The sequence below is a fragment of the Macaca mulatta genome, chromosome 14, assembly GCF_049350105.2.
Source record: "Macaca mulatta isolate MMU2019108-1 chromosome 14, T2T-MMU8v2.0, whole genome shotgun sequence".
Taxonomy (NCBI): domain Eukaryota; kingdom Metazoa; phylum Chordata; class Mammalia; order Primates; family Cercopithecidae; genus Macaca; species Macaca mulatta.
This window is the reverse complement of record NC_133419.1, coordinates 15,833,451-15,964,932: the sequence shown is the minus strand read 5'-3', so window position 1 is coordinate 15,964,932 and position 131,482 is coordinate 15,833,451. Positions and strand designations below refer to the sequence as shown.

Genomic DNA, 131,482 nt, shown 5'->3' with positions numbered 1-131,482 from the left:
TCAAGAGATTCTCATGCTTCAGCCTCCCGAGTAGTTGGAATTACAGATGTGAGCCACCATGCCCAGTTAATTTTTGCATTGGGGTTTCACCATATTGGCCAGGCTGATCTCAAACTCCCGATCACAGGCGATCCACCTGCCTCAGCCTCCAAAAGTGCTGGGATTACAGGCGTGAGTCACTGCGCACAACCTATTCATTCATTTTTTAGACAGGATCTCGCTTTGTCCCCTAGGCTGGAGTACAGTGGCACAATCATGGTTCACTGCAGCCTCCACCTCCTAGGCTCTAGCAATCCTCTTACCCCAGCCTCTTGAGTAGCTGAGACTGCAGATGCATACCACCACACCCAGCCAATTTTTAAAAACTTTTTACAGTGATGGAGTCTCGCTATGTTGCTCAGGCTGGTCTCAAACTCCTGAGCTCTATCCATCAGGAGCTCTCTCCCATCAGCCTCTCAAAGCCCTTGGGATTACAAGTGTGAGCCACCACACTCAGCCCTCCTCAGCCGTTCTGCTCCTCACTGCCCTGTAGGAGAGTCCACTGGGTCCTCAGTGCCCAGCTGAGCTCATGCAGGAAGCCCCAACTCTGGGTCTCACTGCCTCACCCCTAACTAACTCTTATCATACTTCAGGGCATGGCTCAAATGTCACTTCCTGAAGGACATTGTTCCTGATCACCAGACGGGCACAAGTGCTCTCCCGTGGCCCATACTCCTTCATCATAGAATTTATCCCTGCTTATAATTATATATTTGTGTTTGGCTTACTTGATTTCCGAGCTTTCCCCCCATCATGCACGTACATAAACACACACACATACACATAAACACTGTTAAAACAAATGAAAACCGAGGTCAGGCCTGAAGATCCCTTGAGCAAGCAAAACTAGTTAGGCTTCATAAGTGACCTAAACCTTGCTTAATTTGAAAACATAAGTGGCCTGGGCCTATCCTCCTCTTCCACACTAGAAGGTTTTCAGGCTCACACCTGTAATCCCAGCCCTTTGGGAGGTCAAAGCAGGAGGACTGATAGAGCCCAGGAGTTTGAGACAAACCTGAGCAACATAGAAAGACCCCACCTCTACAAAAAATAATTAGCTAAGCATGGTGGCTCACAGTCTCAGTTACTGGGAAGTCTGAGGCAGGAGGGTCCCTTGAGCCCAGGAGTTGGAGGCTGCAGTGAGCTACGGTTGTGCCATTGCACTCCAGCCTTGATGACAGAGTGAGAATCTGTCTCTTAAAAACAAACAAACAAAAAAAAAAAACTAAACAACCAAAAAAACATAATGGCTGGACATGGTAGCTCATGCCTATAATCCCAGCATGTTGGGAGGCCAAGGTGGGCAGATCACCTGAGGTCAAGAGTTCGAGACCAGCCTGGCCAACATGATGAAACCCCATCTCTAATAAAATACAAAAAAATTAGCTGGGCATGGTGGTGCGTGCCTGTAGTCCTAGCGACTCAGGAGGCTAAGGTCAGAGAATCGATTGAACCGGGAAGACAAATATCGCAGTGAGCCGAGATTGCGCCACTGCACTCCAGCCTGGGTGACAAAGCGTGACCCTGTTTCAAAAAAAATTTTTTTTTGACCTATTTCTTGTAAATGCTTATACATGTGTTGCTTAACAACAGGAATACGCTCAGAGAAATGTGTCATTAGGTGATTTTATCTTTATGCAAACACGAGAGAGTGTATTTACACAAATCTAGACAGTACAGACTACTACACACGTAGGCAACATGGTGTCGCCTAGGCTACTTTGCTCCTAGGTTACCAACCCATACATGTTACTGTACTGATTACTGTAGGCAGTTGTAACACAATGGTAAGCATTTGTGTAGCTAATCATAGAAAAGGTACAGTAAAAATAGAGTATAAAATATTAAAAAATGGTTCACCTGTATAGGGCATTTACCATGCATGCAGCTGGCAGGACTGGCAGTTGCTCTGGGTGAGTCAGTGAGTGGTGAGTGAATGTGAAGGTCTAGGACATTGCTGCACACTACTGGAGACTTTATAAATACTGTATACTGGCTGGGCGTGGTGGCTCACGCCTGTAATCCCAGCACTTTGGGAGGCCGAGGCAGGTGGATCACCTGAGGTCAGGAGTTCGAGACCAGACTGGCCAACATGGTGAAACCCCCCCATCTCTACTAAAAATACAAAAAAAACAGCTGGGCATGGTGGCTCACACCTGTAATCCCAGCACTATGGGAGGCCGAGGCGGGTGGATCACTTGAGGTCAGGAGTTCTAGACCAGCCTGGCCAACATGGCAAAACCCTGTCTCTACCAAAAATACAAAAATTAGCCAAGTGTGGTGGCACATGCCTATAATCCCAGCTACTCGGGAGGCTGAGGCAGGAGAATCTCTTGAACCCGGGAGGCGGAGGTTGCAGTGAGCCCAGATCATGCCATTGCACTCCAGCCTGGGTTAAACAGTGAAACTCTGTTTCAAAAACAAAAATGCAAAAAAACTAGCCGTGCGTGGTGGCAGGTACCTGTAATCCCAGCTACTCAGGAGGCTGAGGCAGGAGAATCACTTGAACCCAGGAGGTGGAGTTTGCCATGAGCCAAGATCATGCCATTGCACTCCAGCCTGGGCAACAACAGTGAAACTCTGTCTCAAAAAAATAAAAAATAAATAAAATAAAAGCAATGTACACTTAGACTACACTAAGTTTATGCAAAGATATTTTTCTTTTTTCAATAAAAAATTTACCCTAGCTTATTAGCTTTTTTACTTTATAAACTTTTAAATTAAAACTTTTGACTCTTTTGTATTAACACTTGGCTTAAAACACAAACATTGAACAGCTACACAAAAATATTTTCTTGCTTTACATCCTTATTCTTTAAGATGTTTTCTTTTTTTTTTTTTTTCTTTTGAGACAGGGTTTCACTCTGTCACCTAGGCTGGAGTGCAGTGGCACAGTCACAGCTCACTGCAGCCTCAGCCACCTGGGGTCAAGTGATCCTCCCACCTCAGCCCCTCGATTAGCTGGGACTATAGCCGCATGCCACCACACCCGGCTAATGTTTGTATTTTTTGTAGAGGTGGGGTTTCACTGTGTTGCCCAGGCTGGTCTTGAACTCCTGAGCTCAAGCAATCCACCCTCCTTGGCCTCCCCAAATGGTGGGATAACAGGTGTGAGCCACTGTTCCTGGGCAGCATTTTACTATTTAAAAATTTTTAAATTTTATTTTAACTTTTTAAACTTTCTTGTTAAAAGCTAAGACACAAACACACGCATTAGCCTAGGCCTACACTGGGTCCTATCGTCAATATCACTGTCTTCCACTTCCACACTAGAAGGTTTTCAGGGACAATAATAGGCACGGAGCTGTCATCTCCTATGATAACAATGTCTTCTTCTGGTCTTGAACTCCTGACCTTGTGATCCGCCCGCCCTTGTGATTCGCCCACCTCGGCCTCCCAAAGTGCTGGGATTACAGGCGTGAGCCACCACGCCCAGCCAATTTCCCTTTTCAATGAGGCCTCACTGACCTCCATACTCCACTCCTCCATGTGGCCCACTCAGCTCTACTTTTTCTTCCCCATAGCACTCACGGCCTCCTAACATACTATGTAAGTTATCTATTTACTAGGTTTACTGCTTACTTTCTGTCTTCCTCTACTAGAATGTAAACTCCATGAGAATAGAAATTGGTGCCTTTTTATTTAGTGTGGTGTCTGCAGCCCCGGCTTAGTCCCTGGCACACGACAGTCACTCCGCCCACGGCTGTTGAATAAGTGACTAAAGGTTCCTGCCCTCATATTGTTATGAGGGGGTGTGCAGGTGGTTAGAGAAAAATCTGAGGCACAAGAAAATGTATAGAGTTTAAGAAAAAAAGCAATCCATGAATTGGGGTAGTTTCAGAGGTAGTTTTTCAGTCATGACAGATTTCAGTGGCTTCACTGAGCCCAAGTTCTTTCACCTCTCTAGGACTTTATTTCCTTATTTCTAGAACGGGGATAACACAAACTTCATAAGGCGGTAATGAGAGTAAGAGCTGGTATGGGGTGATGCATAAGGACAGGATAGAGCAGTGGTGAGACCGCTCAGATGACAAAGCGTCAGAGACCTGCCCGAGGCTGTTTTACAGTTAGCTTTTTTATAAGTATAAGGCGTACACTCTAAAATAATGATAAATAGGCCATGCGTGGTGGCTCACGCCTGTAATCCCAGCACTTTGGGAAGCCGAGGCGGGGTGATCACTTGAGGTCAGGAGTTCAAGACCAGCCTGGCCAACATGGCAAAACCCCGTCTCTACTAAAATTACAAAAAATATTAGCAGGGTGTCATGGTGCACGCCTGTAATCCCAGCTACTTAGGAGGCTGAGGCAGGAGAATCGCTTGAACCCAGGAAGGGGAGGTTGTGGTGAGCCAAGATCACGCCACTGTACTCCAGCCTGGGTGACAGAGTGAGACTGTGTCTCAAAAATAAAATAAAATAAAATAAAATAAAATAAAGATAAATAGTATAGTAAATACATAAACCAGTAATATAGTTATGTATTATCATTATCAAATATTATGTACTACAGGTAACTGTATCTGCTATTCTTTTATATGTCTGGCAGTGCAGTAGGTGTGTTTACACCAGCATTGCCACAAACGTATAAGTAATGCGTTGTGCTACAACATCAGGACCGCTACGCCATAGACAACAGGAATGTTTCAGCTCCGTTATAATCTTATGGGACCACCATTGTGTATGTGGTCTGTCCTTGACCAAAATGTCATTATGGGGCACATAACTGTATTAAAGGAAAACAAAACTTAAGCTTAACCGATCAGAAACAGCCAACAAACTTAAAATTAGAGAACTAGGAACTTTCAAATGGAATAGACCAGATAGGGCACCTGTATAACTGTAACCAATCAAATAATGTTTTGAGCCAGGGTCTCACTCTGTTGACCAGGCTGGAGTGCAGTGGCAAAATCAGAGCTCACTGCAGCCTTGAACTTCTGGGTTCAAGTGATCCTCCCACCTTGGCCTCCCAAAGTTTTGTTATTAGTTGTGAGTCACTGTGCCCAGCCCAAATAATTTCTTTATCATGCTTCCACATTTCCCTTGTAAATACTGCTCTCTGACGCTTTGTCATCTGAGCGGTCTCACCACTGCTCTATCCTGTCCTTATGCATCACCCCATACCAGCTCTTACTCTCATTACCGCCTTATGAAGTTTGTGTTATCCCCGTTCTAGAAATAAGGAAATAAAGTCCTAGAGAGGTGAAAGAACTTAGGCTCAGTGAAGCCACTGAAATCTGTCATGACTGAAAAACTACCTCTGAAACTACCCCAATTCATGGATTGCTTTTTTTCTTAAACTCTATACATTTTCTTGTGCCTCAGATTTTTCTCTAACCACCTGCACACCCCCTCATAACAATATGAGGGCAGGAACCTTTAGTCACTTATTCAACAGCCGTGGGCGGAGTGACTGTCGTGTGCCAGGGACTAAGCCGGGGCTGCAGACACCACACTAAATAAAAAGGCACCAATTTCTATTCTCATGGAGTTTACATTCTAGTAGAGGAAGACAGAAAGTAAGCAGTAAACCTAGTAAATAAATAACTTACATAGTATGTTAGGAGGCCGTGAGTGCTATGGGGAAGAAAAAGTAGAGCTGAGTGGGCCACATGGAGGATTGGAGTATGGAGGTCAGTGAGGCCTCATTGAAAAGGGAAATTGGCTGGGCGTGGTGGCTCACGCCTGTAATCCCAGTACTTTGGGAGGCCGAGGTGGGCGGATCACAAGGTCAGGGGCTCAAGAGCAGCCTGGCCAATATGGTGAAACCCCGTCTCTGCTAAAAATATAAAAATTAGCTGGGCGTAGTGGCAGACACCTATAGTCCCAGCTACTCAGGAGGCTGAGGCAGGAGAATCGCTTGAACTGAGGAGGCGGAGGTTGCAGTGAGCTGAGATCATGCCACTGCACTCCAGCCTGGGCAACAGAGCAAGACTCGGTCTCAAAAAAAAAAAGAAAGAAGAAAAGAAAAGAGGAATTATGAGCAAAACCTTTAAGAAACCAAGGACTTGGAAGAGATCTGCCTGGTCCCTGCTAGCTCCAGCCCTTGGCCCCATGCTTGGCACCCAGTAGTTGTTTCATAAATTATTAAACAGATGAGCTAGCTCCAGCCCCTGGCCCCATGCTTGGCACCCAGTAGTTGTTTCATAAATTATTAAACAGATGAGCCAGGAGCAGTGGCTCATGCCTATAATCCCAGCATTTTGGGAGGCAAAGGCAAGCGTATTGCTTGAGCTCAGGAGTTCAATACCAGCCTGGGCATCATGACGAAACCCTGTCTCTACAAAAAATGCAAAAATTAACTGAGTATGGTGGCATGCACCTGTAGTTCTAGCTACGTGGGAGACTGAGGTAGGACGATCACTTGAGCATGGGAGGGTCACTTGAGCCTGGGAGGTTGAGACTGCCATGAGCCATGATCGAGCCACTGCACTCCAGTCTGGGTGACAGAGTGAGACTCTGTCTTATAAAATAAAATTTAAAAAATCAAAAACCAGATGAATAGGTAAATAAATGGATGGATAGTCTTTCTTTTACTACATTTTATGTCCAGCCAAGATGCTGTGACCTGGACCTAGGGATCTGGGGTAGACATTGTGTTTGACATCTCCCAACATTGTGTTTGACATCTCCCCACTGTTCAGAATACTGTGGCTTGGGGTTTGATCTCATCTGCAGAGCTGTCCTGATGAGCCCAAGACAATCATGACAGTATCACACTCCTTGCCCAAGACTGGCTCAGGAATCCTGACTTAAGACAATCAGTGCATATGACCTTCCTGGTGACTGTCATTGGTTCCAGGTGGGTTTTGACCTAAGCAATCCCAGACAGAAAGGAAACTCTTTCATTCCATGACTGGGGAAGAGCCACTTTCTCCTTCTGAAGATGAACAGGGAGGCATGCAGCGTTGGCTGGCCCAGCAGCCAACTTGTAATCAAGACAAGAACAACCTGACTTAGGATTAAGCTGGCCTTGCAGACAGAGGCGCTAAGACAGAAAGAACCTGGGTCCTTGATGACATCGTTAAGCCACTGGATCAACCAACCCTGGAGTCCCCTACCTCTGGACTTGCTGCTGACTGAGATAGATAATACAATAGAGCTTCTTACTATTTAAGCCAGTTAGGGCTGGGTTTTCTTTTTTTTTTTTTTTTTCTTCTTTTGAGATGGAGTCTCGCTCTGTTGCCCAGGCTGGAGTGCAGTGGCGTGATCTCGACTCACTGCAACCTCCACCTCCTGGTTTCAAGTGATTCTCCTGCCTCAGCCTCCTGAGTAGCTGGGATTACAGGCACACGCCACCTCGCCCAGCTGATTTTGTATTTTTAGTAGAGGTAGTGTTTCACCATGTTGGTCAGGCTGGTCTTGAACTCCTGACCTCATGATCCGCCTGCCTTGGCCTCCCAAAGTGCTGGGATTATAGGCATGAGCCACCGCGCCCGGCCAGGGCTGGGCTTTCTATAATTTGCACCCTCCAAATATTGTAACTGATGAGGGGCATTCCTTCTACTCCTACTGTGTGCTGATTTTATAAGTGTCACCCTCGCAGGTCAACTTTTCGCTTTTTGAGCGGTCTCACCATTGCTCTATCCTGTCCTTATGCACCACCCGGTACCAGCTCCCTTAATCTCACAACCATCTTATGAAGTATGTGTTATCCCTCTTCTAGAAACAAGGAAATAAAGTCCTAGTGAGGTGAGGAAACTTGGGCTCAGTGAAGCCACTGAAATATGTCTTGACTGAAAAACTATCTCTGAAACCATCACCAATTACTGGTCAGAGAAAGGAGAAGATAACATCTTCTACTGAAAAGAGACATAGACAGGGAGTCCCTAGGTCCCAAAGGTGTGTGGAAGCGGCATTCAGACCTTAACATCTTAACCTCTCCCACCTGGGTCCACTGATGCTAAGCCTGGATGCATTAGGCTGTTCTTGCATTGCTATAGAGAAATACCTGAGACTGGGTAATTTATCAAGAAAATAAGCCTCCTGGCTGGGCACGGTGTCTCACGCCTGTAATTCCAGCAATTTCGGAGGCTGAGGTGGGCAGATCACCTGAGGTCGAGAGTTCTAGACCAGCCTGGCCAACATGGCGAAACCCCGTCTGTACTAAAAATACAAAAATTAGCTGGGTGTGGTGGCGGGCACCTGTAATCCCAGCTAGTCGGGAGGCTGAGGCAGGAGAATTGCTTGAACCTGGGAGGTGAAGGTTGCAGTAAGCCGAGACTGTACCACTGCACTCCAGCCTGGGCAACAGAGCCAGACTCCATCTCAAAAAAAAAGAAAGAGTGAGAGGAGACAGAGAGAGAAGGAGGAGGAGGAGGAGAAGAGAAAGAAAGAAAGAAAGAAAGAAAGAAAGAAAGAAAGAAAGAAAGAAAGAAAGAAAGAAAGAAAGAAAGAAAGAAAGAAAGAAAGAAAGAAAGAAGGAAAGGAAAGAGAGAGAGAGAGAGAAAGAAAGAAAGAAAGAAAGAAAGAAAGAAAGAAAGAAAGAAAGAAAGAAAGAAAGAAAGAAAGAAAGAGAAAGAAAGAGGGAGGGAGGGAAGGAAGTAAGGAATAAAGAGAGAAAGAAAGGAAGGAAAGAAAGAAAGAAAGAAAAGAAAAGAAGCCTCTCATCAATTAACGGAGTGCCTAGCAGGGCTGGTGTGGTCATGTCGGTGAGAGGCAACACTGGGAGAAGTTAGAATTCTCCGTGATCTGTTACTCATATTCCCAAACCTATCAGATTAGCCTGAGGCTCATGATTCTGCAGGCTATACAGAAAGCATGGCGCCAGCATCAGCTCAGCTTCTGGGAGGCCTCAGGAAGTTTTACTCATGACAGGAGGTGAAGCAGGCGTAGGCGTGTCACGTGGCCAGAGCCGAAGCCAAAGAAAGTTGGTGGAGAGAGGTGCCACACACCATTTTTTTTTTTTGAGACGGAATTTCGCTCTTGTTGCCCAATCTGGAGTGCAATGGCGCGATCTCAGTTCACTGCAACCTCCGCCTCCCGGGTTCAAGCGATTCTCCTGCCTCCGCCTCCCAAGTAGCTGGGATTTCCCATGGGCCACCACACCCGGCTAAGTTTTGTAGTTTTGGTAGAGACAGGGTTTTGCCATGTTGGCTAGGCTGGTCTCAAACTCCCGATCTCAGGTGATCTGTCCACCTCGGCCTCCCAAAGTACTGGGATTACAGGCCTGAGCCACCACACCCGGCCCCATACACCGTTTAAAAAATCAGATTTCATCCATCGGTCAGTGCCTGCAGGGCTGCTGTGGGCACGTCGGTGAAGGAGACACTGGGAGAAGTTAGGATTCTGCATGACCCGTGTTACTCATATTCCCACACCCGTCAAATTAGCCTGTGTCTCGAGGACAGTCTGATGGCTGGGCAAACCCTGCGGCAAGACGAATCCCCAGCCCTCCCCTCTCAACCAGAGTCCTTGTGATACATTATTCTGGGCAGCTGTTGTTACCCGTGTCCTCCATGTTCTTCCAGAGATAACCATGCATGCATCAGCATATGTGTACAATTATTATATCTGTATTTCATCCCACAGGCTTTTGACATCAATAGTAGCATATTATTAAATTGTTCTGTACCTTATTTTGTTAACTTAGTATCTTTGGTACTGCTCAATATAAGAACATATAGACCTAGCCAGGCGCAGTGGCTCACGTCTGTAATCCCAGCACTTTGGGAGGCTGAGGTGGGCGGATCACTTGAGGTCAGGAGTTTGAAACCAGCCTGGCCATCATGATGAAACCCCCATCTCTAATAGAAGTACAAAAATTAGCCAGGTGTGGTGGCAGGTGCCTGCAATCCCAGCTACTCAGGAGGCTGAGGCAGGAGAATTGCTCGAACCTGGGAGGCAGAGGTTGCAGTGAGCCGAGATCGCACCACTGCACTCCAGGGTGGGCAACAAAGCGAGACTCCATCTCAAAAAAAAAAAAAAAAAAAAAAAAGAACATATAGACCTTCTTTATTCTTTTTGATGGCTGTAGGTGGATGTTCTAAAATTTATGTAACCAATTTCCTATTGATAATATTTAGGTTATGTCTTCAGCATCATATGCTACTTACAAACAAAGTTGCATTGACTATCCATCTATAAATGTCTTTTTGAACATTTCAAGAATAACTGCAGGATAAATTCCTAAAATGAGAATTTCTGGGTCACAGAGGATATGCATTTTACATTTAATAGCTATTTGTCAAATTGTCTTCCAAAGTGGTCGCACCAATTAACACCCCCACCTGTAATAAATGAGAGTGCCTTTTTTCCCCACACCCTAGAGAGGCAAAAAAATGTATAGGCCCACTTTGGAGTGCATGGTGGAGGAAGCTGGTAGCCTGTTATATAACCCTCATCATTAACAAGCCTGGGGGTCGGGGGAAAAGATAGGTCGGTTAGTGGATGCAAACATACAATTAGATGGAAGTAATAAGCAGAGTAGGGTGACTATAGTTAACAACAATGTATTGTGTATTTCAAAATAGCTAGAAGAGAGGACTTGAAATTTTCCAACACATAGAAATAATAAATGCTTGTCTGCAGCCATACCACCCTGAACATGCCAGATCTTGTTTGTTCTTGGAAGCTAAGCAGGGTTGAGCCTGGTTAGTATTTGGATGGGAGAAATGATAAATGCTTGAGGTGAGAGAGACCCTAAATACCCTGTCGAACATTATACATTCTATGCCTGTAACAAAATATCACATGTATCCTATAAATATGTACCAATATATCAATAAAGAGAGAGCTGGGCACTGTGGCTCACACCTGTAATCCCAGCAATTTGGGAGGTCAAGGTGGGAGGATAGCTTGAGGCCAGGAGTTCAAGATCAGCCTGGGCAACATAGCGAGACTCTGTCTCCACAAAAAATAAAAATAAAAATGAATTAGCCAGGCCTGATGATGCATGCTTATAGTCCCAGCTACTTGGGAGGCTGAGGCAGGAGGATTGCTTGAGCCCGGGAGTTTGAGGCTGCAGTGAGCCTATGACTGCACCACTGCACTCCAGCCTAGGCAATAGAGGGAGACCCTGTCTCTAAAAGAAATAAATTAAATTAAATAAATAAAAATAAAAAGACTGAACAGCAGAATGGTAAGAAAAAGGACTTCGAGGCTCAACAGGACTAGCCTTGAATCCTGGCTGTTACTTACCCATCGTGTGATAAGCAAATGCCTTAACCCCTGTGTGCCTCACTTTTTTAACGTATAACATAGAAGTAAAATATCACACCTGCTTCAAGGGTCATTATAAAAATCCAATAGAGATAATGTATATAAAGCTTCTGGAATAATGCCTGGCACACAGTAGCAGTTTAAGAAATGGAAATTCATTGTTGTAGTGTGCAGGCTTCTGAATCTGTGTCCTCTTTGTCCACTAATGCCTTTGATCTGGATTTGGCTCAGGCAAGACCTGGGAAAGTGCTGAGACTGGGGGCAACTAGAGGTATAGGGTGGTCTGAGCTTCCCCAGCGGAGTGAGGCTGGGAAAGCTCTGCGGGAGATGGACCAGGCAGAGGCTGATAAGACGGGAATGGGAGGCTGGAGCATAAGGTAGTTCACTTTTTCCCAAAGGGGGGTGTACAATATGATCTCAAATGACTACTTTATACTGTTAATGTTTTCATTTTATTGTGCACTGAAAAATAAAATCAACACATTTAATGAATGATTCCAAGGGGATTCCTGCTTTTACAAAAAATGCTAAAGTAGGCATTCACTTTAAATTAAAGTGAGTTGGTTTAAATTTTAAAATTACTAAGTCACAGTACATAATGTGTGAGCCACAGCTATCCCCAAAATCATCATAGTGATACATTAATGACTGAAGTTCTTTAAACATTGACCTACAATGCCAATTCTGGAATTCAGCTCAAATTCACACAGGCTGGGGTTGAAGCCCAGCTTTTTTGCTGACTGTGTAAAATTAGGCAGGAGGGCTAACCTTGCTGAGTCTCAGATTTCTAATCTGTAAATTCAAGATAATACTAGTTTTTAATCTCACAGGGTTGTTGTGAAGATTCAATGAAATGACAAAATGTGAGGACGCTCTGGCTGTGACGTCTGTCACCCCACTGATCTCCAGAGTTGATTCGGCTGATCAGGCTGGCTGGGCACCTGTCCCCTTTCTCCCTCACCACTCCACATGTATTCCTCCTGAAACTGCACACTTGGTCAAAGAGGAAGACCTTTCCTGATAGAGGAGGACCATTCTTCAGTCAAGGGTATATGAGCACCTGTTCTCCCCTGCCAGAATCTCCAAACGAGCTCTCAATAAAATCACAAGATTTTATTGTGCATGGTAGCATGTGCCTGTAATCCCAGCTACTCAGGATGCTGAGGTAGGAGGATTGCTTGAGCCCAGGAGTTTGAAACCAGCCTGCACAAGATAGTGAGACCCTGTCTCAAAAAAAAGAAAAGAAAAGAAAGTAAGAAAAGAATAATAATAGTAATAAATCACCTGTGCAACGCGCTCACTTCTTTCTTTGGAATGTAGCAAGTGTACCTAATAAACGTGATCATCGTAATCATCATAGTGAGCACAGTCTGAAGCATCTTGACTTTATTCTATAAGCAATAAAAGAGGATTTGTTTTTACAGAACGCATCCTGTTGTGAAAATAATTTTTCAACATTAACAAAGAACATTCTTCAAGTAAAAGGAAAAACACCCATCTTTCTCCCAACCTTCAATAATTTTCAATTTTGCATATTCTCCAGACTTTGTCAATACGAATATTTACTTTGCATGGTCGCCATCAGTGTTCATGCAATTTTTTTATCCTGCCTTTTATAAACAAATATGATGTTATAAACTGGTTTCCATGTTTCTGCATATTCTTCATAATTATCATTTTGCGGCTGCATAATATTGCATTGACTATATTAACCATGGTTTTCTTAACCATTTCACTGTCTGGGGAAATGGAGGATAATGCCAGGGTCATGCCTGGAGCTTTTTTTGTCTATTGCATTATATTCTTAAGATCAAATCCCAGCAGTGAGATTAGTCAGTCAAAAAGTAATAATATTTTCAAGGTTCTTGTTATATTTTACTAGACTGTTTTTCAGAGTTTTGCACACTGCTTCCAGAGATGTAGGAACACAGACGTCATCCAACCTTGCCAGTGCTGGGTGATGGTGTTTATAAAATTCTGCTAATTTAATAAGTATGAAATGCTATCCTCACACGGCTTTCATTTCCATCTCTTTGATCACTAACAGGTTGAACTATTTTCCAAGTATTTGTTTACTCGCTGCATATCCTCTTGGGTGAAGTAGTCATTCACATCCTTCACCTGTTTATCTGTTGAAGTCTTGAGGCTTGTCCTATAAAAGTGAGCGAGCACTTTGGAGTCGATAGATATTAATCACTTCCAGCCAGATTTGGCCATTGCGGCTTCTGAGCAGGGTGATGCATGATCAAAACTATACCCTGGACAGATTAACTTTAAATTAATTGGAGAAAATGGGCTGAGAGGCAGAGACACGTGTCAGTGGCCTACTGTGTTTGATCCTACAGTGGGGGCCTAAACTGGAGCAATGGCCTGAGTCCCCCACTACCAGTAGCAGGAGGCTCCATGTCCCCCATATTAGAGCTTGCGGCACTTCCATTTGCCCCACCTCCTACAATACCCTACATACATGTACTCACTCTCTCTTGCAAATCTAGTGGCTTCAACCCCCAGAATTTAAGGGGAAAGGAATTGATCTGTCCTGTTTACTTACTGTAGAAATGAGAAAAGTGTTGCCCACTTGGGGACACCTAATGAAGGGATGCCATCCCCAACTGGTGCCTATAAGGAAATGGGGGAGGGTTGGACAGTTGGTGCAAAAGGCAACAGGGAATAATCAGTCTCTGCCCCATGATAGAGGGTTCTCGGATTAAGAGAGTCCGAGGCAACTACAGGAGGCAGAGCTTGCAGTAAGCCGAGATCGCGCCACTGCACTCCAGCCTGGGCGACAGAGTGAGACTCCGTCTCAAAAAAAAAAAAGAGAGAGAGTCCCAGGCAACTAATCTCACGGCCACACTGGGCAGGGCTTCCCAATGCTTCCCCAACTCCACCTCCATCCTAGACTTTACCGGCTCCGCTGAACACAGATGTGACCTATAGCACCTCACACCACGATTATTTGATGAGCGCCTCCCGCAGCAGACTATGTTTCTGATAGGTCAGCAACATTTGCTGAGCACCTACTCTGAGTCAGGGCTGTGCCAGGTGCACGAAATAAACAAAGCCAAAGAAAACACGGACCCTGAACTCAGCAAGTTCAGAGTCAAGTGGGATAGGGAGGCTCTCTTCACTGGAAGGTAACTCCGAGAAACAATGGGACTCAACTTTCTAACCAGAGAACTCCAGGGAGCCAAAATTCTGACTTCTGGTTAAGACTGGTGTGGAGCTTCATTAAAGAAGAAAAGATTTACGCAGACCTGAGTTCATAGCCTGGCTTTGCAGCTTTTAAGTCATGTAACCTTTGATGAAGTTATGTGACCTCTCCACCCAGCTGCCCCTAACACTTGCAAGGACAGGGCTGGAGCGCAAAGGGAGGCACTGGTACCACAGCTTGGGAATCACTACCCCACTAGTACAAGCCGGGCAACCCCTGTCCACAAGGCATCCCTAGCCTCCCAACTGCAAGCATCACTCTTGCATTTTGAAAGGAACCTGACCTTCGAAATCTAGATTCAAATTTAGAATGACCCAACTCCTTGAAGTTCTACATAGAAATACAGCCAGCAGCCAGGCCCAGTGGCTCATGCCTGTAATCCCAGCACTTTGGGAGGCTGAGATGGGTGGATCACTTGAGGATAGAAGTTCGAGACCAGCCTGACCAACATGGTGAAACCCCGTTTCTACTAAAAATACAAAAGTAGCCAGGCATGGTGGTGCATGCCTGCAATCCCAGCTACTTGGGAGGCTGAGGCAGGAGAATTGCTTGAACCTGGGAGGTGGAGGTTGCAGTGAGCCAAGATCGTGCAATCACACTCCAGTCTGGGCAGCAAGAGCAAGAGCGAAACTCCATCTCAAAAAAAAATAAATAAATACACCCAGCTCCCCTCCACTTCCCAACCACAGCTCCATCTCAGGCAACAAAGAGCCTCATATCCATACATGTGAATATCCCACTCATATGTCTAAGGCCCAGCCACACCCTCTCCAAACATCTGCCCCTTGGCTACCCTTTGGCCATGGGTTCATGCACTGGCAGAAAGGTAGTTCAGAGAAGAAGCCCACAAAGGCCCAGGAAGTCAGCTTGGGCTTTTTGAGATTCCAGGGTCCAGGATACCCTAAGTGTGGTCTAGAAGAGAGATGCAGCCTCTGGGAGGCACATCCCTTGGCCTTAGGGACTTCTTGCCCCATTCAGGGAAACTGGCTAGAGGAGGGCCAGAGCAGAGCCCTCTAAAGCACAGGGCTCAGGAAAGGACTCTTTTTGCCCAGATCTAAGAGCAGCACCACCTCTCTGAGCCTGTTTCTCCATCTGTAAGAAGGGGATATTAATAGACTTTCCCCCATAGAGTTACTCTACATCAGCCAGCACACATAAGTTCATGACATGAAGCAAGGGCTTAATATATACCCATTATATTATAAATAATAGGCTGGGCATGGTGGCTCACACTTGTAACCCCAGCACTTTGGGAGGCCGAGGAGGGTGGATCACAAGGTCAGGAGTTTGAGACCGGCCTGGCCAACATGGTAAAAACCCGTCTCTACTAAAAATACAAAAAATTAGCTGGGCGTGGTGGCGTGCGCCTGTAGTCCCAGCTACTCGGGAGGCTGAGGCAGGAGAATTGCTTGAACCTGGGAGGCAGAGCTTGCAGTGAGCCAAGGTCTTGCCACTGCATTCCAGACTGGGTGACAGAGAAAGACTCCATCTCGAAATAAATAAATACATAAATAAATAAATACATGGACAGGGACCCTAAAAACGAGACAAGGAAAGAGAAAAACATGTTCTGACAACCTTGCCCTTTATGCTAATCTAGGTTTTCTTCCCTGTTTTAGAAAGGGCCTAGAAAGGAGCCCTGTTCCCCTTGGGCCAGGCAGAACAGGGCGTGGAACTCACTGTGGAAGGGTGTGGGTGACAAGCGCACCTCCGTCCCTCCACCTCCCAGCACAGTAGGCAGCACGTGGGGCCACTGACTGGCTCAGGAGCAGGTCTGGTGACCAGTGGGAGAGCTGAGGAGCCCAGGGTGGGGTCTGGAGGAATCCCTAGAAAATCTGATTCTCCCCCGTGCCCAGAGCTGGGAAAGTGGAGGCAGCGTGGGATCTAACTGAGAGGCTCCATTTTTGGTAACTTCTAGTTTGGCAGTCATGGAGACACCCAGATGATACTAAGATGCAGCTTTGCAGGACTCTCAAGAATATAGAGTCCAAGAGTCCAAGATATTCCCTTCAATGATGGGACCCTGAAGCCCAGAGAGGAGAGGTCTGTCCCAGTTACTCAGCTGTCCGGAGGCAGAGTCCACGCTGGAACTCAGGACTTCTAATTTGGGCCAGGATTCTTTTTACCACAGTGGGCATCCCTGGCAAGTGCCAGGTAGGGTGGAGCTGTGAAGGTCATCTGAGGGGTAGTTCACGTGGGTAGGAAGTCATATCTAAAAAATGACCCCCAGACCTGGCTCTGCCACTCACTCCTTATGAGACCACAGGTGCCGGGTGCAGCGGTTCACACCTGCAATCCCAGCACTTTGGGAGGCCAAGGCAGGCAGATTGCTTGATTCCAGGAGTTCAAGACCAGCCTGGGAAACATAGTGAGACCCCCATCTCTACAAAAATTAGCCAGGCGTGGTGGTATCTGCTACTTGGGAGGCTGAGGTGGGAAGATTGCTTGAGCCTGGGAGGTGGAGGTTGCAGTGAGCCGGGATCATGCCACTGCACCCCAGCCTGGGTGACAGAGTAAGACAGAGTGACACACTATCTCAAAAAAAGAAATGACTGCAGGTCATCATTTTTCTTTCTGCCTCTAGACTGCAATGCCTATTTCTCCAGATTGTCATTAGGCTAAAAGTAAAAATAATATTATCAGCATTTATCAAACACAGGGTCAGCTACTCTGTTATGTTCTTTCATGCTTTGTTTCTTTTACTCCTCAAACAACCCTATGAGCTGGGAAGCAGTATGGCCCTCCTTCCTCCCACCTTATTTATTTATTTATTTATCTATCTATCTATTCATTTATTTATTTTGAGACAAGGTCCTGCTAAGTCACCAGGGATGGTCTCAAACTTGAGCTCGGAACTAGCGTCAACACCCCCCAATTTCTTTTATTGATTGACTGGTTAATTTTGAGGCAGGGGTCTCGCTAAGTTGACAGGGCTAGTCTTGAACTCCTAGTCTTAAGCAGTCCTCCCGCCTCAGCCTCCCAAATTGCTGGGATTACCAAGACGACCCACCATGCCCGGCCCCTCCCATCTTCTGAATGGGAAAACTGGGGTTTGAAAAAGGAAGCGACTTGCCCAAGGTCCCCGCTCTAGCTAGAGAGCCGCAGAGCCAGGGCACAAACCCATCAAAGCCTGTGCTCTCGACCACTGAGCCACCGCACCTCGCACACTAACCGCCAAGCGTTCTACACAGTGAAGGTGCCAAAGCGGTGAAGGGAAGAGCCAGGGAGGTTCTGTGGACTCACTGGGCGGGTATGCCCAGAGGGAAGTGGGATCTTGGGTGGCACATTGACAGTAGCTGCGCTGTTAGTAAGTGGGAACTCGGAAGTCCAGACTCATCCAGTCTGTGCCAATATACTCCTCCTTCTACCTGGTCTCCTTTCCAAAGCCCGCTGTTCTCCAGACAATGGGGTGGGCGGGGCGGGGGGTGTCCTCCTCCTTTCTAGGGAAAATCCGTCGCTGAGCCCATCTCCAGAGATCTTGGCTTCCCGTGGGGCTGCAGATCCACCTAGAGCCACCAGAGGGCGGGCCAGCACTGCGGCCGAAGCCTGAAGACCCAGCACCCCAAAGCCCGGCCAAGCCTCCAGCCCAGAATCCAGCCAGAGGCTGAGTCCTCGATTACACCTTGCCATCAGCTTACTCCTTGGATCTCAAAACGTCTAACTGCAGAAGCCCAACTCATGTTCAGGCATGGTGTGTCTGATTCTACTGGGACAACAATCGCCACCAAAGAATTACTGCCAAAATAGTAACGACATCACCTACCTACCACCCCTCCACACACACAGAGCTCATTTTACCAAGCACTTTCTCATACGTGGAGTGCCTGGAGACTTAATGCAGCCTCGCGATGACCGGGTAGCCTCGCCGTACAGATGAGGAAACTGAGGCACAAGGAAGGGGAGTACATTGTCTAGGGTCACCTGGAGAACTCTGATCTCCAGACTCAGGTTTCCAATTCTCCCCCCTCCCCCCAACCCTAACTGGAGCTGGGTGGAGCGAGGACAGCAAATGTGGATGGCGGGAGGAAAGAGGGGTCAGAGTTCTCTACAGAGAAGACCAAATGCTTTGTGGCACCTACTGTAAAACGAGACCAGCCAACCATCCAAAAGTCTTCAGTGGGCACCTGCTGGAAACACAACAATGGATGACACGAGTTCCCTGCCCGCAAAAAGCTGGTAGTCTAGTTGGGTGTGGAGGGGATGAGTCAGCAGATAATTATGGGAAACCGTGACACCTGTATAAGGGGCGGGGATGAGCAGAGGGGCTGCGACTGCCTGGAGCCAGGGATTCCTGGACGGGGCTTCCCTTTCCTCGCAGCTCGTCCCGGGAGGGGGAACTCCCCTCCCAGCTTCGGGGTTCCGCCTGCGCTGGGGGCCCGGGGTCCCCTCCCACCCCTCTCCGAAGAGCGCGGGCCCCGGGAACCGATGACAGCACACCTGAGTCAGCCCGCCGCCCACCCGCCCCTCAGCGTCTGTCTCCGCATCTTGTGATATTTCGCTCCCCGGGAGCCAGCCCCACTGCGCTCCGGAGGCAGCTCGGCAAACAAACCCAGCGACAGATTGTGCCGCGGCTCATTCCGGGGAAGGACGCCAAACCCCACCCTGCTACCCCCAACACTCCCTCCCCGCCGCCGCCTCCAGGCCCTCCCCCCAGGCGCGGGCCCTAGTCGGGGTGGGTCCTGCCTCCCGGAGATAGGGGGAGCCCGGGGTGAGGGGAGACGGGAACCCCAGAGATGTTCCCTTCTGTTTCTACCTGATCTGAAAACGAGAGGGGCGGGAGAGGAAATTTAGGGGCACAGAGAGGAGCTGGGAGCCCCGAAGGTCCAAAAATGGGACCAGCAGGGGGCGCCCGAGAGCCGAGGTGCCCGCGGGCCGGGAACTTGCGAATGAAACTGGGGGAGAGGGAGAGAGAGAGGGAGGCAGAGACACCGAGACACACAGAGACGAAAGACAGAGATGCAGGGAGCCCCGAGGGGGAGGAGGAGAGAGACGAAGACACGGAGAGACAGTGAGAAAGAAGACCGGGCAGGGAAACTGAGGAGTAGAGAGAGGAAAGGCCCGAGAGAGAGAGGCAGGGAGGGAACAGAGACGGAGACCACGAAATAGGAATAAGAGTCGGGGGAGAAAACCAGAGAAATCGAATGAAAACGCAAGAAGAACGAGAAACCGTGGAAGGAGCAGAGAATGAATGGGAAGAATAAGACCAACATTTATCAAGCGCCGACTGTATGCCAGGCACTGCGTTGGACGCTGGCACGGATAGGAAAGGAGGAGCCGCGGCGCGGGCGGCGGGGCGAGGGGCTTCTGTGCTGGCGGGAACGGCAGCGCAGGGGGCTCAGGGGTCCGGCACGGCCGCACCCGCGGCTCCAGCAGCCCCAACCCCGCCGGCGCTGCCTGGCCACCGTACCCGAAGCGGCTCCCCCGAGGGCCCCGAGCGTATCCCACGCCGGGGCGGCTCCGCGGACGAGCTGGACCGAGTCAAGACCTGGGAGCCTTTGTAGGGAAGTGCATAGGTGATGGGTCGGCTGATACCGCCATGAAGGGCCAGAGGGGCTCCAGTGAGACCATAATCCGCCCCTCTTTAAAAGGGGGTAGAGGAAGTTCGCACGAAACCAACAGTCTTCTCCCCAGCTTTGGGTCCTCTCCTGCACCCCCGCGGGGGATAAGATCTCCCCTCCCGGACGCATCACACATACACAAAAAAACGCACACACTCGCACACGTGCCCAACTCGCACCCGCTCGTAAATGCGCTAAGGGGCATACACACACCGGGCACATATTTCTTCTCCACCAATCCCCAAGATCGCAAGCGCAAAACCTCTCACAGCCTCACGTTTCCCACCAGCCTAGACATGCACGCTGGCGGACTCGCAGCCGTTCACCCGTGTGCACACTCACGTGCCCCCCGCTTCCCCAAGCCCGTACAAAGGGTAACGTGCAAGCATCCTGAGTCACACCTGCACAAGCATCCTTGCGCGCACGTGCACGCTCATATGCACTCGATCTTGCACGCACAAACTCTTGCATATGCTATTCTTATAGTCGCATACTGGGCTTGAGGTCTGGGAATGGAAGGAAAAGTGGAATCTTGGAGCTGTCCCAGGGGACAGAAACGCTGGAGGCCGGGGCACTGGCGCGAGGGACGCGGCTGGGGGCGGGGGAGGGGGTGACCCAGAAGCTCATCTTCTCCTGGAAATTTGGGAGGGGGGAACAGGACAAGTCCACGGGGTTCCCCTAAACTACCGCATTCCCCCAATAAGGGATTTCTCTAGAAGCGTGGCGCCGCGAGGACGATCGAACACAGTCCTTCGGGTCCCTTAAGCGGGGGGAGGGGGGTGGGGTGGAGGGGGGTTAGAAAGCCGCTCCCGCCTCCTAGTGGTCAAGAAAGGGTTAAGTCGGCAAGTCAGCAAGCGAGGGAGGAGCCAGCGAGTGCGGGAAGGAGTGGGGGTGGTTGGGAAGAGCTTCCTCGCTGTCCCCACTCTCCCTCGGCTAGCAGCCTGGGCGCACGGACCGACGGACTGACGGACTCTCGAGCTGACAGTGCAGCTAGCGGGGCGCGGGCGCTGGGCGTTGACGGCCAGCCCCAGCCCTCCCCGCCCCGTCGCGCCCCGCCCCGTCCCGTCGGGGCCGATGGCTCCTCCCGAGGCCCGCAGCCCGGGGGGCGCAGGGTAGAGCGCAGCGGCCCGGCCACGCAGCCCGGGGACTCCCGGGCCCTCCCGGAGCCCCGCGGGGTCCCCGCCGTGCATCCGGCGGGCTCAGGGAGCGAGTGGGAGCGCCCTCCCCCCGCCGCCCCCTCCCCCGAGCGTCGAGACAAGATGCTGCCCGGGCTCAGGCGCCTGCTGCAAGGTAAGAACCCCGGCGGCGGGAGAGCGGAGGGCATCCTGGGGAGAGAAGCAGGGCGTCCCTTCTTTCAGGGATCTAGGGTGGGGCAGTTGGGGATGTGGGGTAACCTGGGGAAGGGGAAAAGCTCAGCGCTGGGGCCGCGCCCCCGCCGCCAGGGCTGCTCTCAGCAGGAGGGCACTTGGCTAGGAGCCTGCGGGCGCGTGCGAGGAGCTCGTGACCGAGGTGGGACGCTGGGGGCAGGTGGACCCGGCCCGGAGGGGGGAGGGAAGCTCAGGTTCCACTGTCCCGGCTCCACCTGCTCCGGGGGACGCCGAGGACTCGGGCCGGCTGGGGAAGCGCCGACTCAGCAACTCCTCCTGCCCGGTGCCTCAGCACTTTCTGGCCACCTGGGAAGACAGGAGGTGTGGGTAGGGGGCTGTCTGGGGAGGTAGGAGGCGCAGAGGGAAATCCAAGTGGCCCTCTTTGGTAGGACAGATGGAGGGCGCTAGAAAGAGGATAGTTCTACTGATTGAGTGACAGATAAGGGTGTGGGCCAGAGATTGGGGGTGGGGTGGGGAGGGGTCAGGGGGAGAGTGATAGGAAGGGGAAGTCAAAGATGGAGAAAGTGGTGAGGGAAGCTGAAAGGAGGAGGGAGATGGAGCGGGGGAGGGGGAGAAGGAATAAAGGTTAGACGGGAAAAGCGTGGAGGGAAGTGGGACCCAGGTGAAGACCAAGGAAGAGGGAAGGAGAGGAAAGACCAGATCAGGGGAGGGGTGGGAAGAAGACTAGGGATGGGGACCCAGAATCCGGGATGGAGGTAGCAGGAAAGAGAATTAGGACTGGGACCCTGGGGACCGGAATGGAAAAGGAGAATGGAAAGATCAGAAACCAGAGAAGGATGGGGATGGTGGCTAGAGAAGGGGCATCAGGAACCGGGGAAGAGGGTTGGGGACCGGGAACCATGGGTGGGAGAAGGGCTGGAGAGGAGGGACAAGGAGGAGGAAGAGAAAGGCTGGGAGAGAGGGACTGGGGGCTGGGGGGTGCTGCCCAGGGATGAGACAAAGAGGCTTCTGGTAACCACTTCCACGTGGGAAGCCCTCCATTCCCAAAGCCCTGCCTGCCACATTGCTTCTCTCAGGGAGTGGCTGGTGGGCCAGATGGGGGGTGCTCTGAGCTCAGAGCCTTGGGGGGGGCTGTGAGGGACAGAGGGTGAAGACTTTGGAAGGGGAGTGGCAGCCTCTGAGGGTGGGCAACCAGGCTGGCTCCTGTGCTGCCATTTATTTATCCGGCCCGGACGTTGGATTCTGCAGCCACCGCCACCACCACGGTGGCTGCTTATTTTGGGGTGTTACATTCTGGCAGAGTGAGAAGCTGTTTGCAGCAGCTCTAAACCTCCGTCACCCGCGTCAGTGCCTCCCCAGGCCCCTGCGTCACTGGTATCACCACCACCTCCATCCCACTCCTCAGCTCCCACCTCCTCAGCCCCTGCCCCCTCAGCATCTGCCCGCAGGCCCTGGCCCCTCCCTGAAGCAGCCTGTGGGGTGTGGAGCCCTTGCTTCTCGTCTGGGACCCTGTACCCCTCCTTTCAGAGCAAGAGGCCTCCGCTGCCTTTCCAGGGAGCATCCCACTCTCCACCAGAGACTCTGCCCTGTGGGTGGGTAGCCTGGATCCTGCCCCCTACCTTGGGTCTAGTTTTCTCCTTCTCAAGTTCCTTCTTCTACAGGGGCCTCCAGCCCAAAGAGTGGCCTGTGGGCTGAGAACTTTGTTTCTGAGCCTTGGTACTCCAAGGTTTAATAGCCAGAGTCCTGGACAGTGGTCCCTCAGTGAACGGATACTTTTGGCTCTGGATACTTCAGCCTTCCGGGATCAATACCATGTTCTAGCCTCTCTTGGCTCCCTCCCCTGGTCAGTTCTGGCCATATCTTCTGGACAGGGGTCATCTCTTCTTGACTCTCAAATGTAATTACTACTGTAGAGCAACTGCAACTGGAAGCCTGGGAGATGAAATTTGCAGAGAGAGCTGGAGTCCCTTTCTTGCCTTGACCCTGAAATGGTCACACAGACTCAGCATTGTGGCTGGCCCAGCCCTAGGCACCTGTGTGCAGTTTTTCTCCTGTCTTTACCTCAAGGGCAGTGTCTCACACATTCAGGTGTGGTTTCTGCGGAGGATGTGATGACCTCTTAAAGAAAGGTCAGAGAGTCTCTCTGACATGGGCTTGATGCCCCTCTTTTCCAATCTGGGTTCCACCTGTACTAGCTGCATGACCTGAGGCCACTGTGTCATGTTTCTGGGGCTCCCTTCCTTCATCTGCAAATTGAGGACCACAATACTGACCTCTAGGGGGTTATGTGTGTGGTGTTTAATGTATAAAGAAGTTAACATGTACAAATGCAGTGCCTGGGACAAAATAGGTGCTTCCTGGTTTCCTCCTACCCTGCTGTACTCTCCCCTGCAGCTCTAGCCATCCCCTGCTGACTTTAGAGGAGGGGTGAGCAGAGAGGGTGGGGGAGGCTGCTACAAAGGGCTTTCCTCTGTCCATGAAGTAGTGGAGGGATGAAATGAAGGCTTCTGAGAAAGACAATGAGGGCAAGCTGTAGAGATCTGGTCAGGAGGCCTGGGGTGCTCAGAAACTGACACTGCCCCTCCCCAGCTCTCAGCGGTGTTACCTGTGACATGAGGGGTCGGCTCTAGGTGGCCACCGAGGTATCCCCCTTTCCAGCTCTGACACTCTGTGCATCTTGCCCCAGTCTCCACCGGGAATTCACAAAATGAAGGCCAGGAGCAGAGCTGTGGTCCTCGGGAGAGAGAGGAGGCCTGGGCCTGGAGGGAAGGAGTGGTGGTGAGGAGGTGTGAGAACAGGGGGTGGGGAAGGGACATGGCAAGAAAGAAAAGGGCACACACTGGGCAGGGCAGGGACCGAGGGCGGGAGAGGGAGGGAAAGGCACAGCTCTCTGGTCCTCCAACCCCCCAGTCCCGCCACCTCTGCCCTGGAGTGCTCACTCCAGCCCCAGCAGGCCTGGGGGCAGTGAAGCCCAGAGCCCCCCACTCTCCCCTCCTCCTTGCCTCCAGTGAGAGCCGCAGCGTGAATTATGGATGAGCTCCTTGGGTTACAGCTGCTTTGCACGGCAGTGGCAAGGGCCAGAAATGGCAACAGAGTCACTGTTATGCAGCAGCTGTTATGGAGGGGCGCCCAGCACGGGGTCGCTCTTCAGAGGGCCTGCAGGGACCACTGTCATGGGCTGGGGGAGGTACCCTGGCTGAGGGAGACATGGGAACAAGACGGAAGGAAGGAGCCTGGGGAAAGAGAAGAGAAGCAGTCTAATGCGGGCAGGTGGGGAGCAGGAGAGTCTAGGGAAAGAAAGAGGAGTAGGCACCCTTGCCAGCTCCTGCAGAGTTTACCCTCAAGCCGGAAGGAGCCCTGGTGCCAGGGGAATGGGCCATGCCTCTGGGGCCCTCTGAGATTGCACATCCTTCCCTCTGTCCCTCCTGGGGCAGCGATCAGTGCGGAGGCTGGGGAAGAACTCTGTAATCCTCCAGGGGCTGGCGGCCATCAGGGCTCACACTCTGGTGAGCTTGTGGATAAGGGGTAGGATTAAGGGATCAGAGAAGGATTTGGCTTCTTTTGGTGTCAAGTCCTTAGTGAGATAGAGATCAGAGGGTGACTCTGACAGGAAGGGAAGTGCCCTGGCTGGGCATCGAGAGACTTTTCCAGCCTTTTCCCTGCCAACACTTTGCTGTGTGACCTTGGGTAAGTCGTTTGCTCTCTCTGAGCTCCAATCATCACCTCAGTAGAACAGATGCTTGAACCAGAGGAATCGAGGGGACCTTTCCAGCTTTGAAATCTCCAGTTCTAAGCCCCAAACCTCAACCCTCATGAAACCCACTCAGCATCCCCACTGTGCTTCCACACTCCACCTCTGCCTGGTTCAGATGAGGGGTGAGAGACACTGCTCCTCCACCCCACGTGGGTCTGAGAAACTCAGGAGGAGAAAGTAATCGTGAAACGCCGCACGGGGGAGGGGTGAGAAGGGCCGAGAAACGCGGAGGCGGTGTGAACGAATGGAACAGCAGCCGCTGTGTCACTGAGTATTACATCACACCCAGCCTACACACGCACGGGGCCCGGCGCTCACACACACGCGGAGGACAGCCAGCACGCACCGACGCAGCACCGACGCAGCGCCGGGAGGGGCCGGGGACACTCACGGTGGGGCCCAAAAGCGGGGAGCAGCACACTGGGAGTGTGGATCTTCCACCCCGCACCTGTGTGCTCCCCGCTCTGGAGGAGGAACACCAGGGCAGCTGGGATGCCAGCACCACACTCGGGGCCTGTCAGTCCCATACGTGCACACCTGGCTCAGCAGCACTGCATTTGGTGAGCACCTGGCTCACACCACTACCCAAAATCACAGACACATACACACATTCACACACACGGCAACCTCAGGAGCGTGACACATCACATACAAAACAACCACTAAGCATGTGCAGTTCGCAGCCTTGGAGATCCCACACTCAAAATCACCAGCACCTCAGTCTCTCCCAGGGTCTCTGGACCCCAAGGAGCCCCAGGATCTCAGGGTGCAGAAACAGCTCTTCCTCCCCTCTGCCTTCAAAAGCCTAGGATGTTGCTTGAAGCAGAAGGTGTTCAGTCACCGTGTGCCCAGGGAATGACTGCCTGGCTTTGGGGGTGCAGGCTCCCTTTCTCCCCAGGCAAAACGGCCAGAAGAAAATCCCAGGAGTCACCTGGAAATCATGAGAAAGTGTAGAGGTCAAGCGAGTTCCAGCCTAGAACTTTATCAGCTATAGTGACGGCAGGAAGGTAAAGGCCAGGGATGATGGGAGTCCCTGCAACCCTATTAAAGTATGAGTACAGGCACCTGCACTCCACTTTCTAGTCCCCAGGCTCTCTGGGCCTGCTTTTCCATCAGTATCGTAAGAAGGATGGATCATATTCAACCTTCAAAAGTTACTTTGGGAAAAAAAAAATTTTTTTTTTGGCTAGATGCGGTAGCTTATGCCTGAAATCCCAATACTTTGGGAGGCCAAGGTGGGAGGATTGTTTGAGGCCAGGAGTTTGAGACCAGCCTGAGCAACATAGCAAGACCCCATGCCTACAAATTTTTTTTTTTTTTTTTTTTTTTATGGAGTCTCACTCTGTCGCCCAGGCTAGAGTACAGTGGTGCAATCTCAACTCACTGCAAGCTCCGCCTCCCAGGTTCACACCATTTTCCTGCCTTAGCCTCCCAAGTAGCTGAGACTACAGGCGTCTGCCACCATGCTGGCTTTTTTTTTTTTTTTTTTTTTTTTTTTTTGTATTTTTAGTAGAGACAGGGTTTCACCGTGTTAGCCAGGATGGTCTCGATGTCCTGACCTCGTGATCCACCCGCCTCGGCCTCCCAAAGTGCTGGGATTATAGGCGTGAGCCACCGCGCCCGGCCAAAATTTTTAAAAAATTAGCTGGGTGCAGTGGCATGGGCCTGTGGTCCCCGCGACTCAGGAAGCTGAGGCAGGAGGATCGCTTGAGCCCAAGTGGTTGATTACAGTAAGCTGTAACCGTACCACTGCACTCCAGCTTAGGCGATGGAGCAAGACCCTGTCTCCAAAAGAAAAAAAGAAAAAAGTGTTTAAGTAACTGCGAATGAGGAGAGCCTGGGGTGTAAAATGCAGATTCCCAGGCTGTCCCCCCAGGAATTCTGCATCGTGCCTAGGACTGGCTGGTGGCCTCACTTAGGGACCCTGACCCTTAAGGCCCCTCCCAGCACAGAGAGGCTCTGACTCTGCAAGGGTGAAAAGTACAGGAAAGTAGGGCACTAGGCACCAGTGGGCTGGCAAACCCAGACCCCAGGGTGAGTCCATTTCACACGGGCCTCAGATCTCCAAAGGGTCCCAAGTTACTTCCAGTCATTCTCCAGTAGAGTGACTTTGCCCCACAGGGGACATTTGGCAATGTCTGGAGACATTTTGGTTGTCACAACTGGAGGCAGGGTGCTGCTGGCATCTAGTGGGTAGAAGACAGAGATGCTGCTAAGTGCCTTATATAGGGCTGCCTCCACAACAAGGAACTATCCGGCCCAACTGTCAATACTGAGGCAGAGAAACCCTGACGTTAGTCTTTTGACATTAGTCTCTAGACAAGGTCAAACATGCAACACAGGAATGAAAAGATGATCATTCTTCAAACAATTCACAGTGCTTTCTACAATGGCCTTTCGGCATTATTTCTTAATATACCAGAAGCCTCAGAAAGTGGAAATGGCCAGGCCACTTGAGGCTGCAACGTTGTCCCCTGAGCCCCCAGACATGGGAGCGCCAGAGCTCTAGGCCTTTATTTTTATTTTTTAATTATTTCCCCCGAAACAGGGTCTTGTTGTGTCACCCAGGCTGGAGTACAAGGGTGTGATCATTGCTCACTACAGCCTCAAACTCCTGGGCTCAAGTGATCCTCCTGCCTCAGCCTCCTAAGTAGTTGGGACTACAGGCACATGCCACCGTGCCTGGCTAATTTTTTTTTTTTTTTTTTGTAAAGACAGAGGTCTCCCTATGTTGCCCAGGATAGTCTCAAACTCCTGGCCTCAAGCAATCCTCCTGCCTTAGCCTCCCAAAGTGCTGGGACTACAGGTGTGAGCCACCATATTCAGCCGGATCTAGGCCTTTACCAAGTGGGTGGGCTGGCACTCCTGCCCTGGAAGCCCACCTTGTAAGTTTTGCTTCCCCTCCCCACAGCTCCCGCCTCGGCCTGCCTCCTGCTGATGCTCCTGGCCCTGCCCCCAGCGGCCCCCAGCTGCCCCATGCTCTGTACCTGCTACTCATCCCCACCCACTGTGAGCTGCCAGGCCAACAACTTCTCCTCTGTGCCGCTGTCCCTGCCACCCAGCACTCAGCGACTCTTCCTGCAGAACAACCTAATCCGCACGCTGCGGCCAGGCACCTTCGGGCCCAGCCTGCTCACCCTGTGGCTCTTCTCCAACAACCTCTCCACCATCTACCCGGGCACTTTCCGCCACCTGCAAGCCCTGGAGGAGCTGGACCTCGGTGACAACCGGCACCTGCGCTCGCTGGAGCCCGACACCTTCCAGGGCCTGGAGCGGCTGCAGTCGCTGCATCTGTACCGCTGCCAGCTCAGCAGCCTGCCCGGCACCATCTTCCGCGGCCTGGTCAGCTTGCAGTACCTCTACCTCCAGGAGAACAGCCTGCTCCACCTACAGGTGAGCCTGCCCTGCGCCCACCCTCAGCCCCTTTCTGCTTTCCTCTCTCTGTGGGCCCCTCTGCTCTCCGACCCTGGTGTGCATCCCTCCTCTCTCCCCAGGCCACCCTTCCTGCCTCAGCATCTCCATTTCTCTCTGTCTCGTCTGTTTTCTAAGTTTCTGTCTCTTTCACATTCTCCAGGGGCTTTACTTTGTCCCTTCTATCTCTCTACCTGTTTAGGTCCCTTGCTGCTCCTCTCTCTCTCTCTCTCCCTCTCCCTCTAACTCCACAACCTTCACCTCTCTGCCTCTGCCTGTCTGTCTGTCTATCCCTTTCCATCCATCACTGCCTCTCTCACTAACTTGCCTCCCCCATCTGTCTTCTGCCTCTTCTGTCTGTCTCCCTTCACACACCCACTCTGCATACACCCCCATGTCTGTCTGCGTGTGTGTATCTGTCTCTTTCTCTGATCTCACGTGTTTGCCTTCAGGGTACTCTGCCTTCCCCCAAGGTCCACTGCCCAAAGGCCTTTGCAGCTGTTTTTCTCACCCACCCTCAAATCTGCCCACATCACAGGGAAGTAGAGAGAGAAGGCAGGGCCACAGCCACCGGCATCCCACAGAAAGTTGCGCTTCTCTCCAAGTCACTGGGTAATGGGACGGGAGAAGCCCACACCCCTTCTAGATTCTCGTTGTCCAAACCTGTCATCTCAATGCAGGGGAAGAAAGAAAAGGGTAAATCTCTGTTATGCAGCTGGAGAATGGATGCTCTGAAAATGGAAGGAATAACAGTAATTGTTATTTATTGTTATAATTATTGTTTATTGTTGTTGTTATGCTGACTGTTTGACACGCAAATCCTCCCGCTCCATTTCTCCAGGAAGCAATAACACACCCTCCAAGCCACCCTGAGAAAATCTTCCCTTGGCTACAGAGCCTCTGGCTGGAAGGGGGTGAGGATATCCAAATTCTGCCCTCTCCCTACTGGAACCTGGAAGGTGCTGCCTCTGCCTCATCCAGGGCTAGTGCCTAACTAGTTACCAATCTGCTGGTTGGAAAATCAGGTCAGTGCTGATGATGCTAATGATAATAACAATAGCCATAACAATCTAACAAATATACTGAGCGCCCACTACGAGCTAGGTGCTAAGAATACAGCACTGAACAGAACACACCAAACCCCCTGCCTTCGCAGAGATACCATTCCCATGAGGAGGGGAAGAAGTAAAATGCACAGTATATTGGAGAAATATGTCTTCTGTTACTCTATTGTTGCCTAAATAGTGACAGTAATAGCAGTAGCCGCCACCACTTAGTGGGTACACAGGGTCAGTCCCTGTGCCAAGCTCTTTACAGGTATCCACTCTGCCATTTACAAGCGTGTGGCTTTTTTTTTTTTAAACCTCCTCAGACCTCAGTTTTCTCATCTGTACAATGGGGGTAGCAAGAGCACCCATCTCCTAGGGATTTTGAAAGCATTAAATGCATGAATAATTTGTAAAGCACTTAGAATAGTGCTTGGCATACGGTAAGTGCTATATAAATGCTTGTTAAAATACTATTTTAAAAAAAGAAACGAGCCTTATTTAACATTGGTTTCGGTGAAGTGGCCCAACTTGGACTCCATCCTGAAGATGTGGGTCAACTTCAAGGATTATACTGAGGTCATGAGTGAGTCCCAGACAACACCCTCCTTTTGTCCTCTTCCTAAATTTGCCTAGCACCTCACAGTTTATGAAGTGCACTCAGCCACCTCATCTCATTTCTATAGTCCAGTTGGGAGATTATTTTTGCCTCCTTGTTAACAATGGAGAAGCTGAGGCTGGGGGCCCTGAAGACTCTATAGAGATATAGTCACCTCTAATCATAAATCTTTCAACCATTGTCGATGTGACTGGAGGCTCATGTCTTCTCACCATCACATTCAGCCTCACAACAGCCTGGTGATAGGGACAGTTAGGGGCACTAGGGACATGGAACGAATGTTCCTGAGGCCATATAGCCAGGAAGAGCTGGTGCTTGAATCTCGTGATCTGGCTACAAGGGGACAGTACTCTGGAGTACCATGAGCAGGCTCATGTTTGAAAGCACACACTTTGGACTCAGCAAGGCCTACGTTCAAATCCTGGCTCCTATATAACTTTAGACAAATTACTTAACTTCTCCCAATCTCCATTTCCTCATCTCTAAAATGGCAATCAGGATAGTACTAAATAATAATCTTTTTTTTTTTTTTTTTTTTTTTTTTTTTGAGACGAAGTGCCACTCTATCGCCCAGACTGGAGTGCAGTGGTACGATCTTGGCTCACTGCAACCTCTGCCTCCCAGGTTCAAGTGATGTTCCTGCCTCAGCCTCCTGAGTAACTAAGATTACAGGCGTGTGTCACTACACCTAGCTAATTTTTGTATTTTTAGTAGAGACGGGTTTCACCATGTTGGCCAGGCTGGCCTCCAACTCCTGACCTCAGGTGATCCACTCGCCTCGGCCTCCCAAAGTGCTGGGATTACAGGTGTGAGCCACCATGCCCGGCCAATAATAATCCTTATTTAAGAAGTTTTGTAAGGATTAAAATGTAAGGCATTTAGCACAAGGCCATACTCTCAAGATATGGGCACTATAATAACAATTACTACTGCTACTACTGAAATCAAATACTACTACAAACTGATCATGCATTTAATGCTTTCAAAATCTCCTTATCAATATATATTAGTTGTTTAGGAGGAATTTGGAGTCAGAGGTCCTGAGCTTGAATCCCTGGTCTGCTATTTTCTGACTTATTTAACTTTTGGCAGGTTGCTAACCCTCTCTGAACCTCACTTACTTTATCTACAAACTGGGAATAATGAAAATAATACCTTCCACCAAGAATGGCTGTAAATAGGAAACGAGTTAGTGTATAGAAAGCCCATAGTTCAGGCCTGGTATGGTGGCTCATGCCTGTAATCCCAGCACTTTGGGAGGCCAAGGTGGGTGGATCACTTGAGGTCAGGAGTTCAAGACCAGCCTGGCCAACATGGTGAAACCCCATCTTTACTAAAAATACAAAAATTAGCCAGGCGCGGTGGCAGGTGGCTATAATCCCAGCCACTAGGGAGGCTAAGGCAGAAGAATCACTTGAACCTGGGAGGCAGAGGTTCCAGTGAGCTGAGATCATGCTACTGTACTCTAGCCTAGGTGACAGAGCAAGACTCCATCTCAAAAACAAAGAAAAAAAAAAAACATAGTTCAGTGCTGAAAAAATGTTATTATTATGATCCCATCCTCCATTGACTCTCGGGCCAAGAACAGCAATCAGGACCTGAGGTCAGCAAAGGCTTGGGCAGAGGGGACCTCAGGTGGACACTGAGGTCTTCTGAAATAGGAAGTGTTTGTTCTCCACGCCCCTGGCATGAATGGTACCAGGCATCATGGGAAGGAAGCAACTTCACACCTGGCCTTTTATAGAGGAGATGGAAAAAACAGCCTCTGCCTGTGAACTGCCTGGTGGAGCTGGGCTGGGAGATGCCACAGGAAGGTGAGGAAATATGTGGGTTGGGGTGAGATCTGCAGGGTACAGGTGTAACCCAAGATGGAGCCAGGCCTGCCCTAAAGGGGAGCTTTGGAGGAAGCTCCACCAGAGGACCACAGCTTTTCAGATTGCGGAAGGTAGACACGGAGATGGGGTTGGGTGGAGGTTCTCAGGGACTGTCTGCTGTATGCCAGGCACTGTGCCAGGTGAGTTCATTCATCTACAGATATTTACTGAGTACCTACCACATGCCAGGCAATGTTCCAGGTGCTAGGGATTCAGGGGAGAACAGAAACAGTGGCCCTGTTCTCCCAGAGCATATTCCCTACTCAAGTGTAGACAGATGATAAAGATACTTGTTTTCTATTTTATTATTATTATTATTATTATTATTATTATTATTTTGAGATGAAGTCTTGCTCTCTTGCTCAGGCTGGAGTGCAGTGGCACAATCTCGGCTCACTGCAACCTCTGCCTCCCAGGTTCAAGTGATTCTCCTGCCTCCGCCTCCCAAGTAGCTGGGATTACAGGCATGTGCCACCATGCCTGGCTATTTTTTGTATTTTTAATAGACACGGGGTTTCACCATGTTGGCCCGACTGGTCTCAAAGTCCTGACCTCAGGTGATCCGCCTGCCTAGGCCTCCCAAAGTGCTGGATTACAGGTGTGAGCCACTGTGCCTGGCCGAGATTTGTTTTCTCTTTCAATCATTACCATGGCCTGCATGGTTTTTGTTTGTTTATTTTGTTTTGTTTTTGTTTTTGAGATAGAGTCTCACTATGTCACCCAGTTGGAGCACAGTGGCGCAATCTTGGCTCATTGCAGCCTCACCTCCTGGGGTCAAACAATTCCCTCATCTTAGCCTCACCAGTAGCTGGGACTACAGATATGTGCATCCATGTCCAGCTAATTTTTGTAATTTTATAGAGACGGGGTTTCACCATGTTGCCCAGGATGGTCTTGAACTCCTGAACTCAAGCAATCCACCCGCCTCGGCCTCCCAAACTGCTAGGATTACAGGCATGAGCCACTGTACACGGCTGGCCTGAATGGTTTAAAAACAGTCTTTACGCTCAAGCAGATCAGATCTCAGTTTAAATCCCAGCCACACCTCCAATTTGCTCTATGGTTTTGTGCAAGTTATTTAACCACTCTGTGCCTCGATTGACCCATCTGTGAAATGGGGATAACCTGTACCTTGGGGAGCAGGGGTTGTGAGGATTAAAGGAGACACTACTGAGCTCAGCCCAGTGTCTCATACGAAGTGAGTATCCAATGAATGGTAGCTATCCATTAACATTTACCAGGGAGGACACCAACTGAAGCCCAGCAAAATAAAAGCACAGTCCGAGGTCACCTAGCTAGTAAGGAATGTGACCTAGAATTGGCCCAGGTCTGTCTGACTCCACAGTGCAGTTGTTCAGTCGTCTCTGGAGTTGGGAGCCACGTTACTGCATATTAGCTGTTGGACCCTAGGCGAGGCACTTCACTTCTCTGAGGCTCCCTCTCCTAATCTCTGAAACGGAGATAATAATAGTATCCACCTCATAGGGTTGTGACGATTAAGTTACTATATAGGATCTGTGTAACACAGAGCTTGGCACACGGTAAGAGCTCAGTAAGTTACCTGCTTGACATTGCTGACGCCGATGATGACGATGATACCCATCCTAGACTGATGAGCTCTGTGAGCGGGGGTGCCTGGCACAGAGTAGACACTCGGTACAGCTCTGTTGAATGAATGAGGCACATCCCAGAACTCACCAATTCACAAAAATCAGATGCGGATGGGATCTTAAAGATCACCTATCCCAAGGCCCTTGTTTCACAGATGAAAAGACCAGGCACAGAGAGGTGCTTGGAGTTGTCCAAGGTCACACAGCCCAGCAGCTGATTTGATTAGTGTCAGAGCCAAGAGCTGGGAGTTTGGAGGGAGGCAAGGTTAAGAACAGGATGCTGTCAGGGAAGCGGGCAGGGATGCCGCGTTAAGATTCCAAATGGATGCAGAGAGCTGTGAACTGGCCAGTGGGGAGGCGAGGGAAATGTGGTTTTCGAAATGGAAAAGGATGACTTTAGCAGAGGCTCTCAGCCCAGAGGGAGGGGAGATAGGGAGGGGCGGAGGAAGAGCTAGGGCTGTGAAAGTCAAGAGCTTATTAATGCACAGAGAATGGTTTTAACAGGGGAGAGAGGAAGGACCGGATTTGAGAGCTACAGTCAAGGAAGTGGCAACGGGATTTGGCAACAGCTTGGATAGCGGGAGGGGGCAATGGACCCCAAAGTGGAGGCTCAGAGAAGGGAGGGGCAGGACTTTTTGCAGAGAAACAAAAGGAGAGGAGAGGAGGTTGGAATGAAGAAATTCTGTGTGCCAAAACCTGGGGCTGTGGGTCAAAGGTACCTGAATTCCCTAGGATCTCTGAAGCTTTGGTCTACTCTTCCTGACCTCCTGAGGTCCCCAAAATGTGAATTACCCCTGCTCCCTCTCCCCCCACCCCTGGCCCCTTATCGATCCTCTGACCATACATCTCTGGGTGTGTCCTACTCTTGCTGACACTCCATAAAAAGAGGAAACCTATTTAGGTGTTTGAGTGGCAGGGATTCCAAGCCTACCCCCTGGATGGGCCTGGAAGAGAAAAAGAGCACCAGGCCATGGTGAGCCAGTCTGAGGCCAGGGAGGTGCAAGGAGCCAGCTGGAGGCCTGAGCCAGGATTTGGGGTGGTGGCAGCAGGGGGCGGAGAACGCTGGTGTCAGAGGCAGCCGAGAAGGTTGAGGGGGACGGATCTCAATGTGGCCAAGAGGAGGGCTCTTGGCAGGCTCAGTTCCTGTAGCGAAGAGGGCGGAAGCCAGATGGGAGGGGGCGAGAACAGGCAGGAGCACAGGAAGGTGGAGGCTGTGGGTGTGGGCTGGGAGTCAGCGCCCTCCCCCAACCTGAGGCCTCTGACCAGGCTCCTGGGTGGCAGGCACGGGGAGGGGAGTGTCTCCCCAGGCAGTGAGGGAGGGAGAGCCACAGTCAGGGAACAGGCCCCCCGGGGTGAGCTGGCCTGAGCAGAGTGGATGCTCCTGTTCTGAGACCCGGACCTCCTGGAACCTGCTGACCACAGTGATGCCCTGCACAAGAAGGGAGGACCTCAAGGCAGTGAGGTCAGGGAGCTGAAGTCCTGCTCCCCTCGCTGGCAAGCCCTTATCTCTTTGAGCCCCGGTGCTCTCCTCTAAAAAAGTGAGATGGGCTGATGGGTGCCAAGGCATTAGCTCCCAAGTCAGCTGATCATCAGCTCACTAACCCTGGTGAGGTGGTTATAATGCAGAGTCCAGGAGTCCCCACTGCCACCGTGGGCCACACCCCCCTCCACCCCCGTTAATTCTGAACCATAGTTCCAAGGTCCTTTCCACACTAACGTGGCCTGATTAGGTGACTCCCTAGCCCCAGGCAGGTGGGACAGCGCCTCTAAGGGGAGTAGTAATACAATGCGGCTTCCTTCCTCTCCTCTTCTGCCGCCTCTGGGGGTGGAGCTGATGCCCCTCACCGCAATGCCCAGCCTAGTAGCAGGATTTTGGTTCCCCCAGGGAGCTCCTCTTTTAAAGAAAAGGGACAGGACCCAATTCTAACTGAGCCTCTATTGTCATAGTAGCCACCATTTATTGATGGTTGACTGTGCACCTGCCAGATACTGTACCCTTAACAGCATTTTATCATCCAGCCCTCCTTTAGCCTGCTGAGGGAGTTATACATAATAAGGAATGTTACACATACTGAGGAAACTGAGACTCCATGAGGTTAAAACTTGCCTAAAATAACACAGCTAGGGAAAAGGCAAGCTGGATTTTGAACCAGGGCTCTAAGTGCTGAGTCTGTGGGCTTCATCATTGGACTGAATCCCTGTGTGCTGGGCATGTGTCCAGCACTGCCCTCATATGATCTTTATGTGAACCATCTTCTGGAATCCTCAGAACAAACCCAGGAAGTAGGTACACTCATCCCCATTTTACAGATGAGGAAACAGGCACAGAGAGATGACTGGCTTGGCCAACTTAAGAATAATGGCTAACAAACAAAAACAAAAATTAAAAAAAAAAATGGCTAGCTCATGGAACGCCACAAGGAAAGGTGTTCTAAGCACCTTCATACATGCTGCTTAATTTAACCTCCACATTATACAGATGAGGAAACTGAGTCACAGATATCCTGAGTGATTTGCCCAAGGTGGCATCAGTTAATGATAGATCCAAGATTTGAAATCAGAAAGGCTGGCTCCCCAGTCTCCATACTTCACCAAACCATAAGTTCTGAAGCTCAAACTGTGGTCCTGCCATGGCCGCATTGGCTTCCCTGGGGAGCCTGTAGACATGCGGATTCCCAGGCTGCACCCCAAACCTCCTGAATCAGAAACTCTGCCCCCCACCCTGCCGCCCACTCAGAGATCCGCAGGGGATCCTAATACACCCGAAAAGTTTAAAAACCACTGACCTCACCAATACCACTTTTTCCACAGCAAATAGGTTAGAGGAGGCAGAACTCAAATCCAGGATGCAATGAATCAAAAGGTCAACCCTTTCTCTTCTGCCACGGTGCACCCCCTTCCCTCCCTCGGCCCAGGCCCCAGCGGGGTCCGCACCCTGCCTTAGGCCCACTCTATTCTTCCGTGTCCCACCCCACCCCACCTAGGATGACCTGTTTGCGGACCTGGCCAACCTGAGCCACCTCTTCCTCCACGGGAACCGCCTGCGGCTGCTCACAGAACACGTGTTCCGCGGCCTGGGCAGCCTGGACCGGCTGCTGCTGCACGGGAACCGGCTGCAGGGCGTGCACCGCGCGGCCTTCCGCGGCCTCAGCCGCCTCACCATCCTCTACCTGTTCAACAACAGCCTGGCCTCGCTGCCCGGCGAGGCGCTCGCCGACCTGCCCTCGCTCGAGTTCCTGCGGCTCAACGCCAACCCCTGGGCGTGCGACTGCCGCGCGCGGCCGCTCTGGGCCTGGTTCCAGCGCGCGCGCGTGTCCAGCTCCGACGTGACCTGCGCCACGCCCCCGGAGCGCCAGGGCCGAGACCTGCGCGCGCTCCGCGAGGCCGACTTCCAGGCGTGTCCTCCCGCCTCACCCACGCGGCCGGGCAGCCGCGCCCGCGGCAACAGCTCCTCCAACCACCTGTACGGGGTGGCAGACGCCGGGGCACCCCCCGCCGACCCCTCCACCCTCTACCGAGATCTGCCCGCCGAAGACTCGCAGGGGCGCCAGGGCGGGGACGCGCCCACCGAGGATGACTACTGGGGTGGCTACGGGGGTGAGGACCAGCGTGGGGAGCAGACGTGCCCCGGCGCTGCCTGCCAGGCGTCCCCGGACTCCCGAGGCCCTGCGCTCTCGGCCGGGCTCCCCAGCCCTCTGCTTTGCCTCTTGCTCCTGGTGCCCCACCACCTCTGACTGCGGTGCTGAGATTGAAGAGGCCAGTGTCCGATCCCCGCTTCCCGTCCACCCGGGGCTGCGGCTCCGGCCCCAGTCCCGCCCCCGCCCCTGGCCTTGCTGGTTCCCTTTCCCCTCCCAGCTCCTCTCCTTCCCCGGGGACCAGGCCTCCTCTCCTTGCCTGCCTCCTGGGCTGTCCTGACTTATGGCAGCCCCAAGAGGGCGCGTGTGGTGGCTCAGCCCTGCCCTCCCCAACTCTGGCCATTAATTCTTCCCCATCCCATGGCTAGGGTGGGGCTCCCCAGGCAGCCGCTGACCCGCGCTCCTAAGGGCGCACAGCGGACTCCAAGGGGCTTTTGTCTGCAGAGCATCTTCCACCAGCAGAGCCTTTGGAAGCTCCCCCAGGGAGCCCCACCCAGGACCCTTTGGGGGATGCCTCAGTCAGGGCCAGGCTGATCCTGACCCCTGCTTACCCTAGTCCCCTCAACCTCCTGACACTGGAGGAATACTTTTCTCCTAAGTCTACCCTGGACACTTTTTAGGGCACCTGGAGAGAACTTTCCTCTCCACTGTGGCCCCTGCGTGGTGAAGATCAAAAGAAGTTGTTTGGGAAAAAAAATTTATTAAAAAATTCTATTATTTTACCTACTGTAAGATTTCTTGACTTGGGACCCCAAAAGTGGAATGAGGTCTCAGAATGTAAGGATTTCCGGGCCAAGAGGGTGGGAGAAGGGGAGCCTTCCCACGCCATCAGAGAGCTTCCTGGTGGCTGGAGGTGGTGTGCGCTCTCCCTCATGATGAGGAACTGAAGCCCTGCATTCCAGGTGAGACGCAGTCTGGCAGCCAAGAGTGGGTGCTGGTGGCACCTCTTCTCTTCATTTGTCCAGGGGAAGAGCGGCAGCCAACCCTGAGTTGTCTGGCGCCTGAGGAACGAAGCCTGGAGAAGCCCTCCTGGCTGGTTAACAGCCTTCTTCCAGACCCTGTTCCTTCAGGAAACAAGAGCAGTTCTGCAAGGAGGAATCATGTACACACTCCTGATCACAGACAGCCCAAACATGACTTTGGGTAAATGTGAAAAAGGCACTGCTCCCTCAGGGAAACGCAGCCCCGTGCCAGAGCAAACATCTTAGCAAACAGAGACCAAGGCTGGGTTTCAGCACACACTTGCTTCCTTGGCTAACTGCCCTTTTGCAGTGCACAGCCTACACACCTGCACACAGCAACCCTGAGGATATGTGGTTTCTCTCTCAGCTCCTGTGAGGTAGAAGCCATCAGGGATGAACCAGGTCAGAGAAGCAGGTTTCCAAACAGGCTAGAAGAGGGACTGAGGAGCTAGGGTGATCAGAGGGACAGGAATCCCAAATTGGGATACATGACTGGCTTGAGGTACAATCAGAACCTTCATCTTTCTGGTGTGTGGAAGAGAGGCTGGGAACTGGGAAGGGCTCAGGCTAAGAAGTACTTGCATTGGAATTTAGGGGTAAGTCTCATCAGACTGAGCACTTGGAGAGAAGTTTGGTAGTTTGAATTTGGGGTTAAGAATCTAGCTTGGGCTAGATTGGGTGTGGTGGCTTGCACCTGTAATCCCAGCTAATTGGGAGGCTGAGGTGGGAGGATCACTTGAGGCCAAGAGTTTGAAACTAGCCTGGATAACATATCGAGACCGAGTCTCTTAAACATTTTTTATAAAGAATCTAGTTTGAAGTGGGGTGTGGCGTCTTACACCTGTAATCCCAGCACTCTGGGAGGCTGAGGTGGACAGATCACTTGAGGTCAGGAGTTCGAGACCAGCCTGGCCAACATGGCGGAAAACCCGTCTCTACTAAAAATTCAAAAAAATTAGGCAGGCGTGATGGTGGGTGCCTAGAGTCCCAGGTACTCAGGAGGCTGAGGCACAAGAATCGCCTGAACCCAGGAGGTGGAGATTGCAGTGAGCTAAGATCACACACCTGCACTCCAGCCTGAGTGACAGAGACTCTGTCTTTAAAAAAAAAAAAAGAAAAAAAGAAAGAAAAAAATCTAGCTTGGGAGGTGGGAATAGAAAGACAGAGGGGGCCTAGATGCTAGGGCTTGAGGAGGCAGGCTGAGGTTCTGTGACTCTGGCTGGGTAGGTCAAATGATCTTGAGAAGAAGAGGAAGAAATGAGAAGAAATCAGCATCTAAGCCTGAGGCAGGTAGACTGTGGTTAAGGGTGTGGGGTGGGTTGGGGGAGAGTGAGAGCAGCTGGCCAGGAACCCAGGGAGCTCGGAGTCTGGGGTCTTGCAGGGAATTGTATCAGGCTGGCTCTGAGGAGGTTAATGGGTTGGATTGGGGGGACAGCCAGGCAAGAGCTCTGGTGGAGGAGGGGCTGCTGGGGCCTGGGCAGGGGGAGGGGGGCTGCTGGTAAATTAGAGGCAGGCTGTCCAGGTCACAGAATTATCATTGTGAAATATTCATGGGCCTTCGGTCCAGATGCTATTTCAGAACAGTGAAAGCAGGAGGAGTGTGTGAGCATCAGGAAGAAGCCTGAAGCAAAGCCACTCTCCACCAACCCCCACCCCTCCCACCACCAGCCCAGACAGACCCACGGACGCCCATCACGTGCACACCCACACTTCTGAGCTCTCACACACACTCACACCCAGCAGAGCCATGTAGCACATGCAAGCACACCAACCACCCACGGCAGGTGCCCCCTAAATTCTGACATGCACACTGACATGCACACCCACTCAATCAGGACCCAGCACAGAGACCACCTCCAGTGATCTCACATGCACAGACCCCCAAGCTCTCCAAACAACCCAGATTTACCACCTTGACCCACACAGCCTGAAACAGGAGGAATGTTAAAGGCCATTCAGCCCAACCCCCACGAACGCTCTGATGGGGAAACTCTGATGGGGAAACTGAGGCCAGAGAAAGGAAGGGATTTGTCTGAGATTCCTCTATCCCCTGAAAAAAGCAAAATTCATTCACCTCCCACATTCTGTGAGTGTACCCCCATTCTGCATTTTCATCTGCCAGACACCCAGCCTAGTTGTAATTAACTCCTCCCTTTCTCTAATTTCCTGTATCTATTCAGTTACCCAGTCCCCCACCCAGCCCTAGTCTATTCCTTCCTTCCCATTCTCCCCACCACCTCCCTGCTCCAGCTACTCATTACCTCATGCCTGGAATATAAAAGAAAACTGCGATAACCTCCTCGCTGATTTCCTGTATGGAATCTCTCCCTCCCTCCCACCCAGCCATACCATGGTGACCAGATTCATCTGATCAAAATTTGCATATGTTATGATGTCACTCAGGAGCCTAGAATGGCTTCCTGATGCCTATAGGGTAAAGGTAAAACACCTTAGCAAAGCGTCAAAGATCCCTCAGAGTCTGGTACCAACTGCTTTTCGAGCCTTTTCTCTCACAATCTCATCCCAAACCTTCACTCCAGCTAGAACGTTTACATCATACTGGCCACCAGTTATCATGTATCTGAAACCCACCAACCGACTTTGAGTGCCCCCTAAAATTTCTCAGTCTCCCCTGAAGTAGGAAACCTCTCCCCCATCCTCAGATCTCAGACTCTAGAGCCCTTTCCCAAGGCCAAGACTGCACCTCTCTGACCATATATGGGGGTTCTTCAAAGCAGCAGATAGAGGCTCGGGCTCTGGCTTCCTCCAAGCAGACGGCTGCCCCCGACTGGCCACCTGGGGAAGCACAGCCAGGCTTCAGTCGTCCAGAGCTGAGGATGAACATCTAACCGCCTGGGGAGAGGAATAGAAGGACACCAGATGATAAGGTTTATAAGCCCTTAAGCCTCTAAGGTTCTTACACCCAGAGTAGGGGGAGGGTTCTCAGCCCTGTTTTCCTAGCTGCACGCTCCCAACTTTCGATCCCTAATCTGAGACGAACTCCCCTCCTATGAAATACAGACTTGGGAGTCTCAGGACACTGTGGAAGCTAAGTTTCCCAATGGACTCTGCGAAGCCAGGAGGCCAGGGATAGTCCAGGTGGCACGCCCAAGGTCCAGCTGGGGTCAGGTTTCTATATGAATTTTTAATGCTTCCAGACAGACCTGTCAAATGTTCTGAAACCTGAGCATCTCCTTTCATCTCTGTACATGATGCCCTTTTCCAACCCCATTGACCCTGCAGGAGGGCAGGCCTGGGACAGATATTCAGCGGCCTCTGGAGAAACGGTTTGGGGACAGTAGAAGGGTGAATGACCTAGTTATGCTCCCACTAGTAAGCTGTGTGACCTTGGGCAAGTTACTTAACCTCTCTGAACATTAGAGTTTTGTGTTTTTTGTTTTGGTTTGGTTTTTTTGTTTGTTTTGTTTTATTTTGCTTTTGTAAGCTGGGGACAATAGTGCCAGCCTAAATCAATTTGTTGTGGGGACTCAGTGCACTAGCCCATGGCAAGGTGACCTACATGCTTGCTGTGATTACTCTCTTTCCTCAAGTTCTGCCTCCCTCTTCCGGCTTTTCTTCCAACCCCAAAGGTGTCTCTGGCTATTGCTTAGAAGGCAGGAGCTTTGGTTGGTTCTTCCCTCTCCCTTCAAGCCCAAACTCCCCACCTCAAGATCCTTTGGCCTTTGTAGAAACTTCAGGTGAGGAGGTGGCAGGGAGATAAGAAAGTGAGCAAGGCTGGTGGAGTGAGAGAGGAGGATAGACGGCAAAGCCCTAGCAGAGGGGAGGGAAGTGGGCAGTGGAGAGAGGAAGGGAAGACCCTGCTCAGAGAGAGAAGAGCCAGGTGCAGACTCATTCCTTCATCTCTACTTCCTTCCTTTTTTCCTTCCCTCCCTCCCTCCCTCCCTCCCTCCTTCCTTCCTTCCTTCCTTCTTTCCTTCCTTCCTTCCTTCCTTCTTTCCTTCCTTCCTTCTTTCCTTCCTTCCTTCCTTCCTTCCTTCCTTCCTTCCTTCCTTCCTTCCGTCTGTCCATCTTCTCCACACCTGGTACCATCACACAGAAGCAGAGAGGACTACACTTGGTGAAAGTTTCAATTCTCCTCTGTGGAGAGATGAGCACTGAGGAGGGCTGGGGGCTGTCGAAGGAGACTTGCCCAATCTTTCCAGCCCACCAATCCCTTGCCCAGTGTTTCTACAAAATAGGGGCCTTTTGCATCTGATTTAAGTAGGAAGCTGATTCCTGAGCCCCTCGGATCTGCTGAATCAGATAGCTAACGGGGCCCTGGAATCTGCATTTTAGCAGGTGGAGGTGGGTTATGAAGCACTCCAAAGTTTGAGACAGGCCTCAAAGGTGGAGTGGTCCGTGAGGGGCAGACGAGAAAATGCAAACTGGGAAGGGGTCACACTTGGGGAAGGTTTCAGACAATCCTGAGTGGAAAGGGTGTTGCCAGGTGTGGGGAATAACAGATGGAGGGGGCAAAGTGAGTGGAGACCAAGCCAGACCGGGAAGGAGGGGGCCACAGCCAAGGTGAGACAGGTCAGCAGCCAGAAACCAAAGCAGACACTTGCAGGGTGCGCCCAGCCCTCTCTTTTTTTTTTTTTTTTTTTTTGAGACGGAGTCTCGCTCTGCCGCCCAGGCTGGAGTGCAGTGGCCGGATCTCAGCTCACTGCAAGCTCCGCCTCCCGGGTTCCCGCCATTCTCCTGCCTCAGCCTCCCGAGTAGCTGGGATTACAGGCGCCCGCCACCTCGCCCGGCTAGTTTTTTGTATTTTTTTAGTAGAGACGGGGTTTCACCGTGTCAGCCAGGATGGTCTCGATCTCCTGACCTCGTGATCCGCCCGTCTCGGCCTCCCAAAGTGCTGGGATTACAGGCTTGAGCCACCGCGCCCGGCCCCAGCCCTCTCTTAGTGGCGATCTGAGACCCAGGATGTGGAGACCCTGGAGAGCCCCCACCTTGTTTCTGGGGCGGGGGTCAGAGAGGAAGCCTCTCATCCCCAGGCACCAGCGGCCCTCCCCGGAGGCTCAACACGCAGATATCTGGATAGGCATCAATCACTCCCCTGGCCAGATCCCACCAACGCTCCTCGAAGTCCGACCTTGTCCCTCCTTCTACCCCACATTCCCCAGTCCTAGCTCATCTGCATAAAGCTCCAATTAACACGTTTTTCCTTTGCTATTTGCGATCCCAGAACTCCATCCCCACCCCGAGCCCGTTTCCCGCCGCCCCCTCGCCCCTGGGAGGGCGGCCCCATTAACCCTCGCGACCCGGGCCGCTCCCCGCGGTCCTGACCCCACCACCCCGTCCTGCGGTGGGGGGTTGGGGGTGAGGGGCGCGCCCTGGGGCGGAGGATTGCGCGGCAGGGTCTGCCACAGGCCAGAGGCCAGGGCTCTCCGGGAAAAAGGCAGGCGCATATCCGCCCCCCTTTCTGGGAAAAGATGGGGAGGGGGGCTTCTCCTGGGAGACTCCGGGCATCGAAATTCCTCGTTCCCTATCCTCCGGCCCCCGCACCCCTCCTCCTCCCCGCCACGCACCCTCTCCCCTCCCCAGCCATCTGTTCCACTCCGCAGCGCCGCGACAAACACGGCTCCAGCTCGCTTCCGCCCCTGCCCAGCCCCCTCCCCAAGCCCCGGGGAGTGGGGGAGTGAGCAGACGCCCTTCTCCTAGGAGGCCGGAATTCCTGCCTCCATTCCCACCGGGGTCCGGCTGGTCAGCGGCAAGCGTCGAGACCCCCCCCCCCCACCACCACCACCACCACCGTTGCGAGGGTCGGTGAGGCTGCAGATAACGCTTGCAAGGATAGGGGTCGGGGAGGGTGTAGGGAGAGTTTAAAGGACCGGCAGAGCAAGCACCAGGTAGGGGCTCTGGAGCCCGAGACCCGGGAAGAGGCAGGGGTTTTCCCTCCTGGTTCGCCGCCCCCCGCACCCTAGTCGCCAGCCGCAGCCACGCAGCGCCGCCTGCTGGGCACACCAAGGACCTGGCGCGAACGTGGCGCTTCCCCCTTCTCCCTCCCCCGCCCGCTCCTGGCTCGCGCTCAGCCTCCCCAGACTATTGGCAAAGTGAGGATCCCAGACAGACAGTGCAGAGACCCCGGCAAGCCCGCTGAAAGCCAGCCGAACCCGTTGGTGGGTGCTGTCCAATTCTGACTTTGTACTTTGCAAAAACAAAAAAAATCAGTGTTGGAAGTCGGGAGTCTGGGCTCAGAGCAGCAGGGATCTGCGATGTGACTTTGCCAAGTCTCCAGACCCCTGTGGACAGGTTTACCTATTTGAAAATAGGGGGGTCGGGCTCTCTTATTAACTTCTCAAGAGAAACAAAGATAAAGGGAGGGAAAATGACTGTATCTGGAATGCTGTCTTACAAAGTCAACCTTTGGAGGTGGGGGGATGGCCAAGGCCTCTGAGGTCACTCTTGGCCCCAGGAGCAGCTGAGAACTGGAAGCTTGGAACCTCCTTTCTGCAGAGCTGTCCTTTCCACAGACTGCCGAGGTTCCAAATTGAGCTCCACCACCTACCACTGTATGCCCTTGGGTGTGTGCCTTAAACTCTCTGGGCTTGTTTCCTAGAGCGACAAGAATGACACCACCAACCTCTTAGGCTATAGTTTGGATAAAATGAGATAGCTGTGTAGAACAGACAGACCCTAAACCAATGTTAGTTTTCCCTTCATTCGGGGACTTGCTCTAACCTCCAAGGCTTATGTCCCAGGTACGCAAGCAGGTGCAGGGCTGGATAAATAAGGTATGTCTTTCTGCAGTATCTCTTGTCCTCACTGATTGTGTCTTCTCTTGATGTAGATAATTTTAAAGCCTCACTTTATTTATTTACTTTAAAGCCTCACTTTAATGTTAAAGGTAAATGTAAATATAGTATAACAAGGAAGCTCAAGATTTGCATAAAGTTTTAAGATAAAATAGGAGACTCCAAAAAAGTTACTTTCGGCAGGCCCTAGGGATGCTATGGTGGGAAAGTTTGAGTCATACCTTAGCATTCTTTCTAAAGCATTCTGTCCTAATCCTCTGTATGGAGAAGAGCCAGCTTCCTGGATGTACCCCAATCCCGGGAAGTACGGGGCAGAATCTGGACTCCCTCCAAGCACTAAGGGCAGGGCATGGTTGGGAACAGGGAGGTGAGCCAGACAGCCAGAGGCAAACAGGCTGGCATGCCAAGTGTCCTACTTAATGCCCAGCTGAGCCTGGGTGAAGAAGGATGGGGGTGTGGGATGACACCCCCCACCCACCACCAAAGACAGGCGCACACCAGCCAGTCTCTCACTTCCCTTTTCATTTCCTCTAAGACTTGCAAGAAGCAGCACCAGAGAGGGAACCCGCCCTCCTGCCCCTGGAAGGGGCCGACCCCCAACCCCCAACCCAGGACACAGTCGGCACCTCAGGCCCCTTTCCTTCTGAAAGGAGGGCTGTGTCTCTCTCACATTCTCACACACACAGACACATGCACGTGTGCATACTCATGGCACATGGGACTTTAGGGACAGCCTGTTTGCCAATCCCCCCCAAGAGGCACCAGGAAGCAGACCCCTAGAAAGAGATAAGAGGCAGCTCCACATCCTGGTCTCCTCCAACCCAAGGAGGAAGAAGGCTCAACCCCTCTAGGACAGGGACTGTCTTCAATCAATGGAGCGTTGCTTTGGGGGACCTTTTTGCAGGTTTTTTTTTTTTTCCTTTTTGCAGTCTTTACAAAAATAGAACTTCTCTTGGTATTTATAAATCCACGGCCATGGCTCTATGTGCATGTTACAGGTAGAAAAGCCATATGAGGCACTCCTTTTGGTTGCTCAGGCCTTGATTGCCTGTCATGCAGGTCCCTTGGTCTCAGAAGTCTATGCAGTCACCTCAGAGCCACTAAGCACCTTCAGTGGGCCCATCCCATTGGCAGTGTACTCCTTCTGGAGCCGGGCACGGTAGTAGAAGAGGTAGGAAGGCAACAGGAATCCCAGGAGTGAGAATAGCAGGAGGCCCAGATTCACCTTTAGGGCAAGGAGAGAGAAACAGAGTCAAGTAGGTACTCATCTGCCCTTAGCCTCCCACAGGGAGGAGAAGGTGGCCATTTTCTCCAGGTCCTGAGCCAGAATAAATACAGCTAGTACTTATGGTGTGTTGTCATTGTTCCACCAGTATCTCACTTAATGTTCAGCAGTTCTGCAAAGTGGCTGAGATGAGACCGCTCAGGCCTAACAAGTGGCAGGGCCTGGTGGGTGCCCACACCATATGGACCTCTCTGGGTAGGTATGAGGAAGGCACAGCACTGTAGGAGTCTGGGCTGGTCAGGCTGCTCCAGAAATGGGGCCTTGTGGGCTCACCACTCTGACCTTTGCAGATGTTAACCAATGGTATCCCGTTCAGGGTGGCGAGAGGAGGGTCTCAGACACTGTTCAAGGAGCTGGGAGGTACAGCCTGGCAGACAGAAGGCTTGGAAGGCCCAGGACACACGGGCTCTGACTCGGTTCACATCCCACTCTGCATTACTCACTTTGTGACTTTGGGCAAATAATGGCAATGCTTACTGAGTGCCTCCTTCTCAGGGCTGTTGTGGCAAAGATGTAAGTTAAAAAAAAAAAGTATGCATCATGCTTAGCACATAACGAGTGCTCGGTAAACAGAAGCGGTTATTTCATCACAATTCTTGTGGGAGGAGGGTTTATGTGTGGGTGGCCCCACAGGGCAGATGCAAGATCAGCATCAGGGAGGCAGATGAGTTCAATGTAAGGAAAAGACTTTCTGACAGCAGCAGGGCTGCCTCATGCTGGAGTGGGTGCCCTACCACTGAGGGTATCTAAGCTAAGAGAGAAGAATCTCCTTTCAGGGGTGCTGGAGACAGGATCCCACACTAGGTAGAACTGGACTGGACCAATGGTACCTGAACAGGCCCAAGAGTCAGGACTGGCCACTTCACAAAGTACCTGGAGTTTATTAAATACAGACTCCTAGGAGGCCAGGCACTGTGGCGTATGCCTGTAACCCCAGCACTCTGGGAGGCCAAGGTGAGATTATTTGAGGCCAGGAGTTTAAGACCAGCCTGGGTAACATGGCAAGACCCTGTTTATCTCTACACAATTTTTTTAAAAAAATTAGCCAGGTATGGTAGCCATCACCTGTGGTTCCGGCTACTCAGAAGGCTGAGGCTGGAGGATCGCTTTAGCCCAGGAGTCGGAGGCTGCAGTGAGCTGTGATTGTACCACTGCACTCCAGATGGGGCAACAGAGCGAGACACCATCTCTATAAAAAATAACAATAAATTAAAAACAAAAACAGACTCCTAGGGTCAGGCTGAGATATCCTGATTCAGGGGGCTGGGGAATTACACTCTGTGAGGGGTTCTAAAAGGCAGACAACTTGGGAACCTGCAGATTAAAGACCTCTGAGGTGCCTCTGGCTGAGATGAGTGAGGGATGGCACCACATACAAGGCCCTACCCCTGCCCCCAGGAGAGTGGCTCCTGCTCCCCCCATGCCAACCCTTGCTCTCACCCAGAAGGGCTCTCCTTTCAGGGGTCCCACCATCGCCATGAAAAGTGGCTGCTGAAGCAAGGCGAACACGGCACTGATGAGGGACTGCAGGCCTGTCAGCGTCCCAAAGTGGTTGGATGGGAACCTGTCCACGAGATGGGGAGCATCAGGGGTGTGTGGCCCTCTCCAGCCCAGGCCGGCACCTCTCCTTTTCCCTCCCCACCATGATCCCCGTTGGCCAGGCAGGGTGGTGCTTGAGCGTTCAAGCTCTTTGCATGGGCTCTTTGGTCCCCAGCCTTGAGGGTAAATGCTGCAACTTCGGGGCCACTGAGCTGGGTTCTGACACCTCCTGGATGTGTGATATTAGCAAGCGGCTCAACTTTCCTGAGCCCCACTCCTCCACTAATAACAGGGATGGCACCGACCTCGCAGGACTGTCCACTGTATTCTGTCAACAGATGTTTAGCTGAGAACCTACTATGTGCCAGGCACTGTTCTAGGTGCTGGAGATATCGCGATCAAGCAAGCCAACAGATTCCTGCCGTCGAGGAGGTGGCATTCCCATGGAGCAGGTGGCAGTGAGACAATAAGCAAGAGAAATGCAGAGTGTTAGACAGTGACAAATGCTAAGGAGAAAAGCCGAGCAGAGAAGGGGACAGTAGGGAGGTTGCAGTTGTACATGGGACAGCCAAGGGAGGCCTCACTGAGAAGAGGACAGTCAGGGAAAGACCTGAAGGACAGAAGGTGAGACTGGGCACCTTGCAGATATCTGGAGAAGAATGTTCTAGAAACAGGGAGAAGTACATGCAAAGATGCCAAGCAGAGAACACACTTGAGACTTCCGGAGCGCTAGGAAGCCACTGTGGCTGTGGCAGAGTGAGCAAGGGAGGAGGGGGAGCTAGAGAGGAGTGAAGTGCTGGGGCCAGAGCTTGCAGGGCTTTTTAGGCCATAGTAAAGCCTTTGGCTTTTACTCTGAGACAGATGAGATGGGAGGCCACAGAGTGATGTGAAGAGACTTATGTCCTGACAGGTGACTGCAGCCCCTGTGTTAAAAATAGACTGAGGCGGGGGGGCCAGGGCAGATGTGGGAGACTAAAGGCTGCCACAATAATCCAGGCTAGAGATGTTGGTGGCTAGGACTGGAGAGGCAGCAGTGGAGGTGACAAGAGGGGTCAGATTTGGGGTGTGTGGGAGCTGCTGCTGGCTGCACCGAAGATGGAGTGAACGTGGAGGGTGGGGGAGCGAAGAATCAAGGAAACTCCAGGGTTCTGGCTTGAGCAGATGAAGGAAACAGAACTGCCCTCTGCCGAGACCTCTGCAGTGAGGCTGAACTCAGGGAGTGATGGTCCAGGATCCTGCCTACTGCCTACACCAACGGAGCACGTGATAATGGTTCTGATTTTGTCATCATTATTGTAATGTCCTGTTACTCCATCACATACACAGGGGAGAGGCCCTCAGCAGCCGGCAGGGGAAACCAGGAGAGACAGGCAAGTGGGGACTGTCCAACATGTCCCCAACATGAAGAGGAAAATTATAAGGCAAATGGCTGCCCTTAGGAAATTTCTTCAGGGTGGGCATGGAGGGGAGGCCACTCTGGGGGCCGTTTCAAACAGCAGACTTAGGACTAAAGTGTCATCAAGCCAGGTATTTCAGCTTCCTCTAAGGGAAGACTCCAACAGGGGGAGTCAATTACAGCGGGATAGGCTGCCTTTAAGGAAGTGAGCTCCCTGCCATCAGAGGGGCTCAGAGAGGGGCGCATTAGGGGATGCCTGGGGCCCTTCCAGCCCCGCCCTGGGGTACTCTGATCACAGTTGCAAAGCTCAGGAAGGCGTTTCAGCCGAACAGACTCACACTGCAGCATAGAGACTCCCACAGGCCGAGTGGAAGAAACCTCGAACAATGGTGTGCAGAACAAAGGTCACAAACTAAAGGCAAAAAGAGAGAGTGAAGAGGTTAGGAGAGTGTGTGGAGGCCGGAGGAAGGAGGGGTAGGGCGAAGAAGCCAACCGGGCCTCAATTCCTACCCCCTCGCCAACCCAATCTACTAGAAACACTTCCTGGAGAACCCGGAAAATAGATCCAGATCAGAAGACCAGAACTGCGCTTCCTGAAAAGCAGGTGCTGGGTGGACCATCCCTTTGGAGGAGCCTCGGGAGGCAGGGAGAGGGAAGGATGGAGGTGGGTACCTGGAGGTGTAAGTTGTTGATGAGGCAGGTGACGCCAAAACCCACAAGCAGCAGGTTGGTCAGGGTGAAGGCGTTGATGGCATTGGTGAGCTTTTGGATCTTGCAGTAGCGTGGTCTGATGGATTTGGTAGCAACCCCGTCCCTGAGGAGAACGGGAAGTCACTGGCTGCTGCCTCTACATTCCCAGGACTCCCTGGTTCTTGGCCTGGCCCCTCCCCTTTCAGATGTGCTTTCGATGTCAGGGAAGCAGAAAACATAGAAATTCATGTTTCTATGGGAAGCCCATAGAAACCCATGTTCTCTAGCTCCATGTTTCTCAAAGTTTTGCTCCCCTACCCCATGACACAAGCATCAAAGCGGATGCTTTCTTCACATGCAGATTCACAGGCCTCATCTCAGCCCCCGGAATCTCAGCAGGGAGATCTGCAGATCTGCATTTGGACAAACACCCCCCACGAAGTGATTCTCATGCACACTTGAAGGTTTGAGAACCAAGGATGGGAAGGAAGGTGGAAAGTGGGAAGCTCTCACACCATCTCTCATCGTCTGTCATCAGAAGTCCTCAAGAAGGTGTCCCTGCCCTGGACAAAAGCAGATGTCCTCCTGGGGACAGCAGCTTGGCCCGACGGTCCAGCGCTTCCTCTCGCTGGCACAAACAAGGGCTCTGAGGCCAGCCCAGGAGACAGGTCAGCAGGCTGGGGTGAGGGCAGGTGGTCCATGTGTCCTGGACAGAAGGACCCTACTAAAGGACCCTCGCCATGAGGAGCAGAGGGTAGAGGAGGAAGGCTCAGTGCCAGGGCCAGGCTCTGCTGGCAGGGAGGGAAGCCACTGGATTTCCTTCTCTCCCAGTCTCTTTCTCCCACCCTCTCAGGATAAACAGGGACTGTTTGGATGAACACAAAAAGAGCAAAAGCAGTCACAGAATCCGGGTTCAAGACTCCGTGGTGAACTCCAGCTACTCGGGAGGCTGAGGCAGGAGAATCGCTTGAACCTGGGAGGCAGAGGTTGCAGTGAGCTGAGATCCTGCCACTGCACTCCAGCCTGGGTGACAGAGCCAGACTCTGTCTCAAAAACAAAACAAAACCAAAGCCTCAATGGTGGTCTCCAGCCAACAAGATGGCCCCCAAGGATCCTGCCTCCTGGTATCCCCTGTTTTGTGCGGTCTCCTTCCACAGTATATCAGGGTTACTCTGTGCCTATAATAGAATGTAACAGAATGTTACATTATGTAATGTTCATGTAATGACTTAAATGGGCAACCCTGTACCTCGGTTTCCTCATCCGCAAAATGGAGATATTAATGCACCTACCTCAGAGAGGTGTTGTAGGACTAAACAAGGCAAGGTGCCGAGCGGTGCACAGTCAGCACGCTGCATTAGCTATTCTTATTATTAAGCAAGCCAGGTCCCTTCCTAGCCTTAGTTTCTCATTTGTAAAATGGGGAGGTACCTCTGCTCTCTTAGGGTTCTTGGGAGAAAGAAATGAGCTGCTGGATGGAAACGTGCAGAGAAAATGAAGAGCGCTGCCTGACCACTTGCTGTCACCATCCCTGTACAGGCCGGTCACCTGGCATCTCCGAGGACAGTGCCCTGAGTTGGGGCGTCCACGCAGTCCTTAATCCGCCAATCCATGATGTAGCCAATGAGGGGGCAGGTGAGAAGGCACAACAACTGCATGGCCCCGAAGATGGAGGAGTAGAACCCAACTGGGCAGGATGGGAAGGGCAGTGGGGTCAGAAACTGGCACTCAGTGGACACCACCACCCCTTCCGGCAGAGGCCAGAGAGCACCAAAATAGCCCTCCTCTGAACCCAGACTCTTACATCCCCCAAATGCCCAGGGTTACCTGGGTGGGCCCAGGCCTAGAGGAGTCCCGCCCCCTGAGAAGCGGGTTGCAGCAGGGTGGGCGTGGGCCAGGGCCCTGCTTTCATCGCCCTACCTGTCTCTGCCACCTTTTGTTGCTGCTGTTCATTCATCTCTGTGGATAGGGAAAGGTATGGTGAGGGGAGCTCAGCCAGGGTGACCCTCCTGTGCCCCCAACCCCCAGGGGCCTCAGCGGTGCCTCACCATGCTCCTGGCCTCCAGTCACAAGGTACTCCAGCATCTTGTTCATGGCAGCCATGTAGAAGATGATCCGCAGCTGGGTCATGCCCATGGTGAGGAGGCTCCACAGGAAAATGGGGGAGCAGAGGCTCTTGCGGAAGGGGACAGACCCTGGGGAGACAGCAGGGGGCGCCCCTGAGCCCCAGACCTTCCACTGCCCTCTGATTGTCCCAGCTCAAGCAGTTCTTGAGGGGAGTGACACTATGTGACTTTGGAGAGGGACTGGTTTCTTCAAAGACGGGAAAGTTCAGATTCACTTGCCTCCAGGCTCCTGCCCAGCTCAGAACATTTTTAGGTGCCCTCTGGATGTATGTCCTATGCTTTGTGTGGTAAAAATAACTCAGTTGAGCACCATGGCTCAGGCCTGTAATCCCAACACTTTGGGAGGCAGAGGTAGGAGGATCACTTAGCCCAGGAGTTCAAGACCAGCCTGGTGGTCAACATAGCGAGATCCTATCTCTAAAATTTAAAAAAAAAAAAAAGTATATATATAATTAGCCAGGCATGGTGGTGCACACCTGTATTCCCAGCTACTCAGGAGGCTGAGGCAGGAGGATCGCTTGAGCCCAGGAGGTCAAGGCTGCAGTGAGCTATGATTGTACCACTGCACTCCAGCCCAGGCAACAGCAAGACCCTGTCTATTTTTACAAAAAACAAAACTGGCAGGGCACGGTGGCTCACACCTGTAATCCCAAAACTTTGGGAGGCTGAGGTAGGAGGATCATGAGGTCAGGAGTTTGAGACCAGCCTGGCCAACATGGTAAAACCTCATCTCTACTAAAGATACAGAAATTAGCCAGGCGTGGTGGTGCACGCCTGTAGTCCCAACTATTTGGGAGGCTGAGGCAGGAGAATTGCTTGAACCCAGGAGGTGGAAGTTGGAGTGAGCCAAGATTGTGTGCCTAGGCAACAGAGCGAGGCTTCATCTCAAAAAAAAAAAAACAAAACAGAAACAAAAAAAACTATGAAGCACTCACTATGGGCTACATACTTGACATTTATTTTTTTATTTTTTTTTTTTTTTTTTGAGACGGAGTCTTGCTCTGTCGCCCAGGCTGGGGTGCAGTGGCCGGATCTCAGCTCACTGCAAGCTCCACCTCCCGGGTTTACGCCATTCTCCTGCCTCAGCCTCCTGAGTAGCTGGGACTACAGGCGCCCGCCACCTCGCCCGGCTAGTTTTTTGTATTTTTTAGTAGAGATGGGGTTTCACCGTGTTAGCCAGGATGGTCTCGATCTCCTGACCTCGTGATCCACCCGTCTCGGCCTCCCAAAGTGCTGGGATTACAGGCTTGAGCCACCGCGCCCGGCCGACATTTATTATCCCATTTAATCAATCTTACAACAACCCTGTCCTTATCACATTTTACTGATGAGGAAACTGCAGCTCAGGAAGTTAAATGACTTGCCCAAGCTCACAGGGCGGGAAGCAGCAGGTCAGCCTAACTCCAGCTCATGCCCTTAGCCATGCCGCCCTCTGAGAATCGGCTCTGGGGGTAACCACCGTCAAACTGCACACCGTTTTGCACTTTACAGAGAGCTTCCACATCCATGATGTCATTCAGTCATCACAACTAACTTTACAGTTCGTAGGGTGCTTTTAGTGCTAGTTTAAGAGGTAAGGAAATCAAGAGCAAGGTTAAGTGATCTACCCAAGCCACATAGCCTATAACTGGAGAGCAGGACTCAAACCCCTCAACTGACTCCAAGGAGCTCCTTCCACTTATGGAACTGGCAGTCCTGGGATCTTCATGTCCCTCCTGAGAAGCAGCCCAGGCAGGTTGCAGCTCCTCCTGTGACCAGCAGGGGGCAAAAGCCAGCCAGGTGTGGAGGACCCCTGCCAGGAGGCTTGTGGGCCTACCTGCACCTGATGCAATAAGCTCAGAGGTTGCAAGGGGCCCTGAGGAAACCAGCTACCCGACAGGCCCAGAGACCTTGTCCCTGACAGGCCCCAGAGACCAATCCCTCTTGTACTCCATGGGTACAAGGAGCTCCTCCCTCCCCCATCCCAGGAAACCAGCAGGGTAACCCTGCATCTGAACTGCCCAGAGTTAGTTGAGCTTTGATTTGCCCATCTGTAAATGGAGAGCACGCCCCACCTACATCATGGGATGTTGTAAGGACTGAAGAGGGGCGCGAATAAATACTCAAGCATGAGTGCTCCCTGAATATGAGGACCCACCGTCCCTGTTCCCCAAGGCCGGCACCTTGACCAGCCACTCACTCTCAGGAGGGTTTTCTGAGGTGCCTCGAACATCCTGGGGCGACATGAAGGCATCCGACCCGTCCTCCAGGCTGGGGGCCTTCTGGCTCAGCCTCTGGCCCACGGTGGTCACATGGGTGTAGAAGCGGTCGCCTGTCACCTTGTGGTCCAGGGCCAGCCCACTCAGCTTGATCTTCTTCCTGCAGGCAGTCAGGCCAGAGTGTAGGGAACCAGTCACACAGAGCCCACCTTCAACAGCCTAGTGCTCGGCCGCCGTCCCAGCGGTGTCCAGCACCCCTTTACCCGGCACTGACGTGCTTGCAAGCTCCCTAATGCAGAGCTCCTGGTTTGTTGCTCAGAGCTTGGCTCAGGGACCAGCTTAGCACAGATGCCAAGTAAATGAAGAGTGGATCAGCTGTTTTTCACTTGGGCTGTTCCTATGGCGGAGGCGGCATTAAGACCTCAGACTCCAGAGTCAGACAGCCTGTGTCCAACCTAAGATTCACCCTCCTTTGAATGGCATGACCTTTGGAAAGTCACTTTGTTCCCTGCACTTTCATTATTAATGGAGTTAATACCGAATCTACATCATACAGCTGTTTGAGGATGGGATAGGGGCTAAGTACAGTGCCTGGCATAACTGTCAGCTCTGTAATGTCACCTTATGCGCTTGGTGGGGAACATCACCTCTTGCCTCGGCTGCACTGATAGGGGGCTGGAAAAAGTTGGTGTTCAGGTGGCCCCACAAAAGGCAGAGTGCTGGATTCTTTTATGTCCCTCTTTTTGGAACCACATGGCATCAAGTGCTATTACTGAGGTACCTCCTACTCTGATCTCCAAACCCAGAAAGGATGAAAACAATATTTTGTCGTTACTTTTTTTTTTTTTTTTTTTTTTGAGATGGAGGTTTTGCTCTTGTTGCCCACGCTGGAGTGCAATGGTGTGATCTCAGCTCACTGCAACCTCAGCCTCTAGGGTTCAAGCGATTCTCCTGCCTCAGCCTCCCGACTAGCTGGGATTACAGGCATGCACCACCACGCCCAGCTACTTTTGTATTTTTAGTAGAGGTGGTGTTTCTCCATGTTGGTCAGGCTGGTCTAGAACTTCCCACCTCAGGTGATCCGCCCTCCTTGGCCTCCCAAAGTGCTGGGATTACAGGCATCAGCCACTGCAACTGGCCCATTACTTTTAATGGCAAAAACCATAATTACTGGCCGGGCGCGGTGGCTCAAGCCTGTAATCCCAGCACTTCGGGAGGCCGAGACGGGCGGATCACGAGGTCAGGAGATCGAGACCATCCTGGCTAACACGGTGAAACCCCATCTCTACTAAAAATACAAAAAACTAGCCGGGCGAGGTGGCGGGCGCCTGTAGTCCCAGCTACTCAGGAGGCTGAGGCAGGAGAATGGCGTAAACCTGGGAGGTGGAGCTTGCAGTGAGCTGAGATCCGGCCACTGCACTCCAACCTGGGCGACAGAGCGAGACTCCGTCTCAAAAAAAAAAAAAAACAAAAAAAAAAAAAAAAAACCATAATTACTTTTGCACTCACATAAATAGTTACCATAGGCTGGGCATGGTGGCTCACACCTGTAATCCCAGCACTTTGGGAGGCCGAGCCAGGCAGATCACTTGAGGCCAGGAGTTCAAGACCAGCCTGGCCAACATGGTGAAACCCTGTCTCTACTAAAAAATACAAAAATTAGCCAGGTGTGGTGGCGCGTGCCTGTAATCCTAGCTATTCAGAAGGCTGAAGCAGGAGAATCACTTGAACTCAGGAGACAGAAGTTGCAGTTCACTGAGATCACACCACTGCACTCCAGCCTGGGTGACAGAGTGAGACTCTGTCAAATAAATAAATAAATAAATAGTTACCATGTTTTGACCACCTGTTATGTACCAACTCTATCACTTAAAAACACCCATGGGAGGCTGGGCACAGTGGCTCACGCCTGTAATCTGGCACTTTGGGAGGCCAAGTGGGGAGGATCACTTAAGTCCAGGAGTTCAAAACCATCCTGGGTAACACAGTAAGCCCCGTCTCTACAAAAAATTACAAAACTAACTGGGCATGATGGTATGTGCCTGTAACCCCAGCACCTCGGGAGGCAGAGGGAGAGGTTCGCTTGAGCCCAGCAGTTTGAGGCTGCAGTGAACCAGGACCAAGACACTGCCCTCCAGCCTGAGTGACAGAGCAAGACACTGCCTCTAAAAAGACAAACAAAAGCGACCTGTGGGTAGGTAGGAACAGGCTTACAGTACAGATGAGAAAGCAGAGCTTGGAGGGCTCAAGCGATTTGCCAAGCAGAGGTCCAAGCCGAGGTCTCTCTGAATCCCAAGTTAATTCCATCTATCATATCACCACACCCCTGACCACCCTCTCTGCCCCAGGGAGAGTCTCCGCCCACTCCAGCCACTCACGTGTAATTGACTTCCTCAGGGGCAGGAAAGGCTTCGATGGGCCAGTTGAGGGCGCAGTTCAGAAAGATAAGGCAGGCCAGGCCAGACCAGGTAAACATGATGACCACGAAGGCCACACCGGCATCGTAGATCAGCTGTGAGAGGAGGGGGCAGGCCCGTGGGGGAGACTGCCTGGCCCCAGACCCCACCAAGGTAGATCCCAGGCCTCAGAGGCCTTAAAGAAGGTCTCTTCTCCCCTTGTCCTTGTGCCCAATTTGCAGATGAGGAAACCAAGACCAGAAGTTTAGAGTCAGACTCAGAAGACCCATCATTCCTCTTTCTTTTTCACTTGAGCTCCCCTAGAGAGCTATGAAGTAGTCTCCACAAAGCCTGAAGCTGCTGGCCACTGGCTCAAAATGTCTCTGAAATTTCCATTATCTTAAAAAGATACATACATTTTTGCCTATGACTCCACAAACATTCATGTTCATGTTCACACAAAAATGTCCACTTCATAGTATGTACAAAGGAAACTTAGAACTCTAGGTTTACCGGGCCTAACTGTGTTTATCGTGCCCCTTCCTGGCACGTTCCCCGGGGGAAAAGGCAAACCCAGACTGCTCATGCTCAGCCTTATCTCACCTTTCCCAGGTGCTCCCAGTGCAATCACTCGGGGTCGGGGAGAGGGAGGTGCAAGTGCTCTGCCTAAGGGCTCTCAACCCCAGGGCAGGTAAGTTCTCATTTGAATGAGATTCTGTGCAAATGCGTCAGCCCCTCTTATGGAAGAAGCTGGTGCACAGAGAAGACCTTCTGTTTTCTCGTCCTCCCCATGCCATGTGAACAGGATGACTAATGTCTGCTCTCCCCTTAGGCTCCTGTTCAAACCTTTTTCTCTGCAGTCTTGGACCTTGGGGCTTCTTCCTCTCTAGGGGCAGGACAGAGCTTCAAAGGGCCACACACCCAAATGTGTGGAGGTAAGATCTGGCTCCTCAAACACTACTTCAGTTGAAAAGAAGGGAGAACTGCCCACCCTCCATGCCTGCCCACCAGAACAACTGATGGCCTCCCACCCATGCGCTCTCTCAAACTCCTTTGGAGACACTGAGCAGAAGTACCTTCTTTGGTACTCTTTGTAAAGTGCAAAACGGTATGCAGTTTGGTACTGCCCACAATGGAGGTTGAGGAGCATGGCATGGCTCAGTCAAAGGGTGCTTTGATATTTGACAGAGGAAATAGGGGCCCCCAGTTGCACTGAGCTAAAACTTTGGTCTCCTGGCTTCCAGGGACACCAGGTTGACCTGTCCAGGATCCAGCCTGGCATAAACTCACTTTGTGACCTTGGACCAAACCACCCAGCCTCTCTGGAAGGTGTGGAAAAATGTGGCCCCAAAGGCTGAATAAAGCCAGCGAGTCAGGGACCTTGAATGCGTGTGAAGGGGCTAGACTTGATTCTGTAGGTGAAGCTAAACCACTGAAGGTTTTTCCGCAGTGTGTGAGCCAGTTCCCCATCTGGGATCCTTCCGGAAGTCATGTGAGTGACAGATTACAGAGAAAAAGAATCAGAGGCAGGGAGACCAGCTGAGAAAGCTTGCCTTGGCCCAGGAGAGACGGGGAAGGCCTGCACTGGGATGATGACAGAGAAAGGAGAGCACAGAAGTCAGACCCGTGGGTCAGCACGAGCTGCTGCTCACTCAGCCCCACCCAGTTCTTGTGTCAAGACAAAAAGAAAACCCAGGTGGCCTCACTGGCCCCCCAAGCAGCTCCATACCTTGATTCCTGGGAATGTGATGGCAGAAGAAGCATAAGAGCCAATCATGAGGGCCATTAACGTGGAGCGCAGGTTCCCAAACATGTTGGGCAACTGAGGGGGGAAAGCAGCACCCATGAGGTGGGGACACCCTGACCCTCGCCCAGCGTTCCCAGCCCTGCTCCATACAACAGCCCCGGGAGACGCAGCAGCAAAGCCCCAAGGCAAAACAAACAGAAAAATCAATGTGGGAAACTGTACTCTGCCCCCTGCCTACACACTCACAGTGCACTTTAGCTTCAAAAAGGCTCCCAGACACCCCTCAGAGAGACATTTTGTTAATTTTGTTTAATCCCAGATTTCCCAAGTTTGTTACGTAACACCTCTGAGCAACGCATGGAATAGGTGCTTAAGAAACACTGATCTGGGCTGGGCGCAGTGGCTCACGCGTGTAATCCCAGCACTTTGGGAAGCTGGCGGGAAGCCTGAGGTCAGGAGTTCAAGATCAGCCTGGACAACATGGTGAAACCTCATCTCTACCAAAAACACAAAAATTAGCTGGGCATGGTGGCAGGCACCTGTAATCCCAGCTACTCGGGAGGCTGAGGCAGGAGAATCGCTTGAACCTGGGAGGTGGAGGTTGCAGTGAGCTGAGATCACTCCACTGCCCTCTAGCCTGGGTGACACAGGGACACTATGTCCCCACCCACCAAAAAAAAGAAAAGAAAAGAAAGAAACAGTGATCTTATCCAACCCATTTTAGATGAGAAAATTGACACCCAGGGAGGAAAAGTGTACTCAAGTTCACAGAGCACATTAATGGCTTTCTCCCCATTGTTAGACTGTCCCAGCCCTAACCCAAGGCTGTGACCATGGCTGTGTCCCGGTAATAGGCAGTGCCTCTTAACCCTCTCGGTTGGCATCCCAGCCCAGTTTCTGCTTAATCAGGACAAATCACGTCCTGGGAGGTGAGGGTGGAAATAAGGGAGGGAATGGCAGACCAAGTCTCCAGAGGAGGTGGCTCTGACGCACAGCAGGGTCAGAACCCCCACCAGGAGAGAATTTAATTGATCATGTGTTCCGCTCACCTGCCTCAGCCAAGCCCTCAGGGCAGGGGAAGGCAAAGTCAGGATGCCCTTCGCACACACCCTCCTCTGGCCCCACCATCCTCCCCGAGTCACTAGATCCCACAGCTGAGAAGGACCTTAGGATTCGTACAAAGCCTAAACCCATTCCACAGAGGGGGAAACTGAGACTCTGAAAGGAGGCCTCAATAGCTCTGGTAAAGAAGGCGTTTAGGCCGGGCGCGGGAGCTCACGTCTGTAATCCCAGCACTTTGGGAGGCCGAGGTAGGTGGATTGCCTGAGCTCAGGAGTTCGCAACCAGCCTGGGCAACACGGTGAAACCCCGTCTCTACTAAAATACAAAAAAATTAGCCAGGTGTGGCGGCGTACGCCTGTAGTCTCAGCTACTTGGGAGGCTGAGGCAGGAGAATTGCTTGAACCTGGGAGGCGGAGGTTGCAGTGAGCCGAGATCGCGCCACAGAACTCCAGCCTGGGCGACACAGCGAGAGTGCGTCTCAAAAAAAAAAAAAAAAAAAAAAAAAAAGTGTTTAAACACAGACGATAACTAAATTCTCCTTCCCCCTCCTACCGAAGTGGCTGGCTCAGGAAAAACCTCTACCCACTCAGGCAGAGGTTTTCCTGCACCCTGCATCTGTGAGGCACCGCTGCCAAGGACGCCAGGGAAGAGTGCCAGGCCTGGAGAGGGCAGGGCCCTCTCTCCTCCAAGGGGCCACAAACGCTGTCTCCGCCCGGTACCGTGGGTAGAGCGAGGCCGGCCGGATAACCCCGGGCTGGCGGCCTTGCAGCGCGCGTGGCAACAGCAGCTGGGCCCGCAGGACGCAGCACCATACGTGCTGGTCCAAGTCTAGGCCAAGAGCAGCGGCCCAGGGGGCGGGGCCGGCCGGAGGGAGCGGGGAGTGGCTGAGGGGCGGCGCCGGCGCCGGACCCTGCCATTGGCTGGAGGTTACAGGAGGCGGGGATATAGCGGGAAGGAGCCGCTGGTCAAACCCCACCCGGCAGCCACGGAGGGTCTGAGGCCAAGCCCCGGAGAGAAGGGATTTAGGGCCCCTGGGCCAAGTTGCACAGCAGGGAGAAGGGGCTGCGCTGAGGGGCGGGGAGAAAGGGATCCGCTTCCTTCCTTGAGAGTTGTGAAATGCTCCCGGTTGGAATTAAAGGCGGCTGCTGGGGCGAGGTGAAATTCAGCCAAAACCACCCAGTCAGGAAGCCCTTCTCAGAGAGAAACAGTCCGAGCCAGCCCGGCCAGGAACCTTCCCCTCCACCCTCCCGACACTCCTAAGCTTTTAACGCGTGTACACACTCACATAAATAAACACACTTAGAACAACACACATACACAACTCACCACATGTAATAAAAGGTCAAGCCACGTGCACGATGAAGTGTCGACAGTTTCATATGGTTCAACCTGGTACACTCACAAACACACCTACCAACTCATGGCTTTTACAGGGACAGGGTCACACACCCACTCTCCCACGGCATGGCAAGCATGCACACGCTGTCTCAAGCTGCTCCCTCCCCCTCACGATCATGTTACCCAGTTTTATTTTCTTCCCAGCACCTATGACTACTGACATAATTTATTAGTTTACTTGTTTATTCGGTTGTCTGTGCCCCTCACCCCCGAAAGGTAACCTCCAGCGGGGAGGATGACGTGGTCAGTCCTGACAGTGCTGTAATCCAGGACCTAGAACAGAGCTCCATAGACATTCATGGGCTCTGTACACACAAACACACACATTAACATACAGCCTGACACACAGCCTCATCCACACACGCACAGCCTCACACCTGCTCTTTGCAGCCACCCTGCAGTTTCTCCACACATCCACTTGATCTAGTGATCTGCGTCCACAGGCCCCTCCCCCAGCCCACTCACTCTGCCCTCACCCCACTCGGGGGAATTCTGCGGCCAGGCCAGGCCTGTAACACTCACCGTGAGTGAAGTGAACGTTAGGCAGATGCCACCAAAGCCATTCAGGGACAGCGCCAGGAATATCAATGGAGACAGAACTGGAAAGGGGAAAGCGGCAGATGAGGGCATTTGGGGAGCTGTGGGAAGCCAAGGGCAGGAGCTGGGGTAAACATCCACCTTCATCCCACCCATTCTTTTCTTGTGGAGCCACAAGAGGACAGACAGCTCACATTCCACGTCCCGGGAGGCCAGGGCCATGAGGGTGCAGGACGCAGCGAAGCAGGCACTGTGGAGACACAGGGAAGGGCAAGGGGTTGGCCTGTGAGCGCCTCCCCTCCCCTTCCCCTGCAGCATGGTCTCTGTCCTCCAGTTCCCCATAGCCCAGCCACCTCACCTGCCAACCAGCCGCACGGGTCGAGGGCCAAAGCGGTCCATGAGGATCCCCAATGGCAGGGTGGTGGCACTGAGCACAAAGGAACCGATGGTGAAGCCCAGGTTGAGCATCTCATCCTGCCGGTCACAGCCCGGCCACCTGCGCTGCTCATCCTGGGTGCTGTTGGTGCTGTTCTCAGCTGAGGAGGGGAAAGGGAGGGCTCAGCACATGAAAACAGGAACAGCTGGGCACAGGAGACAGCAGCCTGCAGTCAGGGGACCTGCTTTCAAATCCCATGCCAGGTGCCTTTAGGGGTACCCTAGAGTCACATCTCCTCTGACGGGGCTGCTCTAGAAATGGCAGCAGTTAGTACCTGACCCTGGGAGAGTCTTGCACACACACGGCCTGAGGCTTCAACTAGCTCAAATGAAATACTGGACATAAAAGTATTTACCAAGTTGTAATATGCACTCAGTGTCCAAGCTTAGGGGGTTGTGGACCCCCAACAAGAAGTGCCCCCATATCTAGAGGCAAAGGCAAAGGCAGTGAGTGGTGCTCTAATGGCTATAACAAGAATTCATTAAAATGGCCAGGCGTGGTAGTGCATGCCTGTAATCCCACCACTTTGGGAGGCTGAGACAGGCAGATCGCTTGAGCCTACAAGTTTGAGACCAGCCTGGGCAACACGGTAAAACTCCATCTCTAAATACAAAAAAATAAAAGACATTTAGAAAGAATTCACTAAAACTTAGAGGACGCTTTCCCGATAAATGATAGTCTGAAAAATAATTACTAACACTTACTGAGCACTTAACTGTGTTCCAGGCACTATTCTAAACATAACAGCCCCATGAGTCAGTTAATACAGTTATCCCATTCCCCAGGTGATAGCTGAGGTAGAGAACGAGGACCAGTCACTGCCCTCCAGTCCCCTCTAAAAGTCCACCTGGAGGACTTGTCCTTAACGGTAAACCGCCAACTCGGAGTTGTGACAAGTTAAGGAGAAAAGCTAGTGATAGGAGATAAAGGGTTGCTTCGCTTTACTCAGTGCTCAGTGAGTCATGAGGTGGCTGCCCCAGGCCTCCAATTTGTCACTTGGCAGCATTGCCAAGGGCAAACTCTGGGTACACCTGGGGCAGGCAGACAGACCAGGGTCTGAATTCCCACCACCAGCCTTACTAGCTGTGCCCCTTGACCAAGTAACTTCCTCCTTGTCTGTAAACTGGACCAAAGAATGCCTAACCCATGACCTGCTTAGGAGGATTCAACTGGAGACAGTAAACCAAGAGCTTTGCACAGTGCCTGGCCCAGAGAAAGTGCTCCTGAAGGATCTGACGAAGGGGTAGCTGACCCTCCTGGTGGGTCATGTGGTAAGCATGTACTCTAGGAGCTGGGCATCCACACTGCATGAGACAGGAAGTTCTCAGCTCTAGAGTGACAGGTGCTGCTAAAAGAACAAACCAGGCCAGATGCAGCAGCTCACACCTGTAATCCCAGGACTTTGGGAGGCCAAGGTGGGTGCATCTCTTGAGCCCAGGAGTTCAAGACCAGCCTGAGCAACACTGGGAAACCTTGTCTTTACAAAACGTATTTTAAAAATTAGCCGAGCATGGTGATGCATGTCTGTAGTTCCAGCTACCCGGGAGGCTGAGGTGGGAGGACTGCTTGAGCCCGGGAGGTCAAGGCTGCAGTGAGCCGTGATCATACCATTGCACTCCAGCCTGGGTGACAGAGCAAGGCCCTGTCTCAAAAAAAAAAAAAAAGAAAGAAAGAAAGAAAAAGAAAACAAACAAAAAAACCAACAAGGGGAAAAGGGGATGTGACAATGCCTGGATACGAGGGGGTGGTATAGAACATCTGCCCTCAGTGGTGAAAACAACCTGACTTTATGTATCCAAAGGGCGTGCAGGCGGCAGAAGAGTAAGGGTAAAGGGATCTGTGTGTTAACATAAGGAAGAACACAAAGGCCTGGCAGATCCTGAGTGCTGACCAACCAGGGAAGGAACCGTCCTGGGCAACAGAGAGTCTTCTTTAGTACCAGCTGCCAAGGAGGTGGGGAAAGTGCTCAGACACCTCCAGGAAGCACTTAGGGGGTTGGACCACACAGCCTTTGGGTATCAGGCTAGCCCTATAATTTAGTGATCTTTGTGATCACTGTTCATTTCTCTACAGGTGTTGTTTTTTTTTTTTTTTTGAGACAGGGTCTCACTCTGTCACCCAGACTGGAGTGCAATGGTGCAATTACAGCTCATTGCGCCTTTGACTTCCAAGCTCACTGTAGCCTTGACCTCCCGAGCTCAAGTGATACCCCCACCTCAGCCTCCTGAGTAGGTGTGTCTACAGGTGCACGCCACCACATCTGGCTAGTTTTTGTATTTTTTCTAGAGACGGGGTTTCAACATGTTGCCCAGGCTGGTCTCGAACTCCTGGGCCCAAGTGATCTGCCTGCCTGGACCTCCCAAAGTGCTGGGATTAGAGACATGAGCAACTGTGCCCGGCCTCTCTACAGGTTTATCTGCATTGGTTTATTCATTCTACACCCACTTACTAGATATTTACTATACACCAGCACTGTGTTGGGACAATGTGTAAAGCTAAAAGAAATGCAAAAATGATTTAGACCAGAAGCTGCACACCGGTGACAAGAAATGGCCCCCATTCATGTTTTGCTTGGTTGGCAATGTTGATCCATCCTTATAGTGTTGTAAATTATAATTGGGTGCCAGTTTAAATTCAGGAGTTATCACATAAAAATCCAGATTTTTGTCTTCTCTTTAAAAACTTAGAAGATCTGGGCATGACTGTAGCTGAGTGGAGGCCATCCTTTTTGCCAGGGCTTGCCTTCTCAAGGTCATACACGTCCTCACCTCTTTTAATTCCCATACATTTGCTATCCTACACCTGCCCTGCTTTACCCAATTATTAGCAAATGCCTGGCCCCAACTGGCATTTCCATTTGCAGTCCCTGAATTAGACACTGTTCCTGTTCCTAAGTGTTTGATAATCAAATGACAATTTCCCTCACAAACAATCCCACTAGCATGCAAATTAACACCTACTTCATGCTAGTATTTTCTATAGAGAATCCCATTTAAACCTTGCAACAACCCTAAAAGTTGAGTACAATGGTCCTCATTTTATAAATGGTAAAAGATCCAAGATGCAAAGCAATTCAGTTACCCAGCTTTTAACAGGCAGGCTCAGATTCAAACTCAAGATAATTTCCAAAGTCAACAGTTTTCCACTGCACCAAAGGGCCTCTGTGTTACATGGGCCAGTTTGCTTAGTAAGTTTCTCAAGCACACGTCAGTGCCAGAAAGGACATGTGCTCTTCCACTAAAGGAGAATCCAGTCCCATGAACTGCTAATGACTTAGTGTCAATTCATACATCCATTCCTGTTTTATGGATCAGCCTTTTATGAGTTTCACCAATGAGTTCATTCATAAGGCTTGATCACTCTGAGCAGTTGGATAAAATCCAGATTCCGAACTAAGAGGGGAGCCAGCCCAAGATGCCAAGACCTCTTAGAGCTGTGTCCATGTTAATGACAACAGAAAAGGTCTTCGGCGGGGCCAGGCGCGGTGGCTCACGCCTGTAATCCCAGCACTTTGGGAGGCCGAGGCGGGCGGATCACAAGGTCAGGAGATCGAGACCATCCTGGCTAACACGGTGAAACCCCATCTCTACTAAAAAAATACAAAAAAAAAATTTGCTGGACGTGGCGGCGGGCGCCTGTAGTCCCAGCTACTCGGGCGGCTGAAGCAGGAGAATGGTGTGAACCCGGGAGGCGGAGCTCACAATGAGCTGAGATCACACCACTGCACTCCAGCCTGGGCGACAGAGTGAGACCTCCATCTCAAAAAAAAAAAAACAAAAGGTCTTTGGCATCAACCCCCCACCCCAACATTTACAGACAAATAAAGCAAAGCACAGGATGGGATTCGAAGCCAGGGAAAGCAGTGTTTCCTAATATGTGGTATGCATAGCATGTAGGAACTCAAGATGGGTTCAGGAAGTAACATGGAGCAGTTTTTAAGGTTTCATAGTTAATTGTTATTTGAATGTTTATTTAAAACATACATTGGCCAGGCGCAGTGGCTCACACCTGTAATCCCAGCACTTTGGGAAGCCAAGGCAGGTGGATCACTTGAGATCAGGAGTTCAAGACTCACCTGGCCAACATGGTGAAACCGTCTCTACTAAAAATATAAAAATTAGCTGGGTGTGATGGTGGGTGCTTGTAATCCCAGCTACTCCAGAGGCTGAGGCAGGAGAATCACTTGAACCTGGGAGGCAGAGGTTCCAGTGAGCTGAGATCACATCACTGCACTCCAGCCTGGGCTGCAGAGACAGACTCCATCTAAAAAAACTAACTAACAAAAAAAATAAAATAAAATAACAAAATAACATAAAATAAATAAAATAACATAAAAAATAAAATAACAAAATAAAATAAAAAACGATGTATATATGTACATATATACGTATGAGAAACATATATGTATATGTATAACTTGTGGGGGTGGGTAACAGCTAACTCAGTATTCCAAGAATATTACACTTTAGAATGAAGCTATTTTTTTTAAGTAGACTGATTCAAAAGGAATTATTAGTAAATAACAGTAGCTATGGCACATAGAAATGGTAAAATCATGAAGGTGAACTGCAAATGACTAGGTCTAGGAAACAATGGAAAATGGGATGGTTGTGAAGCATCTGGAGTCTGGAAGAGCTGGGTTCAAATTCTAATTCCACTAGCTGTGCTGCAGAAACTCTCTGAGGCTCCATTATTTCATCTGGGAAATGGGGACAGTGGTCTCAACCACCTGAGAGGCTGGCTCTGAGAACTGTCACACATACATGCACAGCGAACACGCACAAAATGATCCTATTTTCTTTGTCTCCCTGCTTACCGTTCCTTTCCTAACCCCATGATGCTTCCCTTTCCCGCCTCAGACAAGGTCACATTCAGCAAAAACACCTTAGGGGTTGGGTGGTGGTTCATGCCTATAATCCCAGCACTTTGGGAGGCCAAGACAGGAGGATCGCTTGAGTCCAAGAGTTTGAGACTAACCCTGGCAACATAGTGAGACTCCATCTATACAAAAAATAAAAACATTAGCTGAGCATAGTTGTGCACACCTGTAGTCCCTGCTACTCCAGAGGCTGAGGTGGGAGGATCACTTGAACCTGGGAGGTGGAGGCCGCAATGAGCTGAGACCACACCATTGCACTCCAGCTTGCGTGACAAAGTGATACCCTGTCTCAAAAAATAATAATAAATTAATCAAATAAAATTTAAAAATTAGCCAGGTGTGGTGGTGTGCACCTGTAGTCCAAGCTACTCAGGAGGCTGAGGTGGGAGGATTGCTTGAGCCTGGGAGGTCAAGGTTGCAGTGAGCATTGATCATGCTACTGCACTCCAGCCTGGTGACTGAGTGAGACCATGTCTCAAAAACAAACAAACGACAACAACAAAATCTTAGGATTGGGCTCTGGCTGGTTTCTTGTCTATGGCTGGATTCCCCCAGGAGAGCCCTGGGCCATTGGAGGTTGGGGACATCCACATTATTCCCATGAGTCCCAGTAGAAAGGTTCTGGAGTCCAGTGTGAAACTGAATCTTTACTCCACCCTTTATTTACTAGCTGTGTGACCTCACACAAGTTACTTAGCATCTCTGAGCTTCAGGTTTCTCTTCTATAAAATGGAGTTAATAATAATAATATCTGTATCACAGATTTGTTGTGAGTACTAAATATCTAACTAACAAATAGTAAATGCCTAAAGAACTTTAGCAATTGTTTTATTTGGGCACTTATGCTGGATATAGTTTGTGATAAATTGAACTGCCTCTGCCTAAATTCTGAGAAACAGAGGCTCCGTTAGCTGTGATACCCTTATAGGTAGGTCAGAGGACGTGGCCAGGTAACCCCAAAGCCAATATTAGCGAATGCTTCAATAATGAGTTCCAGGCCAGGCACAGTGCCTCACATCTGCAATCCCAGCACTTTGGCAGGCTAAGGTGAGAAGATCACTTGAGCCCAGGAGTTCAAGACCAGCCCTGACAACATAGTGAGAACCTGTCTCTACAAAAAAATAAAAATAAAGAATTTAGCCGAGGCTGGGTGCAGAGGCTCATGCCTATAATCCCAGCACTTTAGGAGGCCAAGACAGGTGGATCACTTGAGGCCAGGAGTTCAAGACCAGCCTGGGCAACATGATGAAATCCCATCTAGGCCGGGCGCGGTGGCTCAAGCCTGTAATCCCAGCACTTTGGGAGGCCGAGGCGGGTGGATCACGAGGTCAGGAGATCGAGACTATCCTGGCTAACATGGTGAAACCCCGTCTCTACTAAAAATACAAAAAACTAGCCGGGCGTGGTGGCGGGCGCCTGTAGTCTCAGCTACTTGGGAGGCTGAGGCGGGAGAATGGCGTGAACCCGGGAGGCGGAGTTTGCAGTGAGCCGAGATCACGCCACTGCACTCCAGCCTGGGAGACACAGCGAGACTCCGTCTCAAAAAAAAAAAAAAAAAAAAAAAGAAATCCCGTCTCTACCAAAAATACAAAAAAATTAGCTGGGTGTGGTGACACAGGCCCATAATCCCAGCTACTCGGGAGGTTGAGGCAGGAGAATCACTTGAACCTGAGAGGCGGAGGTTACAGTGAGCAGTGATTGCGCTGCTGCACTCCAGCCTGGGTGATGAAGCAAGACTGTCTCAAAAAATAAAAATAAAAAATAAAAAATTAGCCGTGCATGGTGGTACATGCCTGTGGTCCCAGCTACTTAGGGGGATGAGACCTAAGGATCACTTGTATCCAGGAGGCCGAAGATGCACTGAGCCGTGTTTGTACCACTGGACTCCAGCCTGGGTAAGAGAACAAGACCCCATCTCTAAAATAATAATAATTGTAATAATAATAATGAGTTCCTCATTTGTTGAACTCTTTATATTTTTGTTAAATGATATCATTTGATCCTTACATCACTGTTCTTTGGGAGAAAGGTTGACAATTGTCCAGTTTGTTTTATAGACTTGGAAAGAATGGAGATCCAGAGAAGATAAGGTCATATGCAAATAACAGCAAAGCCAGGTCCAGAAGGTAGTAACAATCCCATCTGTAGTCTGAAATGTTATCTGCTTCCTCTCATTTAATTTTCACAACAGTGCTATAAGGTAGGGATTATTGGCCCCATTTTACCATATGGGGTAATTGAGGTATTAAGAAAATTAGGTGCCGGTGCGGTGGCTCATGCCTGTAATCCCAGCACTTTAGGAGGTCAAGGAAGGTGGATTACCTGACGTCAGGAGGTCGAGACCAGCCTGCCCAATATGGTGAAACACCATTTTTACTAAAATTACAAAAATTAGCCAGGCGTGGTGGTATGCACCTGCAGTCCCAGCTACTCGGGAGTCTGAGGCAGGAGAATCGCTTGAACCTGGGAGGCGGAGGTTGCAGTGGGGTGAGATCGCACCACCACACTCCAGCCTGGGCAACAGAGCGAGATAAGAAAAGAAAGAAAGAAAGAAAAAGAAAATTAAGTAACTGGCTTCAATCACCCAACAGCACATAGCGGAGTTGGAAGCCTGCCTCTTGCCACACACTATGGCAACATACATTCCTGGTCTATGTTCTTGGGACACTATAGAGGAAGACTGACACCCAAAGTGAATAAAGTTCCAAGAAGCAGAAAGCAGACACTTTTGATCATGCAGCATGACTGAGGCCGATCAGGGAACAGCACCCGCAGTCAGCCCGACAGCCTCAAGGATTAAGGCTGGGGTCCCTTGAAGGGAAGAGAGGTAGGTAGAGATAGGCATGTTGTACCCTACTTTGCAAGAATGGACAAATAAGTCCTGGAAAATTTTAAAAATTAGCCAGGTGTGGAAGCACACGCCTGTAATCCTAGCTACTCAGGAGGCTGAGGTGGGAAGATCACATGAGTACAGAAGTTCGAGGCTGCAGCAATGATCGCACCACTGCACTCCTGCCTGGCTGACAGAGTGAGACCCCATCTCAAAAAGAAAACAAAACAAAAAAACAACAAATAAATTCTGAGAAAAGGACCGGGCACGGTGGCTCCCACCTGTAATCCCAGCACTTTGGGAGGTAGAGGCGGATGGATCACTTGAGGCCGGGAGTTTCAGAAAAGCCTAGCCAACAGGTGAAACTGCGTCTTTACTAAAAATACAAAAATTAGCCAAGCATGGTGGTACATGCCTGTAATACCAGCTACTCAGGAGTCTGAGGCAGGAGAACTGCTTGAACCCAGCAGGCAGAGGTTGCACTGAGCCAAGATGACGCTATTGAACTCCAGCCTGGGTGACAGAGACTCTGTCGAAAGGGAAAAGAAAAGAAAAGAAAAGAAAAGGAAAGAAAAGAAATTAATTCTGAGAAAAAGAGAGGAATTCACTGTGGTCACCTCTAGTAATCCCTAACAGCCAGATTTAGAAGCATACCCACTTCTGGGCAATTTACAACACCCGGTGGATATCTCACACTATACACAAAATCAACTCAAAATGGATCAAGGATCTAACTATAAGAGTTAAAACTACCAAACTCTATGAAAACACAGGCCGGGTGTGGTGGCTCACACCTGTAATCCCAGCACTTTGGGAGGCCAAGGCAGGTGGATCACGAGGTCAGGAGACTGAGACCATCCTGGTCAATATGGTGAAACCCTGTCTCTACTAAAAATACAAAAATTAGCCAGGCATGGTGATGGGCGCCTGTAGTCCCAGCTACTCAGGAGGCTGAGGCAGGAGAATTGCTTGAATCCAGGAGGCAGAGGCTGCAGTGAGCCAAGATTACGCCACTACACTCCAGCCTGGGCGACAGAGCGAGATTCCGTCTCAAAAAAAAAAAAAAAGAAAGAAAGAAAACACAGGCCGGGCGTGGTGGCTCACACCTGTAATCCCAGTACTTTGGGAGGCCGAGACAGGCGGATCACAAGGTCAGGAGATCGAGACCATCCTGGCTAACACGGTGAAACCCGGTCTCTACTAAAAATACAAAAAACTAGCCGGGCGCGGTAGCGGGTGCCTGTAGTCCCAGCTACTCGGGAGGCTGAGGCAGGAGAATGGCGTGAACCCAGGAGGTGGAGCTTGCAGTGAGCCGAGATCGTGCCACTGCACTCCACACTCCAGCCTGGATGACAGAGCGAGACTCCGTCTCAAAAAAAAAAAAAAAAGAAAACACAGGTGTAAATCTTTGTGACCTGAGATTAGGCAATAGTTCCTTAAACATGACACCAAAACGCAAGTGGCAAAAGAGAAAAATAGGAAATTGGACTTCAATGTTAAAAACTGTTGTGCACTAAAGGACACCAAAAGAAACTGAAAGACAACCCAGCAATGGAAGAAACATTTTTGCAAATCATATATAGGAGACCTATATCTAGAATATAAAGAACTCTTACATCTCAGTAATAGAAAGATAACCTAATTTTAAAGCGGGCAAAGGATCTGAATAGACCTTTCTCCAAAGATATACCAAAAGCCAATAAGCACATGAAAAGATGCTCAACATCATTGGTCAGCAGGGAAACACAAATCAAAATCACAAAAATACTCTTTACATCCACTACGATGGCTATGATAAAAAAAAAGATGGGCAGGCCGGGCGCGGTGGCTCACGCCTGTAATCCTAGCACTTTGGGAGGCTGAGGTGGGCAAATCACTTGAAGTCAGGAGTTCAAAACCAGCCTGGCCAACATGGCGAAACCCCATCTCTACTGAAAATACAAAAAATTAGCCAGGCATGGTGGTGGACGCCTGTAATCCCATCTACTCAGGAGGCTGAGACCAGAGAATTGCTTGAACCCGGGAGGCGGAGAGGTTGCAGTGAACTGAGATCGTGCCATTGCATTCCAGCCTGGGCGACAGAGTGAGACTCCGTCTCAAAAAATAAAAATAAAAAATACAAAAAGATGGGCAACGACACATATTGTTCAGGCTACAAAGAAAGTGGAACACACATCACTGCTAACAGGAATGTAAAATAGGCTGGTCCCACTGCAGTGGTGTTTACACCTAATCGATCAAAACCAGTTCCTTCTCCACTCCCACTGCTTCACTTGGCTAGTCTTAAAAATACATATATGAGAAATTAAAAATTAAAAAATTAAAATTAAATTTAAAAAATTTTAAGGGAGGCCGGGCCCAGTGGCTCACGCCTGTAATCCCAGCACTTTGGGAGGCTCAGGTGGGGTGGATCACCTGAGGTCAGGATTTCGAGACCAGCCTGGACAACATGGTGAAACCCCGTCTCTACTAAAAATACAAAAATTAGCCGGGCATGGTGGCGGGCGCCTGTAATTCCAGCTACTCAGGAGGCTGAGGCAGGAGAATCGCTTGAACCCAGGAGGCGGAGGTTGCCGTGAGCTGAGATAGCGCCATTGCACTCCAGCCTGGGCAACAAGAGAGAAACTCCATCTCAGAAAAAAAAATTTATTTTTAAGAATGTGAAATAGTGTAGCCACTTTGAAAAACAATTTGGCAGCTCCTCAAAATGTTAAACATAGTTACCTTTACAATTGACCAGCAATACCTAAGAAAAATGAAAGAATATGTTGACATTAAAAACTTGTACAAGGGCCAGGTGTGGTGGCTCAAGCCTATAATCCCAACACTTTGGGAGGCTCAGGAGGGAGGATCACTTGAGCCCAGGAGTTCGAGACCAGTCTTGGCAACATAGCATGACCCAGTCTCTACAAAACAAATTTAAAAATTAGCTGGATGTGGTGATGTGGGCCTGTAGTCCCAACTCTTCTGGAGGCTGAGGTGGGAGGATCATTTAAGCCCAGGAAGTTGAAGTTGCAGTGAATTGTGATTGCACCGCTGCACTCCAGCCTGGGTCACAGAGTGAGACCCTGTCTCAAAAAAAAAAATCCAGAAGAACATTTGGGTCTCACTCTGTGGCCCAGGCTGGAGTGCAGTGGCGCAATCATAGCTCTCTGCAGATTCAAACTCCTGGCCTCAAGTGATCCTCCTGCCTTGGCCTTGAAATGAGTGTGTATTACAGATGAGCCACCACACCCAGCCAGACCATTATTCATAATAGCCAAAACGTGAAAACAACCCAAATGTCCATCAACTGACAATAGAATGCTGGTTGATCCATACAATGGAGTATTATTGAGCAATAAAAAGAAGTCCTGATACATGCTACAAGGATGAACCTTGAAAACATTATGCCAGGCCGGGCGCGGTGGCTCAAGCCTGTAATCCCAGCACTTTGGGAGGCCGAGAAGGGCGGATCACGAGGTCGGGAGATCGAGACCATCCTGGCTAACATGGTGAAACCCCGTCTCTACTAAAAAATACAAAAAACTAGCTGGGCGAGGTGGCGGGCGCCTGTAGTCCCAGCTACTCGGGAGGCTGAGGCAGGAGAATGGCGTAAACCCGGGAGGCGGAGCTTGCAGTGAGCTGAGATCCGGCCACTGCACTCCAGCCTGGGTGGCAGAGCAAGACTCCGTCTCAAAAAAAAAAAAAAAAAAAAAGAAAACATTATGCCAAGTGAAAAAAGCCAATCACAAAAGGCTACATATTACAAGATTCCATTTAAATGAAATGTTCAGAATAGGTAAATCGAACTTTTATCACAGGCAAAGCTATGACAGGAAATAGATGAGTGGTTGCCTAGTGCTTTGGGGGGTGGAGGTGGGGGTGAGAGGAGTCAGTACTGCTAATCCGTACAGAGTTACTTTTGGGGATAAAGAAACTGTTCTGAAATGGACTCTGGTGATGGTTGCACTATTCTGAATACACTAAAACCGTTAAATTATATATTTGAAATGGGTGACTTGTAAGGCATGGAAATTATATCTTAATAAAGCTGTTTTACATATTTTACATATTTAAAAGTGCAGGTGGAAGGATGAGCCCTCAAAAGAGAAGCAGGAGTTTTGGGGGGTTCTAAATACTGTGTGGTGGGTACTGAGGCATATAAATTTGTCAGATGTATGATGTAATCTTCAAGAAAGTTGATTTTAAAGAAACACCACCAGCACCAGGTGGAGAATGCAGGAAGAAGTTACACAAGGGGTAGGCCAAGCGTGGTGGCTCATGTCTATAATCCCAGCACTGTGGGAGGCTGAGCTGGGTGGGTCACTTGAGGTCAGGAGGTCGAGACCAGCCAGGACAACATGGTGAACACCCATCTCTACTAAAAATACAAAAATTAGCCAGATGAGCTCGCTTGAACCCAGGAGGAGAAGGTTGCAGTGAACCAAGATCATGCCAATGCACTCCAGCCTGGGTGACAGAGTGAGACTTTGTCTCAAAAAAGAAAACAAAAGAAGTAACATGGGAGGCAGTGGCAGGTGTCAAGGGCAGGCAGGGTCTCTCCTATCTCCAGGATAAACTCACAGGGGACTTAGATGTCATGTGGGTCCCTAATAGCCCTCCACTTGGTTCTTGCAGCCACCCTGGTATGTGTATCATTTCATCTCAGGCCTCTTCTTCCCGACCCACCCAGCCATCCCAGCCTGGCTGCCAACCCCACCTCCTCCAGCCCCTATCACCCCATACTTGGGGCCAGGAGGCATGGGAGAGTCGCCATCTCTCGGTGCCACCTGTTGCATCTTTACAGATAACCATGGCTGGATGGGGCAGATCCTGCGGTGGAGCAGCTGCTGTTCAGAGCAGTGATCAAGGCCTCCCCATCTCCACCCCTCAAGGAATCGGTTTTCTCCCATAGTCACATCAGGTGCTGTGCAGCAAGGAGCAACCAGAAGGACACTAATATTTATTAAGCACTGTGGACTTTCACAGCACTCCCCTGGAATCGATATTATTATCCCCATTCTGAAGACCAGGCAACTGAAGCTCAGTGCTTAAGGAACTCACCAAAGTCACCAACTGATAAAAGTGATGGAAGCTGGGATTCAAATCCAAGCTAACCTTCCTTCCAAGCTTACTCCATAACACGGAGGTTGTGGAAAGGGGATAAAAAGAGAGGAGAGCCAAATTCCATTTCCTTAGGCAGAGCTTGTCAGCACAGCTCTCTCCTTCCCAGAATAGGAAGACACCCATCAGAGACAAGTCCCAGACACCAGCAGGGGTAACTCCCTGCCCCAAGGCAGCTGCAGACAGCCTATGGCTGTAGTTACTGCTCCCAAAGAGTGTCAGAATTCCCACTCCCAGGTTCCCGGCCACTCACACAAGGTGATTGAAGTGGAAACCAGAGCCCCCCTACAATGCCCTCCTAGAGGAAATAAGGCTATGTAACTTTGTCCAAATGAGTAATGTGAAAACCTGGGGACTCCCAGGTCCTGAAAAGGGAAGAATGTGGGGCCCTTTACATTCATACTCCACTTTGTGCAGTTCTCCCTTGTCTTATGATAGGCTTATTAAGAAATTCCTCTCCCAGCAGTTCTCCTTCAAAGAGCTCTAGGCCTGGGGCTGTCAGAGGCTTAGGACTCTGCCTATTAGTCCCAGGGTCTGGATGCCCAGCAGGACACCTGGCATTCAGTGACCACTGGATTGGATAAACGAGATAGAGTGGGCAGAGTGCCACCCATCCTTCCCCTGAAGTTTGAAGAGGTCGAGAAGTGAGGCTGTCCAACTGCAGACCCTGCTTTCTGCACCTAACCTGGCCCACCTGGCCACCTAACCTTCTCCGGCTTCCACCTACCCCTTTGCCATCCCTCCCCAGAGCCCACCCAGCCCATTTTCAGGCATACCTGGGCACATGCTGGAATAGAAGCCCTCGTTCTTCAGCATGATCAGCAGGGAGCCCCAGCCCAGGAGCACAGCAGAGAAAAAGAGGTTCTCCAGCACAGCCGTACAGGCCATCCACCAGCGCCTCCGGTACGCCTGTTGCAGCGTGGGGGCCATGCTGGCCGCGAGCCTGCACAGAAACAGAGCGCTGGGTGAAGGGCCCCCCAGTGGCCCCAGGGAGGGGTCCTGCATCATGGTGGCACCCGAGACCTCTCGGGCCAGCCCTCGAGGAGCCCCTCATGGGGGCCCCATAGAGCCCTGGGTTTCCCAGCCGGTGCCACGGAGCTGGCTCCGCGCACACTAGCAGTGCCAGGGGTGCACGCGGCACGAGGCTCCCGCTGGGCCACTATCGGAAACAAGGAAGGTCCTGTCTGCGCGCCGCAGCTTCCTGGCAGGCTGCCGGGTTCTCCCACCCAGGCCAGGGCACGCAGGGCCGGGCTGCTGGGGAGCAAGACCGCATTTGCCCAAGCCCCCAGAGGGCAGCAAGAGGCAGAGCGCGCTCTGAAGCACCGCTGGCCCATGTCCGGATTCTCGCGCCAGGAAAGACCCCTAGAAGTTGCAGGAAGAAGGGCAAGTTCCAGGCTACCCTACGACCCCATCTTCCAGTTGCCCCTCCAAGACCTCTCCTCCCCTCTGGGGCCGGGCGACAACAAGCTCTCTCCCTTTCCGTATCAGGCGACCCACGACCCTAGAGTCTCTCCGGCCAAGCCAACAGCTGCCACGTGGAGTGTGACCCAGGACGGGCTCTCCCCAGTTCCCTCCTCCCCTGCGCGCCCCTCACTCACTCCGCAGGGCGCGGGGCACCAGGCTTTGCACCTCGGAACCCACCTGCCCCCTCCAGCCCTGGGAGGGGGCTGGGACTTCGGCAGGAAGTCTGGCGGCTGCTGACTTTATAAGGGCAGCGGTGGCGGATGGGCTGGCGGGCGGGTGTGTTTACCAGAGGGAGGGAAGGAGCCCCAGCTCCCCCCGCCACGGCCGCTGCAGCCTCGGCGGGAGGATAGGGAACGCGGGCGGCGCGGGGGCGGGGAGCTACAACCGGGGTGAGACCGAGGAAAGCGGAGAGGAGAAGGGCAAGAAAGACCCAGAGCGAGCGGAGGAAGCACCAGTCACTTCTTCCAGGGGGTCTCGGTATTCTCATCTGTGAAATGGGGCTTTGGGTTTAAGCGCTCCCGGAGGTCCGCTGGAACTCTGGCAAATGCGCAGCTCTAAGCAGAGGAAGTGCAGCAAGCGGGGGCCTGGGAGGAAAAGAAGAGTCGGAGGGATCAGAGAAAAGAAAAGGGAAGGACCTGCTTGGCAAGACTGGACACTGTGCCGCCGGACCACGGGCGCAAGTAACGGGCTGTCCTTGGGGAACCTGGCAGTGTCAGCGGGAGCCGGCCTGGGTGTCTTTCAGCGGACGCACAGACGGAGACCCTACGCGCCCCCTCCTCCCTGCCCACGCTGCTCACCTCCGGTCACCGGCAAATGAGCAGCCAGCAGCAGCGGACGGCTCGGGGAGCGCAACGCTTTCGCGGCGCGTCCGGAGTCCCGGGGGCCCAGCCCTGAGCCGCTCCCGCGCTGGGGTCTTCTCTGCGTGCGGGACCCGGCTGCCACGGAGTTTCAGCCTGACAGCCCGGTGGCCTCCCCTCCGCTGTCCCCTCGGAAGAAGCGGGGGAACTGGGAACCCGCCGGGGGCCAGATGTCTGCGAAGCCGGGCTTGGAAGAAGTGGATCTGCGGAGTTGATAGTTGTATTTACACGCGTCCAGAGCTGCGCCCCGAGGTGGGGGCGGGGGCTCCCTTCCCTTCCCCTCCCCTTAGGTCGAGTTTCACGCGCACGTGACTCGCCCGCTGGTCCCGGACACTCTCCCTCTGGCACAGCCCCAGCACCTACACTTCCACCCTGGACCCCCATCTTCTCCCCCAAGCCCCCAGACTGACGTCAGGCAGCGCCCTCTGTATCGTTCAAAACAAAGTGCGATTCGGCTGAAGCCGACTGACAGCGATTCAGGGCCGGCTTGGGTGGGGTTTTGAACTGTGCAGCTGGGAGCAGTGTTTTCCGAGGCAGAATGGCACGGGTTTCTTTGGAGTTAGTCAGATCGAGGTCTGAGTCTTGACGTTTCAACTGACTACCCTGGGTACCTAGGGCAAGTTACCTCTCGGAGCCTCTGCTTCCTCCTCCCTAAATTCGGTTAAAACGGAACCTAACTGCCCAAAGGAATCAGGATTGTGATGCAGGTAAAATGCTGAGCATAGCATTTGGCATAGTAAGCATAATGTTAATTGTTGCTGCTGTCATTATTTCAGAAGACCTGGTGATCGGACGCTTCCAGATCAATAATTGATTGACTCCAGGTAAATCTCTCAGCCTCCCTGAGCCTCAGTTTCCTCATCTGTAAAATAGACTACTATGGTGTGGAGTAATGAGAAGTAATCTCATTACATGTGAGTTTAATTGTGTGTTAAGAGTGCTGCTAATGCATGCTGGGCTTAATACCTAGGTGATGGATTGATAGATGCAATAAACCACCATGGCACACATTTACCTATGTAACAAGCCTGCACATTCTGCACATGTACCCCAGAACTTAAAATTAAAATTAAAATTAAAAAAAAAAAAGTGATAGTGGTGACCAGGTGTGGTGGCTCATGCCTGTAATTCCAGCACTTTGGGAGGCCAAGGCAGGAGGATCGCTTGAGCTCAGGAGTTCCAGACCAACCTGGACAACATGGTGAAATCCCATCTCTACAAAAAAGAAAAAAAAAATAGCCAGGCATGGTGGCGTGCACCTGCAGTCTCAGCTACCCAATAGGCTGAGGTGGGAGGATCACTAGACCTGGAGAGATGGAGGCTGCAGTGAGCCAAGATCATGCCACTGCACTCCAGCCTGGGTGACAGAGTGAGACTCTGTCTCAAAAACAAAACAAGAGTGACTACAGAAAGCTCCAAGAAGGCCTTTGATAAAAGGGAACCCCTGAACAGATGAGCCACCAAGCCAAGAGAGGAACTAATGGCTACCATAGACAGGGCATTTTTTAAAATAAAAATATTGTTATTAATTCCTGAAGACATCATGGTCTCACTTGAACCTCATAGCTTTTCACAGAGGGAGAAAACTGTAGGCTTGCAGCTGGAGCAAGGTTAGAGGTAGGATGCAGAGTCAGGTCGGCCTGGCATTTAAGTATGGCCCCTCCCAGAAGGAGAACGGCAAGAGCAAAGGCTTAGCAGTGGGAAAGGCACAAGGAGTTCTCGCTGGCCAAAGCACACGTCAGGCTCTGACGGTTTAACTTCTTAAAATGCAGTACTGCCTCCCAGAACTTCCAGATCAAGGTCAAACTCCTCAGCTCTGCACAGGGGGCCCTAGAGTCAACTTTCTAAGCTAGGAGGGTCATGGATCCCTTTGAGAATACAAAAGACAGTGGGCGCGGTGGCAGTGGCTCATGCCTGTAATCCCAGCATTTTGGGAGGCTGAGGCAGGAGGATCACTTGAGCCCAGGAGTTCAAGACCTACCTGGTCAACATAGTGAGACCCCTATTTCTACAAAAAATTTAGCTGAGCATGGTGGCATGTGCCTGTAGTCTCAGCTACTGGGGAGGCTGAGGTAGGATGATCCCTGAGCCTGGCAGGTCGAGGCTGCAGTGAGCCAAAATCTCGCCACTGCACTTAAGCCTGGGCGACAGAGACCCTGTCTCAAAACAAACAAACAAAAAAAGAATAAAGATGTTATTGATCTACTCTCGACAAAAATGCTTGCGTGAACATGGACACACACACTCATTGACATTCACATTTCAAGATTTTCATGGACCCTTTCCATGAGACTCTAGTGGTCCATGGACCCCCATGGCTGGAACACTTGCTCTTCCTCATCCCAACCCACATTTCCATGGGGTTGGACTGCCTGCTACATGAGGACACAGGCCTCATTTGGTGTGTTCATTCACTGCTGTGTATCCCAGCGCCCAGAACAGCACCCGCACCTAAGGGGCACTCAGCATATGTGCAATGAAGAGCCAGCCAGCTGGTTTCACACCTCCCAGTCTTTCTACCTGCTATCCCTTCTTGTGGGAACGACAGATTTCCTTCATTTCTTTTTTTTTTTTTTTTTTTTTTTTGACAGATTCCAGCTCTGTTGCCCAGTTTGGAGTACAGTGGCACAATCTCAGCTCACTGCAACGTCTGCCTCCAAGGTTCAAGCAATTCTCATGCCTCAGCCTCCCAAGTAACTGGGATTACAGGCACGAATCACCCCCGGGCTGATTTTTTTTTTTTTTCTATTCTTTTCTTTTTTTTTTTTTTTTCTGAGACGGAGTCTTGCTCTGTCACCCAGGCTGGAGTGCAGTGGCCGGATCTCAGCTCACTGCAAGCTCCGCCTCCTGGGTTTACGCCATTCTCCTGCCTCAGCCTCCCGTGTAGCTGGGACTGCAGGCGCCCACCACTTCACCCGGCTAGTTTTTTGTATTTTTTAGTAGAGACAGGGTTTCACCGGGTTAGCCAGGATGGTCTCGATCTCCTGACCTTGTGATCCGCCCGTCTTGGTCTCCCAAAGTGCTGGGATTACAGGTGTGAGCCACCGCGCCCGGCCGGTTTTGTTTGTTTTTAATGAAGGCGAGAGTTATCGTCAGGTTTTTGTGTTTAATTAATGGAGGATATACTGGAAAGGACAGAAACCTTAAAGCAGTAGGAGACCACCATAATAGTTCACATTTTGCAGCCATAAAAAGGAATGAGGCCAGGTATGGTGGTTCATGCCTATAATCTTAGCACTTTGGGAGGCGGAGGCGAGCGGATCACCTGAGGTCGGGAGTTTGAGACCAGCCTCACCAACATGGAGAAACCCTGTCTCTACTAAAAATACAAAATTATCCGGGCGTGGCAGTACGTGCCTGTAATCCCAGCTACTCAGGAGGCTGAAGCAGAAGAATCACTTGAATCTGGGAGGCAGAGGTTGTGGTAAGCAGAGATGGCGCCATTGCATTCCAGCCTGGGCAAAAAGAGCGAAACTGTCTCAAAAAAAAATAAATAAAAAATTAAAAAAAAAGGAAAAAGGAATGAGATCATGTTCTTTGCAGGTACATGGATGAAGCTGGAAGCCATCATCCTCAGCAAGCTAACACAGGAACAGAAAACCAAAAACACGGGAATAGAAAACTGCATGTTCTCACTCATAAATGGGAGTTGAACATTGAAAACACATGGACACAGAGAGGGGAACTTCACACACCAGGGCCTGTTGAGGAGTGGGGGGTGGGGGGTGAGGGGAGGGAATTTAGAGGATGGGACAACAGGTGCAGCAAACCACCATGGCACACGTATACATATGTGACAAACCTGCACATTCTGCACATGAATCCTGTTTTGTTTTGTTTTGTTTTTAGAAGAAATAAAGAAAAAACAAAGAAAAAGAAGAAACAAGCAAACAAAAATGATTCACATTTAAAATAATAAAAAATAGGTCGGGCATGGTGACTCAAGTCTATAATCCCAACACTTTGGGAGGCCAACGCGGGCAGATCTCTTGAGCCCAGGAGTTCAAGGCCAGCCTGGGCAACATGGCAAAACCCTGTCTCTACAAAAAGTACAAAACAAACAAACAAAATAGCCAGGAGTGGTGGTGTATGCCTGTCATCCCAGCTACTCAGGAGGCTGAGGTGCGAGAATCACTTGAGCCTCGGGGGCGGAGGTTGCAGTGAGCTGAGATCACGCCAATGCACTCCACCCAGGGCAACAGAGCAAGACTGTCTTTAAATAAATAAATAAAATAATAAAAAACAGAGAAGAGGAAAGAGACCTAAGATACATTTCCAAATCTGAATCAATAGGATTTATCAACCTTCTCCCCTGCCCTCAAAACAAATTCCTTCCTCAACTCTGTTCTCCTGACACTACTCATAGGTTACGTATAACAGCATTATCACATTTGCTGTCATGCGGGCTCCTGGCTAGCGGCTGCTTCACAGCTTAGTGGACAAGAACACTGAGACAGGGTGGGTCTAAATCCTGGCTCTGCAGCTGATTATTTGTGCGATTTTGTCCAAATCACTCCATCTCATGAACCTCATTCTTCCAGTCTGTTAAGTGCTCAAAATAAAAGTATCCAATTCAATTCAGTATGTAATGAATTATTTAGCCTAACAAATAGTTATTATAAATCTTTGGGCCAGGCGCAGTGGCTCATGCCTGTAATCCCAGCACTCTGGGAGGCCAAGGCGGGTGGATCACCTGAGGTCAGGAGTTTGAGACCAGCCTGGTCAACATGGTGAAACCCCATCTCTACTAAAACTACAAAAAATTAGCCGGGTGTGGTGGCAGGTGCCTGTAATCCCAGCTACTCAGGAGGCTGGGGCAGGAGAATCGCTTGAACCCAGGAGACAGAGGTTGCAGTGAGCCAAGATCGTGCCACTGTACTCTAGCCTGAGCAACAGAGCAAGACTCCGTCTCAAAAAAGAAAAAAAAAAAAATCTGCATGAGGAATGTACATAAAATGGTACAGCCATTTTGGAAAACAGTCCGGCAGGTCCTCAAATAGTTAAACATAGAGTTACCACTATAGCCCAGCAATTCTACTCACCCAAGAGCATTGAGAATATCTGTTAACACAAAAATGTGTACACAAGTGTTTATAGCTGTATTATTCATTAGAGCTAAAAAGTGCAAATATCCCAGTAGTCCATCAACTGATGAATGGAGAAACAAAATGTGGTATACCCATACAATGTCATATTATTTGGCCATAAAAAGGAAGTACTGATACATGCTACAACATGGATGAACCTTGATAACGTTATGCTAAGTGAAAGAAACCAGACACAAAAGACCACATATTGTATGACTGCATTTATATGAAATGCCCAGAATAGGCAAATCCATAGAGACAGAAAGTAGATTAGTGGTTGCCAGACACTGGAGAGGGGAGATAATGGGAAATGCGGAATGACTGCTAATGGTATGGGGTTTCTTCTTGGGGTGATGAAAATGTTGTACAATTAGATAATGGTGATCATTGTAAAACTTTGTGAATATACAACACGCTGAATTGTATACTTTATTATATTTTATTTTTTTTGGAGACAAGGTCTCGCTCTGTCACCCAGGCTGGAGTGCAGTGGCAAGATCTCAGCTCACTGCAACCTCTGCCTCCCAGGCTCAAGCAATCCTCCTGCCTCAGCCTCCCAAGTACCTGGGACTACAGGCATGTGCTACCAGGCCTGGATAATTTTTGTATTTTTAGTAGAGATGGGGTTTTGCTATGTTGCCCAGGCTGATTTTGAACTCCTGGACCCAAGTGCTCCACCCACCTTGGCCTCCCAAAGTGCTAGGATTACAGGTGTGAGCCACTGCTCCCGGCCTAAATTGTATTCTTTAAAAGAGTGAATTGTATGGTGTGTGAATTATATCTCAATTTAAAAACAACAACAACAACAACAACAACCTTTGCATGTGTCAGGCACTAGGGATTCAATGGTGAATAAGACACAGACCCTATCCTCAGAGAACACAGAGCCCAGGGGGAGAGAGTCACAGACAAATCAAGTGTTACACCATCTACAGGAAGCACCATGGAGGAGAGACATGGTGCCACGAGAACATATGCTTAGAGAAGGGGATTTCATCTAGACTGGGGCTCAGGGAGGAATCTTTCAGGGTGAGGCTTATGCTAAGAATTTTCCATGTCAGAATCAGTAGAATTGATCAACCCTCCAGAGGAGTAAACAGCAAATGAAAAATCTTACAACAGGAGGATGCAGAGACATTCCGAGAGCTAAAAGAGGGATGATGTGAACAAAACACATAGGATACAGGGCCTGTGGTGTGACGTTCCAGCTGGAAAGGTAACAAGCTGATTACACTGGATCTTCTGAGACAATAAAGAGTATGCAGTAATCTCAAATGACCGAAACTGGCCTTCCTCCTCCCTAACTTGCCTTGCCTCCATTGTTGCCCGTATCATAAAAGCACCACCCTCTTCCACCCAGTGGCTTAAGACATGAAACTCAAGTCATCCCAGGCTTTCTCCCTGCCTCACTCTCCACATCCAGCCTATCAGCGAGCTTGTGGGTCCTACCACGTAAAGACTTGTCATCTCCAGCCACTACTGTCCCCCAAGCACAGATCACCATCAGCTCAGGCCTGGACTCCTGCAACCCTCTAACCTGGTCTTCCCAATCCTACCACCCACACATGACCCCACCAGCCCATCGGAATGGACTACTCGAGATGCAGATTTGATCAGGCCACATCCCTTGAAAGGCTTCCTGTGACCCTCGGGGAAATGCACAAACTCCCAATGATGGCCCCTGAGTCCTGTGCCATCTGGGTCTGCCCTCTGTGTTTTTGCCATGGTAACCTCCTTCACACCCATTAATACTCCATGCTCTCTCCTACCTCAAGTTCTTCCTGGGCCTGGAACATTCTCTGCACTAGCCTAGCCAACTAACCCTTCAGATCTTTTGTTTGTTTGTTTGTTTGTTTGTTTGTTTTTGAGACAGAGTCTCGCTCTGTTGCCAGGCTAGAGTGCAATGGTGCAATCTAGCTCAGCTCACTGCAACCTCCATCTCCTGCAATTATTATAAGCAATTATTCTGCCTCAACGTCCCGAATAGCTGAGACTATAGGCACCCACCATCACGCCTGGCTAATTTTTGTATTTTTAGTGGAGGTGGGTTTTCACCATGTTGGCCAGTGGTCTCGAACTCCTGGCCTCAAATGACCACCCTCCTCGGCCTCCCAAAGTGCTGGGATTACAAGCGTGAGCCACTGCGCCCAGGCAACTCTTCAGATCTTAATGGTCATTTCCTTTAAGTGCCTGACCTCTTGTAGTAACTTGACTGACTCCAGCAATAAATCCTTTTGCAATGTAACCTACGTAACATCTGAGTTTCCCTTTGATAAAACGCATCATATATTTGTTCCTCCGACAGTTCAGAGGGCAAGGGCCTGTGCCCACCTTCCTCACCACTATCCTCTCACCACGTAACACAGAACCCACCACGCACCATGCCTCCTGCCTGACAAATTCCTAACCATCCTTCAAATCTCACTCACCTATTACTTTCTGGAGGGCAGTTTCCCTGAGTACCAAGACAACGGGACACATTCCTTTACACACCCTGCTGAACATCTCTTTTTTGGGGGGCGGGTAGAGATGAGTGTCTCACTGTGCTGCCCAGGCTGACCTCAAACTCCTGGCCTCAAGCGATCCTCCTGCCTCGGCCTTCCAAAGTGCTGGGATTACAGGCGTGAGCCACCGTACCTGGCCACAACTGGTTTAGATTTTCTATCTTCTTTGCCCCAGCACCTAAAACAATGCTTGTCACAAGACTCCTCTCAGGTCAGCCCACAAGAGCTCTTATGAAAATCTCTAAACTGTAGGCTGGGCACAGTGGTTCCCGCTTGTAATCCCTGCACTTTGGGAGGCCGAGGTAGGTGGATCACTTGAGGCCAGGAGTTCAAGACCAGCCTGACCAACAAGGTGAAACCCCCTCTCTACTAAAAATACAAAAATTAGCCAGGCACGGTGGCAGGTGCCTGTAATACCAGCTACTTGGGAGGCTGGGACAGGAGAATTGCTTGAATCTGGGAGGCGGAGGATGCAGTGAGCTGAGATCACGTCACTGTACTCCAGCCTGGGTGACAGACGAAGACTGTCTCAAAAAAAAAAAAAGAAAAAGAAAAAAAAAAGTAAATCTCTAAAATTGCATGCAAAATTCTATGTGCATTCAGGAGATAGGCTGTGACTTCTGTCAGATTTTCCAAGTGGCCTAAGATCTGAAAGAACTTTTCCCCAGACGCTAAAGGAGCTTCAAACAGCGCTGCCAACACAGACTTCTACTATGAAAAACCATCCCCCTCTAGAATACAAGTTCCAAGAGGGCAAGAATCGAGGACCTTTACCTTTTTTTTTTTTTTTTTTTTTTTTTTTTGAGACAGGGTCTTGTTCTGTTGCTCAGGCTAGAGTGCAGTTTTGTGACCATGGCTCACTGCAGCTTCAAACTCCCGGGCTCAAGCGATCTTCCCACTTCAGCCTCCTGAGCAGCTGGCACCACAGGCACGTGCCACTATGCCCAACTAATTTTTTTCTTAAGTTGAGACAGTGTCTCACTATTGTGCCCAGGCTGGTCTCAACTCCTGGGCTTAAGCAGTCCTCCCACCTTGGCCTCCCAAAATGCTGGGATTACAGATGTGAGCCCTGTGCCTGGCCTCTTTACCTATTCTGTTAATTGATGTATTCCAAGTACCTGGAATGGTGCCTGGCACATTCTTGATGTAGGTGTAAAATGACTAAATATAGTCTCAGACAACTGAAACAGTTATGTAGACAGTATATGTATTGGTTATCTATTGCTGAGTAACAAATTATCCCAAAACACAGTGATTTAAAACTACATGTATTCTCAGTTTGTCTAGGTCAGGAGATAGGGTATAGCTTAGCTGAATGTTCTGTCTCAGGGTCTCTCACAAGCCTGCAAAGCGTCAGCCAGGGCTGCAGTCATCTGAAACCTCAAGTGGGGAAGGATTTGCCTCCAAGCTCACCCATATGGTGAGTGACTCAGTTCCTTGCTGGCTAGAGGCTGCCCTCGATTCCTTACCACCACATGGGCCTCTTCATAGGTTAGCTCACAACATGGATGCTTGCTAGCTTGCTTCATCAGAGTAAACAAGAGGGAAGAACAAGACAGTGAGAGAGTGAGAGAGAGGGAGAGAGAGAATAAGAGGAAGATCAAGAGAGGGAAACAAACAAGACAGACTTTACACTCTCGTAATTTAACCTTAAAAGTAGCACCCCATTACCTTTGCTGTGTTCTGCTTATTAGAAGCAAGTATCTAGGTCTAGTACACACTCAAGGGAGAGGATTATACACAGGCATGAATACCAGGAAGGAGGGATCATTGGAGGCCCCAGTGATCTTTGAGGCTGCCTACTGCAAGACATATACAGAATGTTTTCTCATATAGCATCCGATTTATCTGGGCACCCAGAGCGGAAGGCACACACCAAATGCCTACAGGTCAAGCAGATGATGACAGGGAGGGAAGGCATCAGTGGGGAGGTTTGGCAGACAACTGAGCCTCTGCCCACCCTCCATCAGGCTGATGCCAAGCAGGAATGCAGGTCAACTGTTGTCAGATCTTCCAAATTTTTTTTCTTTTGAGACAGGGTCTTGCTGTCTCCCAGGCTGGAGTGCAGTGGTACAATCTCGGTTCACTGTAACCCCTGCCTCCTGGGTTCAAGTGATTCTCATACCTCAGCCTCCTGAGTAGCTGGGATTATGGGCATGCACCACCAGCCCAGCTAATTTTTGTATTTTTAGTAGAGACGGGGTTTCGCCATGTTGGTCAGGCTGGTCTCCAACTCCTGACCTTGGGTGATCTACCCTCCACCCACCTCAGCCTCCCAAAGTGCTGGGATTACAGGCACGAGCCACCGCTTCTGGCCCAAATTTTCAAAAGAAGCCAACATCCTAAATTTTTGAGATATTTTCTGATTTTTAAAATGGATAAGCAAAAATACAACTGTTTATTATTTTATTAATTATTTATTATAGCAGTTTATGACTCCTCCCTATGGCAGAAAGTACCTACTTTATTGTTTTGTTTTGTTTTCTTTTTTTGAGACAGGGTCACACTCTGTCTCCCAGGCTGGAGTGCAGTGGTACAATCTCGGTTCACTGTAACCTCCCCTGCCTCCCAGGTTCAAGTGATTCTCATGCCTCAGCCTCCCAAGTAGCTGGGATTATGGGCATGCACCACCAGTTCAGCTCATTTTTGTATTTTTAGTAGAGATGGGGTTTTACCATGTCAGCCGGGCTGGTCTCAAACTCCTGGCTTCAACTGATCCGCCCACCTCGGCCTCCCAAAGTGCTAGGATTAAAGGCGTGAGCCACCACCCCTGGCCGGCCTAATTGTTATTTCTTATACCCTTTTATGTGTGTTCCAGCCCTCTTACTGTCTGTCCACTCCACCCCCATCCCACTTGCTCATAGGGATCTAACTAATTCACTTTGAGCACTTTCCGCAGCTCTTTGCATGTAGCATGCCAATAATATTGTTGAATGAAATATGAAACTCGACACATACCTCACAAGGGGCCATTTCCCCCTGTCCTAGAGCAGGGGTTAAAAGTGGTCTCTGGTGTCTAAGTTAGAATCCTGGCTGGATGACTTGCATGCTGCACGACCTTAGGCAAGTTACTAGCTTTTGAGAGCCTCAGCTTTCTCAGCTGGGAACAATCGTACCTGCCTTAGAGAGTTGTTAGATGGATTAGCTGAAATAATACACGTGAAGAATTTCACAGAGTTTAGCGCACAACAGAAACTCAATAAATGATTTACTGTCACTCACATCATCCATTCCCTTTCTCTCCTCACTGGCTTCCTGCCTCATCACCCTTTAGTCCTTTATCGACCATCTTCTGCCACTGTCTACCTGGCTGGCAGCTCGAGTGAGCCACCACAACGCAAACTTGTCATTATCACTGAACGATTTAAACTCTTCAATAGTTTGCTGTTGCCCTTAGTAGGAGAAAATCCAAACTCCTTATCACAGCTCACCAAGCTGTTGTGGAGCTGTCTGCCCAGGCTCCAAGTCTCATCTTCGCCTCCCTTCACACTCAGCACTCCAGCCACACTGAAGCTGAAGCTCTCCTTTCCTGAACGCTCCACCTCCACACTTACCGCCACTTCAACAAAGCCTTTGCAAGTGCCATTGCCTCCAGCTGGAACCTCTAATCCCGCCTCCTACCACCCCTTCTAGATGTTCCGTCTGTGTGCTAACAGAGAATTCTTGGTGTTTCTTGCTAAACCTGAGGGCATGCACAATATCGATTTTCCTCACCTGTCCTCTCTTCCAAGAACAAGGCCGGCAGAGAATAGGCAAATGATAAAATGTGCGGAATTGTCCACAGCAGCGCTGACCATGAGCAGACAGCGCCACCTGTTGACCAAAATCTGCACTTCAGTACCTGGAAAGGAGCTTTATTAAAGCTTTCTACCCCTAAGACATGAGTAATGGCTTTGAAGTTTTCCAGTACATCCGGTATCTTCACTCCCACCAAACTTAGCAATGAAAAAAGCTAATGTTATTGCATACTTAGTGTATGCTAGGTACTCTCCTAAGTGCTTTGGTTATTAACACGTTTAATTTTTGCAACTACCTAATGAGGTAGGTAACCTTACTGCCATTTTATGATGGGGTAATCGAGGCACATAGTAGTTAAAATGCCTCACCCAAGATCACACTGCTAGAAAATTTCAGTAGAAACTCAAAGTTAACCAGTCTGGCTTGAACCTGCACTCACAAGCCCCAAACTCACTGCCTCTGTTCTATCTCCTTTACTCCAATGATCTAGTTACATCCCGGACACTTCTACCAGGAAGCTCCACTTTGAAGGTACCGCTGTCACTGTGGCACCGGTGTCAACCACAGTCCCATCTGGACACAGCAAACGCAGCAGTTGGGTCTGGCCTCCATGTTATTGCTCTGCTTGTGTGACCTCCAGCAAGCAACTTACTTCTTAAATCCTCAGCTTCCTCATCTGTATAACAGCATTAGTCAGGGGGCTAACCCTATTTTACAGATGCAGAAGCTAAAGCACACAAAAGTGACAGGTGCAGGGCCACACAAAAAGCGGCAGACAACAGGCAAACCTAAGCCGTCTTACTTTTTTTTTGAGATGGAGTCTCGCTGTCACCCAGGCTGGAGTACAGTGGCACAATCCCGGCTCATGCAACCTCCACCTCCTGGGTTCAAGCGATTCTCCTGCCTCAGCCTCCTGAGTAGCTGGGATTACAAGCACCCGCCACTACACCCAGCTAATTTTTGTATTTTTAATAGAGACGGGGTTTTGCCATGTTGGCCAGGTGGTCTTGAACTCCTGACCTCAAGTGATCCACCCACTTCAGCCTCCCAAAGTGCTGGGATTACAGGCGTGAGCCACTGTGCCTGGCCTGTCCTACTCTTAAACACTACATTAGTCTCCCTCTGCTGGTAGGGGCTGTGTCTGTTTACTCTCAAATGCCACGCACACTGCTTTGCACATAGTAGGTGTCAACAAACTTGTTTTAATATATATATACATACATACATACACACACAGTCACATTCCAGTGTGACAAATACTCCTTCACCAGGGGACAGCGCTACCACTCCAGGATCTTGAAGACTCGCTACAGAGAGCTTAGGCCTGGCAGTCCTCACAGATGACACCCAACAGGGAGCACTTTTATTAAAGTGGGAAGGGGTGGGGTGTACCCCAGGGTGTATGCTGACACGGACCTCACGCGGGCCCAGAGCTCTGCTGCACCCTCTTCATCAGCTCTTCATCCTGCATAGACAACTCTGTCAACTTTTTGCCCATTCGCTCATGGATGTCCAAGTACTTAGAGACACATCGGTCCAGGCACACAGACTCGCCCTTGGAGAGCTCTGCTTCCTTGTAGTGAGGAGGCACACACTTCCGGTGGCAGGCACTGGTCATTCTGGAGGGAGGGAGGGGCAAGGTCATGTCAGCAGCATCCTGTGACATCCCAGGAACCCTCGACCATTCCAGCCCTGCTATATTGATGTCACCTTCCCCAAGAAAGCAGTGTAAATCCTCAGTTTACACCTCAACCACTGGAAGGTCCTTGCAAGTAGGAAACTTGCCTGAGCCCATGTATATGACTAATTAAGTAGAAACAATTTGTTAAGGACTGGCTATGTGCCAGGCATCATGCTAAGTGCTTTACCTGCATTCTGTTATGCAATGCTTACAATTACCCCAAGAGATACTTATCCCCATTTTACAGACGAGAAAATTAAGGCAAACAGAGGCTCAGTAATTTTCTTTTTTTTTTTTTTTGAGACGGAGTCTCGCTCTGTCGCCCAGACTGGAGTGCAGTGGCGCTATCTCGGCTCACTGCAAGCTCCGCCTCCCGGGTTCACGCCATTCTCCTGCCTCAGCCTCCCGAGTAGCTGGGACTACAGGCGCCCGCCACCACGCCCGGCTAATTTCTTTTTGTATTTTTAGTAGAGACGGGGTTTCACCGTGTTAGCCAGGATGGTCTCGATCTCCTGACCTCGTGATCCGCCCGCCTCGGCCTCCCAAAGTGCTGGGATTACAGGCTTGAGCCACCGTGCCCGGCCGAGGCTCAGTAATTTTCTAAGAATCACATAGAGCTGAGATATGAACCCAGGTCATCTGACCTCACAGTCTACACTTAACAATCTTTCTAATTTATAGTCGTCAGGATAAACCAACCAATCAAGAGAGCTTAAGCCAATAAAAATAGCAGACATTTCACTGTTACTAAGTGTTGGGCTTGAGGCTAAGGACTTTCATATATTTTTAGATTTAATATTTATGATGCCCTATGAGGTAGGTATCATTATGTCTTTTTCATAATGAGGAAACCAATTGTCAAACAGTGCAAGTAACATGTCCAAGTATACTGCTGGTGATTGGTGGAGCCAGGATTTGTTCCCAAATGTGCCAAATGGTTATGAGCACTAGTTGCAGAACCAGACTGAGGTGCTAGTTCTGGCATTGTTACCCACCAGATGCGGACCCTAAGGAAGTTACTTAACCTCTAGCAGCATCAATTTCCTCATTTTAAGATGGGACTAATAAAATTAACCCACTGGATTATTTTGAAGATTAACAAGAGCCTGACACAGAATAAAGGGTTTTAAAATGTTAACTACTAAATGGGCTGGCTATGTGCTATTTATCAAGAGGCAAATACTCAGCTTTTCTTGGAACCTAACCAGAGCCTGGATTGGAGCTTCTCTTCCTGCTTGGCTCCTGCATTGCCAGTTCCATCCCCATCTAAATGCCCAACTCATTCTAGTGACTGCATCTACATTAGGATCAACCTTGGAGGTGCGTATGGGGAGGGTAAGCATGGGCCTCAGGCTCCCCTACATTCAGGAAGGCATTTGTTGTAAGTCATTCACCTTCGATATGGGTGACCAAGACTTATTTTCCAAGACAGGGTAGAACATAGTTCTCTTTACCTGTTGTACATATCGGCCATCATCTCCACCTCCAGCTCCGCAGCCAGCTGTTGGGCCCTGAGAGGATCCATCTCAGCCTAGCACCGTGGAAGGTATCTCCTTCTGGCCTCCTAATCCTGGGAGCAGACATCACCATCAGCACCCACCGCCGCCGTTCACTCTCCTACCCCTTGGGGCTAGAGGATACAGAGGACTCACAGGGCGCCAGACCACCACGGGCCACTAACCTCAGTGAGCTTAACCACCCCATTTCACGGATGTGGAAACTGAGGCCTCGCCCAAGGTCGCACAGGACGTCCATGGCGAGCCTGGAAATCGAGCCCCGGATCTCTGATGCCCCAGTCCCTGGAGGTCACCTCTATTCAGAAGATCGAGGACCGAGGCAGAACGCTCTAACCATAAGCCTGAACCTCCAGGGCCCTGGGAATGAGATCGTACGCTGAACACAGGCGACTGGGACGCAGCCTAAAGGCTGCGCCTCTGAAATGGCGACGCCATAATCAGAGCCACATTGAATTCAGAGGTCATGGGTCACTCACCACTGCCTGGGACGGATCGCAATGCTCACGGAGACCCCAACTTCTGACAAAAACTATAACGTTACCCGCCTCTCCAGAAGGCTCCAGCGGAAGCACGTGGGTTACTTCCGGGAGGGAAGTCCCGCCTCTCCTTTGATTCAAACTCGCTTCCGGAACTAAATACCAACGAGACGGCGCCGGGAACTCGGCGATCCTAGAGAGGGAGCGGCCGGCGCCGGGCGAAGAGGAAGGCGACTTGCCAGTGCTAGAGGGGACGCCAAAGTACCATAGAGGCTTGGGCGGGGTGCAGAGCGTCTGCAGCCCGCTTACAATTCAAGTCCCTTGGGATGTCACAGAGCCGCTTCAGTTTATTGGTTCTGTAGGAAGAGGCGTGGCGACAGATATCAGTGAACCTCATCCCAGTTCCGGACAGCCGACTCCTGAGCGTAAATCAGGCGTGGAGAAGGAAGAACGCCCCCAAACAGCGATTCTGTTTTTGTTTCGCGTTAAAATCCCTGAAACGTTTTTAAACGTCCCAGTGCCCAGGACTCACCTCATTTCAATTAAATCAGAATCTCTGGGAGTAGGACCCAGGCATCAATACAATTTAAAATTCCCCAGGTGATTCGTATGTACAGCCAAATTTGAGAAGCAGTGCTCCATGGGACGTTGTACGATTACTACTGTGTGTAGGTCACACTAAGCCCCTTCTGGTGTTGCAACGATAAGCGAGATAGGCTTCCTGCTCGTAGAAAGACAAGACGTGTAAAATACGTTTTCTTCAACAGTCAGAGGTCCTGAGCCACAAAGAGATTAATAAAAGCAATTTCGGCTGCCACCGGGGCTAATCTTGGGTGAGGGAGAAGGAGGGTACTGGTGAACTTTTCAACTTTCAAGACTTAATGTGTTCTTCAAACTGCACCATTCACTCATTCCCCACTAAAAAGAAGGAAACAACACTCAGTCCCTTGATTTGTCACACAATTTCCTAGTAAAATAAATTTACAAGATGTAAATTGATGACGCAAGGGCACATTGCTCATTGGAAAAGGTGGGCTAGACATTTTATATGTGTGGTCATCATATGCTTCCCTAATTGTCCAAGACCATCCTGATTTTAAACAATCGACCTTTCTGCTTTGAAGACTCATCTTTGTCAAACCTTGTGCCCTGATTTTTAAAGATTGAGGTATAATATTCATAAAGTGCATAAAATACACGAATCTCAAGCTTAATTAAATATATATGTGTATATATACATTTGTATAACCACCACCCAGATCAAGATATAAAATACTTCCTGCACCCCAAAAAGTTATCTTGTGTTTCTTCCCCATTAATACTCCCTCTTGAAGTTAACCACTATTCTGACCTCTATCACCATCAATTCGTTTTCCTTGTTCTTGAACTTCATGTAAATGGAATTACACATTATTTTCTATTTTGTGCCTGACGTCTTTAGCTCAATGTACCTGTAAGGTTTCCTCCATATTGTTGTGTGCATCTGTTATTCCTTCTGTTTTATTGCTGTCTAGTGTTTGATTGTATGAGCATGCCACAATTCATTTATCCATTCTCCTGTTGATGGATGTTTGGATTGTTTCCAGTTTTTGCCTACTATGCAGTAATGCTGCTATGATACTCTTGTACAGATGGACATATCTTGCCTTGGTTTTTGCTTTTGAAAATATAGTCAACATTGGCCAGGTGTGGTGGCTCACGCCTGTAATCCCAGCACTTTGGAAGGCTGAGGCGGATGGATGACCTGAGGTCAGGAGTTCAAGACCAGCCTGGCCAACATGGTGAAACCCCATCTCTACTAAAAATACAAAAAAAAAAAGTAGCCCAGCGTGGTGGCGGGTGTTTGTAATCCCAGCTACTCAGGAGGCTAAGCAGGAGGCTAAGGCAGGAGAATCGCTTGAACCCGGGAGGCAGAGTTTACAGTGAGCCAAGATCACACCATTGCACTCCAGCCTGGGCAACAAGAGTGAAACTCTGATCCCCCCGCAAAAAAGAAAAAATATAGGCAACATTATGGAAAGTTAAGAAACTGCGTGGGAAAAGGAGATGGGTTCTTACAAGAGGAATCTTGCAATATTTACTGGGCCTTACGAAAGGTTACATACTGTATGATTTCATTTAAGTAACATTCTCAAAATCTCAAAATTATAGAGATGGAGAAGAGATTTCTGATTGCCTAGTGTTAGGGTTGATGGGGAGACAGAAGTGTACCTATAGAGGGTAGCACAAGAGAGATCTTTGTGTTGCTGGATAATTCTGTATCCTGATTGTGGTGGTGGTTACAAGAATCTACACAGGTGATAAGATGTCATAGAACTGGCTGGGCACAGTGGCTCATGCCTGTAATCTCAGCACTTTGGGAGGCCGAGGCGGGCGAATCACGAGGGTAGGAGTTCGAGACCAGCCTGGCTAATATGGTGAAACGCTATCTCTACTAAAAATACAAAAAATTAGCTGGGTGTAGTGGCAGGCACCTGTAACCCCAGTGACTTGGGAGGCTGAGGCAGGAGAATCGCTTGAACCTGGGAGGTGGAGGTTGCCGTGAGCTGAGATTGTGCCACTGCACTCCAGCCCAGGTGACAAAGTGAGACTCTGTCTCAAAAAAAAAAAAAAAGTCATAGAACTATGACACACACACATTAGACCAATGTTAATTACCTGGCTTTGATATTGAATATAGTTATGTGAGATTTAACCTTTAGTGGAAGTTGCTAAAGGGTGTGCAGGACCTCTCTGTACTATTAATGCAATTTCCTGTGAACCTATAATTATTTCTAAATAAAAAGTTTTAAAAATCACTACAAAAAAGAAAACAAATCACTGTCTGCACTATTACTGTTTCCCATCACTTCTTCTCACCTCCATGGCTGACACTGTGGTCCAAGCCACCACCATCCTGCACCAGGGTCACTGAGTTTGTCTCCTGACTGCTCTCCCCACTTCTATCCATGCTTCTTCACTTTATTCTCAAAACAGCACCCATCCAGGGTGTATCTGCCCAAGACTGGTGAGTTCTTCCACATCTCTCTCTGGCTTACTGGTTTTTTGTTTAAATTCATTTCTCTAGTCCTACTGTCATTAAATATTGAAAAGAGCAAAATACGCTGGACGTGGTGGCTCATGCCTATAATCCCAGCCGGGTTTCAAGTATTACTAGAACCAGCCGGCAACCATTAATATTGGACTATTTAATCACTAGTACCCAAACACAGATGCACAAAAAGATTTCTCTTTCAGATCATCCCGGGCAAGACTTCCAAGTTCCTGTCATATTTCTGTTAATTAATTAGTTATTTCATTCAATATGTATTTATCAAGTACCTACTATGAGCCAGGCAATTCTGCTAGGCTCTGGGCATACAGCCATGAGCATGGTAGATAAAATCCCTGCCCTCATGGAGCTTAAAGCCTACTGAGAGAGACAGATGATAAGGAAATGAATAAGGTAATTTTAGATTTAGTATTATGAGGACAATAAAAACAGTATTATGAGGACCATAAATACAGCTGAAATGATGGAGAGGAATTGAAGGTCATGGAAAACCTGAGGGAATGAAATTTCAGCTGAGTCCAGAAGAGTGAGAGGGAGCCAGTCTTACAAAGAGTAGAAGGAAAACCAGTCCTGAGTCTGAAAAGGGATGGATTTATTTAAGGAATAGGAAGGAGGCCACTGTGGCCCAGTGGTGGGACTTCGGGTAGGAGGACTGGGAGGTCCCAAGCTTCGCAGTAGTAAGAGTGTCCCCTGCACCCATTCTCCAAAAGCAGTGCCTTTCTTAGATCATAAAACGCACAGAGAAAGTGAAGACTTTTTTTGAGATGGAGTCTCTGTCACCCAGGCTGGAGTGCAGTGTGACTTGCTGCAACCTCTGCCTCCCAGGTTCAAGTGATTCTTGTGCCTCAGCCTCCCAAATAGCTGAGATTACAGGCGTGCGCCACCACGCCCGGCTAATTTTTGTATTTTTAGTAGAGACAGGGTTTCACCCTGTTGGCCATGCTGTTCTTGAACTCCTGGCTTCAAGTGATCCACTTGGCCTCGGCCGCCCAAAGTGCTGGAATTACCGGCATGAGCCACTGAGCCCAGGCTTGTTTTGTTTTTTTCTCAGCAAAATGTGCTAAAATACTCAATTTTTTCTTTGTATAAAAATGTGTTCAGAGCCTAATGTGTACCTGTCACTTCAACTCAAAATAGAACTCAGGAGTTTTGTATTTTCCAGGCTCCATCCAGTGATCTGTCAGCTTGTCCCATCACTTTTGCCCTCTCTGCCCCTCCCCCTCCAAATCTCTCAGTCAGCTGTGAGCCCCGAGACACATCCCCTGTGTTGGCAGCTGCCCCACTCATCCCCTCCTTAGCCCAGCCTTAAGCAGCTGCTTTTGTCTGAGGACGACGACGGAAAGGGCCTATGTAAGGAACGTGGCAGGGGCGGGTGTGAAGGGAGCACAGGAGGCCTCGCATGGGCTCTGGCTGAGCAGCAGAGGCCAGGGCCATGCTCCAAATGGGTCCTGAAGATGGTTGTCAAGGTCCCTATGGTTAGGAGAGTCCATTGGGAAGAAAGGTGACCACAGGACGGATGCTGCCAGGCTCAGGGCGGGAGGGACGTGCCGTGATTGAAAGGTGCCACCTGTCAGATCTTCCACAGGAAATCCGAGCCTCCCAGTCTAAGGGAAAGTGTTGTACCAACAGGCTAGTAAACAATGCTCTTCAGGCAGCCCAAGCCTCTTGAAGTGGGGGTGGGGTGGGGTGGAAGAGGGAGAGGAAGGGGGGAGGCGGGACCAAAGAGCTGGGGGCTAGAGGCCACTGGGGCTTAAAGGCAGCCTGGGAGTGAGGCCGCTCAGCTGGAGGAAAGACAGTTCCTGAGCCACGGGCAGAAGCCCCACAGGTAGGAGAAGCCCTGGGCCTCTTCCTAAGGGCCCCTCCCCATCTGCCAATTCTCACTCCCACCTTCCAAGGGCCAGAGCCTCCCAGGAGGGCCCCCCAGCTAGAGAAATCCAGGCTCCTTTCTAATTCTCTCCACCACGATATCTACTCGCTTTAGATGCCAGGGGTCTCAGCCCTGCACCAGAGCACCTACAGAGCAGACAGCCAGTGGCCATCAATGAGGAGGCCTCAGAGCAGGGGAGGGGACCTTGGGAGTCTCAAGAGTCAAGCTGGGTTGGGGGGTAGACTGTCTAAGCCAAGCCTGTCCAGCCCGTGGGCTACCTGCGGCCCAGGATGGCTTTGAACGTGGCCCAATATGAATCATAAACTTTCTTAAAACATTATGAGATTTTTGGTTGTTTTCGTTTTGTTTTGTTTTGTTTTTGCAATTTTTGTTTTGGCTCATCCGCTATCGTTAGTGTTAACGTATTTTACATGTGGCCCGAGACACTTCTACTTCTACCAGTGTGGTCTAGGGAAGCCAAAAGATTGGGCACTCCTAGGCTAAGCAATTGAGATCGGCCTCTCCAAGGGAGGGCCCCTGGCTGAGTGGGGGAAGGTGGAAGCCTTAGGACAATGAGATGACAGAGGAGGCTGCAGTGGATGGTGGACACATCACAGAACATCCAGCGTTTATACTACTGGGGGCTTGGTTCTTGGGCTCCTGGATCCCTTTCCTCCTGGTCTGCCAGAAGAAACAGGAAGAGAGCGGGAGGGGAGATATCTGCACTGCTGCTTTGGACACAAAACAGGGATGGTCTGGAGGCTTCCTGGGGAAGGAAGGAGGAAGGAAAGTAGAGAAAGATAGGAGGGGCGGAGAAACTTTCACAAAGGGCCTACTGTGCACCTAGAAGAAAGAGAGAGAAACTCCTCAGCTGAATCTGACTGCCCTTCCCAACTGGTGGGGTGCCCCAACTCTGGGCCGGGGCCTTTGGAGGGACTGGGCTGAGGAGCTAGTGGGAGCATATATTTGGTGTGAGCTTTGGAGTGGAAGTTGGGACACTTGGATTCTAGATAGGGCCAGGCCATTTGTCCTATAACTTTAGTCAAGGGACTTCAATTCCCTGAGCATCAAATTCCTATTGGCTCCCTAATGGGCCCAATAACCTATTCTGAAGGGTCACAGCAAAAAACGACCAAGAGAAAGCAGGGCCTCCGCAGTGTAAGCTGTAAACTACAGTAGGGCTATGAATGTTGGGGGTGGGTGGTGGCGTCCTGGTTTCTTAGCACTCTGAGCATATTCACTGCTTTTCTATTTGTGACAAGCCTGGAGGGTGGAAAGCTGAGGTGATAAACATGCAGGATAGCCGAGGTGTGTGTGCGTGTGTGTGCATCTACCCGTCCCCTCTACCACTCTAAGTATGCAGCATGTAGACAGAAGGAAAGATGGTTAGAGCTGCCAGGCTCAGTGGCTCATGCCTGTAAACCCAGCACTTTAGGAGGCCGAGGCAGGAGGATCGCTTGAGGCCAAGAGTTTGAGACCAGCCTGGGAAACATAGTGAGACCCCATCTCTATTAAAAAAAAAAAAAAAAAAAAATTAGCCAGCTGTGATGACGCACACCTGTGGTCACAGCTCCTCGGGAGGCTGAGGTGGGAAGATCCCTTGAGTCCAGGAGGTCGAGATCACAAGGAGCTATGATTGAACCACTGCACTCCAGCCTGGGCAGCAGAATAAGACCCTGTCTCTTTAAAAAAAAAAAAGATGACTGGAGCACTTAGCTATGTCTTAGCCAAACAGTGTCACACTTTGAGGTATAAAAAGGGTTTGTTATCATCCTACTGGCATTCAGTTCTCTCTGCCTTGACTCACTGATAAATGCCCTCAAGGCTGGGTCAGGACCTTGCCCTGGCCCAGGGCTGGTCACAGCCAACCTACACCATACGAGCTGATGGGTGCTGAGTACTCATTCATGCCAAGCATGCCTCCGAATCCTGTTTTGTTTTGTTTTTCTAAGAGCTAAGGTCTCACTTTGTTGCCCAGGCTGGAGTGTAGTGGCTATTCACAGGCATCATTATAGTGCACTGCAGGCTTGACCTTCTGGCCTCAGGTGATCCTCCTGCCTCAGCCTCCCAATTAGCTGGACCACAGGCATGTGCCACCACGCCTGGCTCCAAATATTTTCTAAGCATGGGCTGCCTTAATCCTCCAAATATTTTCTAAGCATGGGCTTCCTGAATCCTCCACCATCCCTATGGGATGGGACCTATTGTTATCTGCAGAAATCAAAACACAGAGAGGATGGATAGCTTGCTCAAGGTTAACACAATTAGTAACCCATGGCAGCTGGGATCCCGTCACAGGAAGACACAAGAATCAATGATTTTCACCACTAGTCCATGTCACCTTCCAAACAAGAGCAGAGAGCAGGAGGGGAAGGGATTCTGTTAGACCAGCATTTGCCATGCTTTCTTCTGCTGCTAGAGACGGCAGTAGATGCTCCTCAGGAAAAACAAAGCAAAAAGAAAAGAAAACAAAGGGAGGGGGAAAAAAAGTCATGGTCAAATAGGTTCGGAGAAAAGTGAGTTAAATGAAGTATAAGCAAGGTTAAGGTTTCTTGACTATCTGGTTTCTAAAATCTACTTAATTGCTAATGAAGTTGTGTATCTGTTTTTGTTTTGTTTTGTTTAATTTTATTTTCTTTACTATAGAGACAGAATTTCATATGTTGCCTAGGCTGGACTTGAACTCTTGGGCTCAAGTACTCCTCCCACCTCGGCGGCCCAAAATGCTAAGATTACAGGCATGAGCTACTGCGCCTGGCTGAAACTGTATATCTCTAAGAGGGTAAAGAGTAGGCTTTTTTGTGGAGCAACCTTAGCCAGAGAATACTCTTTCTCCCAACCCCACAGAAAACCCTCTCCATGTCACGGGAGACCCTAGTTTTCCACAGAACACAGTGTGGAGAACCTGACCCAAATGAACCTCATCATTGTCAGCCAAAACTGAGGCCCAGAGAGGGAAAAGGACTTGCTCAGGTCTCAGTCGGGACTGGAAGATGCAGGTCACAGCCAGTTCCACAACTTCCCGGCTCCCAGCATATCTGCTGATGTATATCCATCGCCCTGGCTCAACTTCCCTCTTTTTTTTTTTGAGACAGAGTCTTGCTCTGTCACCCAGGCAGGAATGCGGTGACACGAACTCGGCTCACTACAACCTCCGCCTCCCAAGTTCAAGCGATTCTCCTGCCTCAGCCTCCCAAGTAGCTGAGATTACAGGCGTCCGCCACCACACCCAGCTAATTTTTGTATTTTTAGTAGAGATGGGGTTTCACCACATTGGCCAGGCTGGTCTCGAACTCCTGACCTTGTGATCTGCCCGCCGCGGGTTCCCAAAGTGCTGGGATTACAGGCGTGAGCCACCATGCCTGGTGTCATCTTCTCTCTTACTTTAAGACATTGCTGGAGCCACTGAACCAGGAAGGGGGCTCTAGCAGGAATCATAGGACAGTGTGAGTATCTTTACAAATCCCAGCCTACTTTTAGGAAACAGTGAGGGCATCGAATTCAGGAACCCCAGGACTCTACGTAAGACCCGAGTGGGTGGTGGGAACAGAGCCCTGTCCGTCTTCTTGCCTCCCGTCCTCTGCCCATTTACCCAGGTGCCCTCGGTACAATCACTGAGAAAGATGGTACTGCCAAGGGCAAGGGGTATTTTTAGTGCGTGACAGGAGTGCCCACTTTTCTTACTGCCTGAGTCATGCCCTGAGCCCTATTTGGGGATTGTTTTCTTTGTAACTACACCCCCCAAGAAGGGCAGGGGCATGAAGGAGCTAACCCGAGGCCCCTACACACCTGTTTTGTAGCTCCTCTAGTATATACAGTACTTAAATAGGCAACTCCGAGTTAAGATGTCATAATCTACCCCCATGCTTTCTGGGGGCAGTAGGAGGGTCAGGTTGCCAAGCAGAGGTCAGGGAGAGTACAGCTCATTCTTCACTCAAGGAAACACTTCTTTGCCCAGGCCCACCTTTTCCGAAAACCATAGGCTGGCAGAGCTGGCAAGGCTCCAGAGACCAGTTGGCCCTGGGGTTCCTAAATTTCAGCCATTTTTATACACCACCTTTATGATTTTGCCACCTCTGCACCACCTATATTCCAGTTTCCTGAATGACTTCCTTTGAATCAACTTATTTTTAAATTCAGTAAATGTATTTTTAAAAGACACTGTATCACTGTTGGAAATGGAAACTCAATATCACTTACCAGAAATAGAAAGTAACTGTAAAAATAAATACAATGGAAATAAAATGGTGTTATTCAATTCTATCTAGATACTTCTGCTTGCCTAGGCTCTCAGGGGAGAGTAGCTGTTGTTCCACAGGTGTTCTAGGATGCCAGTATAAAATTGTGACCGGGCGCTGCTCATGCCTGTAATCCCAGAACCTTGGGAGGCCAAGGCAGGCGGATCGCTTGAGCTCAGGAGTTCGAGACCAGCCTGGTCAACATGGCAAAACCCCATCTCTACAAAAAAATACAAAAATTAGCCAAGTGTGGTAGTGAGCACCTGTAGTCCCAGCTACTCGGGAGGCTGAGGTTGGAGGATCACCTGACCCCAGGAGGCAGAGGTTGCAGTGACCTGAGATTGCACTCCAGCACTCCAGCCTGGATGACAGAGCAAGACCCCCTCTCAAAAAATAAATAATACAATAAAATTGTGACCAGCTCAGTGGCTTAATCAAAAAGAGGCAACATGACTGAAAAGGCATTATGTGATTCAATGTTCTTTAAAGCCAAAGCCAGAACCTACAGAGGGGCATCAGGTGAACACCATCTAACATCATGTCAATGTAGCCCAACCATCCCAGCTTTGGGGAAGCACTTCTCTGTCCTTCATGCCTGGGTCTCATGTCCAAGTAGGAGCCAAGACTGAACCACGGACTTCCTGACTCCCAGACCAGAGCTCTCTGAGGATGGGGTCTTCACCTCATGCTGGGATGGGGCATGACAAGGTCTGCTTGTCTTCTCTTTCCAGAGATGGAGCAGAAGGAAGGGAAGCCCTCTGAGGATGGGACCACCGTCTCCCCAGTTGCAGACAACCCTGAGATGTCAGGAGGTGGAGCCCCTGCAGAGGAGACCAAAGGCACAGCTGGAAAGGCCATCAATGAGGGGCCTCCTGCCGAAGCAGGAAAGCAGGAAAAGGCACCAGCCGAGGATGGCATTTCAGTGGAACTCCAGGGGGAAGCAAATGGATTAGATGAGGTCAAGGTGGAATCTCAGGGGGAGGCTGGTGGGAAAGAGGACGCTGAGGCTGAACTTAAAGAGGAGGATGGTGAGAAGGAAGAGACCACTGCGGCTTCTCAGGAGATGACTGGCAGGAAAGAAGAGACCAAATCTGAACCCAAGGAGGCTGAGGAAAAGGAGGAGAGCATGCTGGCCTCTGAGAAGCAGAAGGCGGAGGAGAAAGAGGCCAAACCTGAATCTGGGCAGAAAGCCGATGCCAACGACAGAGACAAGCCTGAACCTAAGGCAACTGTTGAGGAGGAGGAGGCCAAGACAGCCTCTCAGGAGGAGATAGGCCAGAGGGAGAAGCGCAGCACTGAACCCAAGGAGAAGGCTACTGACGAAGAGGCCAAGGCTGAATCGCAGAAGAAGGCTGTTGTGGAGGATGAGGCTAAGGCTGAACCCAAGGAGTCCGATGGGAAAGAGGAGGCCAAACATGATACAACAAAGGAGGCTGATGCAAAGAAGGAGGTGGAGGAGGTGGAGGAGGCAGTGAGTGAGGCGGGAAAGGGGGAAGGAGGCTCTGTCATCTCCTGCTCCTGGAAACAAGGCCCCTCTGCTTTAGTCCGTTGGCAAAGTCTGGTCTTCCTCCCGATGATTTCCAGAGCCCAGGGTGGGGGTGGGGGGACAAGGGGTGCAGCACCGTAGTCCCAGACTGCCTTTCAGATCTTTCTGAAGTCCTCGAAGCCAGGGCAGGTGCTGTGTGACCATGAGCTCACACAGATCATGCTCATTCCAGGAGCCAGGCAGTCCCAGTGAAGAGCAGGAGCAGGACGTGGAAAAAGAGCCAGAGGGAGGGGCAGGGGTGCTTCCCAGCTCCCCAGAGGAGTGGCCTGAGAGCCCCACGGGGGAGGGGCACAACCTCAGCACAGGTGAGTGAGAACCCAGAGCCCACAGGATCCTGCAGGGGCCCCCTGCGGGAGGGAGCAAGGAACGTGTCATGGATAGCCCCAGCTTCCCTCCCTCCTTTCCCTCTCCTCCAGATGGGTTGGGTCCAGACTCCGTAGCTTCTGGAGAGACCAGTCCTTCAGCCAGGTAATGTCAAACTCTGGGGCTCCAGCTCCAATTCCCCCTACCTCCTGCTTCCCTCAGCATCCACCATCACCTCAGTCTGGGCTCCCCCAGCACCTGATTTCAAGATATTCCAGGATTCCTGGCATTCAGCTTCCTATCCCAGGGCAGAACCCAGGAAACCAAAGAAGCCAGGGGCATAGTGGGGCACAGTGGCTCATGCCTGTAATCCTGGCACTTTTGGAGGCCGAGGTGGGCAGATCACCTGAGGTCAGGAGTTCGAGACCAGCCTGGCCAACATGGCGAAACCCTGTCTCTACAAAAAATACAAAAATTAGCTGAGCATGGTGTTGGGTGCCTGTAATCCCATCTACTTGGAAGGCTGAGGCAGGATAACTACTTGAACCCGGGAGGCGGAGGTTGCAGTGAGCCGAGATCGTGCCATTGCACTCCAGCCTGTGTGACAAAGCAAGACACTCTAAAAAAAAAAAAAAAACAAAAACAAAAAAACCAGAGGCAGAAAGGAACACGAAGGATACCTGGTCCACTTCCCATGTCATGGCTGAAGTCTGCCCTGCAGCATCCCTGACACTTCACAGGAGCTCCTTATCTTTCAGCTGAACATGTTTCCATGGTGCCAGTCACCCAAAAAGCATGATCAGAAAGCCTGACTTGAGACAATGGTTCTGCCATATACCAGCTGTGTGACCTTGGCCACATCGCTGAACCTCTTCTCATCTGTGAAGTGGGCGTACCAATTGTATCTAACTCGTAGGATTATTCTCAGACTTCAATGAGTAACAAGTGCAAAGCACTTTAGCCCAGTGACTGGTCCGTGGCAGGTGCTGGATAAAATAAGAGGCTTATGCTTGCCATTGCACAACTTCAGTCATTAGAGGAATTACATGGAGCTGAAATCTGCCTCCTTGTCCTCCCTTTTTTTTTTTTTTTTTTTTTTTGAGATGGAGTCTTGTTCTGTCACCCAGGCTGGAGTGCAATGGCGCAATCTCGGCTCACTGCAAACTCTGCCTCTCAGGTTCAAGCAATTCTCCTGCCTCAGCGTCCCGAGTAGCTGGGATTACATGCGCGTGCCACCATGCCCGGCTAATTTTTGTATTTTTACTAGAGGTGGGGTTTCACCATGTTGGCCAGGTTGGTTTTGAACTCCTGACCTCAGGTGATCCACCCACCTTGGCCTCCCAAACTGCTGGGATTACAGGCGTGAGCCACTGCGCCCGGCCTCCTTGTCCCTTTCTTAGGGAAAGATGACCAGTGAATAGTCACTGAGCAGGCACCGCTGGATGCTTTACATTCACCTTCCTACATAGGACAGGTAGGTATTCTTGTCCTCATTTTACAGATGAGGAAGCTAAGGCTCAAACAATCTGACAGTCCCAAGATCACACAGCAAATAAGAGGTAAAGCTGTGCCGAGTGCAGTGGCTCTCACCTGTAATCCCAGCACTTTAGGAGGCTGAGGCAGGCAGATCACCTGAGGTCAGGAGTTCGAGACCAGCCTGGCCAACATGGCGCAATCCCATCTCTACTAATAATACAAAAATTAACTGGGTGTGGTGGCGGGCACCTGTAATACCAGCTACTTGGGAGGCTGAGGCAGGAGAATTGCTTGAATCTGGGAGGCGGAGGTTGCAGTGAGCCAAGATCATGCCACTGCACTCCAGCCTAGGCAACAAGAGCAAAGCTCTGTCTCAAAAAAAAAAAAAAAAAAAAAAAAAAGGAGCAAAGCCAGGTTCCAAACTCAGGTCAGACCTCAGAGGTGTCCTAGCTCCACCCATATGTCCTCACCAGACCACATGCTCCTTCAGGTTAGACCGAGACTCACGATTCCTTCTCAATGTCCTCCCAGTGCTGGGCACAGAAAAAATGTGTGTAACAACTGCACACACCCCTTTAGACTGCAGTGCTGCCCACCCTCCAGCCCCACAGCCCCCTCCCTGCGTCCTGCAGTGCTGGTCCCAGCCTCTCTCATGCTTCTTTGGACTTCTCCATATAGTGAGTCTTCACCCAGCGATGTGCCCCAGAGTCCCCCTGAGTCCCCTCCCTCAGGGGAGAAGAAGGAGAAGGCACCAGAGCGCAGGGTATCAACCCCTGCTCGGCCCCGGGGGCCCCGAGCACAGAACCGCAAAGCCATCGTGGACAAGTTTGGCGGGTAGGACACAGGCCAGGGGCTGAGCTGGGTTTTCCCGTACGTAGGAGCCCTGGGTTGGTGGGAGGGTGGCCTCAGGGGCTGTGAGAACAGCTCAGACCAAGGCAGGAGGAATGACACCTGAGGGCTGGGGATCCTCCCAGTAGGGCCCTTCATGGCCTCCTGCCTCTCTGGCTTGGCCTTGCACCCCTCTCCCCTCACAGGGCAGCGTCCGGCCCTACGGCCCTGTTCCGGAACACTAAGGCAGCTGGGGCAGCCATTGGTGGTGTCAAGAACATGCTCTTGGAGTGGTGCCGAGCCATGACAAAAAAATACGAGGTGGGCATGGGACAGAGCTGCATGGGTGAGGCAGGGGTCCAAGGAAGGTTCGAGTGGTGCAAACCCCAAAGGGCGGGAGGGTGGGAAGGGGGCCAAGTCCAGGCCATCTGGCTGAGGCTCACTGAGGCCTCCCCTGTGCCCTGCCTGCCACAGCACGTGGACATCCAGAACTTCTCCTCCAGCTGGAGCAGTGGCATGGCCTTCTGTGCCCTCATCCACAAGTTCTTCCCTGACGCCTTTGACTACGCAGAGCTGGACCCCACGAAGCGCCGGCACAACTTCACCCTGGCCTTCTCCACAGCAGAGTAAGCCTCAGCCATGGGCTGGCAGAGCTGGATGGGATCCTAGGCGAGGACTGGATTCACAGGGGTTGAGTAGTGGGCAGTTACACTGATGCTGGTGCCACACATTCATATACCCAACAGACATTTTTTGAGGGCCAGGCACTGTTTCAGGCTCTGGGGATACAGCAGTGGGTGAAACAGACAAAAATCTCTGCTTGGGTCAAGCGCAGTGGCTTACTTGTATAATCCCAGCACTTTGGGAGGCCGAGGCAGGAGAATCGCTTGAGGCCAGGAGTTCACGACCAGCCAGGGCAACATAGCGAGACTCCCATCTCTACAAAAAATCAAAGAATTAGCTGGGCATGGTGGTGGATACCTGTGGTCCCAGCTGCTCGGGAGGCTGAGATGGGAGGATCACTTGGGCTCAGGAAGTCAAGGCTGCAGTGAGCCATGATTGAGTCACTGCATTCTAGCTTGGGTGACAGAGCAAGACCTTGTCTCAAAACAAAACAAAACAAAACAAAACAAAACAAAAAAACTACAATTTTAAAAAATGACAGGGAAACTCACAGTATGGATTTACAACTCTAAGTGAATATCAGAAGGGCAGGCAGCTCTGCTCTGACCAAGTGCTCCTGAACCGCAGGCTATGAACCACTGTCCTGCTCCTGCAGCTGCCTGGACTCTGGTTCTGAGCCAGGCAGAGCCGCTGGAAGGTGGGAGGAGTCATCAGATGACAATGACAGGCCGACAGGAGGCATCAGGCAGCTGAAAGCCCAGGAGGTCATGGGGATGTGTGGAGAAGGAGGGAGGAGAATAGAAGCGGAGGTGTCTGGGTTTGAATCCCGCCTCCTCCTCCCCAGCTCTGTGACTCTGGCCAGCTGTCTTAGCCTCTCTAGAGGCCCCACATCACAGGGCTTGCTGTAAAGATTCAGTGTGAAGAGGAAACAGTGTCTGCCACAGCCATCACACCCCACTGCCTGTTCCAGAACTCTCCTCCGATTCCCATGGAGTCCGGGGATGAGGGGAGGGAGTGGCCAATGCTGAAGCCCCCAGTGGCGGAGCCCTTCCCCACCCACTCCCCCGGCTCAGTGGGAATGAAGGTTTTGCCTCTCCCACACAGAGGGACAGCATCCGAACCCACAACCATGGGCCACTGCATTGGCTGCAGGGAGTTTGTCCCATTCTCCAAAATCCTCCAGTGTGTGTCCTTCCCACGGCTCCCAGTCCAGCGTGGATTTTGACCCTGCAGTCTCAGCCCCAAGGGAGGATTTCCACTGGGGCCCTGGTTTCTCCTATGCCAGCACCTATGGCTGGCTTTGGTAGGCAGGGACTGCTGAGACCCAGCTTCAGAGTGAGGATGCCAGAGGTGTCAGACAGGCCCCCGGGGTTGTGTTGCTCACTTTGGCCTTGGGCAAACCACCGAAACACTCTGAGTCTCCGCTTCCTCTTCTGCTGGCTGAGGATGGAGGGAAGGAGTCTATGAGAACGTCCAAGGGGAAGCGTCTGATAAAGCATGAGATTGGCGTGAGGCCTCAACACTGATTAGCTCAGATTATCGGACTCAGCAAAGCCAGTGGTGTCACAGAGCCCCAAAGGGCAGCTGCGAAGTTAGAAAAAGAGGACTTGTTGCCAAGTGCCAGCAGCTCCTGAAACACACCAAGCATTCCTGCCTTGGGGCCCCTGCACCTGCTGTTTCCTCTGCCTGGACTCCCTTCCCCAGATGTGCATATGACTTACTCTAAGAGGCCTACCCTGAGCACCCTATTAAAAAATACCACAGCTGGGTGCGGTGGCTCACACCTGTAATCCCAGCACTTCAGGAGGCCAAGGCGTGTGGATCACTTGAGGTCAGGAGTTTGAGATCAGCCTGGCCAACATGGTGAAACCTTGTCTCTACCAAAAATACAAAAATTCGCCGGGCGTGGTGGCACACACCTGTAATCCCAGCTACTTGGGAGGCTGAGGCAGGAGAATCACTTGAACCCAGGAAGCAGAGGTTGCAGTGAGCCGAAATCTCCCCACTGCACTCCAGCCTGGGCAACAGAGCAAGACTCCATCTGAAAAATAAATAAATACATTAAAAATAAATAAAAAATACCAGATCTCCTCCAACATAAGAACATACCCTGTGTCCCTTCCTGCCTTATTTTCCTCCTGAGCACCTCTCACCATCTGATGTACCACCTACTTTGTGTGTTGCTTGCTGTCTCCCGCCACAAGAATGTCCATGCCATGACAGTATGGAAGTTTTGGTTTTATTCACTGATGAATTCTCAGAGCCTGGAAGAGGGCCTGGCACATAATACGCTCCTGATAAATACATAGAAACTGAATGAATGATGCTCCTGGAGATGCTGCAGCTGCAAGCCAGGACTCTGGCTAGGATTTGGTTTCTGTCCTTTATCTTTTTTTTTTTTTTTTCTTTTTTGAAACAGAGTGTCACTCTGTCGCCTAGGCTAGAGTGCAATGGTGTGATCTCAGCTCACTGCAACCTCCGCCTCCTGGGTTTGAGTGATTCTCATGCCTCAGCCTCCCAAGTAGCTGGGATTACAGGTGCCCGCCACCATGCCCAGCTAATTTTTTTTATTTTTTGTAGAGATGGAATTTCACCATGTTGGCCAGGCTGGTCTCGAACTCCTGACCTCAGGTGATCCACCTGCTTTAGCCTCCCAAAGTGCTGGGATTACAGGTATGAGCCCCCGCACCCGGCCCCTTTAAGTTCTTCCTGAGGGGCCTGGCCTACCAGAAGCTCCCCAGTTCCAGAGGACAGATACACATGCATGTGAAAGTGGTGGGTTAATGTAGAACTAGACACCAGAGGGTCCTGCTCCCAGGTGAGAACAAGAAGTGCAATGAAAATGTGGGCTTTGGAATCAGACCCAGCTGGGTTTGAGTCTTCTATTATTTTAATTTTTGTTTTTATTTTTTTGAGAAGCTCCCATTCTCCAAAAAGGTCTCACTAGGTTGTCCAGGCTGGTCTCGAACTACTGAGCTCAAGGGATCCTCCTGCATTGGCCTCCCAAAGTGCTGGGATTACAGGTGTGAGCCACTGTGCCTGGCCTCAAACTCATTATTGAAGTATTCACTGGGGTTGGCTTTGGCGTTACCTGTCTACATCCTGTGACCTACCTATAGGAGGATCACAGCTAAAGGAAGCCACGGCACCTGGCCTGGGTTTGTCTTAACTCTGCTGTGGCCTCAGTTATCTCATCTATATAATGAGATGATTGGCTTAGATGATCTCCCAGCTCCAACATCCCAGCCTATCCTATGAGCTTCATCGTTGCTGGGCTGCCGGCACCCATCCCCTTATCCTTCACCTTTGACCTTCTGCTCCCATATCCTTCACCTTTGACCTTCTGCTCCTCATTCTACCCCATTCCTTAGGAAACTGGCTGACTGTGCTCAGCTGCTGGACGTGGATGACATGGTGTGGTTGGCTGTGCCCGACTCCAAGTGCGTCTACACCTACATCCAGGAACTGTACCGCAGCCTCGTGCAGAAAGGACTGGTGAAGACCAAGAAGAAATGAGGAGGTGACTGGCTCTGTGGGCAGAGATGGGCAGGGTGCCCAGCTCACCAGCTGTGGCCTGGGGGCTCCCTTCTGCTCGATGGAGGCACCAGAGCCAGGGGCTCAGGCAAGGGCATGTGGCGTTGGTTTTAACCGCATTAAAAGTACTTTTGTAAAATCCTCTCTGGCCCCTCAGTGCCCGCTCCATACTTGGCCCAGGAACGTCTGCACTCTGGGATGATAAACTCTGGACACAGGGGTTTCCTCACCGGCTGAGGTATCAATAACTATGCAAGGTGTCTGGGAAAGGACAATGGCCTGGGTCTCACCACTAACCAGCTGTGTGACACTGGGCCATACAGTTAACCTCTCTGGGCCTCAGTTTACAGGCTGAAAGGGGATAATGGGAGTTGCAACCTTATGAAGGTGTTGCGAGAGTCAAATGAGATAATGAAAAGGGCAAAAAGCTTTGCCCAGTCCTGCCACTCAAGTGTTCAGTAAGTGGTCGCCAAAAATAAAAAACAAACTTACATTTTGACTCTGGTGGCACTTCTTCTGGTTATATTCCCCTCTTTCCACGCTTCTCAGGTAAGGGCACTCCAGGGCAAGAGCTGGAGAAGATTCTCTAGAAACAAGTGGGATCTGGTTGACTTCCTTGACTCAAATCACCCCATATTCTGTCTCTGAAAAGCCAGCAGTATTCCAGGAGCTTACAACAATTGCAACCAGAAAGTTCTTCCTCTGGGTTAAGTTAATCCCTCTATCTGGCTGAAGTTTTGGCTTGTTTTTGCTTTTCCATTGCTCATGAGATACAAACTCCTGAGCTGATTACAATTTCCTGCTAACTATCCAGTCTGGTTTTATCAGCCATTTGGGGCATATGTGCTGATAAAAGCAGCTCATGAAAAATACAGAAAACAAAACACATCCCAGCCACAACCCTGGCTCACCTGCAGGGGTGTGGATTGGCAGAGTGGACCCCAGCAATCCACTGAAGTGCTCTGTGCCTCAATTGCCTCATCTTTAAAATGGGGATGTTGGCTGGGCATGGTGGCTCACACCTGTAATCCCAGCACTTTGGGAGGCCAAAACAGGTGGATCACCTGAGGTCAGGAGTTCGAGACCAGCCTGGCCAATATGGTGAAACCCCATCTTTACTAAAATTACAAAAATTAGCCAGTTGTGGTGGTGGGCATCTGTAATCCCAGCTACTCAAGAGACTGAGGCAGGAGAATCGCTTGAATTCAGGAGGCGGAGGTTGCAGTGAGCCGAGATCACACTGCTGCACTCTAGCCTGGGTGACGGAGTGAGACTCTCTCTCAAATAAAAAAAATAAAATGGGGACGTCATCCTTGTGTACCTTCTGAAAGCACCTCTGTCCAAGGATGGCCTATTTTTCCATAGCCAACATTCCTTTTGATGTTTGGGGAACATCCAGGGGAAGCAAGGTCAGAAATTTATGCTTAAATCCCTAGTCCTCTCTGGTCCTGATGAAACTACCCCATCGCCTCATCAAAGACTCAGCTGCACTCCAGAATTCATCTTTGACTTTAATGGCTTAAGCAAGATCATGGTTTCTGTGGCTCCCCCTGGACTGGATGCTGGAGGACACACACTTCACAGTCTGAGGCCTGGTCCCAGGAACTGGCAATCTAACAGGATGGCAAGTGGTTTTGAAACATACAGATTTTCAGGATGGAAGTCTGATTTTTCAGATTGTGACTCATCCGTGGAAAATAAACGGTTTAGCACCTAAATCTGTAGATTCCCATCAGTGGCTTTGCTGACTCAGGTGTAAATAGGGTACCCTCCATATGTCTCCCACCCATACGCTCCACTGTCCCCAGGCCCTCAGTGCCTGAGCCCTAGGGGGATTCGAGTTGGCTGCTGGGCTCATTTCCTGCAAGCGGGCCGGCGAGATGACCTGTCTCTCTAAGATGGAGAGCTGGAGAACTGGCCTGTAACTCTGCAAACTTAAACTCCCTTGGCTCTGGGGGATGCAAAGGCTGTGGGAAGGGTGTACCTGTGGCCAGGTGAACCCGGGAGTGAGTCCACACACAACACACACACTCACAGCTCCCTTCCCTCTACCCCACACACACAAACGAATGACTAACAACCTAAGAAAGAAAAAATGAGTGGGGAATGGGCCATAGGGGGCTCTGGCCTCAGTCCATGAGGTGTGTCCATCCACCATGCCAAGGATCCAGTGCACAGAGGGTCAGAACATGAGTTAGGAGGGCCGGTCCACTCCATATTGGAGGGTGAACTCTTCAGCATTCTTTCTGAACAGCTCCGGATTCTCTGTCAGCAGGTCAGCGAGGTCCACCCGCAGGGGCTCCCTGATATTCGGTCTATTCACCAGCACATTCAGGGCCTCCAGGACTGGGGAGAGACAGGCCAGGACATCAGGGCAGAGGGAAGGGGTCACGGCTGCCCACTCCCAATGCCTTGACACTCCACACCCACTCCTTGGAGGAAAGGTTCCATCTCTTAGGCTGACTCTATGACCGGATCAAACACCCCGCTCATTCTTGGTTGGTGACACCCAAGACCTTGACTGATGACATCAGTGGTTTTCAAACAACTACATTCCATGGCTTCAGAGAAGCTCTTCATCATGGGAGCCACTGAAATAAGTGAGGTTTCTGGGTCTTATCCCCATTTCAACAAAAACTACTCTGTTTTCCTCCATTATATTGATAGTCCAAATAAACTTTTCCTTGGGCAAAAGGGGTCTAAGGCTAAAGACTGAAAACCACCATGGCCCCCTGGCTCTTCATCTTTCACAGATGCCTTTGGGAACCTGGTGAAGGTAGCAGCCCATCTCCTGAGACAGACGCACACTCCACGTGCAAAACGGATAGTTCCCAGACCCCTTGAAGCTCATCCAAGGACCACTCCTCTCCCTGCTCCCACTCCCACCAAGCAAAGGACTTTTGTTTCCTGAGTTAAAAACTCCTGAGGTGGTCCAGGTAGAGGATTGCACACTGACTCAGTCACAGGCTCTAGAGCTGCATTGTTCAATATGGTAACCATTAGCCACAGGCAGGCATCTAAATTTAACTGAATCAAAATCAGGCTGGGCACGGTGGCTCACACCTGTGATCCCAGCACTTTGGGAGGCCAAGATGGGTGGATGGCTTGAACTCATGAGTTTGAGACCAGCCTGGGCAACATAGCAAAACCTGGTCTCTACAAAACATACAAAAATGAGCCAGGTGTAGTGGCATGCTCCTGTAGTCCCAGTTACTCGGGAGGCTGAGGTGGGAGGATGGCTTGAGCCCAGGAGGTAGAGGTTGCAGTGAGCCAAGATCGCACCATTGAACTAACTGCCTGGGCAATAGAGACAGACCGTGTCTCAAAAGAAAAGAAAAAAAAAATTAAAATTAAGTACCATTAAGAATTGAGTTCCAGCCAGGCGCAGTGACTCACACCTGTAATCCCAGCACTCTGGGAGGCCAAGATAGGCGGATCGCCTGAGGTCAGGAGTTCAAGACCAGCCTGGCTAACATGACAAAATCCTTCTCTACTAAAAACACAAAATTAGCTGGATGTGGTGGCACACACCTGTAATTCCAGCTACTCGAGAAGCTGAGGCCAGAGAATCGCCTGAACCTGGGAGGCAGAGGTTGCAATGAGCTGAGATCGCACCACTGCACCCCGGCCTCGGTGACAGAGCGAGACTCCGTCTTAAAAAAGGAAAAGAACTGAGTTCCTCAGTTGCAACAGTCACATGTGGCTCGCGACTCAGCCAAGTGCTGCCGTTTGCCATCTGTATGACCTTAGGCAACCACTTCGCCTCTCACATGCCTCAAATGTCCGGGTCTATTCAACAAGGCTAACGACAACACTACCTCACGGGGTGGTGGAGGAAATGAAAATGAAGTCCGCATGTGATGTTCTCAGCACAGCGCTGAAAGTGCTCAGTCAAGTGACAGCTATTCTCATTATGAGGCCAGTTCCCTCCACTGTCATTTAGGACACCGAGTCCCAGAAAGGAACGAAAACTTGCCCAAAGTCCACAGAGGGAACAGCGGGCTTTCTTATCCCGAGCCCTTCCCTGTACAGCCAGGCTGCCTCTCTCGTGAACCACAGCAATGTTCCTCTGTCACAACTGCCCAGGTACAGGAACAGAGGCAGGAGGAGGTCAGTCTGTCCAGGAAGCATCCCTTCTATCTCACAGTAAGTTCAGCCAAGACTCACAATTTTCACCTCCTCTCTTCGGGGCTTTTCAAGCTCAGAATAAGTCTGTGAAACCCCCTTCCAGTAATCTCTACCCAGTATCAGTCCCTCCTCCGGGCAAAGCCCAGCCCCACCTTGGCAAGTCTTGGTGCAAGGCTTCCAGTTCTCACTGCTGATGATGGGCAGGCAAACATGTCCGCTCTCGTCCACGTTGGGGTGGTAGATCTTGGTTGTGAATTTGATCATGGGAGGCCTGAACGGATACTCAGGCGGGAAGCTGATGCACAGGTTGAAGGCTTTGAGGTGGTAGGGAGGTTGGTCCTGTGCAGAGAGAAAAGGGGTCAAGCTCCGGTCTGGTTTTCTTCCCTTCCTGCCCCCATCCCAGGGTCCTAGGCATCCTCTGCTTCACTCCCAGGGGGACACATGAGCCAGGATACGCACAGCACCTGCATTCATTTGACAACTGAGTCATGGATTAGTGAAAATGTGAAATCACCAAAGGGCACTGGCCTGGGAGGCAGAGAAGTCTGATCCAGGCTTTTGCTGTGTGACCACGGTTGAGCCACTTCCCACCTCTAGGCCTCACTTTCCTCATTTGTAAAGTGGATAAAGATGGACTAGATGAGCTCTAAGGACCATCTCAGCTTTCATGGATTTCTGAGATTATGGAAGAAAAGGATGGAACATCCTTTCTTAGAACATTAGAATGGGGGTGAGGAAATGGAGAAAATGAGGAAATCCTAAGAACTCAGGAACTTAGGAAAATACAAAGGTGCAGCTGCAGTGGAAAACAGTATGGCCATTTCTCCAAAGATTAGACACTGAATTACCATATGATCCAGCAGTTCTACTTCTGGGTAGATACCCAAAGAACTGAATACAAACAGGTATTTGTATACCAATGTTTCTAGCAGCCAAAAGGTGAAAGAAAACCAAGTGGATCAATCAACAAAACATGGCATATACACACAATGGAGTATTATTTAGCCTTAAAAGGAAAGAAATTCTGATATATGCTACAATCTGGATGAACCTTGAAGACACTATGCTCAGGGAAATAAGCTAGACAAAAAAGGACAGATATTGCAAGATACCACTGAAGTACAGCACCTAGAATAGTCAAATTCATAGAAACGAAATAGTAAAGTGGTCACCAGGTGCTGTGGAAAGAAAGGAATGGGGAGTTACTGAAGGGGTACAGAGTTTCAGTACAGGTGGACAAAAAGTTCTAGAGATGAACGATGGTGATGGTTGTGCAACCATGGTTGTTTGTTTGTTTCCTGAAGCAGGGTCTCGCTCTGTCATCCAGGCTGGAGTGCAGTGGCATTATCATTGCTCACTGTAATCTCAAACTTCTGGGCTCCAGTGATCCTCCCACCTCAGCCTCCTGAGTAGCTGGTACTACAGGAGCCCACCACTAAGCCTGGATAATTTTAAAAATTTTTTGATAGGGTCTCACTATGTTGCCAGGGCTGGTCTTGAACTCCTGGCCTCAAGCGATCCTTCCACCTTGGCCTCCCAAAGTGCTGGAATGACAGGCATGAGCCACCATGCCCAGCTGTAATCCTATTTAATGACACTGAACTGTATACTTAAAAACGGTTAAGATAGTAAATTGTGTTATATGTATTTTACCATAATTAAACACAAACAAACTCAGGGGCTAGAGTGACCGAGGGGTTGGGAGCTGCAAGGAGCCAAGAGAAGACCCTCTAGACTTTGAGCGACCTGAACACTTTTCTGAGCGCCTATCTGTGCTGTCCTGTGCTAAGGACTTGACATGCATTAGCCTGGGCAACAGAGTATGCGGGTCACACAGACTCCGGAGCCACCATGCCTGGGTGTGACTCGGCTCTGACACTCACTAGCAATGTGATCTTGAGCAAGTAACTTCACCTCTCCATGCTTCCATATGACAATAATAATAGACTTCTTCATAAGGCATATGTGAGGATGAGATGATTTAATTTATGCCAAGGATTTAGAACAGCGCCTGGCACATGGCAAGTACTACATATGTGTCAGTTACTACAATAGGTATAAAAACAATTATCAGCATCTCTATTTACAGAGGAGAAAACTCAAGTTCAGTGTATGTAAGTAACTCACCTAGGACCACAGCAGCCTTGCAGGGATGGGAACCCGGCACTGTCAACCCTACACCTTTACACAAGATGACTACTCACAGCCCTAGGAGGGAGAAACCCCAGAACCTGGGTGACCCCAGTGCGGAACAAAGGGGACTTCCGGTTGGTTCCAAATTACCAAATCTTTTCAGAGCCTTTGTTATTGAAAAGACAGAGCAAAGACAGCAAGAATGGCATATGTGGTTAAGCAGAGAGTCAAGATTTTCAGAGCTCCTCCTCCTTAATAGGCAAAACAGAAATCATGGTGACCTCGAGCACACTGAGATGAGAGATGGAGTAACTAGGCCGGGCGCGGTGGCTCATGCCTGTAATCCCAGCACTTTGGGAGTGCAAGGTGGGTGGATCACCTGAGGTCGGGAGTTCGAGACCAGCCTGACCAACATGGAGAAACCCTGTCTCTACTAAAAATACAAAATTAGCTGCGCATGGTGGCGTGTGCCTATAATACCCGCTACACGGGAGGCGGAGGCAGGAACTGAGAAGTGGAAGTTGAACCTGGGAGGCCGACGTTGTGAGCAGAGATCACAGCCCTGCACTCCAGCCTGGGCAATAAGAACAAAACTCCATCTCAAAAAAAAAAAAAAAAAAAAAAAAAAGATAGAGTATAAAAGAGTAGGAAGATAAAGAGAAAATATCTCACCTTTTATGGTCTCAAGAAGAAAAGGCTGGGCCTATCAGTCAAAGAAGGCCTATGGCTGAGGCCTCAGAGCAGGATGGGAGGGTGCTGTGGTTGGATGTTTGTCTCCTCAAATCTCAGGTTGAAATTTTATCCCCAAGACCGGTGCGGTGGTGGCTCATGCCTGTAATCCTAGCACTTTGGGAAGCTGAGGCAGGTGGATTGCCTGGGCTCAGGAGTTCGAGATCAGCCTGGGCAACATGATGAAATCCCGTCTCCACTAAATACAAAAAAGTAGCTGGGCGTGGTAGCGTGCGCCTGTAGTCCCAGCTGCTCAGGAGGCTGAGGCATGAGAATTGCTTGAACCCGGGAGGCAGAGGTTGCAGTTTGAGTCTCACTCTGCACTCCAGAGTGATCTCCAGTGTTGGAGGTGGGGCCTAGTAGGAGGTGTATGGGTCCTGGGGGCAGATCCCTCATGAATGGCTCAGTGCCATCCTCACAGTAATAAGAGAGTTCTTACTCTATTACTTACTGAAAAAGCTGGTTGTTTAGAAGATCCTGGCACCTGCTCTCTCTCTCTCTCTCTCTCTCTCTCTCTCTCTCTCTCTCTCTCTCTCTCACTCTTGCCATGTGATCTGTACATGTGGCTCCCATTTGCCTTCCACCATGAGTGGAAGCTTCCTGAGGCCTCACCAGAAGCAGATGCTGGTGCCATGCTTCTTCTTTTTTTTTTTTTTTTTTGAGATGGAGTTTCATTCTTGTTGCCCAGGCTGGAGTGCAATGGCATGATCTCAGCTCACCACAACCTCTGCCTCCGGGTGCAAGCGATTCTCCTGCCTCAGCCTCCTAACTAGGTGGGATTACAGGCATGCACCACCATGGCTGGCTAATTTTGTATTTTTAGTAGAGACGGGGTTTCTCCATGTTGGTCAGGCTGGTCTTGAACTCCTGGCCTCAGGTGATCCACCTGCCTCGGCCTCCCAAAGTGCTGGGATTTTGGGATGAGCCACTGCACCTGGCGCCATGCTTCTTGTACAGCCTGCAGAAGCTTGACCCAAATAAACCTTTCTCTATATATTATGCAGCCTTAGGTATTCCTTTACAGCAACACAAATGGACTAAGACAGGAGTATCAGTGTGTCCTGCCTGAAAGGGCTTCTTTCTGGGCTTTGTAGGTCTTAACAGAGGAAGGAGGTAGCAGAGTCATGGAGCTGAGAGCTCTGGGGACCTGTCCCAGCTCTGCCTCAGGCTTGCTGTGTGACTAAGCTTTCTCTGAGGATAAGTTTCCGTGTTTGTAAAATGAAGAAGTTGGACCAGAGGATTCCATACTGTATCTTACAGTCAATTGAGAAAGTCCTACTACCTTCTAAGTTCTAGGTTAAATAAAGTATTCTGCTACTTTTTGTTGTTGCTTTTTTGAGACAGAGTTTCACTCTTGTCATCCAGGCTGGAGTGCGATGGCCCATTCTCAGCTCACTGCAACCTCCGCCTCCCAGGTTCAAGAGATTCTCATGCCTCAGCCTCCTGAGTAGCTGGGATTATAGGTGCCCACAACCATGCCCAGCTAATTTTTGTATTTTTACTAGAGACAAGGTTTAGCCATGTTGGCCAGGCTGGTCTCAAACTTCTGACCCCTGGTGATCCACCCACCTCAGCCTCTCAAAGTGCTGGGATTACAGGTGTGAGTCACCGTGCCCAGCCTGCTACTTTTTAAAAAATTTTGAAAACTATTCGTTTTTCATGGAGTGGTTAAAAGAGAAGACCTTGGAGTCTGCTGAATTCCACTCCTGCTACCTTACTCTGAGTGACCACAGACCAGTTACTTAACCTCCTTGGTTTCTATCTCCGCAATTTTAAGAGGAAGACAACCTTCCTCATTGGACGGTTGAGAAGATTCAATATGACCTCATATGTCGTGTGCTTAAAACAGCACTTGGTCCACAGGAGACTCTCAAGGAATGAGAATTCTTACTATCAGCTTCAAAAGGCTCATCGAGCTGAAACCTTTCATGACCAAGATGTGACAAGTGGGGCCACTTTGGTGAACACATAAACTGAGACCGAGTCTTTGAGGAGGAATTTCTCTGCTATTCCAAAAGACCTTTCCTGGTTCTCCTTCCTCTGACAGTCAACCATCCCCTCCTTTATGGCCTCACCAGGAACCTTCAGGTTAGCTGATGACTTACATCAAGCTTTGGTTCTCCAGTTCTGGGATTCCTCCCAAGTATCATGTTTCTTCAGGACACCTATATGGGTGGAAGGTCTGTGGCCAGTTCCTGGGGCACACTTAACCACCTTGGTCTTGCCAACCATTGAGGTCCTCTGATTTCATAGTATTCTGCTAAACGAGACCTTTCCTAGGTTTTCCTATCACCCCCGCTTTACTTTCATCATCTCAAAGTTGGTCTCCTTGGAGATATAATCAGTTCCTGGAGCTCCTTTGAGCATCTTCTCCTGGCACCTGAGGTCTAGAACAGGTGTGCTCACTCTAAGCCAGGTAAGTGGATCGCTCAACACAGTAATCCAAGGGACTTGACAGATTCCTACGGTGACCTGACTCAGGCCTTTCTCTACTTTTCTGGACTACAGTTTAGTTTAAAGAGAAGATGACACGACCTAGGCCATTGCATTGTCAATAAAAAGTAAACCCTGCTGGGTGCAGTGGCTCACACCTGTAATCCCAGCACTTTGGGAGGCCGAGGTGGGCAGATCACTTGAGGCCAGGAGTTTGAGACCAGCCTGGCCAACATGGCAAAACCCTGTCTCCACTAAAAATACAAAAATTAGCCAGGCATAGTGACACATGCCTGTAGTCGCAGCTACTCAGGAGGCTGAGGCAGGAGAATCGCTTGAACCCGGGAAGTGGAAGTTGCAGGGAACCAACATCGTACCACTGCACTCCAGCCTGGGTGACACAGTGAGACTCTGTCTCAAAAAAAAAAAGTCCAAATCCTAAATAATAAGATGAATTATTCCCTTGACATTCCAAAGAGCTTTGACTAACCAAAAGTTCAATGTCTTCAATTTTATTTCCAAGTAACAAAAAGTGTAGATTAATTTCTCAAAGTATCTTTAGTCACTAATAATCGGATGAAAAAAAGAGAGATCTGCACTCTGATAACTATTTTGGAATACTGCTTTCAGAGAGACTTTATCAAAAAAATACCAAATAATAAACAGAGAAAAATAAGAACAGTAGAAATGAGCATTTGTGTTTTCATATGTAACAATTTTCTGAAATAAGACTAAAGAAAAACAAAATACAATTTAAGTTCGCGGGAGTAAATTCTACCAATGGTGGGAGCCTGGAAGTTTATCCCTACCCCTTGACAAAGGTCCAAGAGATCTTTATTTCTTCTTCTTTTTGATGCTGTTTGTCTCCTGAAGTTCTGTGGTGGGCTTGGTGGCTACTGATTTAAGGAAGGGGTCTCCTACTAAGTCCAAAAGTCCTTTGGCATCTTTATCGGAAGATGAACCTCAGAAGTATCTGGATCTCAGAAGCAATCAGTTCAGAGAGAGGACCCCTCCAGCAATGATAACGTCCAGTAAAAGGATCCCAAGGCAGGGAAAATTCTTGCCTAGTCCTAACCCTCCCTGCCCATGTCCCTGGCCTAAGCTGTCCCCAATCCAAAGCCACAGTCCCCATGGATACTCACAGGTAGGAGGAGAGCGTGCCACACCAGGACACTGGCATCACTGCTGGACAGGTTCCGCAGGTATGGGGGAGGCTTCTTCTGAAGATCCTCCAGCTCCTGCAGGGGACACAAGCTGAGTGGGCAGTTGACCTAGTCCTCCCTATTTCAGCCCCCTCCCCCTGTCCCAGCAGCAAGCTGTCCCAAGTCCAAAACTGGCCATCTTAGGGGCAGAAGCCGGTAAAGTCAGAGCCTGCATTTACTGAGCACTTAGTATGTATCAGGCACAGTGTTGGAACTTTTTCTTTTTTCTTTTTTTTTTTTGAGATGGAGTCTCGCTCTGTCGCCGAGGCTGGAGTAGAGTGGCACAATCTTGGCTCACTGCAACCTCCTCCTCCCAGGTTCACGCCATTCTCCTGTCTCAGCCTCCTGAGTAGCTGGGACTACAGGCGCGCACCACCAAGCCTGGCTAATTTTTTATATTTTTAGTAGCGACGGGGTTTCACCATGTTAGCCAGGATGGTCTTGATCTCCTGACCTCATGATCCACCGCCTCGGCCTCCCAAAGTGCTGGGATTACAGGCGTGGGCCACCGCGCCCAGCCAGTGCTGGTGCTTTAAGTGAATTTTCCTTTTTTTTTTTTTTTTTTTTTTTTGAGACGGAGTCTCGCGCTGTCACCCAGGCTGGAGTGCAGTGGCCGGATCTCAGCTCACTGCAAGCTCCGCCTCCCGGGTTCACGCCATTCTTCTGCCTCCGCCTTCCGAGTAGCTGGGACTACAGGCGTCCGCCACCTCGGCCGGCTAGTTTTTTGTATTTTTTAGTAGAGACGGGGTTTCACCGTGTTAACCAGGATGGTCTCGATCTCCTGACCTCGTGATCCGCCCGTCTCGGCCTCCCAAAGTGCTGGGATTACAGGCTTGAGCCACCGCGCCCGGCCCTAAGTGAATTTTCTAACTGTGGCCTCACCACAACTCTGGTACACCTAGGTACTCAGTGCAGGGAAAAATAGATCACTTCTCCCAGATATTAAAACTTGAGAGTAAGTGCTCTTAGGAGGCTTTTCTCTTGAAAGCAGGGTACTTAACCTCTGCTCTCTAGCCTTCTTCCTAAAAAGTCACTAGGTTCTAATTCCCTGCCTCTCTTCCTTTCTTCCTTCCATAAGCATCTACTGAGCATCTACAGCAGACAGGACCCCACTGCTTCAAACTCTGCCAGATCAGGGCTGGAGAAAGGAAATGACTCCAGAAGACCACAGCAGAGAAGAACTCCAAGCAGGGAAACAAGGGGGCAAGGAGTGACTCACCTTCCCAGAACTGTTGCCCAAGCACCTGAATATCCCTTTTGAATTCTCCCAACTGCTATCACTGAGCATTCTCTACTGGCATGTAACTGAGACAGGACCCAGTCCTCAAGAATTTCAGTAGAGTAATGGACGAAACATGGATGTGATTATGTGAATGTGTATGGATATACAGTAGGGAGGGAGATGAGAGGGGAGAAAGAAGGCTTCATAGAGGGTACACTCTGTGAGCTGGGCCATGCAGAATGAGCAGGAATCCATGCAGAGAAGGGGAGAAGCACCAGGGTAGAGGGCCCAGATGGGGCAAATGTGTACAGTATGTCCTGCAGAAGGTTAATAGGTAGTACAGGAAAAGCGTTCCAAGGTCAAGTACATTTGGGAAATCTAGGCTAAAGAGATTTCTTCACTGTAGAACTTCCCTAGCCTTTAATATGCTATTGTATATGGTGATTGACCAAGATGTGGGCCCACAGCATGCAGTACTTCTTAAATGTATTTGACAAAGGAATGCTGCCCCTCTTTTAGGGTCCATCTTGTGGGACTACAGGCCTTTTCTTCTTGGGGAAGATAAAAAGACACTCAAGGGCAGGTCACATTTCTCTGGAACAATGAATTGGTACAAACCAGTGGTTCTCAACCAGTGGCAATTTTATCTAACTAGCGACATTTGGTAATATCTGGGAACATTTTTCCGTTTGCACAAATTGGGAGAGTGGGTAGAGGCCAGAGATGCTGATAAACATCCTAACAAAGCATTATCAGGCCCAACAAGAGGGGAGACCGCTGACCTGCAGGGTGAGTCTCAGGCCTGATCACATTCATCACAAGCTGACTGAAGGGCCTTTGGGCCTTAGGCGAACATCAGCACTAGTACCCTGACAGTACTCCTCATAGACCCATGGTGGTGGTGGACAAGGGGAGAGACTCCCATATCTGGGGAAAGGAGAGGGAAGAGTGGGAAGGACTGTGTTCTGTGGTTTCGGTGCCAGCTTAGTTGCAGTAGAACAGAGCACCAGGTAAATTTCTAAGGTTTCCGACTGCAGGCCCTGGCCCGTGGACAGTAACTGTGGACCTGTCTGGGGCCCAGCAGCGAGCTAACTGCCCTAAAGGGAAGGACAAAAACCCTGACTGGCTTCACCACCTGCTGATTGTAGAGCCCTAGGGCCTTGAGCGAACATAGGGCATAGCCAGGTAGTGATTACAGCGGGCCTTGGGCAAAACACAGTGTTGTGTTGGCTTCAGGCCTGACCTAGTGCAGTCCCAGTTCTAGTGACCATGGGGACGCTTGTGTCACACCTCACCCAGCTCCAGGGAGCACAGTAAGACTCCATTTGTTTGGGAGAAAGTAAGGGAAGAAAATGAGAGTCTCTACCTGGTAATCCAGAGAATTCTTCCTGATGTTATCCAAAACCACCAAGGTAGTGCCCTCCAAGAGTCTGCAAGAACTACAGTGTTACTAGGCTTAGAGTGCCCCCTAATGTAGACATTGCTGCAGTGACCAAAAATTAGATCACAAGAGCCAAGCCCTTCGAATACCTAGAAAGCCTTCCCAAGAAGGATGAGTACAAACGAGCCCAGACTACAAAGACTATAATAAATACCTAACTCCTCAGTGCCCAGACACCAACAAACATCCACAAGCTTCAAGACGATCCAGGAAAACACAGCCTCACCAAACGAACTAAATAAGGCACAAGGGCCAAGTCCAGAGAAACAGAGATACGTGACCTTTCAGACACAGAAATCAAAATAGCTGTTTTGAGCAAACTCAAAGAAATTAAATATTTCCTCCACAGAGAAGGAATTCAGAATCCCATCAACAAATTTAACAAAAAAATTGAAATAATTAAAAAGAATCAAGCAGAAATTCCGGAGTCAAAAAATGCAATTGAGGCCGGGTGCAGTGGCTCACGCCTGTAATACCAGCACTTTGGGAGGCCGAGGCGGGCAGATCACCTGAGGTCAGGAGTTCAAGACCAGCCTGGCCAACATGGTGAAACCCCCATTTCTACTAAAAATACAAAAATTAGCCGGGCATGGTGGCGCATGCCTGTAATCCCAGATACTTGGGAGGCTGAGGCAGGAGAATTGGAGAGGCAGAGGTTGCAGTGAGCCGAGATCACACCATTGCACTCTAATCTGGGCAACAAGAGCGAAACTGTGTCTCAAAAAAAAAAAAAAAAAGAAAGGAAAAAAATGCAACTAACATACTAAAATGCATCAGAGCCTTTTAATAGCAGAATTGATCAAGCAGAAGAATTAGAGTGTTTAAAAACAGGGTATTTGAAAATACAGTCAGATGAAGCAAAAAAATAAAAGAATAAACAAAGACTTTGGGAGGCCAAGGTTGGCGGATCACGAGGTCAGGAGATCGAGACCATTCTGGCTAACACGGTGAAACCCCATCTCTACTAAAAATACAAAAAAAAAAAAAAAAATTAGCTGGGCGTGGTGGTGGGCACCTATAGTCCCAGCTACTCGGGAGGCTGAGGCAGGAGAATGGCGTGAACCCAGAAGGTGGAGCTTGCAGTGAGCCAAGATCGCTCCACTGCACTCCAGCCTGGGTGACAGAGCGAGACTCCGTCTCAAAAAAAAAAAAAAAAAAAAATAACAAGAATAAACAAAGAATGAAGTATGCCTGCAGGATCTAGACAAGGGCCTCAAAAGGGCAAATCTAAGAGTTACTGGCCTTAAATAGGAGGTAGGGAGAGAGACAGGGCTAGAAAGTTTATTGAAACGGATAGTAACAGAGAACTTCCCCAATCTAGAGAAAGATATCAATATCCAAATATGAGAAGATTATAGAACACCAAGCAGACTTAACCCAAAGAAGACTACCTCAAAGACATTTAATAATCAATCTCCCAGAGGTCAGGGATAAAGAAAGGGTCCTAACAGCAGCAAGAGAAAATAAACAACACTCAATGGAGTTCCAATATGTCTGGCAGCAGACTTTTCAGTGGAAATCTTACAGGCCAAGGGAGAGTGGTATGACATATTTAAATAAACTATGACTGAGGGAAAAAACTTCTACCATAGAATAGTGTATCCAGTGAAAATATCCGTCAAACATGAAGGAGAAATAAAGACTTTCCCAGACAAACAAAAGCTGAGAGATGTCATCAACATCAGACCTGTCCTATAAGAAATGCTAAAAAGGAGTTCTTCAATCAGAAATTTCTTTTCTTTTTTTTTTTTTTTTTGAGACGGAGTCTCGCTTTGTCGCCCAGGCTGGAGTGCAGTGGCACGATCTTGGCTCACTGCAAGCTCCGCCTCCTGGGTTCACGCCATTCTCCTGCCTCAGCCTCCGAGTAGCTGGGACTACAGGCGCCCACCACCACGCCCAGCTAATTTTTTGCATTTTTAGTAGAGACAGGGTTTCACCGTGTTAGCCAGGATGGTCTCGATCTCCTGACCTCGTGATCCACCTGCCTTGGCCTCCCAAAGTGCTGGGATTACAGGCGTGAGCCCCGCGCCCGGCCTATCAATCAGAAATTTTTTAAAAAATTTAATGAACAATAAAAAATCATCTGGGCCAGGCCCGGTGGCTCACATCTGTAATCCCAGCACTTTAGGAGGGTGAGGCGGGTGGATCACCTGAGGTCAGGAGTTCGAGATCAGCCTGGACAACATGGCGAAACCCCATCTCTACTAAAAATACAAAATTAGCCAGGCGTGGTGGTGCATGCCTATAATCCCAGCTACTCAGGAGTCTGAGGCAGGAGAATCACTTGAACCCGGGAGGTGGGGGTTGTGGTGAGCCGAGATTGCACTATTGCACTCCAGCCTGGGCAACAAGAGGGAAACTCTGTCTCAAACAAAAAAAAAAAAAAAGAAGAAGAAAGAAAAAAGAAAAGAAAAGAAAAGAAATTATCTGAAGGTACAAAACTCACTGGTAATAGTAAGTGCACAGAAAAACAGATTAGGGCTGGGCACAGTGGCTACGCCTGTAATCCCAGCACTTTGGGAGGCTGAAGCCGGTGGATCACCTAAGGTCAGGAGTTCAAGACCAGCCTGGCTAACATAGTGAAACCCCATCGCTACTAAAATACAAAAATTAGCTGGGCGTGGTGGCGGGCATCTATAATCCCAGCTACTTGGGAGGCTGAGGTAGGAGAATTGTTTGAACCTGGGAGGCGGACACGAGCCTGGGCAACAAGAGTGAAACTCTGTGAAAGAAAGGAGAGGAGAGGAGAGGGAGAGAAAGAAAGAGAGAAAAGAGGAAGAGAAAGAGAGGAGGAGAGGAGGAGAGAGAGAAAGAGAGAGAAGGAGAGAGAGGAGAGAAAGAAAGAAGGAAGGAAGGCAGGAAGGAAGGAAGGCAGGAAGGAAGGAAGGAAAGAAAGAAAAAAAGAAAGAGAGAAAGAAAGAAAAAGAAAGAAAAGAAAGAACAAGTTAAAAAGCAGAAAGACGAAGTTAAAGTGTACAGTTTGTATTAGGTTTTTGTTTTGTTTTTTGGTTTTTGTTGTTTTTTTTTTTTTTTTTTTTTTTTTTTGAGACACTCACTCTGTCACCCAGACTAGAGCCCAGTGGCACAATCACAGCTCACTGAAGCCTCAACCTCCTGGGCTCAGGTGATCCTGCCACCTCAGCCTCCCAAGTAGCTGGGACTACAGCAGTATGCTACCATGCCCAGCTAATTTTGGTACGTTTTGTAGAGATGGCGTTTGTCTGTGTTACCCAAGCTGGTCTGGAACTCCTGGGCTCATGCAATCCACCCGTACTACCCAGGCTGGTCTCAAAACTCCTGGGCTCAAGCAATCCGCCAACCTCAGCCTCTCAAAGTGCTGATATTACAGGAGTGAGACACCACACCTGGCCTTTATTAGGTTTCATTTTGCTTGTTTGTTTATGCAATCAGTGTTAACTTGTCATTAGTTTAAAATAACGGGTTATAAGATATTATTTATAAACCTTGCAGTAACCTCAAATCTAAAAACATACAACAGATACATAAGAGTTACCTGACCCAAAATGTCAGCAGTGATGATGTTGAGAAACGGAAGCTCTCCAAACCCAGTCCACAGTTGAGGAGGGGTCCTTTACCGCTGGGGACCATTTGAACTTTCTCTGCCTTCTCCCCACCCCCAGCATATAATATAAACACATCCCATGCCCCCCTCCTCTCTCTCAGTCTACTTTCCATCTCTGTTCAACCAATAAGCTGCTTCTGGTGCCTCCCACCCAGAGTCAATGGGCCCTCATTTATCTTTACCCCAAACTAGAAGCACCTGTACTCCTAAGAGTTTCTCTATCATCTGTGACTGTTTGGCAAGAACAAAGCCCAAGGCTGACCAGAGAAGAACTGGAATAAACATTTCCCTGACTTTACTATAATTGGGCACACTTGGACTTTATCTATTTAGGGTGAGTTCTGCCAAAACTTTCCCAAAGCCTGAGGAAGTTGAAACCCAACTTAAAACACACAGTTCTTTCCTACTGCCTAATAGGAAATCACCTGACTAACCGGAACAGAAAATGAAAGTAGAAAGGCCATTGAAAGAGCCTGCAGGCTGGAGGCCTGTGGACCTGGCTTCATAGTCCAGTCCCATTGTTCCTTACTGAAAGACTCTGGACAAGCAAGTTATTTTCTCTGCGCCTCAATTTCCTCATTTGTAAAATGCAGGTATATATTACTTATCTCACAGAACTGCTGTGAGAATTAGATGAAAGAACCATGTACACTGTTTGGCATGTAATGGTTCCAGTGCAGTAAATTCTGGCTCCCATCTCTCTTCCCCTTGGCTGGAAAGACCCTCTGACTCATTTTGCTGCCAACCTCCAGATTTAGGATCTAGGCCAAGCCTGCTCTGGGCGTCCCAGTCTGAGGCCATTTTCTTCTCAGAGGCTGTGGGTAGCAGGCACCCTCTTCCTCGCCTAGAGCCTGCCCTTCCACCCTGCAGACTGGAAGGGGCACTTCTGAGAGACTTGCGGTGCCATACTCACTTCACCAGGATCACCTTCCTCCCTAATCCATCTCCAAACACCCTGGGTTTTCCCACCTTCTGGAGGGAACTGCCCCCTCTGCATCCTTCCAGATCTTATTTCAAATTGTGTCCCTGATAGGAATAAAATTCAACAAGGGCCGGATTTGTGTTCATCTCTGCCCGCCGGATTTGTGTTCATCTCTGCCCGCCCCACCCCCACCTCCTAGAACAGGGCCAGCACGTGTAGGCATTCAACACTTGTAGAACTCACGAATGCAAGCCACCTACTCCAGGAGGCCTTCCAGGTCCACCTCCGCATCTTGCCTCCAGAGAATACCCAGAGAACTTTGCCCCAAATTCTAATCAGCATTCCGTGTTTCTCAGGACTCTAGTAATACAGGCATCAAATTATGGGATGGGCCATGGGCTTATTCCAAGGCAAGGACTTCATCCTGGTCATCTGTGTTCATAACCCACCACAAGCAGTAGCAGAATGCCTGGCACCAAGATGCCAAGGACCTTTCCTGCACTGGAGATGCACCCAGTTATTATCACAAGTCTCAGGCAGGAAAAGCGAAATTGAAACCAGTTTTGGAGGAGCTAGCTCATCTTCACCACGCAAACGGCTCAAGCGGAGGCCCCCAAACCCCCAAAACTCTAGCTCTGGCCACTCTTGCAGGCCAGTCCTCCTCTGAGTAGAGCGCGGGAAGGACAGGGATTCAGCCAGCTCTGATGCCCAGACAAATAAATGAATGTGCTCGGAGAGCCGCGGAGGAGATGGAGAGAGGAGGGAATGCGCGGGGCGAGGGGAGCCAAGAGAAAGGGGTCATCCTATACGCGGTTACCTTAGCCACTCGTATGCTCGCCATCTCGGGACCGAGTGTGTGCCACTGGCGTCCTCCAGCAGGACCGAGCACCTACACGCGACACAGCGCGCCCCGCCCCGGGGCCCCCACCCCCGGCAGCCCCGCCCACCCCTCCTCCCGCGGTCGCAGCGTGGACCTCCCCGCATCCGCGCTGGCGGGCGCCGAGGGACAACGCGCCGGGCAACCGCCCGATCCCCGCGCGGAGGGCTCGGACCCGGGACTCACGGTCCTTGTGGGGAGACGGGGGCGGGCCTCGGGGCGCGAGGCTCTGCTGATCCCTGCCTCCCGCTGGGGGCGTCGTGCACTGGCAGGGAGCGCTCAGGGGCGCTGGGGGGCGCTCATAGGGGTTCTAGCCTTCGCTCCGCCGGCGGCCGCGCCGGGAGCTCTCCGGTCTTGGTCAGCACCCCCGCGCGCCGCCCCAAATACACACTCGCCCTGAATGAATAAGGGAGGCTCGCTGTGCGGACGCGGCTCCGTGACAGTTCTCGGTGGCCTCCACCATCAGACCTCCGCCCTGAGCCCCTGCCCCAGCGAGCTTCCGCAGCCGCCGAGCCTGCCGCCTTCCCTCCATGGGCCCAGCGCTCCTTCTCCGAAACTGCGTGAGGGACGGCGTAGACCTGTGTCCTCCGAGCACCGCTGCCCGGCGGTCGGGAATCCTTTATGCTGTCTGGCGTTCGGCGCGGGCTGCAACGTTTCTCCCAGTGGCTTGGGGCAGAGCACCTCAAGGAGGCGCTGTTGGACCCTTTCTCTTTTGCTTTGGGGGTTCGGTCTACCATCATTCAGTCCTTTACTAGGCTTAGTATTTACCAAGTGCCTACTGTATACTGATTTGGGAAACAGTTGGCTGGGGGAAGCCCCAAGACGGACTCAGGAGCCTCCTTTCCAAGAGAGCGTCTGCTTCGCCTCCCTTACTTTACATCTGGTCCATTATCAAGCTATGGGCCTAGCGTGCGCCCCCATGCACAGCTGGAGTCCCCACTCCTCTGTGCAAAGACAGAGTACTTGCAGCCCCTGAGCACCGAGCAGCATCTGGGGAGGATGAGACTTGTTGGGAGGGCCGATCCCCTCCTTCTCACCCTTCCCTACCCCGCTTTAGTCCAGACAAGAAAGGAAATGGCTATATTTTGAGCACTAGTTTGTGGTCTCAGTACCTCACAGGTTTTTTGTTTCCTGTTTTTCTGACAGAGTTTCGCTGTCACCCTGGCTGGAGTTCAGTGGCGATATCGGCTCACTGCAACCTCTGCCTCCCGGTTCAAGCTGTTCTCGTGCCTCAGCCTCCTGAGTAGCTGAGATTTACAGGCGCGCGCCACCACGACCGGCTCATTTTTGTATTTTTAGTAGTCAGGGTCTCGAGCTTATGGTTTCAAGTAATCCGCCTGCCTCGGCCTCCCGAAGTGTTGGAATTACAGGCGTGAGCCACCTTAATGTTTTTATCTAAGTATTTTGAAACCTAATGACTTCTCTGCTCAGATTTTGCAGAATGATTGTTACATTCAATTCAATAAACTTTAACAGCATCTTCTATATGCCCGAAATGAATAGGACGCTCCGTAATCCCTTAACAGGGGTAGAGATGAGGGAACAAAGACATTCAAACCTGCCTGTGATCAATAGTCTTAGTCAACAAGCACCTACTACTGAGTGGCAGGCATTGCCAATAGGAAACACCAGGATGAGGAAGGGGAGTCCTCACCCCTGAGGAGCTCCCCGACTACTGGGACAGAGGGAGAGAATGCAGCCCCTGATTTTTAATGATAATGCTGTAGAGAATCACCTGGTACTCTGGGAGTATGAGGAGGGTCACTTTTTCCCTCTTCAGAGAAGGGCAGAGGTTTCCTGGAAGAGAGAAAAATTCAAGTGTATTGTGAAACATGATGAGTCAGCAAGAGTAAGAGCGTGGGATGAAGATGTTCTAACAGGAGGGAACAGCATGAGCCAATGGGGCAGTGTCTATGGAAACTGGAGCAAAAGCGTCTGTCCACGCGTCCTAGCTCTCCTTTTCTTTTCTTTTCTTTTCTTTGCTTCTTTTCTTTTCTTTTCTTTGCTTCTTTTCTTTTCTTTTCTTACAGGAACTCTGCATCCCGAGATGAATTCACAGCCATGGATTTAGCTGGGTCCTAAGTCCCCGCAGGTGTGACTTTCATGTCCTTTCACAATGCAGACCTTTGTGTGTCAGAACAAGCCCCAGGGAGACCTGGGTTCTAGCTCCACATCTGCTCCCACGTGCAGTATGGCCTTGGGTGGTCCGTGGAAACTCCTGTCTACTTCCCAGGACCATTGTGAGGCTCAGCTGAGGGAAGTGGAGGAACTTTGAAAATTGTTAAGTCCAAGGTCGGGCGTGGTGGTTCGCGCCTATAATCCCGGCACTTTGGGAGGCCGAGGCGGGCGGATTACCTGAGGTCAGGAGCTGGAGACCAGCCTGGCTAACATGGCGATACCTCGTCTCTAATAAAAATACAAAAATTACCCGGGCGTAGTGGCGTGCGCCTGTAATCCCAGCTACTGGGGAGGCTGAGGCAGGAGAATCACTTGAACCCGGGAGGTGTGAGCCGAGACCGCGCCATTGCACTCCAGCCTGGGCAACAAGAGCGAAACTCCGTCTCAAAAAGATAAAAAGAGAAAATTGTAAGGCCAGGATATAAACAATCAGGTTTGAATCCCAGCTCCACTATTTTTGGCTAAATAACCTTGGGCAAATTACTTAACTAGTCTGTACCTCCATTTCCTCATCTGTTAAATGGAACTCCTAATAGTGGATGTGAGGAACAATGATTTGATATTTGCAAAGAACTTTAACTTTGAACGGTGGACAATAAGTGACAGTTATAATAATGATAACATAATAAAGATTAAAATGATGTCAGGTGCCTGCGCAGGAGTGGATGTTCCAGGCTATAGGAACAGATACCTGAGCTTGCTTCCTTAGAACAATGGCAACACTATCCTCTCCAATAGGCCAAAACTCCAATACCTGTTTTACTTCTCTCTGATCTAGTCACTGGCATTTATCCATCCATCTACAAAATTTATTGAGCACCTACTTACACAAGGCCCTGTATGGGGTACTCTATGGGACTCAGGCATGGGTTAGGCTGGCTCGTCTTCACCATTGAGAGGAAAAGACACCCATCTGTGTGATGACAAAAGGTGGGAGAAAGGCCTCTTAAGTGACATGCACATATAAGGTACGTCTCTTCCAAGACTGAGCTCTGCCAACTGTAAGGCTTGCCAGTCTCTTATAAGGATAAAATGAGATGGTATATGTTAGGAGACACCTTGAAGGTGCGAAAGTATGTTATCTGTTTATAATGCCTCTAGAGTTCTGGGCAAGAGGTTCAGGTTTTTCTTTTTTTTTTTTTTTTTGAGACGGAGTCTTGCTCTGTCGCCTAGGCTGGAGTGCAGTGGCCGGATCTCAGCTCACTGTAAGCTCCGCCCCCCGGGTTTACGCCATTCTCCTGCCTCAGCCTCCCGAGTAG

At 50.3% G+C, this 131,482-nt stretch overlaps 5 protein-coding genes across 18 annotated transcripts; 2 read left to right on the top strand and 3 right to left on the bottom strand.

The window, feature by feature from the left end:
* The first annotated feature begins 20,885 nt into the window (after positions 1–20,885).
* Positions 20,886–37,961, top strand: RTN4RL2 (reticulon 4 receptor like 2). The gene is made up of 3 exons (XM_015114160.3): positions 20,886–21,254; positions 27,958–28,439; positions 36,591–37,961. Exons 1-3 carry the CDS (start codon positions 21,224–21,226, stop codon positions 37,338–37,340), a joined length of 1,263 nt encoding a protein of 420 aa, XP_014969646.1. The 5' UTR covers positions 20,886–21,223; the 3' UTR covers positions 37,341–37,961.
* Positions 37,962–45,463: 7,502 nt separating this feature from the next.
* Positions 45,464–77,050, bottom strand: SLC43A1 (solute carrier family 43 member 1). Of its 9 annotated transcripts, none has more exons than XM_001102495.5 (15): positions 76,845–77,050; positions 75,360–75,526; positions 61,691–61,868; positions 61,527–61,582; positions 61,318–61,394; positions 58,318–58,410; positions 56,571–56,704; positions 54,174–54,352; positions 51,917–52,063; positions 51,789–51,827; positions 51,417–51,555; positions 49,851–49,992; positions 49,517–49,590; positions 47,684–47,807; positions 45,464–46,183 (listed from the first exon to the last, which is right to left on the bottom strand). In XM_001102495.5, exons 2-15 carry the CDS (start codon positions 75,511–75,513, stop codon positions 46,037–46,039), a joined length of 1,683 nt encoding a protein of 560 aa, XP_001102495.3. In that variant the 5' UTR covers positions 75,514–75,526; positions 76,845–77,050; the 3' UTR covers positions 45,464–46,036. The 9 variants fall into 9 exon arrangements, 7 of the variants coding, with proteins under 7 accessions (XP_001102495.3, XP_077818935.1, XP_077818934.1 ...); XM_077962809.1 differs by lacking the exon at positions 76,845–77,050 and adding an exon at positions 76,182–76,340; XM_077962808.1 differs by lacking the exon at positions 49,517–49,590 and having other exon boundaries at positions 76,845–77,044.
* A 12,434-nt stretch (positions 77,051–89,484) lies between these two features.
* Positions 89,485–91,922, bottom strand: TIMM10 (translocase of inner mitochondrial membrane 10). The gene is given in 3 exon segments (NM_001261523.1): positions 89,485–89,852; positions 91,369–91,484; positions 91,908–91,922. Coding segments are annotated over 2 exon segments (273 nt in total). The 5' UTR covers positions 91,440–91,484; positions 91,908–91,922; the 3' UTR covers positions 89,485–89,650.
* Positions 91,923–96,594: 4,672 nt separating this feature from the next.
* SMTNL1 (smoothelin like 1) lies at positions 96,595–111,093 on the top strand. 5 transcript variants are annotated; one of them, XM_015114150.3, is made up of 9 exons: positions 96,595–96,784; positions 101,796–102,535; positions 102,783–102,915; positions 103,027–103,078; positions 105,068–105,223; positions 105,424–105,538; positions 105,692–105,843; positions 109,213–109,361; positions 110,812–111,093. In XM_015114150.3, exons 2-8 carry the CDS (start codon positions 101,798–101,800, stop codon positions 109,355–109,357), a joined length of 1,491 nt encoding a protein of 496 aa, XP_014969636.3. In that variant the 5' UTR covers positions 96,595–96,784; positions 101,796–101,797; the 3' UTR covers positions 109,358–109,361; positions 110,812–111,093. The 5 variants fall into 5 exon arrangements, with proteins under 5 accessions (XP_014969636.3, XP_077818938.1, XP_077818937.1 ...); XM_077962812.1 differs by having other exon boundaries at positions 96,601–96,784; positions 101,796–102,514; XM_077962811.1 differs by having other exon boundaries at positions 96,601–96,784; positions 101,796–102,523.
* UBE2L6 (ubiquitin conjugating enzyme E2 L6) lies at positions 110,874–128,737 on the bottom strand. Of its 2 annotated transcripts, none has more exons than XM_015114154.3 (4): positions 128,232–128,737; positions 119,941–120,036; positions 113,656–113,842; positions 110,874–111,721 (listed from the first exon to the last, which is right to left on the bottom strand). In XM_015114154.3, exons 3-4 carry the CDS (start codon positions 113,765–113,767, stop codon positions 111,570–111,572), a joined length of 264 nt encoding a protein of 87 aa, XP_014969640.1. In that variant the 5' UTR covers positions 113,768–113,842; positions 119,941–120,036; positions 128,232–128,737; the 3' UTR covers positions 110,874–111,569. The 2 variants fall into 2 exon arrangements, with proteins under 2 accessions (XP_014969640.1, XP_014969639.2); XM_015114153.3 differs by lacking the exon at positions 128,232–128,737 and adding an exon at positions 127,986–128,070.
* Positions 128,738–131,482: the final 2,745 nt, after the last annotated feature.

Bases quoted from the DNA above. Each gene is read 5' to 3' on its own strand.
- SMTNL1 (XM_015114150.3), top strand. From the start codon at position 101,798: ATGGAGCAGAAGGAAGGGAAGCCCTCTGAGGATGGGACCACCGTCTCC. The intron at 102,536-102,782 runs GTGAGTGAGGCG...TGCTCATTCCAG, and splicing joins TGGAGGAGGTGGAGGAGGCA to GAGCCAGGCAGTCCCAGTGA. The intron at 103,079-105,067 runs GTAATGTCAAAC...TTCTCCATATAG, and splicing joins GAGACCAGTCCTTCAGCCAG to TGAGTCTTCACCCAGCGATG.
- UBE2L6 (XM_015114153.3), bottom strand. From the start codon at position 128,009: ATGGCGAGCATACGAGTGGCTAAG. The intron at 113,843-119,940 runs GTGAGTATCCAT...CTCTCTGCACAG, and splicing joins GGCACGCTCTCCTCCTACCT to GACCAACCTCCCTACCACCT. The intron at 111,722-113,655 runs GTGGGGCTGGGC...GTCTCTCCCCAG, and splicing joins TTGCACCAAGACTTGCCAAG to TCCTGGAGGCCCTGAATGTG.
- RTN4RL2 (XM_015114160.3), top strand. From the start codon at position 21,224: ATGCTGCCCGGGCTCAGGCGCCTGCTGCAAG. The intron at 21,255-27,957 runs GTAAGAACCCCG...CCCTCCCCACAG, and splicing joins GCTCAGGCGCCTGCTGCAAG to CTCCCGCCTCGGCCTGCCTC. The intron at 28,440-36,590 runs GTGAGCCTGCCC...CACCCCACCTAG, and splicing joins ACAGCCTGCTCCACCTACAG to GATGACCTGTTTGCGGACCT.
- SLC43A1 (XM_077962805.1), bottom strand. From the start codon at position 76,534: ATGAGAATACCGAGACCCCCTGGAAGAAGTGACTGGTGCTTCCTCCGC. The intron at 51,828-51,916 runs GTGAGGCACCGC...CCCTATCCACAG, and splicing joins GACTGGAGGCCAGGAGCATG to AGATGAATGAACAGCAGCAA. The intron at 51,556-51,788 runs GTAGGGCGATGA...CATCCTGCCCAG, and splicing joins ACAAAAGGTGGCAGAGACAG to TTGGGTTCTACTCCTCCATC.